This window comes from Triturus cristatus, chromosome 10 (genome assembly GCF_964204655.1).
Source record: "Triturus cristatus chromosome 10, aTriCri1.1, whole genome shotgun sequence".
Classification (NCBI taxonomy): Eukaryota; Metazoa; Chordata; class Amphibia; order Caudata; family Salamandridae; genus Triturus; species Triturus cristatus.
Genome location: NC_140593.1, coordinates 912,424,137 through 912,568,315, shown reverse-complemented (window position 1 = coordinate 912,568,315; position 144,179 = coordinate 912,424,137). Strand labels below are relative to the sequence as shown.

At 46.4% G+C, this 144,179-nt stretch overlaps 1 protein-coding gene across 1 annotated transcript; it reads left to right on the top strand.

Annotated features, from left to right (window-relative positions):
• The first annotated feature begins 46,464 nt into the window (after positions 1–46,464).
• Positions 46,465–116,561, top strand: LOC146796246 (tumor necrosis factor receptor superfamily member 16-like). The gene is made up of 7 exons (XM_085628744.1): positions 46,465–47,212; positions 85,168–85,300; positions 90,819–91,061; positions 91,737–92,102; positions 105,973–106,168; positions 110,660–110,805; positions 113,579–116,561. Exons 1-7 carry the CDS (start codon positions 47,159–47,161, stop codon positions 113,881–113,883), a joined length of 1,443 nt encoding a protein of 480 aa, XP_085484870.1. The 5' UTR covers positions 46,465–47,158; the 3' UTR covers positions 113,884–116,561.
• Positions 116,562–144,179: the final 27,618 nt, after the last annotated feature.

Below are 144,179 nucleotides of genomic sequence, written 5' to 3'. Positions count from 1 at the left end.
GGGCATATTTTCCTAGGTGTCATGTGTGTCATCACAAAATGTGGACACTCTCAGTGTCTACAGCATAGGTTGTGCTCTGTGCCATTGTCCCCTGGCACCATGTATATTGACGTAAAATGTAGTACAAGTGTCCACTGTACAGCCTGACCTGATTTTCCTTGTTCATACTCACGGTGGCCAGTGCCTGTGTGTCTTGTTACAATCATCTGATGATGCCCATTTGTACATGATTATTTGGACAGGCGCACCTTGGGTATTTTGTATCCAATCTTGCATTTTTCCAGCCCATGTGTATTTCACCCAGACTAATAGATGTAAGTGCTTCCTGCGTCTCAACAAATTGTCTCATGTAGGGGGTGGGTTGGTGCGGGCAAAGCCTACATGTCAAAACCTGAAATCTCCTTGCTAGGTCTGGCCAGTGTGTGATGTTTGTCTGGACATACACTCAAGGTGCAGTGAGCCAATCATGGTGGGCATGTTTTCAGTATTACCTATGCAGCATGTGCCTAAAGTTCATGGATATGGTCCCTGCTCATCCCTATTTTCGGCAACGCTGTGTGGTGCAGATGCAGTGCTGGATTGTCCCCAGAGCCTGGCTCCTCTGTCAAAATCCATTTCATGTCATTTGCTATTGTGTCATGCTCTCCATAGTTTTTTAGTGGCATGGTGGGTCAACCAACTGTGTGTTGCAGGGCCTACATATGTACCTTGTTTTGTAGATATTACTCATCTTTCTTTTCAGGCTATGCACTGTAACCTATGTAGATTGGACTCATGTGACATATGTATACAGGTGTATGATTAATTCCTGTCTCTTCACCTTGCCCACAGCATCGTCGGGGAACACGGATGGAGACATCAGCACAGACCGAGCGGAGGGACCGAGCACCAGTGCCAGCGGTGACATCTTGGCTGGCACATCGAGTGGAACTGAGGCGGAGGGGAGTGAGGCGGAGGACCTGTCCACTGCCACCACAGAATATGAAGCTGACGGGTCCGAGGTTGAGCTCTCCGAGTGGGCGGAGGCTGCACCACCAGCTGACAGCGGCACAACATCTTTCCCCGCCCCCTCCATTGCCATCAGCCGCCTCCCACTTGCTCGTGTCCCTTCCCAGCGTGCCCGGTCACCACATGTCTCCTTCCTGCCAGGCACTGCACCCCCTGCCCCTGTCTCCACTGCTGCCGCCAATGCCGAGTCTGTGGACATCCAGCGGCAGTTGCAGGTTGGTCAGGCTGCGATGCTTAATGTCCTCCATGGCCACAGCCAAGTGCTGAACAACATGGAGGCATACTTGGAGGGCATTTTCTCATCGCAGGCTGACCAACGCAACTTGCTGAGGTCCATTGACTCGACACTGACTGCAGCAGTGGGTCTCCTGCAGCGCTTCGTCCAACCCCCTACCCCTGACCCATCCACACTTCCCACTCCCATGCCTGTCCCACGTACACCCAGACGTCAGCATGCACCCACCACAACAGACACAGGCACCACACCAGCAGGGAAGGTCAAACGCACACTTCCTGGCACGCACACACAGGGTGAAGTAGGCACACCCACTGGGTCGGGGGGCAAACGTAAGACACGCAGCCAGAGTGGGAGTCCGCATTCCACAAAATCCACTCCCTCCAAATCCCCTCCCCTCAGCTCTCCTGGCCAAAAGTCGGATACAGGGTCAGTCCTGCCCAGTCTGTCCATCAGCCCCAGTGTGGCAGCACCCCGCAAGCGGTGGAGGCAGGACACCGGCAGGGGAGTTGAGTCCCCCCCCTGTCCACACCCTCCCCCAGTGGCGCTGCGACCCATCCCTCCGACCCCCCCCCTCCTTGGGGCCTGTGGTTCCTTCGGGTGCAGGGGAGTCGCTGGAGGACCTTGCTAAGGTGTGCAGCGCCATCCTGACCTCTGCCTTTGGCGCTGCCCCACCCCCTGTGGTGGAGTCCTCCGTCCCTGCACTCACGACGCCTACCCTTCGCCCTCATGTCCCTGCGGTGCCTGGTCCTTCCCCCCCAGATGATGCCCCCCCCTCTCTGGAAGACAAAGAAGTCTGACTGTGCAGGCAAGCTAGGGGACACGCGTCCCACTGTGTCCCCCACCTGGATTTGAACTTTGGATTGCCCTATGGGCATTGTACATTTTGAACTTTCAAGGGACAAACAGATTTTTGGATGCTGAATAAAGCAATTTCTTTTTCCTTAGTACACTACTGTCTATCTGGTGTTGCTGTTGGTGGACCTGCTCCATTATTTTGGGTGGTGATAATGTGTTGGGTGTGTGGGAATTGTCGTCTTGTGCTGGTCATAGGGTGGACCCTGGTATCTGTGTGCCATCACAAGCTGTTGGCTACATAACTTTGTTCATGTAAGCAGTTACTGCATGGTGACATCGTCCCAAGGTGTGTTCCTTCCTCTGTGTAACCTGACATCTTCCCTGCAGGGTCATTCCAATATGTGGTGCTGAGCTGTGTCTACATTGGCTGGGTGTGTGACGGACTCGTTAGACTTTGGCCATGCATGCTGAGCGATGTCTCCACCTGCATCATTCGTGGCGTCCGTGGTGGTCACTGTACTTGTGTATGTAGACTGTTGACATGACTTCATGTGGACATGTTTTCTTTTCGGTGCTATGCATGTGTATACTCCCAGCCTCGCACACATGTGGTACATGTACTGCAGGATCTTTGTGCACCTGACTGACATTTGTGGGCATTGGATCTGTGGGTACTCCACCCTTTTCTTTGCAGGGGCACTGCTGTGAGTGTTAGGCACCCACCCCTCCTGTGTCTGGGCACTGCTGTGAGTGTTAGGCACCCACCCCTCCTGTGTCTGGGCACTGCTGGGAGGACTCTGCACACACCCCTCTTATGTCTGGGCACTGCTGGGAGTGTTAGGCACCCACCCCTCCTGTGTCTGGGCACTGCTGGGAGGACTCTGCACACACCCCTCTTATGTCTGGGCACTGCTGTGAGTGTTAGGCACCCACCCCTCCTGTGTCTGGGCACTGCTGGGAGGACTCTGCACACACCCCTCTTATGTCTGGGCACTGCTGTGAGTGTTAGGCACCCACCCCTCTTATGTCTGGGCACTGCTGTGAGTGTTAGGCACCCACCCCTCCTGTGTCTGGGCACTGCTGTGAGTGTTAGGCACCCACCCCTCCTGTGTCTGGGCACTGCTGGGAGGACTCTGCACACACCCCTCTTATGTCTGGGCACTGCTGGGAGTGTTAGGCACCCACCGCTCCTGTGTCTGGGCACTGCTGGGAGGACTCTGCACACACCCCTCTTAGGTCTGGGCACTGCTGTGAGTGTTAGGCACCCACCCCTCCTGTGTCTGGGCACTCCTGGGAGGACTCTGCACACACCCCTCTTATGTCTGGGCACTGCTGTGAGTGTTAGGCACCCTCCCCTCCTGTGTCTGGGCACTGCTGTGAGTGTTAGGCACCCACCCCTCCTGTGTCTGGGCACTGCTGGGAGGACTCTGCACACACCCCTCTTATGTCTGGGCACTTCTGGGAGTGTTAGGAACCCACCCCTCCTGTGTCTGGGCACTGCTGGGAGGACTCTGCACACACCCCTCTTATGTCTGGGCACTGCTGTGAGTGTTAGGCACCCACCCCTCTTATGTCTGGGCACTGCTGTGAGTGTTAGGCACCCACCCCTCCTGTGTCTGGGCACTGCTGTGAGTGTTAGGCACCCACCCCTCCTGTGTCTGGGCACTGCTGGGAGGACTCTGCACACACCCCTCTTATGTCTGGGCACTGCTGGGAGTGTTAGGCACCCACCCCTCCTGTGTCTGGGCACTGCTGGGAGGACTCTGCACACACCCCTCTTATGTCTGGGCACTGCTGTGAGTGTTAGGCACCCACCCCTCCTGTGTCTGGGCACTGCTGGGAGGACTCTGCACACACCCCTCTTATGTCTGGGCACTGCTGTGAGTGTTAGGCACCCACCCCTCCTGTGTGTGTCTGGGTACTGCTGTGAGTGTTAGGCACCCACCCCTCCTGTGTCTGGGCACTGCTGGGAGGACTCTGCACACACCCCTCTTATGTCTGGGCACTGCTGGGAGTGTTAGGCACCCACCCCTCCTGTGTCTGGGCACTGCTGGGAGGACTCTGCACACACCCCTCTTATGTCTGGGCACTGCTGTGAGTGTTAGGCACCCACCCCACCTGTGTCTGGGCACTGCTGTGAGTGTTAGGCACCCACCCCTCCTGTGTCTGGGCACTGCTGAGAGGACTCTGCACACACCCCTCTTATGTCTGGGCACTGCTGTGAGTGTTAGGCACCCACCCCTCCTGTGTCTGGGCACTGCTGGGAGGACTCTGCACACACCCCTCTTATGTCTGGGCACTGCTGTGAGTGTTAGGCACCCACCCCTCCTGTGTCTGGGCACTGCTGTGAGTGTTAGGCACCCACCCCTCCTGTGTCTGGGCACTGCTGGGAGGACTCTGCACACACCCCTCTTATGTCTGGGCACTGCTGGGAGTGTTAGGCACCCACCCCTCCTGTGTCTGGGCACTGCTGGAAGGACTCTGCACACACCCCTCTTATGTCTGGGCACTGCTGTGAGTGTTAGGCACCCACCCCTCCTGTGTCTGGGCACTCCTGGGAGGACTCTGCACACACCCCTCTTATGTCTGGGCACTGCTGTGAGTGTTAGGCACCCACCCCTCCTGTGTCTGGGCACTGCTGTGAGTGTTAGGCACCCACCCCTCCTGTGTCTGGGCACTGCTGGGAGGACTCTGCACACACCCCTCTTATGTCTGGGCACTGCTGGGAGTGTTAGGCACCCACCCCTCCTGTGTCTGGGCACTGCTTGGAGGACTCTGCACACACCCCTCTTATGTCTGGGCACTGCTGTGAGTGTTAGGCACCCACCCCTCTTATGTCTGGGCACTGCTGTGAGTGTTAGGCACCCACCCCTCCTGTGTCTGGGCACTGCTGTGAGTGTTAGGCACCCACCCCTCCTGTGTCTGGGCACTGCTGGGAGGACTCTGCACACACCCCTCTTATGTCTGGTCACTGCTGGGAGTGTTAGGCACCCACCCCTCCTGTGTCTGGGCACTGCTGGGAGGACTCTGCACACACCCCTCTTATGTCTGGGCACTGCTGTGAGTGTTAGGCACCCACCCCTCCTGTGTCTGGGCACTGCTGGGAGGACTATGCACACACCCCTCTTATGTCTGGGCACTGCTGGGAGTGTTAGGCACCCACCCCTCCTGTGTCTGGGCACTGCTGGGAGGACTCTGCACACACCCCTCCTATGTCCGGGCACTGCTGGGAGGACTCTGCACCCAACCCTCCAATATCAGGATATGTACGCTTAGAACATACACGGGTGTGGGTTCGCTCCATGCATACGCGGGTGGGGGTACAGTCCGTACGTACACTGTTGGGGGGGTATGCTCCATGCATACGGGGGTGGTGTTCCGGTCCGTACGTACACTGTTGGGGTGGGGGTACGCTCCATACATACGCGGGTGGGGGTACGGTCTGTACGTACACTGTTGGGGTGGGGGGTACGCTCCATACATGCGGGGGTGGTGTTACGGTCCGTACGTACACTGTTGGGGTGGGGGTACGCTCCATGCATACGCGGGTGGGGGTATGGTCCGTACGTACACTGTTGTGGTGGGGGTACGCTCCATACATACGGGGGTGCTGTTACGGTCCGTACGTACACTGGTGGGGTGGGGGGTACGCTCCATGCATACGCGGGTGGGGGTACGGTCCGTACGTACACTGTTGGGGGGGGTACGCTCCATGCATACGGGGGTGGTGTTACGGTCCGTACGTACACTGTTGGGGTGGGGGTACGCTCCATGCATACGCGGGTGGGGGTACGGTCAGTACGTACACTGTTGGGGTGGGGGGTACGCTCCATACATACGGGGGTGGTGTTACGGTCCGTACGTACACTGTTGGGGTGGGGGGTACGCTCCATGCATACGGGGGTAGGGGTACGGTCCGTACGTACACTTTTGGGGTGGGGGGTACGCTCCATGCATACGGGGGTGGGGGTACGGTCTGTACGTACACTGTTGGGGGGGTACGCTCCATGCATACGCGGGTGGGGGTACGGTCCGTACGTACACTGTTGTGGTGGGGGTACGCTCCATACATACGCGGGTGGTGTTACGGTCCGTACGTACACTGTTGGGGTGGGGGGTACGCTCCATGCATACGCGGGTGGGGGTACGGTCCGTACGTACACTGTTGGGGGGGGTACGCTCCATGCATACGGGGGTGGTGTTACGGTCTGTACGTACACTGTTGGGGTGGGGGTACGCTCCATGCATACGCGGGTGGGGGTACGGTCCGTACGTACACTGTTGGGGTGGGGGGTACGCTCCATACATACGGGGGTGGTGTTACGGTCTGTACGTACACTGTTGGGGTGGGGGGTACGCTCCATGCATACGGGGGTGGGCGTACGGTCCGTACGTACACTGTTGGGGTGGGGGTACGCTCCATGCATACGGGGGTGGGGGTACGGTCCGTACGTACACTGTTGGGGGGGTACGCTCCATGCATACGGGGCTGGTGTTACGGTCCGTACGTACACTGTTGGGGTGGGGGGTACGCTCCATGCATACGCGGGTGGGGGTACGGTCCGTACGTACACTGTTGGGGGGTACGCTCCATGCATACAGGGGTGGGGGTACGGTCCGTGCAAACACTGTTGGGATGGGGGGTACGCTCCATGCATACACGGGTGGGGGTACGGTCCGTACATATCTGTACCCACGCTGTGGAATGCTTGTGCGGGCCGTACCCAGGCCTTTGCCACGTGGGTACGAGCCGTCCCGCCATTGTTGGGGTGACGTAGGTGTGGGCGTGGTACGACTCGTACCCACGCTCTTAAGGCGTGGGTACGGGACGTACCTGTATTGTTGTGTTACCGGTTCGCGTCGTCAACCACTTCCGTTGTGGCGGACGCTGGCTTTGCTGGACACGCCCCCACCCCCTCGTAGTGACCAGGGCCTGGGGGTCAGGTATGTCCAGGGCATGTGTGCTGTGTGACTTGGGTGGGGGTTTTGTGGCCTGCCCCTGCTCCTGCCCCCCCCCCTTTCCCCCCTCCCTTTGTTGTTCTGACCTTCTGCGGCGTCTGCGTCGGAACCTGTAGAGGAGGTCGACTGCTATGAGGGCCGGGATGACACGTAGGTTTGGGTCCATGTCTGTCCGTCGCGTGCAGGTACTCCTTGTTCGCGTCGTCCTGATTTCCCGGCACTTTTTGGCTGCCGGAAAATATTCTCCGTGCGGGATGACGTCGGTGCGAATCGTACTTCCTGGTTCGTGAAAGGCAGGCTGCGTGCGTCCCGACGTCACGTCGGCGCTTTCCCGGATCACATTTGTATGTATATTTTCGTCGGTCGGTGTTTTGTACGAATCGTACGGAAATAGTATTTCCGTGCGAATCGTACTTCCATGTTTGTATATTGTTCCGACCGGGTACGCGTCGGACGGAGAATATGCTCCGTCCGACGGTTCGTACCCGGTTTTTACAGGATCCTAATCGGCACCATAGTAGATTGGAATGAATCCTTGGCTGTACCCCCAAGAATAAGTGACCCTTGAAGGAATACACTGCTAAGGGCATACATATGTGTGCCCCTGAGGGGGTTATACAATTTTTACCACCACAAAAAATCCTGTATTGCTAGGCTGAGATTTTTTTGGGTGCATTGAACTCTGCCTATGCTGAGTACTTTTCCTATAATGGGCAATAAAATTAATGTTGGTCTTTACTGCACCAAAATCAGTATTTCCCAATAATTATCACGTCTTTTTCCCTATTAAAATCTGGCACGTTTGACCTTCTGAAATTTGTCAGTGGAGGCAGACTTTATAGCACCTAGTAATTACTGTGTGCTATAAAGTCCACATGACTTGGAATTGCGACACCTGCACAAATTCGGAATTTTCTAAGGCATTATCAGAACCAGAGTGTTAGTGATGTGATACAAATAAATAATTACATTTGATATTCATGAGCGCATACATTTGACAAAATAAGACAGTACTTGCAGAGAGGGTTGTGGGGATCAGACACACCTGCACAGGAGACACCGAGGAGCCAGAGCTTCTGGATGCTTTGATATGTAATATGTATAAAATATGGCTGTATCACTGCTCTGTATGGCGTGTTGTTATTTATGTTTTCGATGAAAACCAACAAAATATTGTATAACAAAGTAGAGCAATAAAACATGATACTTCAGAGGGTAATGTGACAGAATATTGATGCAAAAAATGTGAACTACATTAATATCGAGTTGGCAATATCGTGGAATGGAAATATTGAGTGCAAGAATATTTTTGTCAATAACATCTGTTTGAAAGTAAGTAATATCGATTTTATAACTATGGAAGTCATTAATATCGTTTGCAAAAATATAGTTTAAAATATCGATTTTTAAATTAGTGTTATGTATTTTAGTATATATTTTAAATGTATGTCATGTAATTTTTTTTATATAATTATTGTTTATGTTTTTTAATATGTGGTACATTTCTAATAGTTATTACATTTAATTTAATTTACTTTTGTGTCTTTTGGTTCCATGGCGGGTTGTGAGTTTATAGGGGAAAAGGATGGGAAGTAATTTAATTATAATAATGTAATTATTATTTTTTATTTAATTATATTTATTTAATTGATATTTAATAGTGTTAATTGTGCTTTTAATTTTTTGGGTTTATTTTATGTGTGTTGTGGGGTTTATGGGGGTAAAAGGTGGGAAGTAATTTATTTTTAATTAATTAATAATTAGATGTTATTTAATATTGATTAATTGATTGGTAATTAATTATGTTGTTTAGTTACATTTTTGGGGGGTGAGGTTTGAGTTTATATGGGTAAATGGTGAGGATTAAATTAATTTTACTTAATTTATAATTAGTTGTTAAACAAATTAAAATACATTTTTATTGTGTAATTAATGTTTTTAAGGTTCAATTTAAGGTGCTGGTTGTGAAGATTATAGGGGTAAATGGCGGGAAGTTAATTAATTTCAGTGAATCTTTAATTAATGAAAATTAATTTGATGATGAATATTTATATTAATAGTGTAAATAATTTTTTAGGTGCACGTTGTGACTTTTGTGGTGTAATAGGGTGGGAAGTGACTAAACTACATTTATGCAATAGTTAATGTTTTTGTTAATAAACAATTTCTAAATAAAAATATTTATTTGTATGGAAATCATTTTTGACTTTTATTTATAATATTTGTAGGTATTTGTGATATATATTTAACATTATAATATGTCTTTATTTTTTATAAATATTAAATATATACATTTTGTTTCAACATATTTACGTATTTTTTATTTACTTTGTTTTTAAAATATTTTTATTTTGTTTGTTTTTCATGTTGAACTGACTAGAGTGGGAATAGTAAATTTTACCCCTCTGCTATCCAACACTTTCCCTACTGTTGCATTTACTGGGAATAGAAGATTTTACCCTTCTGCAATCCAACACTTTCCCAACTGTTGTACTGACTAGAGTGGGAATAGTAAATTGTATCCCTCTGCAATCTAACACTTTCCCTACTGTTCTACTGACTAGAGTAGGAATAGTAAATGTCACCCCTCCGCAATCCAATGCTTTCCCTACTGCTGTACTGACCGGAGTGGGAATAGTAAATTGTACCCCTCTACAATCTAACACGTTCCCTACTGTTGTACTGACTGGAGTAGGAATAGTAAATGTTACCCGTCTGTAATCCAACGTTTTCCCTACTGTTGTACTGACTGGAGTGGGAATAGTACATTTTACCCCTTCGCAATCCAGCGCTTTCCCTACTGTTGCACTGACTGGAGAGGAAATAGTAAATTTTATCCCTCCGTAATCCAGCGCTTTCCCTACTGTTGTACTGACTGGAGTAGGAATAGTAAATGTTACCCGTCTGTAATCCAACGTTTTCCCTACTGTTGTACTGACTGGAGTGGGAATAGTACATTTTACCCCTACGCAATCCAAAGCTTTCGTACAATTGCACTGAATGGAGTGGAAATAGTACATTTTATCCCTCCGTAATCCAGCGCTTTCCCTACTGTTGCACTGACTGCAGTGGGAATAGTAAATTTTACTCTTCCGCAATCCAACGCTTTCCCTACTATTGCACTGACTGGAGTGGGAATAGTACATTTCACTCCTCCGCAATCCAGCGCTTTCCCTACTGTTGCACTGACTGGAGTGGTAATAGTAAATTTACCCCTCCCCAATCCAACACTTTCCCTACTGTTGCACTGACTGAGGTGGGAATTGCTTTTTTTGTGTTAATTATACATTTTATTGTTGTGTTAAGTGTAGTGGGTATAGTACATTTGAGTATTTTGTAATGTTATATTTTATGTAATTTTTTATTTATTGTAGTTAGAATAGTAAATCGTATTTTTGTGTGGTGTAACATATTTTGTTACTTTTGTGTTGTTTTAGGTGGGAGTAATTATGTTTATATTTATTTAATTTAAAAAGAACCAAACATTTTAATTCATAACTACCATGCATAGTCCAACTCGGGTATCTAGGTTAGCTAAAATCTGCAATATCGTGAAAGCAATAGTCCGAGCTAGAACTAAAGTGCTATTGCGTAAGAATGGCACCTACGTCTGGGGACCCCGTTGGCTCGTCCTTTAGCTGGGCCCTTTAGCCAATAAATTAATGTTGGTTTACAGTGCTAAATAAAACCTTTATGTCAGCTGTCCCAACAATGATTATGGCTAAACATTTAAAACAACATTATTTTCCTCATTTCGGTGCAGGGTGTATGGGTTGACTTGTCTGATATGCCTGTTTAATCTTCTAATCTTGATCGTTTTAATTCCTTTGTGTGCCTGGGATTTGTGTTGGGAGAAATCCAAGGCAGGACTCTGATTATATTGTGGGCGCAGGACTGTTATTTTGCTGTGCAACTCATTTGATCATTGTCACTCAAGCTTGGTAGCCTACTAGTTGCAGCTTGTGGCTTTAATGGTATGTGTCAGTGCAGTCCGAATTGCATCTATATATTTCCCAAGTCTGACCGCAGTTTGTGCTGTGCTGGGGGAGAAGCACAAGTCTGAGACTTCTCTGCAGTGTCTAAGGCCGTGAGACCTGCAAATTGGGAATACCAGGCGATGCCACTCTCTTGCCATCTTTGAGTTGCAACACAACAGTTGAAGCTAAGATTCTCGTTGATAGCGACATAAACGACAAGCCGTTGAGTTGTCCCGCTGAGCCCAGGATAGATTGAAGTTCGCGATAGGCAGTGCGAGAAGTCTCATGCAAGTGATTAATTTTCCAGTCCTGGGCCGTCAAAGCTTGCTCAAAATAAGGCTGAGGTTTTCCCGGGATATAAGAGGCATCCAGTGTAGAAAGATTGGTCTGGCAGCTTAAACTTTCCCAGGTCCCTTTCAAATGATATTTTCTTAGCCTGTGTGTTTACTGTCTTTTCCAGGCTGTGACCAGGATATCCTGGTTATCCTGGATATCCAGTGGCACAGCAAGCAAGGGACCCACGTCTGGGCAAACTCTTGGCCACTTAGGACGAACATAGCAAACATAACAAGATGATGGGCGGAAGGCTGTTCTGCATTCTGTCCATCATTTGCTTTCATGCTCTAAGTGTGCCGGGTATGCCCAGACGTGGGACCCGGGCTCAATGTGCCACTGGATTCAAGCTACCCAGCTGATGAGGGGTGATACCCCAAAACTGGTCCCACAATGCTTGTTTCTGGTCCAGTAAGGACCTTGCTTGGCAGTTCGGCTTGGACTGTTTCCACGAGGAGCAGGGTCAAGACTGATTTGCATATGACTAGTTCTAAATTGCGGTGGCGTGGTGAATAAAAGACTGATGGATTTAAAACAGATCTCTTGAACAGGGGTGAATGTTTGATTTGTTACACATTCCGTCCATCATTTGTGTGTCATATGAAGAAGATAGGCATATCAGTGCTTCTGGATTATAGGCAGCACACCAACAGTTACAGGTTAACACAAGTAACTGATGCAACCCAAGAAAGACCCCAGTGAAATACCTTGACAAGGCTTTATCTCCCTGTGCTCAAGGGAGGCTTTGGGAATAATGGATTTGTTTTTGTTGCAGCTGTAGGAACATGAAGAGACTGAGAGAAATATGGCATTAGGTATGACGCACCAGCACCAAATCACACTCCACTAGAACAGCACAATCCACACACATGATATACCGAACTCCTTGCAACCTACTCACCAGAAACCCTGTTACTTCCCAATTACCACAGTGCTCTTCGATCTTATGCTGCTCACTAAATGAATATAGTGCGCTCTGGAATTCAGTTACTTACTACTTATATAGCGATCTTGAGCAGAAAAAAAGAGTTAGTTTCTGTGTTTGAAGGAAAATTAATGGAGAGAAACTGACATTTATTCTGAAGACTAACATTCACACAAAACAACCACCTGTTGCAACATGTAAATGCACAGGCATGATATTTTGTACACAGCAAAGCAAGGGTAAGGTATACTCAGCCACTGGAATTATTCCATTCTGCAGCTGTAGCATTTTCCGCATAATTATAATTAACTGCACTTGCCACATAATCCACCATCTGCTACATCATTTGCAGATTGCAACCCAAAAAGCAGTTTCTAGCCCAAACAGGTAAAAAGTTACCCAAAATATGGTGATGAACAATGGCAGACCCTACATAAAGGTTAACATGCAGGGCTTTAAGTGGACGCCCTGGGCCCCAGACCTATTAGTAATTAAATACAGAGATTGAAAGGGGCCCCTTTCAGGCTTTGCATTCATGTCCTTAACTTTACAGACAAAAACACTGATCAATTCTGCGCAAGGAACGTAAAAAAGTTTCTGTTTATATTTCACATGCTCATATGTACCAATAGACCCAATTCTGGCGGAGACATATGGAGAAAATACATTTCCCAGATTTTTTTCTTCAAAATCTCCCACTTTCTAGTTTGAAAATGTTGGCATGTATGCATGCTTTACTTAATCTTGTGCTCTCTTAGAGTGTTCGCTTTTTCTAGGAGATTTTGTTTTTTCTCCAGGCAGCACATTACAGTTGTATAGAGCCTCCTGTGAACTAAGTCGCTTCCAGGTGTTTATAACGGCCCGGTTGAGAGAACTGAAGCTAAGCATTCAGGAAGTGTGAGTATTCAATATACATGCTTACCCAATCATTGGCCTCTCTGCAAATCGCATAGAGCAATGGTCACAAATGCCAGTTACAGTCATGATTCTATGAAAACGTGTGTGAAGGAGGTACACAGCTGTCAACATATTGACAAGGCGAAATGAAAATGCAGTGTTTACAGGGAATACGTGAGTTACGAATGTGATTGGGTGGTGAAGTGAAGGAGATGAACACAAATACATGCAGGAGAGTGTGAAAAGAGTGTGCTGAAGAGGACAGAGATGGCATGTGAGATATATAGATGGAGGATTTCTGAAAGATGTGGAGAATAAAGAGACGTATGTGTCTAACATAGACTGAAGGGGAAGGTGGTGTGAAGGGAAAGATGAAGGAAGTGACCCGATTAGGGCCACCGGGTCACTCACGACCACCTCTCAGCCTTCCATACAAATGAAGAGTCGGGCAGACAGTAGAGAATACAAACCAAGTATATTTATTCAGATACACTTGGGCAGAGCCCAGTCTGCCCAGCCTCTTGGGATTTCTGCAGAGGGACTGACTTCAGCAAACGTGGTAAACATTATGTAGAAATGAGAACCAATGAAGACACGCACACACTGGAAATTTCCAGTTGGAAGCAGCTAGACAAAGAAAGTACAGAAGGATGAGTTTTGATCCTGGGACTGGGCACACACTATCACTAAACCAAGGTCATCCTGGCCGTACCCAGCGCTGCACTAGTGGGAGCAGGCCTCTATGTAGTGGGAAAGGTATGCGCTAATAAGAACAGTGTATTCATTAGTACAGCAAGACCCAACCTCGGAGAATCGAAAACTACCACAGCTGCTTTCAGCAGGGACAGAAAGAAATTTGTTTCGATCATGGCCTAAGATGGCGGGCCGAACATAAAATGGTGCAGCAGATGCTAACTTAAGAAGTACAATACATTAGTAGTACAGCTAAAACATTTTTATTCCAACAAAGACAGGAGTGATTGAGAGATGCTCAAGCCCACTATCCCTTCCATATACTTTAGTAATGTTTCATTCACAGTTTCATAATTTCAGAATTGAGATATTTTCAATATTAATAATTTGGAACAGAATCGCTGTTTCTCGTTTATCTTAAACATCTGACAACCACTCGCGAAGCTTTTAGTTTTTTTGTTTTAGGTGTAGTTCAGTTGTGTTATATATCTAGATTGAATAACAGAGGTTGTCTGACAGAAGAGAAATATAATGTAAAAAATATAATTTACCATAATATTGTGTTCCTATACTGATAATGTGAACAACCAAATTTTTGCATCAAAAATATTGTGGAACAAAATATCAACCAGAAGAAGGTAAGAATATTGCATTTTTCAATAAATATTGAAAAAAGCGCAACAGTGATCAAGGCCATTACTGGCCGAAATGTGACATAAGTTGCTGAATAAATAACACTGTTGTGCTGCATCCAGTCATTACGGAGTGTGTTACTTCATTGATGCGGAATATTGGACGAGTCGCCAGATCCTCTAGCATCTATGCTCCACCCCCTTAAGAGGAAAGGAGTTCTTTCAGCTCCTGTATATATTTTCAACAATCTAACAACAATAAATAACCTTTTCTTAAGTACATTTAATATTAATTTTAAATATTAACAGTAAAATGAAGTGAGAACTAGCAAATGTATAAACAACAGAAATAACAGAAATATGTAATACTATTTAAAAATCAATATAAGCATATAAAGATAGTTGCATTTAATGATGTACACTAAATATATAAATAATATACATTTGTTTTAAAAACAATAACAATGTTTTAACAATTTATAACATTTTCGAAAACAATATTAACAGAAACAAAAAAATATGTATATATATAGTTATACCTGATTAATGTAAGTAATATTGCAAATATAAAAAAGAAATTAAAATATGTGTATAAAAATATTATAAACATTTAAAAACAGAATAAAAACACAAATAAAATTAAACAGCAATATTAAAACTAATAGAAATACATTCTAACCAACATCAGGGAAATTCTATATATTGTCAACAATAAATTTAAAAAAAATTTAATACATTTAATTTTAAATATTAATAGTAAAATGAAGTGAGAACTAGCAAATGTATATACAACAGAAATAACAGAAATACGTAAAATAATTTAAATATCAATATAAGCATATACAAATAGCTGCATTTAATGCTGTACACTAAGGGGCCGATTCCGATCCTGTAAATTTTTTCCCATATGACTCGTATCCGTATTTTTTTCCGTACGAATCGTACAAGTCATGTCCAACCCGTGAAGTACGATCCGTACGGGAAAAAGTACATACGGATGGGCCCGATCCGTACAAATCGTAGCGGGAATATTAGTACGAGACGGACCCGGACACTTCTCCGTACAAATCGTAAAAATGAAGTCCGACCGTACTAGTACGATCCGGACCGGCGTTACAATCTACGATTCATACGGAAAACGTCCCGTACACGGGGAATGACTTTGCCCGCTATGAAGCGAAGTTTGTACGCACCGTACCCCCAGCGCGAATGTACGGTGCGTACCCCCAGCACGTAGGTACGCACCGTACCCCCAGCGCGTATGTACGGTGCATACACCCAGCGCGTATGTACGCACCGTACCCCCATAGCGAATGTACGGTGCGTACCCCCAACATCGCGTATGTACGGTGGATGATGCGGGTACGCGATGTTGCAGGTACGCACCGTATATTCGCTATGGGGGTACGGCGCGTACATACGCGCTGGGGGTACGCACCGAACATTCGCGCTGGGGGTATGGTGCGTACCTACGTGCTGGGGGTACGCACCGTACATTCACGCTGGGGGTACGGTGCGTACCTACGCGCTGGGGGTACGCACCATACCCACGCATTCTTGCGTGGGTACGGTCCGTACCTGAGGACTCATGGGGCCGTAGGGGTACGCACCGTACCCACGCATTCATGCGTGGGTACGGTCCGTACCGCAGTTGTCATGGCGCCGTAGGGGTACGTGTGGTATGCACCGTACCCACGCATGTTCTCACCTTCTGCGGCGTGTGCGTCGGGTGCGGTGCACCAGGTCGTAGGCCAAGAAGACCGGGATAACACGTACGATGGGGTTCATGGCTGTATGTCGCGTACCGGGGCTCCGTGGCGTTGCCGTTCGCGTCGGACACTGCTTTTCCGGCTGTGTTTGGCTCCCGTAAACAAAGAGCCGTACGGAGTGATGTCGGTACGAATCGTACTTGCTGGGCCGGAAAACGCAGGTGAAATAGGTACGGACGTCGCGTACAAGCATTTCCGGATCGGAATCGTGGGTATTTTTTTGCTGTACGGTCTTTTGTACGATTCGTACAGAAAAAGGCTTTCTGTACGAATCGTACTTCTTAGGTTGTGAAATGAGTTTACCTGGTACGAGTCGTACGGAGAAAACTCTCCGTACGACTATTCGTAGGGCCTTTTTACAGGATCGGAATCGACCCCTAAATATATAAATAATATTTTCAAAAATTTAAACAATAACAATAATTTAACAATTTAAAACATTTACGAAAACAATATTAACAGAAACAAAAATAAATTACAAATATATAGTTATACATGATTAATTTAAGTAACAACCGGCACAATGCACTGTGGGAAGAGGAATTCAATGATTACAGCCACGAGACCAAATTGTTGAAAATCACGCCCAAGCGCACCTGGGCGCTTTCTCCGGTCTGTGATCAAGGCAACTAGCCGAAACGTTAGACAAACGGATGCAAGCGCTGCAGTGAACTTTGAAAATAAAGCTACCTTCACGTTATTGGGCCTCACGTTGCTTTACTGTCCTGTGTGGTTGAGTGGGCTGCTCTGTGCCCATTTGTGAGGCCACCCTGTAGAGTCTGGAGCTCTGGAAACGGGGGAACGCTTTTGCTTCTTTTTTTATGTTAATTGAGGAGCTTGATTCACACGTGCCCCCACCTACAAAGGAGATGCCACTAGTGCAAAAAGGTAATGGGCGCGTGGAAGGGATTCAGACAAGAGTCTTCCTGTCATGATCGTGCCGCGAAGGCTGCCTTTTTCAAAGCTTGAACACCCCATGAACATTTTGGCAAGGGCAGAACTCTCCTGACTGTTGATGTATAGAGTCCCATGACAAAAGCAGTGCTTGTGCCCAATATCCTCACCACTATGGAGTCAACATTAGTGGATTTCCAGCACTCATTGTAACAACCGGCACAATGCACTGTGGGACGAGGAGTTCAATGATTACAGCCACGTGACCAAATTATTTAAAATCACGGCCGAGCGCACCTGGGCGCTTTCTCCGGTCTGTGATCAAGGCAACCAGCCGAAACGTTAGACAAACGGATGCAAGCGCTGCAGTGAACTTTGAAAATAAAGCTACCTTCACATTATTGGGCCTCACGTTGCTTTACTGTCCTGTATGGTTGAGTGGGCTGCTCCGTGCCCATTTGTGAGGCCGCCCTGTAGAGTCTGGAGCTCCGGAAACGGGGGAACGCTTTTGCTTCTTTTTTTATGTTAATTGAGGAGCTTGACTCACACGCGCCCCCACCTACAAAGGAGATGCCAGTATTGCAAAAAGGTAATGGGCGCGTGGAAGGGATTCAGACAGGAGTCTTCCTGTCATGATCGTGCCGGAAAGGCTGCCTTTTTCAAAGTTTGAACTCCCCATGAACACTGCGGCAAAGGCAGAACTCACCTGACTGTTGATGTATAGAGACCCATGACAAAAGCAGTGCTTGTGCCCAATATCATCACCACTATGGAGTCAACATTAGTGGATTTCCAGCACGCACTCTAACAAACGGCACAATGCACTGTGGGACGAGGAGTTCAATGATTACACCCACGTGACAAAATTGTTTAAAATCACGCCCGAGCGCACCTGGGCGCTTTCTCCGGTCTGTGATGAAGGCAAGCAGCCGAATCATTAGACAAACGGATGCAAGCGCTGCAGTGAACTTTGAAAATAAAGCTACCTTCACGTTATTGGGCCTCAAGTTGCTTTACTGCCCTGTGTGAATGAGTGGGCTGCTCCATGCCCATTTGTGAGGCTGCCCTGTAGAATCTAGAGCTCCAGAAATGGGGGAACGCTTTTGCTTCTTTCTGATGTTAATTGAGGAGCTTGACTCACACGCGCCCCCCACCTACAAAGGAGATGCCACTAGTGCAAAAAGGTAATGGGCGCGTGGAAGGGATTCAGACAGGAGTCTTCCTGTCATGATCGTGCCTTAAAGGCTGCCTTTTTCAAAGTTTGAACACCCCATGAACATTGCGGCAAAGGCAGAACTCACCTGACTGTTGATGTATAGAGTCCCATGACAAAAGCAGTGCTTGTGCCCAATATCATCACCACTATGGAGTCAACATTAGTGGATTTCCAGCACGCATTGTAACAACCGGCAAAATGCACTGTGGGACGAGGAGTTCAATTATAACAGCCACGTGACCAAATTGTTTAAAATCACGCCCGAGCGCACCTGGGCGCTTTCTCCGGTCTGTGCTCAGGCAAACCAGCCGAAACGTTAGACAAACGGATGCAGGCGCTGCAGTGAACTTTGAAAATAAAGCTACCTTCACGTTATTGGGCCTCACGTTGCTTTACTGTCCTGTGTGGTTGAGTGGGCTGCTCCGTGCCCATTTGTGAGGCCGCCCTTTAGAGTCTGGAGCTCCGGAAACGGGGGAACGCTTTTGCTTCTTTTTTGATATATATATATGTATATATATATCCAACAACAATTGTTACCACGTTTTCACAAGAACGATGCCATGGCCGCAAACTTCATCTCAGCGTGATTTTATTTTAAATGGTCTTATCACTCTACGCGTTTCGGAGAACACACCTCCTTGTTCACGAGTAAGAGTGTTGTGTATGACAACTTCCTTAATGTAATCATGTGACACACCCAAATCATAAACAGTGAAGACAGATTTTCTGTATGAAAGGATTCTCAGAGCTAGGAAGACAGAGTCTTTAAAACCTTATTGTCACGGTATTGTGGGGAAATACATAAGTGCTAAAATATTGCTTGTATTTTTCATCATAGAATTTAAGCACATCAAAATGAGATATTATCTCTCACGTTAAGGCTTGGAAGATTGAAACGGATTTCATTACCATAAGCAATCTAACTTATCACAATGATCTTGCCCAAGTGGACAAATGAAAGTCTTGGACTAGTTTAAACCAATCAATATCTATCAAATGCATGAAAAGGTCGGCCATCTATACAAAACCGCAAACATCAGATCACGCCACAGAGGGCCCTAACATCAATGTCATCTTATGTAAGATAAATGCAAACTTTCAATATCCAAACTGAAGTTCATTACTTAAACAAGTCCATCAGTCAGTTGCTTTCTTTTCATCCACAGGCGTATCCCCATTCCGTATAACTAATCAGAATTACTCTAGTCATGTCCCACTCTCTGTTTGAACCACATCAGAAACCTGTGAAACATAATCAAATAAGGTGCAATTATTGATCAAAAAATGAATTCTAGTTGTTTACATTCGCTACAGTTCAAATATACAGGAATGAGGATTAAAAACAATTTAAAAAAACAATTACTTGTCTAACCTGTTGACAGTGGGATTTTAGTTCATCAGAGATACAATCCAAAAACGTAAACATTAACCCAAATGAACTGCTAACCCTTCATCTCCATTATGACCTTCTGGTTGCATCGTGTGATATTTTAAAATCATTCTGGACTCGATTCGTCTCAATTCCTGAATTCTATCGCCCCCCCTGTCTCTTACGGGGACATTGTCAAGGACACAGAAGGACAATTTGGTATTATTCTGATTGTGGCAAGACGCAAAATGCCTTGCAATAGGATATTGCTTGTCGTTGTTTTTTATGGCCAATACACGTTTCTTAGCCTTGTGTATGGTACTACCAATATAGTATTTGTCACAGGGACATCTGAGGGCATAAACGACATACTCTGTATTGCACGTATAGTGTCTCAGAATTTTAAAGGGTTTCATTTGGTGTAACAGTTTGACCTCTTTACAATTAGTGCTGTACTTGCAGGCTTTACACTTGCCGCAAGTGTAAAACCCTTGGATTGTGCTTGTTTTTAAATTAGTGGTCGTCAGGGTTCTGCAAACACTATCCTTAAGGGACTTGGCTTTCCGATAAGTTATTTGGGGATACTCCTCAATACATTTAACTAAATCCTTGTCCAGTTTCAGGATTTCCCAATATTTTTTGAGTGCAGTTTTAACTTCATTCGATTTAGTGTGGAATGTTGTGATGAATCTAACATAGTTTTTGATTCACCCAAGTTTGTCTCTTGTTCTGGTTTGTCTTTAAGGAGCTCATTTCTTTCTTGTTCGTCAACTTTTTTACGTGCCTCATTAATGCATGTGGTGGTATAGCCTCTAGTTTTGAATCGTTCACACATAATGAGGTTTTCTTTCTCATAGTCGTTTTGAGTACTGCAGTTGCGCTTTGCTCTAAGAAGCTCACCGTACGGAATACTTTTAATCAAGCTTCCCGGATGGCAACTATCGGCATGTAGCAGACTATTTCCTGCAGTTACCTTCCTAAAGAGTGCCGTCGTGAGTTTATTGTTATTGACTCTGACGGTCAAATCCAAAAATTCAATACTTTCATCATGAATATGACTGGTGAAAGTGAGATTTAATGTATTTCCATTAAGTGTTTTGACAAATTCATTGGCTTCTTCTACACTGCCACCCCAGACACAGAATATATCGTCTATATATCTCATCCAGCTTTTGACGTTTGTTTTGTACTGATCTAGGTTGCTGACTACTTGCTCCTCCCACCAGCCCAGGTACAAACCTGCAAAGCTTGGGGCGAAGCAAGTACCCATCGCAGTTCCCAATATTTGGCGATATATCTGTCCATCAAATAGAATTTTTTTTTGTGTCAAACAGGTCAAAATCATATCCAGTAACATTTCAGTATGAAATAAAAGTGACAAAGACCTGTGTCTTAGGAAGTGCCTGCACGCTTGGATACCTTATTCATGGGGAATGCTGGTATAAAGGCTGTTAACATCCAAGCTCATAAGTAACCAGCCAGGTCGCCACTTTATAGTTTCAATCATTTGTAAAAAGTGCCCTGAGTCTTTTAGGTATGATGGAAGTGATTGTACCAAAGGTTGAAGATAATGATCGACATATCTAGAGGTATTTTCCAAACAACTACCCCTAGAAGATACAATCGGTCTTCCGGGGGGGGTTAAGTCTATCTTTATGTGGTTTGGGTAAAAGGTAGAGAGCAGGTAATTTAGGGTGCTTGCACTTAAGAAAATTGAACTCTTCTTGTTCCAACAACCCTCGGTCTTTCCATTCACACAAATTGTCCTGATGATTTTTATTAGCTGCATCATATTTTGTTTTGGTACTCATTTAATATTTTGTCGCATCTTGAACCTGATTCAACCCTTCGTTCAGATACGCTTCCTTTGATGACACCACAACATTGCCCCCTTTATCGGATTTTTTTATCAATATGTTGGTGTCATTTTTAAGCGTTAGTATTGCTTCTTTATGTAATTTGGATAGATTGGTTTTTCCACAATTTTTCTTTTTGGACAGTTTAACAAATTCATTAACCACTCCTTTTTCAAACATGTCAATAGCCTCATTAGCTAATTGGGGTAAAAAGACTGATTTTAGCCTGAGGCCGCTGTCATGATTAAGGTCTAATTTGATATTGTCATTAATCAAATTCAGATTGGGATCATTATTCGTCTCAGGGTCACCAGCTAAATCATGCAACAAATGGAGCATATTAATGTCTTCAATTTGTATTTTGCTCAACGATTCAGCATTATTCAAGACTGGCTCTTTTATTTTAGTTGCAAACCATTTTTTCAACTTAAGTTTACGAGTAAATTGAAAAAGATCTATTCTACTTTGTACATAGTCAAAATTGGCTGAGGGACAAAAAGAGAGGCCATATGCTAGTACCTCAATTTCCATGTCATTGAGTTCCCGTGTAGATAAATTTACCACAGTCTTAATGTCTCTCATTTTTGTTGTTTCTTTTGTCCCCTTATTCTGGTTCCCACTGGACTTGTGATTTCCTCCCTTAATGAGTCGTTTGATCTTGCGTCTCCTCTGCCTCCTCTTCCACGACCTCTTGACCTGCTGGCACTTGCTTTGTTCTGTGTTGCCATTCTTCCTTGGGCCATCATGGAGAATTCTTTTAAAATTAGTTCTTTTGGTCCCATTTTGGCTGGACTCTTAGTGATCTCCGTGGTACTTGCTGCACTAAGTGTAGCAATTTGTGGATCGCTTGTCGAGGACTGATCTAAATTCGAAGTTAAATCATGTGTGACTTCTTTATTGTTTGTAATATTGCGTAGGTGGTCATATCTTTTGGCAAATGTTAACACTTGCCCTCTTTCATAGTCCACCTGATCCCGCAAATATTTCCTTTGTTTTTTCTCTTTTATTTAATTTTCAATTTTATCAAGCTTTTGTTCCATTTTGCTCATATCACTTTCAAATTCATCCTTCTCACACATGAGTTTAAGTTTTGTTGTAATCTCGTCTATTTCAATCGTAATTCTCGCACAATCAATCAATAGAGACTTTATTCGGTTATATTTCACACCATAAAAGTGCACATATATACAATACGATTAAAAACATTATTCATACTATTACAATAATTCATAGTCACATACAAGAATCATATTACACGTAGCCCATTGCCAATAACTTGATCCAGATACAGGGTAAAGTGCGGATAGTAAGTACAACATCATTGGTCTAGGCAATTCCTTAATTTGACGGTTAATTTTAAAAATTCTTTAACCTGTAAGACACTATCGCTGTACAAAAGCTGCAAATAGAAAAAGGCAGGTTTGATTTGGTTAAAATTAAGTTTCCTTAAGAGTGCAACAAGATAACATTTGCGGGGATATTCATAAAACCTACATAAAAACATAAAATGCAGCATATCCTGAGGAGACTTCCCGTCGCAGCCACAGGGTGCTGTAACCTTATTAAAAATGTCTGACTTCGGTCGAATTAAAAGATGATGGAAGATGTCAAATCTAAACCTAGTCAACAAGAATTTCTCATGAGAGGTGAGATTACTCATTAAATATGGCTCCATGCTTTCACAAGTTTTTAACATCACATATTTCCTAATTCTTGATTTCATAAGCTCCTCACTTTCCCTTTGAGCCAACTTGTCCTTATAGAAGGCTTGTTTGATTGCTGTTATATCCCCCTTTACAATTCCGCTAGGATTTTCAAACAAATTCAGACGGCCTAGCCTGGAAAAGCAGGATTTCCGATATTTTAACCAGGGGACACGCATGTGTTTGTCCTGAGATACAAGATCTCTTACAATCAAATGGGTAAGAGGTATGTCCTGATTTATCCACAGTTTCACCCAACAAATCTGTGGCCTTAAGGAAAAAACATCACTTAAATACTGGATTCCCAGTTCTTCATGTACTGTCAAGTTGGGTGTACTAGTGGGGACACAAAGTAGACGTTTTAGGAAATTGTTTTCAACAACCTGCAACTGTTCTCCAGCCACATATCCCCAAAGTTCGCTACCATATGCAGCTGTAGGAACAGATTTGGCATTGTAAAGCTTAATCATTGCGTTAATTGGCGTCTTACCCAGTTTTGTCGCAAAGTTAAAAACAGAAACATTAGCCCTTGTCAGTTCACCTTTCTTTTTGACCAGGTGTGGACCCCAGTTAAGCTTGGTATCAAACAGGACACCAAGATATGAGAATGTTTCTGTGACTGGTATTGGGACATCACCCAATTTAAAAATAAAATTCTTTTTGGGTTTATGGCCAATATGCATTATGTATGATTTGGAGTTGTTGACCAATAGATTTCGATCAGACATAAAAATGTTAAAAGCATTTAAAAGCGCCTGGAGTCCCTTCTCCGTTCTCGAAATTAAAACCGCATTGTCTGCGTATAAAAGAACTGGAATACCCCGCCTGCCGACTCTAGGGCAGTCTGCCTGTACATTCTGTAGATAATCATCTAAATCATTAATATACAAATTAAAAAGGAAGGGGGCAAGAATGCAGCCCTGACGCACTCCCTTCTTTATGTCGAAAGTAGCAGTGGTGTCCCCATTTACAGAATATCTGACGTTAGCACTGGTATTACTGTGCATATCCACCAGAAAGTCGACTATCCCAGGATCCACACCTTTCTCCCTCATGGACCTCCACAGCCCCCCCTGTTAACACAGTCGAAGGCTGAAGAAAGGTCCATGAAGGCAAGATGGACAGTTCCCCTCTGTACAGTGGTATATTTGCTCAATACAAGGAAGAGGTTAAGGCACTGGGTTATGGTGGAGCGCCCCCCACAGAAACCATACTGAGAAATCGACATGATGTTATTTTCAGTCGCCCAGCATGTTATTCTCTGTAGTAGAATTCTCCCCATAATTTTGACCACGGAGTCAATTAATGAGATTGGCCGGTAGCAGTGAGGACTGCCCTTATCTCCTTTTTTAAAAACGGGAACAATCGTTGATAGTCCCCAGGAGATAGGACAGCCCACTTTGGCAACTGCATTAAATACTGCAGCCAGGATGGGCGCCCAAAAGTGTGGATCAGACTTATACAAGTCTGGGGGGATCCCATCAGGCCCTGGGGCTTTTCTAGCAGTAAGTCCTTCAATGGCCACCATAACTTCACCATTAGTAAACCTAATAGCACCTCCCCTAGCATCAAGCAATTTCTCAGTTGTAACTGGTAGCCCAGAAGAGTATAATTGTTTGAAGTGAAATTCCCACTCTTCCTTGGTAATACAACAGTCCAGACCGTTACCCGGGTCTTCTACCAGGAATGGTTTTTTAATTATTGTCCAAAATCTGGTGCTGGATTTTAAGGTAGAGGGATCAAGTAACTCATTCCACGCTTCTACTCTTAGCGACTCCTTATGGGATTAAAGAATGGACTTATATTCTCTACGGCACAGTTTGACATTTTCCTGCACTCGCGGAATAGCTGCCAGTGCTAGCCTGAGGTTAAGAGCAGCTTTGGAGCAATCATGATTGAACCATCTTGGCCCACATTTTTCCACACTCATCTTTGCAGGAGCCGACATCAGTTCTGACACCTTCTCCGACAGATTTTAATAAGCAGTGAGAACCCGTCGTGGGTCTGCCCCTACCTGGGTGCAGTTCACAATATCCTCAGTACATGTGTCTACAATGTTTTTATACAGTAAATCTGGAGTCACCATTGACCATTTGAGTCGCCGCCTCCCATCTATGGTGCCCAGCCTCCCGGAATTACATATCTGTCTTTCCTTAGTAAACCAAGGTCCCTTCAGACGGATTGTTTTTTTTTTTTTTTTTTTTTTGGAAAAAGTTTTTATTGAACAATAATTCGGTTACAAGTATGGGCCTACAACCACCCGGGCCGGCCGCTAGGTACATAAGGAAATATACACATATCAAGGCTGCAATCCGTTCCCAGGGCGCTGCCCCGCAGTGGCTCAAGATAGTCCTCGAAGAACAGCAAGCGTCAGTCCAACAATAACAGAAACAAAAAGGAAAAACAATAAAAACAAAAGGCGAGTTACGAGGGATATCAGTGCGGTTCAGGCTCCCCCCGGGAAACTCCAGTCAGAACATTTGAGCAATCCGCTAAAGAGAGGAGTACCGGGAGGCCGGGAACGGAGGGGGGGGGGGAAGGGGGTCAAGGGAGATGAACGTCCATATGTGGTTGTTACAAAAAGCGCTAGGGGCCGTCAAGGGTCAGGGGGACATGGCGATATCAGTGTCTACCAGGGGGGGCGTACAGATGCCTCCGCGATACGCATTCCATTGACCCCAAATTCTACCCCATGCCCCCGGCTTGCCACGGGCCACATACACTGTCTTCTCCCGAAACATACACCAGTCCATATTCTCCTTCCATACTGACACGGTGGGCGGCCGTTGAGCGCCCCAAAGTTGCGCTATATCCCTCTTGGCAATCATGTTCCCTAGGGCCGCCCATCGAGTCTGAGCCGCGTTGTAGTCATTGGGCTCCCACACATTCAGGACACAGCGACGCACCTCCGGCAGCAGCACAACCCCGGTGACCTGTCCCATAACCGTGTGGACCCGGCGCCAGTAGTCCGCCACCTCGCGACACTCCCAAAGGATATGAAGAAAGGTGGCGCTGAGCCCGCAGCCTCGTTTACAGAGTCCGTCGTCGGAGAATCCCATCGCGACCAAGCGCGGACCCGTGACATACACCCGGTGGAGAATCTTGAGCTGTACCAACCGGAGACGAGCCGGGATGGCAACCTCCTTGGGGGACGACAGTGCAGACTGCCAGTCTTCGTCGTCCAATTCAACCCCATCCCCAGTCCAAGCCCCCCGAAGGCGCACCAGGAGATCTGCCCGGTGATTAATCAATTTTTTATAAATTAAAGAAATAGTACTATCAGGGACATGTCCGTCAAGTACGCGGTCCTCGAGGGGCGAGGAAACAGGGATCTTGGTCCCCTCCCCGAAGACCGAGAGCAGGGCGTGTCGAACCTGGGCGTAGCGGAAGAACTCCCTGTCGGTCAGCTCGTATTCGGCCTGGAGCACCGCGAAAGTCTTGACCGCGCCCTTGTGCCACAGGTCTCCCACTTTGCTGATACCAATCGTGTCCCACTGGTCAAACCCCTTGGTGGTCCACAAGCTGCCCAGGCGGTCGGAGGCAAACAAGGGAGTAGCACATGTCATTCGCTCACTCCAGCCCGTGGCCGCAGTGGCAGCCCTCCAGGTCCGCACAGCAATCTTAGTAGGACCCGTAAGGGTCCGGTCAGCCAGGCGGGAATAAAGTGCCCTGTTGTAGTTCCCGCCGGGAAGCAGGAACTTGTCCATCTCATACGCCGGATTCAAGCCGGGCGCATACGTGGCGTGGTTAATGGCAGATAGCTGCGAGGCCCAATAGTACCTGCGAATGTCAGGAAGCGCGATGCCCCCGTCATACCAGGGGAGAGTGAGCTTGGCAAGAGCAATACGCGCCCGGCCGTTCCACACCAGTCTCCTCTGCAGGCTCTCCACCTCCCGAAAGTAGGCCACTGGGATAACGTCAAAGGAGTTCTGGAGTGCATAGAGGAACCTGGGAAGGGACATCATTTTAAACAGCGCGGCCCGACCCAGCGGGGACAGGGGCAGCCTGCACCACCGGGCCGTGTCCTCCCGCAGCCGCCGAAGTGGACGCAGAAGATTCTGCTCGTAGCGAGCCACCGGGTCCAGCGAAACGTATATCCCCAGGTACTTAAAGCCGCTCAGAGATATTTGAATCGGGAGCCGAGGCGGCAGGAGAGGAGGACCACCAGCGATGGGATATACGCAGGATTTAGACCAATTGATCGTGAGACCCGAGTTGTTCCCAAAGGAGGTCAGAACGTCAAAGAGGACGTTGAGTGACTGCCGCGGTGAGGTGAGGTACAGGAGAATGTCGTCCGCATACAGCGAGACCCGATCTTCAAAGCCCGGGCCCCACCGGATCCCTCTAAGCGAGGGCTCCCAACGGAGCCAGGCAGCGAGTGGCTCCAGGGCGAGAGCAAAAAGCAACGGGGACAACGGGCACCCCTGCCTCGTGCCCCTGCCAAGGGCAAAGGGCCGAGAGACCCGCCCATTCACCACCACTTGAGCCATGGGTCCCGTGTAAAGGAGCCTCACCCAGCCAATAAATCCCTCTCCAAAGCCGAATTTTTCCAAGACGGCCCAGAGGAATGGCCACTCAATAGTGTCAAATGCCATCGTGGCATCCAAAGAAACCAGCACGGCCGGTTCGGGGAGGAACTCCGCCCTGGCGAGGACCCCGTGCAGACGCCGCAAGTTAAGAGCGGTGTTGCGGTGCGGGATAAAGCCGCATTGGTCCGGATGAATAAGGTCGCACACTACACTCAACAATCGATTGGCCAGGACTTTCGCCAGGATTTTAGGCTCCGCATTGAGCAGTGAAATAGGCCGGTAAGAGGTACAGCGGTCACGAGGCTTGCCCTCCTTGGGAATAACGACTATAGTGGCCAAGCGCTGGGCGGCAGGAAGGGAACCCGCCGCAAGAGAGTCGCGGAACATGCGGCCGAGGAAGGGCGCAAGCTTATCAGGACGCAATTTGTATAGTTCAATGGGCAGCCCGTTAGGACCCATAGCCTTGCCCGAGCGAAGGGAACGAATCGCGGTCGCTATTTCATCCGACGATAAGGGGGCGTCCAACCGCTCCCGGTCCTCAACGGACAGGCCGGGCAGAGCAATATCTCTCAGTAGGAGGCGAGAGTCATCCTCGTCCCTGTCAGTCACCGGGGAGTACACCGCCCGGAGGTGATCAGCGAAGCATTCCACAATCTCATCCGGCTCAGTCACACACACACCATCCGCAGCACGCAACTCGGGGACCACACGATTCACTCTCTCTTTTTTGTCCAGCCACGCAATCAACTTACCCGCCTTGTCCCCCGCGTCATACAGTCGGCCCTGCCGCTCCCTATACATAGTTTTGGCCGCGTCAGTGACCAGGGACCTATATTCGAACTGTTTCAGGCTAAGGGCATGTAGTCCGTCCGGAGTAACATTCGCCTCCAGGGCCGACTCCAGCCCCGAGATGTCAGTCTCCAGCTTCACCACCGCCTCGCTCCTAACCTTCTTGGCCACCACTATCTGGGCGAGGGCGTGTCCGCGTAGCACAGTTTTAAAGGCTTCCCAAAGGGACAACGCAGACGACACCGACCCCTCGTTTTCACTGAAGTATTGGTCCATGGCCTTAACCAGGCTGTCACGAGTCACAGGGTCCCGCAGGTACCAGGGGTTAATGGGAGCTATCCGACCTGCGGACCGCGACCCGGTGTCAAAGAGAAGCCACAGCGGAGAATGGTCGGAGATACCACGCGCCAGGTGTCTGACCTCTCGAATCCGACCAGTCTGCGCCGCAGGCATAAGAAAGTAGTCTAACCTGGAGAGACTCCCATGCGCCCCCGAATGAAAGGTGAACTGACACTGGGTCGGATGCAATAGTCGCCAACTATCCACCAAGCCGAAGGTCTCCAACATCCCACCCAGCCATGACTGGGCAGCGGGGAGGGTCCTTGGTGGGTGACGATCCAGTTCACCCGAAACCACAGAATTAAAGTCCCCGCCCATGAGCAGGAGGCCGTCCGGAAGGTCAAGCAGCATTCGACCCAAGTCAGTGAAGGTGGAGTTCTGGAGGCCCGGGGGGACGTAGACTGAAACCAGGGTAAGGGGCTGCCCCTCCCACCTCCCAATCAAACACACATAGCGCCCTCTGTCATCCGAGACTATCCTCGTGATCTCCACCGGAAGGGAGGTTCGCAGGAGAATGCCCACCCCCCTGGAGCCAGTTGTGAAACCAGAATGGGCTACGAGGCGGTATCCCCCCCTGTTCATCGCATGGCAAACATTGCCGACCAAATGCGTCTCCTGGAGAAACACCACGTCAGGAGTCAAACGACGCAAATATTGCAGTACAACACCCCGCTTAATACGGTCCCCCAACCCATTGACGTTCCATGACATAAGCCTCAACCCGTCTCCCCCCATCCCATCCAATAGCTCAAGAGGCCCCCAGCCCGCAGCACCGCTCCCAAATATGGATAAAAATCAATACCTCGCCTTGTAAACAAAAAACACACAACTAAACAACCCCTCTTCCCCCCCAACCCCACCCCAAGTCCAACGCCCCCCACCCTGCACCCCTGCGGGCCAAAGACCCCCCCCAACTTGCAGTGTGCCTGTCGCCCCATTAACCCCATTCTACAAAAAGACCCCGGAGGAGGAAAGGGACCCGTACCCGCCCGCACCCCTCACGGGTCCTGGTTAAGCACAGTATGCAAAAGAAGTAAGACCCAACTGTACAGTGCCAAGCCGCAAAAAGTAAGGACCAAAGGTCAGTCTAAGGGGACCCGTCACCTGCGGTGCCCCCAGAGGGCCCGGGCCGGCCACCCCCGTCCGGCAGCGAGTCCAGCCAGTCACTTGCGGCCACAGGAGAGTCAAAAAAGGCAGTCCGCTCTCCATGCTCCACTCGAAGTTTCGCCGGGTAGATCATTGAGTACTTCAGGCCTAGCTCGCGGAGACGGCGCTTCACCCCTTGGAATCCCATCCGCTGTTTCTGGACCAGTTGCGTGAAGTCCGGATAAAAATTGATGGTCGAGTTCTCGTAGCGGACCGGGCCACGGGTCCGTGAAGCCTGCAGAATAGCATCGCGGTCCCTGTAGTGGAACAGTTTAGCCACGATAGGCCTCGGGGGGGCCCCCGGCCGCGGCCGGCCGCCCGGAACTCGATGGGCCCGCTCCACAGCGAAGAATTTGCTTAGGCCCACCGGGGACAGCTGTTGCAGGATAAGTTCCTCGACCACGAGGTCCACCGGGCGGCTGTCGGAGGACTCCGGTACCCCAATGATGCGGATATTGTTGCGTCGGGCCCGTCCCTCGAAGTCCTCAAGCCGCCGGGCCATATGGTCGTTGACCACTCTAATGTCCCCAAGCGCGGCCCGCAGATCCGACACCTCCGCACCCAGGGTGGAGGTCCGTGCATCAAGGGCCTGGACCTTCTCGTTGGTTTTAGAGAGGTCGGCCCGAATCAGGGTGACATCGATCGCGACAGTGTCGATCTTACGGGCCAGGGCCTCATATTGCGTCGCGATAGTTTCCCTGATGCCCTCGATGGCGCCCATAATGTCCTGTAGGGAAGGTTCCGCAGCGACGGTCGTGCCTCCCCCTGCAGCGTCCGGGGAGAGGCCAGCAGCGCCAGGGGACTACTGCCCTGGGTATAGCGGTCCATGTTGTTGCTCTGGACCGCTCCCCCGCGCAGTGAAGCCTTGGTCTTGCGCCCCTCCGGACCCCCTTTGCCCGCCATGTGAGCGCAGTCACTCAATGGGACCTCCGATCAAGGGGTGCGCGGGTGCCAGCAAAAGGACCACAAACCGTCGGTGTAGGGGCCGGAGGCGTCAGACCCGCCAGTAGCAGATGAAAGCAAACCTCGGGCAGAGGCCCGGGAGGCACCTCGCCACCTTGAGCACGCACGCCAGCTGATCTCCTGAAGGCCAAAACCGAAACCGAAAGTGCTGAATCGGTAACTGGCACCGCGCTGAGGCCGCTGTTGTTCAATTGCAGCCCGGCCCCACGGGTCACCTTCACCCCGGCCACCTCCGTCGGGTGGGTCCCAAAAGTTCCGGCGACGATAACTCAGGATTCCCAGGTCCGATTAGAGTTTTGAAAAGAGATATATGATCAGCTGGTCTTCATCTCCCAGATTCCATACACCAAATCAGGATAGTCTCAGGATAAATTCCGAGGAGCAGAAAGGGTCCGGGGAGCCCTGTGCTCACGCGACCATCTTGGATGCGCGCTAGGCTCCTCCCCTTCAGACGGATTGTTAAAGGATTATGGTCACTGAATTCGCTTGGGACAATATCAAACGAATCTAAAAAAGGTAGCAGTGTCGCTGACAACAGCATGTGATCAATAAAGGTGCCCCTCCCATGCCCCTTAAAGGTTGGAGTATCAAAACATTTAAATGGATCCCTGAGTGTCATGGCCAGGGAGAGGTCCAGGTTATCAAGGAGAAAATTGCATAGTTCCCCAGCCATTGTGTGATCCAGGTGGAGTCCCTCCATACGCTCACAACTTAGATCATTTATGCATTTGTGCAGAGGGTCTCCACACAAGTGGACATTTAGATCCCCCACAATCATGAGGTTGTGATTAAAATCATTTAGAGAGGAAATGAGAATGGCATGCAGGACAGATACGGAATTAGATACTGAAGTGACATTGGCAGCATTATAAAAATTCACTAAACATACTCGGCAGTGTTCCCCATTTAAAAACCCATCATACCAGGATCATTTGCATCAATTCTACTGATTTTACAGGTAACAAGGATAGAAACGAAAATCACCAGTCCACCCTTAGGTCTGCCTCTTAATGATGGTGTGGCCGGGACAAAGAAGGCCTTGTACCCTTCTAGAAAAAGATCACATTCAACCAGCCATGTCTCTTGTAGGCAGATAACTTTAAATTGCTTAATGTAGTTGACCCAGTTTATGTCTGCCATTTTTGCAGCCAACCCCGCAATGTTCCACGAGACAACATTGCTACCACAGTTTTTATCCTGTGAGTTCAGGATAGGTACCAGTTCATCTGAGATTGAGATGCCCTGACCCACAGGGATCTCATGTCAATCACACATGTCCAGGCCAGATAGAAGGTCGTACCTGTTCTGTGTGTTGATGTTAAACACGGAATAAGGTTGGGCCAAAAAATTAGGTCTATTCTGTGTATTGGTAACGTTTCCAAATCCCCTCGGGTTAACAGTATTATACTGAGAGCGGGTGTCCATGGCCTGGGTCTGAGTTTCAGCCACTGGACTAAACAACCTTTGTTGGGGGGAATTATGACAGAGATGGGCATAGAAGTACCCCAGAGGTCGGACACATATACTGCTCTCATTGTATGTCAGTGACGAAGCTCTTAAGAGAGCGGTGGCCACATGTTGGGGATGTTTGAAGTTCACAACAATGCAGTCTCCGCTTCCCATTTTTTTCGATGGGCTCACCCAATTCACCCGCCTGACTGCCACTATCTGATCAAAATATGCAATTGGAAAGCCACAGTTTTTATTAAGCCATGACACTGTTTTGTTTTTAAGTGAGGCGTGAGACTCGTCATAGGGTGAGGCAGGATGAGTACCGCAGGGTGGGACATTAGTTAGGACTACCACAAATGGCGCACAGTCGGGCGGTAGATTAAGATAGCGTTTACTCCTGTGCGGCCTACTATCTGTTCCCTGTCTTGAAACAGGGTTAGATTGAATCTGTGGATCCATTGTTATTTGGGTGGCTGGTGTGGTTGCTTTTATTGGAACCCTGCTCACGGTGGTAGGTACTTCCATCGTATTAGTGGAATTTGACTGCATTTTTCCCCGCACCATCCCTGCCTGTCTGCCTTCCCCAGGGTTATCCCTTAATCCAGTAACTGCAGCCTGGTACGAAGATACCAGGCCACCAAGCCTGGACACCTCAGCTGTTAGAGTGTCTATCTTGGTGGTTAAAGGTCTGATAGCCTCCTCTACCTTAGATTCCAATTTAGACTCGAGGTTTTTTATGAGGGCAACCAGTTGTACAATATTAGCATTTAAGTTATTCTCCTTGTTTCCGGTAAACACAAAGGGATTATTAAGTGGGACATTAACAATAGCAGAATCTACAGCAGTAGTTTTTTTCTTCTGTTTCCCACCCCCTTTTATCTGTGTTCGCCTACAGTTGCGTACCGGCCTTATAGCTGGCGGAACTTCCTCCAAATCCTCACTGGATGTATTTTGGTGTTCTACATGGACCTCAGTCCTTACCACAATCGGTGTGACCGGGTTTTCTCTAGCAACACCATTGACGCTGGCCTCTCCCTCAGCGTCCATCGCTATCAGAGGCGGCGTCTCAACCAGTGCTGTTGCAGGGGGCCCTTTCCCTAGAGATGCCCGACGTTCACTGTTGATCTGAGTGACTTTTTTTACCATGTAATTGTCAATAGTGCTATGGCCCGTAGCAGTTTTATCATTTTTAGCCTTAGACATCCTAAATAGAAACAATACGTGTTTAAGTTGCAATGCGACTATACATAAATGTTAAAAAGAAATAAAGTCTCACTTGTTACTTAAAAAAGAGGGATCAGTTCACGAAAACCAGGGTCTCGGGCCCAGCCCAGTCTCTTCAGGCTTCTGAGGGCCACAGAGGGCCCGCCCTTGTCCCGGGCTTCGCCCGGGCTCGTTCCCACGCGCGTTCCGCGATGCGCGTAGCTGTTGGTCAATTTATTCCACCTGGCATGGGCGGGACAAGGAGGCGGCTTCAGGCCCTGGAGGATTCTGGTCAGTGTAGTCTACCAGCCTCTTTGCCTCAGTCCCCCCCCCAGCTGCGAGCGTTTCCCGCGAAGCGGGAAACGCGAGTTGTAGCACTGGTGGCAGCAGCAACAGGAGTTCACAAAATGCAGGGTCCCAGCGAAAGAACAGTTCAGCAGCGCAACACTCCCAAAACGGCCAGCAAACAATTCCACAGGGTCGAAAGACAAGGGCTCCCGCAATGCGCGTAGCTGATGGTCAATTTATTCCACCTGGCATGGGCGGGACAAGGAGGCGGCTTCAGGCCCTGGAGGATTCTGGTCAGTGTAGTCTACCAGCCTCTTTGCCTCAGTCCCCCCCCCCAGCTGCGAGCGTTTCCCGCCAAACGGGAAACGCGAGTTGTAGCACTGGTGGCAGCGGCAACAGGAGTTCACAAAACGCAGGGTCCCAGCGAAAGAACAGTTCAGCAGCGCAACACTCCCAAAACGGCCAGCAAACAATTCCACAGGGTCGAAAGACAAGGGCTAATTCTCGCACAATCTTTTTCTGCATATTTTACCAACAGCTGTAACATCACGGTAGAACATTGGTGACTGTTCGTTGCCCATTCATCAACTAGGTCGGGATCAGGGTCATTGAAGGTAGGCGTGATAAAAATTCTCAGACCCCTTGGCACACGACCCGCTTCTATGTATTTACGAAGTGTTGTTGCTTCCCACCATTTGTTTTGTTCGAGCTTAAGTAGTTTCCATAGTTTATTCCAAAGTCCTTTTTTGGTTGCAGTTCCGCTGCCACTCGTATCATTGGTTTTGGATTGTTCGTCATTGAGCATACCCAACTGTCCGTCAAACATTTTGCTTGCTGCCTCATTCCTTTTTTTCATTTCTCGACATGGCCATTTGAATAATTGAAGTCATTATTGCGCTATATATAAGCGCCCACGTTGAGATGAAACGAAGGACCGAATTCTTACATTCGCCCTTCGTATCCACTTGCCCTCCGTTTGTACACAGTCAAAGTTGTTCAATGATAAAGAACCAAGGGTCGCTCACTCACCAATGGCGGCTTTCAACGGATCCACAACTCCCCGTCTCTTCGGGAATCACTTCCGTGTTAGCCTTCACCTTCCGGAGCTATGTCGGTAATCTTCAAATGTCAACTAGGGCGGGCAGGGGTTAATCCAAAATTAGATCCACCTCACAAAGTTTCGCTTCGAAAACCTGAGCCACTTTCAATGGCGGGCCACGGCGGGAAAGCGACTCCCAATATCCAACAACAATCGTTACCACGTTTTCACAAGAACGATGCCATGGCCGCAAACTTCATCTCAGCGTGATTTTATTTTAAATGGTCTTATCACTCTACGCGTTTCGGAGAACACAACTCCTTGTTCACGAGTAAGAGCGTTGTGTATGACAACTTCCTTAATGTAATCATGTGACACACCCAAATCATAAACAGTGAAGACAGATTTTCCGTATGAAAGGATTCTCAGAGCTAGGAAGACAGTCTTTAAAACATTATTGTCACGGTATTGTGGGGAAATACATAAGTGCTAAAATTTTGCTTGTATTTTTCATCTTAGAATTTAAGCACATCAAAATGAGATATTATCTCTCACGTTAACGCTTGGAAGATTGAAACGGATTTCATTACCATAAGCAATCAAACTTATCACAATGATCTTGCCCAAGTGGGCAAATGAAAGTCTTGGACTAGTTTAAACCAATCAATATCGATCAAATGCATGAAAAGGTCGGCCATCTATACAAAATCGCAAACATCAGATCACGCCACAGTGGGCCCTAACATCAATGTCATCTTATGTAAGATAAATGCAAACTTTCAATATCCAAACTGAAGTTCATTACTTAAACAAGTCCATCAGTCAGTTGTTTTCTTTTCTTCCACAGGCGTATCCCCATTCCGTATAACTAATCAGAATTACTCTAGTCATGTCCCACTCTCTGTTTGAACCACATCAGAAACCTGTGAAACATAATCAAATAAGGTGCAATTATTGATCAATAAATGAATTCTAGTTGTTTACATTCACTACAGTTCAAATATACAGGAATGAGGATTAAAAACAATTTTAAAAAACAATTACTTGTCTAACCTGTTGACAGTGGGATTTTAGTTCATCAGAGATACAATCCAAAAACGTAAACATTAACCCAAATGAACTGCTAACCCTTCATCTCCATTATGACCTTCTGGTTGCCTCGTGTGATATTTTATAATCATTCTGGACTCGAGTCGTCTCAATTCCTGAATTCTATCGCCCCACCTGTCTCTTACGGGGACATTGTCAAGGACACAGAAGGACAATTTGGTATTATTCTGATTGTATAGATTTCATGCATTTGATCGATATTGATTGGTTTAAACTAGTCCAAGACTTTCATTTGCCCACTTGGGCAAGATCATTGTGATAAGTTTGATTGCTTATGGTAATGAAATCCGTTTCAATCTTCCAAGCGTTAACGTGAGAGATAATATCTCATTTTGATGTGCTTAAATTCTATGATGAAAAATACAAGCAATATTTTAGCACTTATAGATTTCCCCACAATACCGTGACAATAATGTTTTAAAGACTCTGTCTTCCTAGCTCTGAGAATCCTTTCATACGGAAAATCTGTCTTCACTGTTTATGATTTGGGTGTGTCACATGATTACATTAAGGAAGTTGTCATACACAACGCTCTTACTCGTGAACAAGGAGGTGTGTTCTCTGAAACGCGTAGAGTGATAAGACCATTTAAAATAAAATCACGCTGAGATGAAGTTTGCGGCCATGGCATCGTTCTTGTGAAAACGTGGTAACGATTTTTGTTGGATATTGGGAGTCGCTTTCCCGTCGTGGCCCGCCATTGAAAGTGGCTCGGGTTTTCGAAGCGAAACTTTGTGAGGTGGATGTATATATATATATATATATTATCTACTGGCGGTCGCCAGTAGATAGTTATAGTTAGGACCTATTTTCCATAGGAAATCCGCAACATTCTATTCCCAATAAGTGTGGCGCCGGTTGATAAATCCTCGCAAAATTTTCCAAACTTTTGGCCAGCTCCGCTCCTACCCTGAAAGTTTCGCGGTGATCCGTCAAGCTGAGGCCGAGAAAAAAGAGGGGTCCCAAAACGCGTTTTCCCCATGCAATTTCCCATAGGATCTGTTGTCGCAGCTACAGCCCGAACCGCTGAACGGAATGACACCAAATTTGGCAAAGAGGTAGTCCTCAGTTCAGACTCGAGCCTTTTGCATAAATGGTGTGAATCTGTTCAGTAGTTCCTGAGAAAATTAGGGTAAAAAAGTTAGTGATATCTATGGCCGGGGAGGATCCACGGACCCTACCCGCACCGTATGCGCACCCTCCCTGAACCGAGCGCGCACCCTCCCGATCGCGCGCTGAATGCTAATTGGCTGTCAAGTGTCTGTCTACATTCGAAACCAGGAACTGTTGGCCGCCATTTGCTGCCTCGGTAGAAGCGAGGCTGAAGAAGCAAGGGAAATAAGTGTGTAAAACATATAAAGGGGGCAGAGTGGAAATACTCTGACCCTCTAGAGGTGCTTAGGGGGTCCCAGAAGGACCCCCTGGGGCCCCCTTTTTTTTTTTCTTAAACGGCGAAATGCGCGCATGGTGCGCGCATCCTACCGGGTTGGGTGCACGGATTCTCAAGCGTTGGGTGAGCGGTTCCTAACGCGTTGGGTGCACGGATCCAAGGAAAAAAAACTGAAATTTTTGGGAGATAAACAAACGGCGCGTTACGTACATCGAACCTGTCGCGTATAGGCTGGGAGTCGCGTACCTGTCGCATTCCGATCGCGCACTAAACACGTGCCCAACGCATACCATGCGCGGATGCTAACGCGTAGGGATTGAGAACGGTGCGCATAGGGTGTGCGGATCCCAAAACATGGAAAAAATATATATAAAATAAAGTTTTGAACATATAGTTAAAGAAATATTTTAAAAAATATAAAAAATATATGTTTGAAAAACCCAATAAAAACAAATAATATTTTTTAATTTTTAAAAGAATTAATTAAAAAAAAAAAATTTTAATGGTGATAAAAAAGAATTTCAAAAAAACATAATTAATGAAATTGACACACTGAATTTGAAAAATATAGAAATCCAATGAAAATCATTAAACATGATATCTTTAGAGATAAGTTATACATAGGAATTAGCATTTAAAAAACCTTTGAAATTTACTAAAAAAACCATAGGTTTCAGGGGCGTTATAGTTAGCTAGACATTTCCCTCGTACAAAACCCTAGAAATTCCCCTGTTATAGTTAGCTCAGCTAACTATAACTCGCGCCCCCGCAATGCACTGCTGATGACGTCACATATTACATCACTCATGACATGGTCAGTGACATCACTGATGACATCTCAAATGACAAAACAGGCTGTGTCCACACAGTTGAGTGTGAGTAGATATGCGAAGAGATGTTCTGTTGTCACATGTGATGGTGGACACTACTTTGGGCCTGCTACCGAATTTGACATTTTTACACACAGATCTATTTAATACATGGACGTGGGGCTACACTGGGGGGGTTGCGCGATTGTTGTTCATGAGCAATGAGGCCACAGATAGTTCACACCTTCTCAGTCATCTAATTGGCCATGTGGGTCAGGCTCAAACATGTGCATTGATGTAATTTCCCAGTGTGTCCCTTTTTGTGCAATCAATATCCATATATTCATCCATACTTTTATACTTGATTGAACATAGACCTGACACATCTGTGTGATTTGGAATGTTTTATTCAGATTCTGTGTTATGTCGGAGCTGGAGCAGTACATGGCCATGCAAACCACACATTACATGGTTGCCCAGTGGAGGGCCAACCAGAGTCCTTTGGGGAATGATAAGTTAATCGGAAGAGTCCAGTCCACAGCCTAATTGCTCTGTCATTGGTAACCAGAGCAGATATCGCAGTCCATGTCGGGGGCCAGGTGAATGTCACAGAGGGTTTTGGGGGACAGTGGAAGGTGTTGTTCCAGGGCATGATGCAGAGGGCTGAAGCAAGCAGGAACACGCCATATGGTGGGATGAATGCTACAACCTCCTTTTGCACACAGAGTCATTACCATCCACATCTTAGTCCTCTGATATGTCTTCTGTGTCAGGTGTGTGTGGTTGTGTTATGGCTGCCTCACTGGGTGCCACTGACACATCAGGGGGCGGAGGTGGTATGGCTGCCTCACTGGGTGCCAATGACACATCAGGGGGCGGAGGTGGTATGGCTGCCTCACTGGGTGCCAATGACACATCAGGGGGCGGAGTTGTGTATGTCAAAGTTCCTGCAGCAGTCATCTGCGACAGGCTCTGTGGCAGCAATGGCAAGGTGAGGTTCTGCAGGGCATGGAAGATCCCAGCTACATCTCACTGGTGTACATCCGTGGCAGCCATCCTTCCAGCCTGCATCCGCTCCATATTCTCCATTGTCCTCCGCATGTGTCCCAACTCCCGGCTGACATCGCTGGAGCCTGTCGGACTAGACAGTTCTTGTATCCGAGTAATGGCTCAAGCGAGGTCAGTGAAGAAGTGTTGTAGAGCATGGTATGGACTGCAGGTGTCCGTTAGGGACTGTAAGTGGTCCCTGATGGGACTTATACACCCACATATGGCATCATGTTTGTCTGCCATGAGGTCGAAACCCACCCCACACCTGTTCAGCCAGCCCCCTCTGGCAGTCTAACACACGGCGTTGGAATGCCATGTGTTTTTCCGAGAGGTGGTGGGAGCCAGCCGTGGTGGTGGGTGCTTCCTGCTGTGTGGGCTGTGCAGGGAGTGGGGTCACCTCGATGCAGCTGGGCCGCCCTGCTCCTGGAGGTGGGGTGCGGAGGCTGTCCACGAGCCGTTGGAGGGTGTTGGGGCAGATGGCCAGGGGGTCCTCATCATCATCACTGCAGAGATGTCTGGTCTGCTCTGCAGGAGGTGTTGATTGTCCCTCTGCAATGTAAATGGGAGGTGCAGGTTAACAGTGTGTTCCTGGTATGTTGACGCATTGTACATGTTTACATTCAGACTGCATGACAATGTACATTGTGACTGTTTTGTAGGAGCTGGATATTTGATGGGAGACAGTGGACATTCCGACTACATGACGGATGTGTGGTTGTACTCGTACATTATCATCTCACAGTTTCCTGCTATGGCAGATGTGATTGGCCAGTTTCTACGCACAAGCGGTACCCTTTGTGTCCTCTGTTCTGTAATGAAAGTGTTGCACTTTGCACCACATTGTCGTCAATGTTGATGTGCTGTGATTGCTATGTGTGTGTGTTGCATTGTGGGAGAGTTGCCCCTGCAGCTCTGATTTAGCGGCCCCTTGTCTCTTTGAGGAGGTGTGCCTTTGACTTGTGTGCTTTTACGGTGCAGAGATGTTGGCGACTTGGGTCATTTGTGCTCTTGGACTGTTTTTGTACTCTTGTGCATTGTTTGTCGGCAGATGTGTTGTTGTCGTCAGTGGTTGTATGTGCACGTGGATGTATCAGAGTGTGGCCTGCTCCTTTGAGGATGTGATCCACACTGAGCCACCTCAGTGTTGTGTCGTGCACCATGTCATGTATTTTGACTGCAGCCATGCTATCGGTCATGCAGTGTCACTTGCATTGTCAGTGTGGCTCACAGAGCCGCTGCTTTGCTGGATTCAGCACATGTGCATGGGTAGGTTGTGAGATTGGTGATGGGAGGGGGCGCCCTTTGTGCACATAGTGGATGGGGCTTACTTGGTGTTTCTATGTGTGCTGCAGTGTGCCAAGGGTATCAGGGACATGTTCCACAATCATTGTGGGTGTGCAGTGTGCTACACATAATTTTGCATGTGGGCCATTGTGCTCATCTCCCCCTGTCCCCCCAGTCCCTGGTTTTTACTTAGATTGTTGCTGTTGGGTCTGGTCATATTGAGATGTATCCGGACCCCCAACTCCTGCCACCGTCTCCACACTGATGACTGTGGCCACCATTTCCTCCAGCTTATCCAGCTCCTCCTGTGGCGCAGGACTCCCACCTCCAGTCACCGTGGCTGCCTTCCGGTTGGCAGCGAGTTTCTGCTTGGTTTGGCTATTCACATCATGCCAGCGCCTCTTGACCTCCTCCATTGACCTCCTCGACACTCCGACTGCATTCACGTTGTTCACGATAGACTGCCATATTTCCATTTGTGTTACCATGACACAGTGAAGGTGACGAACAGTTGTTGGTAGTGTTCTATCACCTCTGTGACGACGATCCGGTTTTCCTGCAGACTGAACCCCGTCTTCCTCCTACTCTTCTTCTTTCCCTTCCCGGACACGGGGTTCCTGGCTGGTCCTCCGTGGGGCTTGTGGGGCTCGAGTTGTCCTCTGCACTTGTCCGGGTGCATCCATGGTGCTACGCAGTTTATTTCTTTTTGCCATTTTTTATTGTTCTGCTTTTATAGTGCATTTTCCCGCATGACGCGTGGGAATTGCAGGCCTGTCGCTGGTTATCACTGATTTTTGTATCGCGATTTGGGGCATCACAACTATTTTCAAGTTTCGCATTTTTCCAGCCTTGCGTTGATTTTGTCGAGGTCATTTGGCGCGTCATAGTGAGACTATCGCATGGTGCCGCCGGGTTGAGAATACAACGTTAACACGTGTTATTTTGTTGCAATAGACTGCGATATGCAAAGTTGTGTTAAGCTAATTTTGCGATGATTAACACGCGTTCTTGAGAATATCCCCCTTTGAGTTACGAGCAATTTGATTTACTATTCCCACTCCAATTCATGCAACAGTAGGGAAGGCACTGCACTTCAGAGAGGTTAAATTTACTATTCACACTCCAATCAAGCAACAGTAGGGAAAGTGCTGGACTTCAGAGGGGTTTAGATTTACTATTTCCACTCCAATGTAAGCAACAGTAGAGTAAGTGATGGACTTTGGCGGCGTTACATTTTACGAGTCTCACTCCAATGTATGCAACAATAGGGAAAGTGTTGGACTTTGGAGGGGTTCCATTTAATATTTCCACTCCAGTCTAAGCAACAATAGAGAAAGTGTTGGACTTTGGAGGGTTTCAATTCACTATTCCGACTCCAGTCTAAGTAACAATAGAGAAAGTGGGGACGTCGGAGAGGTTACATTTACTATTCCCATTACAATGTATGCAATAATAGGAAAAAAATGTGTTTGGACTTTAGAGGGGTTCGATTTACTATTCACTTTCCAGTCTAAGCAATACTAGGGAAACTGTTAGACTTTGGAGGGGTTACATAAACTATTCCCGCTCTAATGTATGCAACAGTAATGAAAGCACTGAAGTTCATACGAATTACATGTACCTACTACATGTACCTACTAGAAAACGTTGAAATGCCTAATAATCAATATATTTTTTAATCATATTTAATATAAAAATGCTTACAATATAAACTTATAAAATACAAATAAGAATTCAAAAATACAAATTAAATTAATTAAAACTAAATTAATTTCACTCCCTGCAACCGAAAAACCACAAACACCCCAAAAATAATTAAAGAAAATATATTAAAATATTACTTCATTTGAACCAATAAAATGTCAAAAATAAGTAATACATCTTACAAATATTAATGTTGAAAACATGTAACAATAAATTAATAAACACATTAAAGAAAACAAATCATTAAGATAATGAATAAACAATGAATAATATACATAATTGTAAATGACAAAATTAACATGAACAATTAATTTTAGTAATATAATTTCAGTAACTTCCCATATGATTCTCTTACATACCAAACAACCAGATAATAAGATATAAATTGCTACCAAAATACTTTCAGGGCTCCGCTCGTGCACGTTCTCTAAGATCCGAGCCAGACCCTTGCCTCGGCTTGGCTCAGCTCTCCCTGTCAATTTCTTGGCCACACACCCCTAGATATCAGTGTGCCAGTGCCATGTCTTCTGAGCTTTCTCAGGTTCAGTTGAACAGTGTTAATGTTCTAGTGTCAAGGCAATCCATTTAGAACTCCTTTTGCCAGTCGGCACTCCAATGCCAACGGGGGTGCCTAGTGTACTTATCAGCGTTCCACTGTCCCTATATCTTAGCCTTCACAGTGTCCTTGTGTCATTGCCCCTGTGCCTCTGCCCTTGCCTAAGTAAGCCCATGTCAGTGTCCTAGGATCAGTGTGTCAGTACCCAAGGGCCTTCCCGTCAGTATCTCTCGTCAGTGTCTCAATGTTAGTGTTGCGCGGTCTCCATGTCAGTGTCCCGGTGTCAGTACTGCCACTGTAGCATCCCCTTATCAGTGGCAGTATTCCAATATGCTTGGTGGTGCCCGTGTTTCGGGGTCCCTGTGTCTGGGTCCATCCCCTTATCAGTGGCAGTATTCCAATATGCTTGGTGGTGCCCGTGTTTCAGGGTCCCTGTGTCTGGGCCCATCCCCTTATCAGAGACAGTATTCCAATATGCTTGGTGGTGCCCGTGTTTCAGGGTCCCTGTGTCGGGGCCCATCCCCTTGACAGAGACAGTATTCCAATATGCTTGTTGGTGCCCGTGCTTCAGGGTCCCTGTGTCTGGTTCCATCCCCTTATCAGAGACAGTATTCCAAGATGCTTGTTGGTGCCCGTGTTTCAGGGTCCCTGTGTCTGGGTCCATCCCCTTACCAGAGACAGTATTCCAAGATGCTTGTTGGTGCCCGTGTTTCAGGGTCCCTGTGTCTGGGTCCATCCCCTTATCAGTGGCAGTATTCCAATATGCTTGTTGGTGCCCGTGTTTCAGGGTCCCTGTGTCTGGGTCCATCCCCTTATCAGAGACAGTATTCCAATATGCTTGTTGGTGCCCGTGTTTCAGGGTCCCTGTGTCTGGGTCCATCCCCTTATCAGTGGCAGTATTCCAATATGCTTGTTGGTGCCCGTGTTTCAGGGTCCCTGTGTCTGGGTCCAGGGCAGGCCCCCATGTCAGTGTCAGCTCCCCAGTGACTGGGTTCTGGTTTCAGTGTTAGTCCCTCACCTGAGTGTCCCCTTTCCTGAGTAGGGTTCGCATGGGGGTGTTCCTCGACAGTACCAAAGGATGCTACAGGGCTCCGTCACTAGACAGGAGTGGAGGTTGGGGACATACGATGGATTGGTGGGCCCCGCGTAAAAAAATAAAAGTTGGGACGTAACACGCTCGTGCAAAGAGTTGTTGTCCACAAAATGGAACAGGTCCACAGCTGCGAAATTATACAGTTAGTAGAAGAATGAATTACACTATGCAGCATTAGTATTTGTTTACTGTGTTTAGCTCCTCTCGCATGTGCTTAAATGAAAGGTCATGTTAGCTGGTTTAGAATTAGTCATTTTATAGCGCAGAGCAGGCCCTGCGTTTAACGTACATCCTTTAATTGATTTAAATAATAGTTTAAAATGTGTTGCACGTTTAATTTAATAGCCAGGTCACTTGACCTTCCAGTCCTGCCTTCGTGAAAAGAGGACCTAAATCAATACTGGCCGGCCTAGCCTTGACATACCCCCTCCCACCCCTGTGGCAACAGCTATGAAATAATTCTAATTGTAATACTGTAATTGAAATAACCTCTAGCCATCACTTCCCTCTACCACTCAACTTTTAAAAATGAAAAAAATGCACCTGGCATTCTGGCAGCCTCTCACAGCGCTCCTCCCTCTCATCATTATCTTCAATTACTCTCACAAATGTTTTTTAAAATAATAATGTGAGGCTCTTGCTACGGCGCCCCACCACCCCACCTACGCACACTCGTCATTAAAAAGCAACCCCACCCCGGCTGATTTGAAAAAAAGAATCTGGTATTTCCACCCACTCACACCACCCTCTTTTCAATTCTCTCCCACCTGCCCAAGTGTTAAAAAACATATCTGGCCTACTGTCACCCCTCACAACCCGCTGTGTCTTTTCCCACCCTCCCCACCAAACCCGGACTCTGCTTCCTGGGGCGGAGTGACGCAGGCTCTCTCGGAGCCCTATCAGCGCAGCTCTGAAGCTCCTCCGTCAGCACGCGGCTGAATGCGGCAGTCAGGCAGGAAAACTAGCGCTTCCCCTTATGACGTCAAAGCAGAGGGAATCTACTTGTGCGTCCCACTGTTGTTACGTCACAGCAAGGAAAGACTGGATTTCGATCCTGTCATTCATAACAGAGGCTTCCAATGGAGCTCATAAATAAAACGAATAATTCGTTTAGTAGTAGAAGTGGTATTACTATTGGTAGTAATAATAATAATTGCCTCCTTTTCACACCGTAAAACCCATCAGTTTCTGACACAAATATAATTTTATGAAACTATTCTTAGTGTTTTTTTCCCCTCCTTCGGTAGTATTGAAGAACGAGCGAGAGGCTGCTCGAAGCACCTCTTCGACACGCTGCCACCCTGGTCGGGGATGGGCTATCAGCGTGGTGTCTGCAGCCACTCCGGGACATCGTAAGGAATTTGGGCGCCCTGGGCCAAACTTATTTTGGGGGCCCCTGTTCAGCACAGCTTTGAGTTTATGACTGAATTTCAGCTCTTTCATACCCTCTTTAGCCAGGTTACTGGTGGTGCTCAGGCCCTCTGTTCCAAATTCTGAATGTATGTACATCTAACTTTCAAGGATAGTGGCGTGTGTTTTCAACGTTGTAACACAGCAGCATCTCACTAATTGTACTGAAGATAATTTCTGTGACTTCCTCGCAATTCTCACATGTGAGGTCGTTTTGATCAAAAAGAAACTATTTATGGATGTTGCATGTACTATAAACAAATTTTTCTGCAAAACGTCTTTAATAGACTCTCACACACCAATCACATACAACTTAAGTTAAATAACACCGGTATTTAAAACAATATGTTTAAGAATTACTCAAGGTCATCTGAACAAGAACAGAGCTGTCTCTATGGTGGTGGTGGCGGGGGGCTTGAAAGGCTGGGGCCCTGGGCCAGAGCCCACTTTACCCATGCCTTGAAACGTCTCTGCAGCCTCTCCCCGCCAAAAACAATGGGTTAAGTTTGTCCCCGCTTCTTCTCGCCCATGCCCCTCCACTCGAAAGGATGTCGGAAGATGGGCTGGTGTAAAATGATCAGAGCCCCCGGCAGCCCTCTTCCCATCAATAGACGGCCCGTGACAATGGAGGGACATCCTCCGCAGCACTCCTCGCCCCTTTTCAGATGTAAATGTGATACAAGCATCTAGATTGTCAACCCTAAAGGACGAAGGAAGACCCCTCCCCTTTTTATTCCGTGAAGAGGGAGCTGTCAGTACCAGCGCCGACCCTTACAGATGCTGCACCCTTCCTCGCTCAATCAGAGCCTGGAAACAGGCCCCGACGGTCGCATCTACTGCCCAATCAGGCGGCCCCGGCGCGTCCCCGCCCACATCTTGTCTGTTTTTTAAAAAAAGGCTCAAGGGTGTGATTTACTCTTTGTTTGTGATGCTCCCCCGGCCCCTCCTCCTCCTTGCTTTGTCTTCCCCTCTTTCATGTCTGGAGAGCGGCTGGGGGTGAGGGAGGGGTGGGGTTTTTAAGGCCGCGCAGGGGGTGGTGGCACATCACACAGACCTGCCGGGAGTGAAGGAGAAGGCGAGCGGAGGAAGGAGGCACACGGAGCAGCAGCTGCCTTTTCCAGGGGCTCAGCTGCTCACCGGAGGAGGAGGAAGGCTTCAGCCCCTCGGACTGGAGGCTCGCTTATTTCCCATAATAGGATCATTTCTGGATTAGGGGCTCACCCAAGTTACTCGGAGGCTTTTCCTTAAACCGTGATTGGCGGATCCCTGAGGCCGCCGCGCTGTTTGGTGCACCTTTGATTGATGCACGGTCCGTGTACACTCCCTGCTTCCTCCCGGCCGATGCTCCGACCCTGCCGGGTTTCCGGTTTTACCCCAGGCTCCCTCTGGGCTCTGGTACGAGAAGATTTCGGGAGGACTCGAGTCTGATTTTACGAAACTTCATAAAACAGAGAGGTCTCTCCCAGCGGTTCTGGGAGGAGTCCGGTCCCGGCATCTCAGACGTGTGTCCGGCCGTGGGGCTCGACCTGTTGCGGCTCATCGGTCCGGCCACCCTTACCAAAGCGCATAGAAAACCGCCTGGGCGCTCAGGAAGTCGTGTTGGTGGCTTGTGTATAGGATCCCTTTAGTTGGTCCTGGGAACCCCACCCACACACCGCCTACGAAGAAGAGCTGCCCGAGAAAACGTTTGGCAGCCCGAGTTGGCGGCGCCGGTGACAGCGGTCTTCCAGTAAAGCAGGCATGAAGCTGAGGAGGGCGGCCCTACTGCCCCTATGGGGCTTGCTCCTAATCCAGGTGCGCTTCTATATGTCGTTTTGCATTATGTTATGAGGTGTGTCTGTTTTATGTGAGCGTTTTGTTTGTAGTCGTGCCTGGAAGGTGGTTCATTGAGGGAGGGGGCGCTTATTGTTACTCAGACTTTTACAATTATTTTATGGCCCGTAGGCTTGGGGTTTCTACTTTTTTCCACATTTTTTTTAAATTTATTTTTATTTGTATTTTTTACTAAGTATTACCTTTGAGATCCTTAGTCACAACGTTGTGCGTGCGTTTGATAGTGCATGTCTAAAGACATATTTTAATTTTAAACCTTCTTAAGTGTGATAGGTATTTTGACCTGGCGCAAGTGTGCATACAGGTGAAATAGCTCAGTGGGTTTAGAATTTGCTTTAACGATCTGTGGAACCAGGAGTGCACAGTTGTAATTCCAGCAGGGTCGACTGCACCTTTCTACCTTCGGGGGAGGTGACGTAAAAACAACTGAGATAGGTACACAGGGTGTTGCAGCGGTTAGAGGTGGTTCACTTTTGGGGTGTGCACTATATACAGGGTCTATTATCACTTAAAACCAAAAATGTGTATAGTATATCATAACACAAGGTATGTGCTGACGTCAGTGCGGGTCCAAGCTTGCCAAAACCACCAGGAAAGCAGGATGGGTGTCGCTGTTCAGAGATATTGAAGGGGAGGGGGAGGGGGCTGTTACACTGTACACAGTATTAAGGAGTATTCCACTGGAATCATGTTTTCGGGCCACATGTGTGCCATGTCCAGTTCTAGGTGGAGTATTGGATCTAGGTCTGTCAGCCGTGTGTAGACTATTGTGTCCAGCCTCAGGTGAACATCTAGAATGCGGTGCACATGGACAGTGTTTTGCCCATTTGGGAGCACAGTGTCGTTTTCTAGGTCCTCGTCTTTAGTATTGCGTCCAGATGTGGAGGCCACCTAAAGTATTCGGCCCGGTTATGAAGTGCACATCTGTAGTTGTATCCACTCCCAAGGCGCACATTGAGTAGTGGTGTGTCCAGTTCCAAAGAGCATATCCGGAGATGTCCATTCCTAAAATGCACATCTGGAGTGATGTGTCAAGTTCGAAGATGCACATCTGGAGTGATGTGTCCAGTTTAGATATTATTCTGAAGTAATGTGCAACCCCAAGGTGCGCATCTGGGGCACTGGGTCCACTTTACATCAGAAGTCAAGTGTGCAGTTCCGAAGTTCACATCTGGAGTATCGTGTGAGGCGAGTTCTTCGGTCAGCGGGCAACCTCCAAGCACACAGGGGGCAGAAAGCAGAGAGTTCACTCGCCTCCCATCAGGACAGACAAAGGCAAGTAGTTTTATTCGGGTACACAAGGGTAAAGCTGGAAACCTGGCAGGCAAGCGGCCTCCTGGACGGCCCCGTGGCCCATTGAGCTCTGCGAGAACCGTGTTCGAGCAGGCAGCAGCGCCACCGTTTAGAAGCCCTGGGTTCAAGCGTTTGATAACAGCCATAGTTTACAACTAGCTTATCTAGGCTGCCCAAGGGTGGGCTAATTGGTAACGGGTGGGGGGCAATATGGTGGCGATTACAGGCAATGGGAGGGGCACAAACAGACGTGGGCAGAGGCTTTGAAGTTTAAATTAGGAGGGGGGTGCAACCCAGCAGACTAGAAGAAGGAAGAAACACGAGGACACTGGAGAGTTTAATGTCATTCATAATATCAGCAGGCGTGGTGGTCTCTTAGGGCCTTAACCCCCCCACCGCCTCCCCCTCAATGCTACTAGAGGACATTCTTTTCCACATGAGGCACTGAATTCCAAGCTACGGGCATCTTCGAGTCTCGGCTCCACCCTTTAGTTGTTTGATCCTGTACACGTCGTGTTTTCTCTCTGTGGCTTGCTTCATCAGCCAACGGCCCGCGCCTGCACGTAGTTCTAATACTTATTTGAATGTGTTTCCATTTAATGAATGGATTGATTTCGCCTGTGTGCCTCTTTCACACAAGAGGGCAGACAACACACTAGTCAAAGAACATGTGTTACTGGGTCACCCAGGCGCGTATACGTGACGCGAAAACAACAAAATGCGAACTGAACTTTTCACTCCAGCGCTTTCCCGTCACACTTGATTATTGTAGTCTGTAAAATGCCTGTCACCGGCCTGTGTGTTGAGTTCTATTTCCCATGCTATGCACCCCTCGCGTGCACGTCCACGTGCGCCACAGGTTCCCGGTGCATTCTAGCATTTGACCCTTCACACGTGCCTTTGAGGCACAATGGTCGCTCTCTACCGAGGTCCGCTCGTTGTCTCCCGGGTGTAAAACTTCAAGAAAAGGCCCCTCTCTGCGCCTCGACAGCTCTGTTCCAGACTGCGTCTCATCTGCTTTACTCCTTCTAAAGGCGGTTTCTGCAGAGCGGGGCAGAGTGCTCCAGATGTGAGCTCAAGGCATGACCACACAAGTCCATATGTGGCTCGAGGAGTGCTCACGGTATTCTAGCCCTGCTCTCTACAAGTGGCACCACATTCCAGATGTGCAATGAAAGCTGGGCCCCGTGCTCCTGGATGTTGGGACAGGACGCCATACTCCTGATGTGGCCTACAAGACCGGACAGAATGATCCAGGTGTGGCAGCTGCGTCTGATGGTCATATGTGCAATTACAGTTAGGGCGTCATACTCCAGAACGTTAGAAGACGACACAATTCTGCCCTGCGAAGGAGCTACGTGAAGATTCAGATGTGGCACCCATGACTGGCTGCCATATTCTAATCCGGATGTTTACTTACAATTGGGAGCCAACCTCTACCTATAGAATGTAAGTGCCGAACACCATGCCCCCGATAGGGCCTGCAGGACTGCACACAATGCTTTAGACGTGGCGCCATGACTGGCCGCCATATTGTAGATGTTCTCATACAGCTGGGCGACATCCAGGATGCAATTCTCACAAGGCGGCCTGCAGAACTGCCCACGATATCTGGATGTGGCCTGCAGAACTGGCTCACTACATAGGCGTGGCTAGCAGAAACAGACGCTATACTTGGATGCGAGCCGCAGAACTAGACACAATACTCGGGAGGTGACACAGTGCTCAAGCAACTGGGCACAGTAGTTGGATGTCGACACACTACTTCAATGTGGCATTAAGAAATGGACAAATTATATTCCAAACGCGGCGTTCATAAGTGCAGACAGTACCGGGCTGTGGCCTGCAGAACTGGGCACAATAGTCCAGACTGGATACGATACGCACCTTGCTGAACTGGACTCAGTGCTCGACTCTCAGTCGCAGTGTGGGGCTGGGACAGAAAATAGGCCCTGGATCAAAATCCAAGCGGCCCCATTAGTCAATACAAATGTAGCCCACGTTTCCGAATTGGGGCCGCTTTGAACTTGCGAAAAAGAACATTGTATAGCTGTTTTAAAAGAAGTGTGTGGGACTGCATGCATTTGTGCCTGCTGGAGGTAATGTTTATAATATTAGGGAACTCGACACTAAAGACAGACCCACACACTGACCTCGCAGACCAGCCCTTCCAGCACTGCAAGATTGCACTAAAGGCCAATAAAACGCTGCTTGTGCGTGGCCTTCAAGACACAATGCTACTGGGACAGTCTCCAGAACTGGACAGAGTATCTGTACTCGGGCGTGGCCTGCAAAACTGGACACAGTACTCTGTACTTATGCGTAGCCTGCAGAACTGGACAGAATACTCTGTACTCAGGCGTGGCCTGCAGAACTGGACAGAGTACTCTGTACTCATTCGTGGCCTGCAGAACTGGACAGAGTACTCTGTACTCATGCGTGGCCTGCAGGACTGGACACAGTACTCTGTACTCATTCGTGGCCTGCAGAACTGGACAGAGTACTCTGTACTCATGCGTGGCCTGCAGAACTGGACAGAGTACTCTGTACTCATGCGTGGCCTGCAGGACTGGACACAGTACTCTGTACTCATGCGTGGCCTGCAGGACTGGACACAGTACTCTGTACTCATGCATGGCCTGCAGAACTGGACACAGTACTCTGTACTCATGCGTGGCCTGCAGGACTGGACACAGTACTCTGTACTCATTCGTGGCCTGCAGAACTGGACAGAGTACTCTGTACTCATGCGTGGCCTGCAGAACTGGACAGAATACTCTGTACTCATGCGTGGCCTGCAGAACTGGACAGAGTATTCTGTACTCATGCGTGGCCTGCAGAACTGGACACAGTACTCTGTACTCGGGCGTGGCCTGCAGAACTGGACACAGTACTCTGTACTCATGCGTGGCCTGCAGAACTGCACACAGTACTCTATATTCGGGCGTGGCCTGCAGAACTGCACACAGTTCTCTGTACTCATGCATGGCCTGCAGAACTGGATACAGTACTCTGTACTCATGCGGCTGTACTCATGCGTGGCCTGCAGAACTGGACAGAGTACTCTCTGTACTCGGGCATGGCCTGCAGAACTGGACAGAATACTCTGTACTCAGGCGTGGCCTGCAGAACTGGACAGAGTACTCTTACTCAGACGTGGCCTGCAGAACTGGACACAGTACTCTGTATTCCGGCGTGGCCTGCAGAACTGGATACAATACTCTGTAGTCGGGCGGGGGCTGTAGAACTGGACAGAGTACTCTCTGTACTCGGGCATGGCCTGCAGAACTGGACAGAGTACTCTCTGTACTCGGGCATGGCCTGCAGAACTGGACAGAGTACTCTCTGTACTCGGGCGCGGCCTGTAGAACTGGACAGTAGAACTGGACAGAGTACTCTCTGTACTCGGGCGCGGCCTGCAGAACTGGACAGAGTACTCTCTGTACTCGGGCGTGGCCGCATAACTGGATAGAATATCTCTGTACTCATGCGTGGGCTGTAGAACTGGACAGAGTACTCAAGAGTGGCCCGCAGAACTGAAAACACCAGTGCAAGTGTTACATGTCGTACTGGAGACGATACTCCAGATGTGCCCTTAAGTAGGTTAGTTTATTCTGCACAAATCCACTCCATTATGCCTCCTTCCGGCCGCAGTAAGCAGCTTCACATCTGCGAGGTCTAAGATGCCGGAATGATGGCTCAGTGAGTTTATCACCCTTAATCTTCGGTGTGGTCTGCTCGTTATGGTCTTGACTCTGACAAGGTAACACGGTTTGCACTGCTGGTGAATTCAGTTAATGTGCCCTCCTACTTAACTGGCCCACGACTGAGATTACTAGTGACTTCCCAGTGCCTCAAGCCTCCTTCCCTCTTGTCGTGGGGTGTGTGGCATGACGGACTCCTGCGCCCCCCCCTCCCCCCCTCCCCGACACGCTGTACCTACTTTACCCTTAAATTGTGCAGGTGTGTTTGTGTGTGGCAGGTAGCCCAAGGGGCGCAGGCAGTTCTTTGTTCTGTCCCAGAGGAGGCGTGAAGGGGGCGGGGAGCAGCAGAGGCGAGAACCAGTTGTTCCTCAACAGCTGCGCTGTGCGCGGCCCCCCCCCCCCCCCCCCCAACCCCTCCGGAGGGTTTCCATGCTTGATGGAGCTGCTGATAGCAAAGCCGCACTTCACAAACTGGCAACTCGCTGCTCTCGCGCTGCCCGATCGTATCTCGGATTAAGCAGTCACTTCTGGCTCCGGCCTCAAGATCCGTCCAAGATTACAAGGGAGGGGGCCCCCGAGTGACTCCTTCCCTCGGTGTTGCTTCCGCGCCGGTGTCTACGCGCAGCTTCGCCTTCATTCCTCGTAGATTCGCCCATTCCTCGCTCCGCGCGCGTTGGATGCGGATCCCGGGAGCGGCTCGTTATCAGTGGCATCCGAACGGACAGGGCACTGGGAGGGCAAGAACCTGGCGCCTGAGGGCAGCACAATGGGCCAGTATGCCCCGAGGGACCCAGCAAGCAGCATAGGCAACTGGCACAGGAGCACAGCAATGATGGGCGGTGTGGAAAGATGACATCGGTGGGCAGTATGAGGGCGCTGCACTCGAAGGGCAGTCTGTGAACATGACATTAGTAGGCAGTATATGAAACTGGCATCGATAGGCACTAAGTAACCTGGCACTGTGAGGAGCTGGCACGGGTACACAGTGTGTGACGAGCTGGCATGTGTTGGTAGGATAGGATGAGCGCACTCGTGGGCAGAGCAGGCAGTTGGCACGGGCAGGAACTGCAATAAAGATGCACAGCTGAGCTGTGAAAAGGACCGGCAATGACGGGAGATGCAGGGGCAGGTACTCGGGGTACCCTATGCTTCAATAAAACCAGCCACCAGAGAAGGCTGTGGTGTAGTCTGGGAATATTGAACCCCAAATCCTGACGGGACAGAGCATTGTTACAACAATATCATGTATAAAGTATCAGAAGATAAGTTTCTATACATTTTCTATACCTATCTCCGCATATATATACCTTGATGCTATGTATAACTTCACAGTGTGTAGATGTGTAGTTAAGAATGATAAATCCCACCTCCCTCTGTGCACTTAGCTTTCAATGTATACATTTTCTATACCTATCTCCGCATATATATACCTTGATGCTATGTATAACTTCACAGTGTGTAGATGTGGAGTTAAGAATGGTAAATCCCACCTCCCTCTGTGCACTTACCTTTCAATGTATACATTTTCTATACCTATCTCCGCGTATATATACCTTGATGCTATGTATAACTTCACAGTGTGTAGATGTGGAGGTAAGAATGGTAAATCCCACCTCCCTCTGTGCACTTACCTTTCAATGTATACATTTTCTATACCTATCTCCGCATATATATATACCTTGATGCTATGTATAACTTCACAGTGTGTAGATGTGGAGTTAAGAATGGTAAATCCCACCTCCCTCTGTGCACTTACCTTTCAATGTATACATTTTCTATACCTATCTCCGCATATATATACCTTGATGCTATGTATAACTTCACAGTGTGTAGATGTGGAGTTAAGAATGGTAAATCCCACCTCCCTCTGTGCACTTACCTTTCAATGTATACATTTTCTATACCTATCTCCGCATATATATACCTTGATGCTATGTATAACTTCACAGTGTGTAGATGTGGAGTTAAGAATGGTAAATCCCACCTCCCTCTGTGCACTTACCTTTCAATGTATACATTTTCTATACCTATCTCCGTATATATATACCTTGATGCTATGTATAACTTCACAGTGTGTAGATGTGGAGGTAAGAATGGTAAATCCCACCTCCCTCTGTGCACTTACCTTTCAATGTATACATTTTCTATACCTATCTCCGCATATATATACCTTGATGCTATGTATAACTTCACAGTGTGTAGATGTGGAGTTAAGAATGGTAAATCCCACCTCCCTCTGTGCACTTACCTTTCAATGTATACATTTTCTATACCTATCTCCGCATATATATACCTTGATGCTATGTATAACTTCAGTGTGTAGATGTGGAGGTAAGAATGGTAAATCCCACCTCCCTCTGTGCACTTACCTTTCAATGTATACATTTTCTATACCTATCTCCGCATATATATACCTTGATGCTATGTATAACTTCACAGTGTGTAGATGTGGAGTTAAGAATGGTAAATCCCACCTCCCTCTGTGCACTTACCTTTCAATGTATACATTTTCTATACCTATCTCCGCATATATATACCTTGATGCTATGTATAACTTCACAGTGTGTAGATGTGGAGTTAAGAATGGTAAATCCCACCTCCCTCTGTGCATTTACCTTTCAATGTTGTGTTCCTCGATATTGTGGTAACGATTCACAGTCCTGTCGCGATCTGGGACTGGATATTCGCTACTACAGCCATGGCCCCTTAAGTCCGTTAGTGTCCTTCATGTAGTAGCGATTCTGGAGTTTGCACATAAAATACTTTTATAAATGCAGCCCTATGGTACGACAGCTGGCATTGCTGGCTTTTTACCAGTAAAATATTTTCCTGGTGGAGATGAAAAAAAATGTGATGTGCAATCCACTGTACTGACTGAGCAGATTGCACGCCAATCACATAATTTGCAGGAGTAAGTGTAGGAAGAAGGCTGGTGGGAATTTACCATTTGTGTAGATTTCCCTGAGCAATCGTGATTTTCTAAATCCCTAGAAAGTTTCTGATATCGTTGACAGAAGCATTGGAGTGGATTCACTTTTGTACATGTTTTTTGTTGCCAGCTGATAGTTGCATAATTAAATTATATGTAATAAGATCGATATCTACTGTACTTACTATAATGTCTACTATAATGACAGATATATAGGGTAGATGGTAAAGTAATATCATGTATAAATGCACATCTCTAATTTCTTTATAGTCGGCGACTAGTAACGCTCTCAGTCGTTGATTATAAAGAATAGAAGTCAGAACTCAGACTTGTAATTTTTTGCACTCCTTAGATAGAGAAAAGCTAGAATCTTTCAGTGTTTCTACACATTCTGAGCCACTGCGCCTTTTTATTTTTAAACTGACTTGTATTGAACTGTTTCTAATATCCTTTGTAAAAAAAAAAACTAATAGGCTTTTGCTTTGTTTAATTTTGCTCTAGAGGTTTTATTTTTATTGTTCATGTTTGCAAACATGCTCGCTCTTTCGTATGAAAGAGCTACAAAAAGTAGCAGTCGCTTGTATTGTGGAGTGGTGGGCGGGTGGAATATTAGTTTAAGAAATTAAATTATAAATATTGAAATTACACTTCCTTGCTCCGGGGGCCGCCGCTTTGCTCTTAATCCTCACGTCCTTGTCAGGAGCCTGCGGATTACTGTGCAGGCGCCCAATCCCAGCGCGGCTCACATGCTGGCAATGCTATTCCCAGCAAGTCAGTAGTGCTGAGATAGGTCTGAGCACCTTGGCACTCATACATGGACTGGGAGCCTGTGTTGGTTTCTCCACCCAGCTGTGCAACACAGCTTGGTGGAAAAAAAGGTAAGTGTGCATGTAAATTTCACCAGCTCCAGAGGGCCGGCCAAACCTTCATGCGCATTTGGCAGTGGCCAACACTCCACCCTCTTCCCTTTTGCTACACCTGCAGCGTCCGGATGAATGGCCCCACCCCTCCCTAGGCACGCAGCCTCTAGGACAAAAAAAAAAAAATATAATAATATTTTATTATCATTTTTATTTTTGTTGATTGCCCCTGCTGGCTTCAAATGGGGGTGGAGGGGGTTACATGGTTTGTGGGAAAAATAATGGTATGATCATGTATTATATGGGCCCCCTTCTAAACATGATGAAGATATTGCAAGTCACCTCAGAGTTTCCTAACCAAATAAAGGAACTTGGCCGTCAGCCTCGTTCCTCTGTATGGTTATGGAACTCCTCTGTGGCTTGCAATATCCTTATTATAATGTACTGCAGGGGAGTGTTTTATCCCCCATATTATACTTTGTAATTTCATGCAACATAGTCAATAAAGTTATAGTTACTATACCTGTATTGCTAGTAAACTTGTTATGCTTTTCACTTCACTGGGATGTTTTTTTCCCTGTAGTGGAACCATTTTCTATACCCCATGAAATATGGGATTTAATCAGTTCCCTTTTCCGCCATTAAAAGAAACCAACTGAGTTACGCACCTCAGAGGTGCGGATAACATCGCACTACAGAACTCACCCTGGAGGCCAGCAGCCAGGGGGATGTGGAAATCACTCGACACGTACCTAGACTCTTACGAACCCCCATGAAACCATTTCCTATCAGCGACACTCACCCTGTTCCCCCCCTCTCAATGGGCGGTAGGGCGAGCGAGATGGAGAGCTACTACCATGGCCCTACGGGGGGGGGGAAGGGACGGGTGGGTGGATATGGCTACCAATCTCGCCACAAGCAAGCCAGTGGAGTGATGGCTTTGTCGCGCGGCTATAAGTCTTATTAGTCTTATTTGTACAGAACCTTTCTTGTATCCTCCTTTTCACCCCTTTCTTTCCTGCTTCTTTCTATCATCCTTTGCCTAATTTTCAGCAAGTCACGTCAGAGGGGATTAGCTAAATTTATATTTCAAAGTGCCTGTAATCACTGCTCTACAAACTACATTTGGCTAACCATGTAACAGAAATGCTAATGTATTTGCTTATAAAATTAATAAAAATACCTTGACATTAAAAATAAATAATAAAAACAACCTGCATAAATATTTGTGAATATCTACAAACATGCAACTCTGTGTGTCTCAGCCATCTCTTACCTCCAGCCTGTCACACTTCCTCACCACTGAACCCTGGTTGTGGATAATCTGCCACCCGAGTGCATTGTCTGCAATGGTAAATTCCTTCTGCAGGCGTAAATGTGCACAGATCCAAAATCTATTACACAGGATCTTTGCATTTATGCCTCATCTCTTTCTTTGTGTACTAAAGTTATACTTAAAAGTGTTGTTATATTGTTGGCATAATAGCACAGTTGGCTATATCATTTTTTTAAATTTATTTTCAGATTTTTCACTCAAGCAACATAACAAAGGAGAGTTACAAATTCCTAAACTCCATATCACAGTTATTGCACATTTTGAGTTAAGGCCAGCTTCTCCTATGGTATAGCCACCAAACATTTTTAAAAAAAATCAACATATTATCCAATAGGCCGTATAATTGCACCTGCACTGCTAGCACCAACCATTACTGCTAATATGGTGCCAGAGTACGTAACGTTCCAGAGTTTGTATAGTTTCATAGTTACATAATTCAATTACAGTTAACATAAGTACATGGCTGATAAGGCTGCCGATATACTCAGAAGCAGGTAGTATTGTTAAAGAGATATGCTAGTTACAGTTACCCGGTTAGCATACATACAGCACTAGTATGTTTTGAGTTACATTGGCTAGCGAAAGCTGTTAGTTACATAGTTTGCATAGAGTTAGTATAGATGTAGTTGCTTAGTATAGTTAGTGAGTGTGATAGCTATTTACACAGCTAGTGTAGTTACACCAGAAGTATTTTTGCACAAACACGATAGGCTCAAACCTATATAGTAGTTATAAATGTTACAGAGTTAGTATCGGTGCAGAATTACATACTATAGTTGGAATAGATGCATAGTACAGCTACAGAATTTGTGTAGGTATAGTTTGTGATGGGTAGTTACGTGGTTCACATAGTCACAGAGTTACTAAATTTGGAGTTACCTAATATGGTAACAGAATTTTGATAGTTAGCTAAATAGTAAAGTTCCAGAGTTAGTATATGTATAGCTTCAAAGTTGCTAATGTTACAGCTCACAGTTGGTATAGGTGCATAGTATAGTTGAGGTTAATAGGTACGCATTAAGGCGTAGCTGCCGATTTACATCATATCGTTACAGCATTGTAATAGCTAAATAATTTACCTATGGAATTAGTGTGACATTAGTGTAAGTGCACACTTACTATTGCCACAGATCTATATAGTTCATAAAGGTACATAGTTAGTACAGACTCAGAGTTGAAGAGCTGTCTTAGGAGTTTGCATTAATGCACAGTTATTATGGTTGCAGCGTTAGTATAGTTTCAGGGTCACTGTAGAGTTACACAGTCAATGTAGGTATTTTCTAATAATCACGGTATACTTACGATTATGTAATTAATATGGTTACTGAGATGAATTAGTTACATACTATGGTAGTTACTATAATTTAGGACCTTTATAGTTAGTAAGGGTACAGAGAGTTGCAGAGTTAGTGTGCTTATGTTACTATGGTTACAATGTTAGGATAGTTAGTCACTCAGTTCTACTTGAACAGTCATTTTAGTTAATTGGTATAATTGAATGTAATACTAAGTTACTTACTCGGTACTGATACAGAGGTAAAATGAATCGAGTTACACAGTAAAGAAAACGAAGTGGTAGTTTTGCTGAAAGATGCCTTGGTGTTCACTGAGTTGAACGTTCATCGAGTAGCCTTACATCCTCCCATCACTTGTTTGGGAGCTGCTCCATAAGAAAATGCAAACAAATACAATATTTGGCGATTTTCTTCCGAAAAGGAAGACAACGTGGGTGGCTGGGTGCCCTCTGCTGTACTGTGTGTATCCACGCCTCCTCTTACAGGCCCAGCGGGCGGATGGGTGCCCTCTCTTCTTTGCTATGTGTGTCTGCGCTTCCTCTTACAAGCCCAGCGGGTGGATGGGAGCCCTTTCTACTGTGCTATGTGTGTCTGCGCTTCCTCTTACAGGCCCAGCGGGTGGATGGGAGCCCTTTCTACTGTGCTATGTGTGTCTGCGCTTCCTCTTACAGGCCCAGCGGGTGGATGGGAGCCCTTTCTACTGTGCTATGTGTGTCTGAAACTCCTCTTACAGGCCCAGAGGGTGGATGGGAGCCCTTTTTTTTACTGTGCTATGTGTGTCTGCGACTCCTCTTACAGGCCCAGCGGGTGGATGGGAGCCCTTTCTGCTGTGCTGTGTGTGTCTGCGACTCCTCTTACAGGCCCAGCGGGTGGATGGGAGCCCTTTCTGCTGTGCTGTGTGTGTCTGCACCTCCCCTTCCTGCCCCGAGGTTGGCTGGGTGCCCTACGCAGTGCTGTGTGTCAGCGCCTACATTTCCATCTTGAGCGCCCTCTTTGCTTTGCTGCATTTCATTATAGCCCTTACAATATCACCAGATGCCCAGGCTCCCTCTCTTTTCCAAGGAAATATACCTCAAACACTGTGTAATCCCGTTTCATGTTTTAACATGGCGTTGGCCAGCCACCTCGTGACAAATTGCACCTAAGCAGAAGTGTAAAGGGGAGGACATGTGGATTAAGGACAGATGTATTGGGTCCTAATATTATGACATTGAATAGTGAGAATTGAGTAGATGTTACAGATTTCATACACTGGCTGGTGGTCTCACAGCTAAATACTAAAGCGTTTGCTAAAATAGCTGAGTGGATTCTGTGACTGCAGTAGAGCTCTGTGTCTAAATTGTATTAGAGCATTAGAATGTTGAGCACTCCATTGCAGGCAATGGAGTGCTCTGAGCTTCTAAGGGCCGGTAGAAGCCCGCAGAACAACATTCTAATGTTTTTCATTCACAGCTACTGCGTTCGGCTTGAGCCTTTAATGACCGGTAGAGCCCGCTAGGTTGGGCGTAAAGGCTATATTAGAACATTGGAATGTTAAGCACTCCATTGTAGACAATAGAGTGAGAGCAACATTCCAGTGTTGCTTTCCTCTCACAACTGTTGCTGTGAGCAAAGACCTCTCGGAGCCCTAGGGGATTTAAACCACCTATGGCTCTGAGAGGCCTTTGTTTTTACGAATTAGAACATTCTGCCCTCTGTGGCAGAATGTTCTAAAAAGCCTTTGAGCTCTCCTAGCAGGCTCAAATGGCCATTAAGGACCTGCTCCCTTGTTAAAGGCCCTCGCCTTCAGCTCGGGCCTTTATTGACCCGTAGAGCCCGCTACGTCTGGTTTAAAGGCTATATTAGAACATTGGAATGTTGAGCACTCCATTGTAGACAACAAAGTGAGAGCAACTTTCCAATGTTGCTTTCCTTCCACAACTGTTGATGTGAACAAAGGGAGCCCTAGAAGATTTAAACCACTTCGGGCACCGCGAGGCCTTTGTTTTTTCTAATTAGAACATTCTGCTCTCTGGGGACGAAATGTTCTAATAGCCTTAGAACCCTCCTGGCGGGCTCTACCGGTCAGTAAAGGTCCACTCCAGTATTAAAGGCCCGAGTCGAAGATGAGGACCTTTAACAAGGGAGCGGGCCTTTAATGGCCTTAGAGCCCGCTAGGCCGGGCTCTCGGACTAAAGGAAACAGGTTGGAACCCATAAATAAACCTGTCAATTATTAACAGCAAGGCGTTTTTATGTAAGCGTCAACAGAGACGATTTAGCCTTTTTATGCGAGAGAAACAGGCATATATATAGGTATGTTGATTTTTAAATTATGTTTCAACGTTCTGCAGAAATCTCGAACCTAAAAAGCCAATTTCCAAATTGTGTTATTTTACGTGGTTTTAAAAAGGTAGTCTCTGTTTTTTTTCCTCTTTTATAGGTATAATTTTTTTGATCAGTCCAAAAAGAACAGAATGCCCCTTTCAGACTTAACATATATAATCGTTTACCCCTGCAGGCAAATTCATAAAAAGTATCTTGTAAAAAAAATGAGCCGTGCTTTATTATTAAAAATATGTGGATTTTGCATTCATTTCTTTGTAGGAAGGGAGGGTTCAGTGCTCCGATTGTCTGAGGGCTTAAGTTGTTTTGGGCACTACATTGAATACACGACATAAACGTGTCAGCTTTTAAAGTAATTAAATAAACTCGTAAAAGATTACTTTCATTTATAATAACAGTAATTTCAAGGATGCCAGGCAATACTTTCCAGTATTTAATACATAAATACCTTCCAGTCATGAAAAAATTAATGGTTTCTTCATGTGTTCCCAGCTTTATGTGGCAATTATTATTGGTATTAAAAAACACACTCCTACATTCAGATACCTAACCCTTCAATTTTGGTAGCCTTTCCCCATGCTTTCTTCAACATAGAAGTTTGTCCTACATTCCTTCTCAAGCCAATGGGCAGCACAGAAATTGTCCATAAAAAATGCAAAAACATTATATAGGGGCTATACTGCAGTTTCGCTGTCACCAAGCACTAAACATATTGAGTAAATATTACTAAAGTGAATGGTGCTAAATTTACCGATGGGAGGCCGAGTCGGCTTGCTGGGATTTAAGCTTGTGACCTGCAGGTCACGGGAGTCGTCAACCTCGAGCCATCATGCTAGTTTATAAAATTCGTGAACATGGAATTGAAAGGCGCCATCTTGAGTAAGACTGTACATTTTGGATCGCATGAGGTTGGCTTAACACTTCACACAGTGAGCATCGCATTACATTACAGGAATAGTTAGTGTAATGCGAGGGCAAGGTATGAGGTGGGGAGGAATCGTTTTCAAAATTTACGCACTGTTGTCAAAAGTAAGTTTTGCCCTAAAACCAGAAAGCCCCCATAACAAAGAGGGGTGCCTGAAGCTCTCTGGTCTGAGGTGTTTGGACTAAGAAAAGGGTCATTTTGTTTATGGGAATGGTTTAAAGCCAGGAGGCTGCAGAGTTTCGTCCAAGAATACCCCTGTGTCTGGCATCCTCATGTAATCCTCATGTAAACCTCAGTGGCTCAAGGGAAACCCCAGAAAACGTGGTGCCCTAGAGACCTTAACACGAGTTAAGCATTGCGGGCCGGTTTGAAATCTTCGTTTGCCACTTTCCAAATTTCAGAATTAATCTGCTGATCGCATGACAAATCTATCCAACTGATTAGTCACATTTCCAAACATCTGTGGCAAATGCATCTCAGTTGTGTGTGTGTGTGTGTGTTTGAATGACAGGCTGTGGTTTTCCTAGTCCCAACTGATGGGTATGGAAGCTGATCTCAAAATTCAGAAGTCACTGATCGGACACCCCAATTAAAAGGTATGAAATTGATTTTGTTGCACAGCCCTATTGCTTCCAATAGCATAGAGAGGAGGGCTTTGGGTTCAGCCCCTTGCTCATGAAGGAATGACTTTTTCTCTCTTAGTTGCCTGTTCTTGATTTGATGGCTTGCTTCACTATTATTTGTTGTGGATGGCTTGCTTCTCTATTGTTTGGTTTGTCCTATCCAGGATCATTTCGCTCTCAATGTTCTACTTAGAGATGTTTTTCTTTGCACGCCATATTGGAAAAGTAAAATGGAAACTGCTGCAATCATAATGCATCGTAGAAATCTTGGAATGAGTTTCCTTTCATAGGAAACCGATCCAAGGCTGACAGCTATGGGAATGGAGGATCCTTCGTGAATATGTTCACATGCTGATACTAACAAGCATTTGCAAAGCCGATAGCTTCGCTATTTAACACCGAGAACTATTGACTTTGCAAGTGCTTGTTAATAAATCCAGTGGCTGCAGGGTAATCCCACCTGAAGTGTGAAACCAGCCAACATGTCAGTTACAGATACATCAGTAGATTTGTCCATGGGCTAAAGCTTGACATACATACATGTTATCCCATTTTCAGCTTCTGCATTATGGTTTGTCTGGTTTTTTTTCTGTTTGCAGTTTATTTGTGATCGGAGCTGCAAAGTGGTTTGGGTAATAAATAATTATGGTTCCCAGTTTTTAATGGTATTTTTTTTTACATTTGCTTCTGTATTTGGCCGTATTTTGTTTGTCGCATCTTTTTAGCATTTATCCATATTCATTTTTGTTGGGTGTAAACATAAATTAGCAACCACAGTACTGAATACTTGATTGACTATTGAAGATACACGGACACATTTGCTGTCCGTAGGATTTTCAGTGCTTGATTTGTAAATTAGGCACAGATTTTAGTACATAAAAGTAGACAACCTCTATAACCAAAACCCACTCTGAATTTCAGTGTAGTGATAATAATAATTAGCAGAAGGAGCGCAAAGTTGGCAATTTGTGCTCCTCTGTGTATTTCAAATAGGTTGCTGAATGTTCACCAGTTACAAAAATCAGGATCTATATCATGGGTACCCGCAAACATTTTCCAGGGGGCCATAAAGTATGGCCTGTCATGTGATTGATGGCAGCAGGGGGTGAGGGATGTAAGATGGGCGTAGGGAAAAACCAAAGCATTTACATATAAAGGCTAAATTCCATATTATGAAAACAGAAATCCTGGGATCAATCCCGGCTTCCCCACTTGACCAAATTGTATGATCGTAGACAATTGTTTTGTTTCACTTTAACTTCTTTTTTAGGTCTCGCCTGGCGTTAGTAGCGGGCATGCGCTGCCCTCGCCATGCAAGGGCTTCTTGGAATCAATACGGATCCCGAAGCTTTCAGAGGCGGACTTGAAGCCCCGCCCATCTTTTTAATTTGCTTGCGTCATCCTCCATGCTAAACGCTGGCTCACGATTGAAAAGGAGGCTTATTAGTCCTCCTTGTTACCGCCCTGTCCTCTTTTGGCCCCGCCCGCCGGGATTGGCTCTCTCACTTGCGGCGTTACACGGTCTCCTTCATTAGCTGGGACACACTCTTTCTTTGTCATTGTGAGCGCGGGCCGCCTGGGTCGCGCTTGTTTAAGTCAGTAACCACTAAGAGGACCGCGCTTGTTTTTTGTTTGTTTTTGCTTGTTATTGAAGTGGCATTTTTAGTTTTTATCATGACGCAGAGACTCGAACCATACGGCGCAAGCTTTACGGTCGTCTAATCTTTCAGCATGCCATGCTCCGGCCAGACTTTGGTGGCATAGCACGTCGAGAGCTCAGAGCAGTCTTTCGCCCTGTTGGCACTCTCCGGTCCCCCTCCTTTCATGCTCATGTAATTTATTAATAATAATTGTAAACGTGTTAAGGTTACCATGTTGTTCCTGCTTACATTTCACATGGTGTATCTTTTATATCTTTTATTGTGGCGGCCGAGCAAAGTTCTGCACGGCGCAACTCACCTGCCTCCATTTTAATAAAAGACTAACTATACTTTAACTCTCAGTGCGGCGCCTAATTCACGAGCGCAGCGCTTTATCTTCTGTCGCTCGGCTGTTACTACCGTTTACCTGTTACAAATGACAGTATTTATTTTAAATTTTCATTTGCATGCCTCCACCCCCACCCCCTCCTTCGCTTTTGTGTCTTCGTGCATGCTTTCTCTTTTGCGCTACACTTATGGTACTGCATGGTGAGAGCTCGGAGCACTCTTCCATACCCCTCACCCAGTGCACCACACTGTTCCGTTTTACAGCTGCAAAAACTTTCAGAATGCCGGGCTCCGGGCCAGACTTTGGTGCCACGACACCGCGAGAGCTCAAAACAGTCTTCCGCCTCCTTGCCCGGCGCACGACACTGCTTCCCTACTAAGTGAAAACAATGCTCAGCCGTTAGTACTCTCCGGCGGATGCCGCACCCGAGCACAGCAGCCAATCGGGTAACTCTCCCCTTGTGGTATCCTTATCTCCAGAAGTCTTCACTGACCCTATTCTACACTTAAGGTGTCCCGCCTGGCAGCTCCAACCCTCCTCTTTTGCTTGTCCTGTGGATGACAAAAAGCTGAACTTTTGGCATCCTTCAGTTGATTCTTTTAGGTTTGTTTGCACACAACTCAAGCTCGAAAAACCCGCAGAGGGTGTCTCTGGTCTGCACTGCAGAAACCCGCAAGCTGTTGCCAGGCAGGGCAGAATGAATATAGAAAATACAGGCAAGTGCACAGACAGCCTGCCCTGATTACAAGATCCTCGTGATATACCGACCCATACGTAAACAAAACTCCTGTTTACACATGGATCAGAATTATGAGTTTAAAGTTATTTAACAAATCCACCGTCGTTATATATCGGCAGGTTAAATCTGAAATTTAACAGAGGAAAACATAAAATATCTACCGTATTGTGTGTTTTTGGCTGGGTTGAATACCAAAATCTGCATGTTATTCCCCATGGACCTGTAACATAACGTACCCCATGGTATTATTTATTAGGGGCGATAAATAACTCCTTAGATCATAATCAGACCCTAAGTAGCTCTTTCATCCAGCCTTGACAAGAACATCTTACTTCATTAGGCACTATACAAATTGAGGGCATTAGCAGTATAGACCAACAAGCATTGAAAATGCAATAGGTTTGGACTTTGATTAAGTTAAAGCCATTTACTTTGCTAATGGTATTGTAGTCTAGCTTTGCATTATTTAGTGTATATTTGTGATATGTTGTAGTTGTATGTAGTTAGAATTGTTTTGTTAGATGTGTTGTAGTTTAAAGCATAGCGTTTCAGATTTCGGAGGTGAATAAATAGAAGAATAGTATGTGTGTTAATTTCGTATAGTGAGTATAACAATAGCATGAGGCAGACGAAAGGGGCGAGGGGAGATATATGCACATATCACAAATATACACCAAATAATGCAAAGCTAGAATACAATACCATTAGCAAAGCATATGGCTTTAACTTAATCAAAGGCGAGACCTATTGCATTTTCAATGCTTTTTTTCATTATTACATACAAGAGGACTTTGAAATACATGACTTCAAGGATGTGCACTGCACGAAACCTTGTGTTTTTTTACCTTCTAAACTATAATGTTATCCATGTTTAAGAGGAACCCTGGCCACTCGAATGGTAAACATAACTGACTTGCCTCTTAGCTCACTATTTGCACTGTTGCCAGGGTGGGGGAAGCATGAATGTTTCTAAATTCATCTTTGCAAACTATCAAAAATAAAAATACATTCTCAACACACTGATATTGTTGCCACATCTTTAAAAAAGGAAGGTGTTCCTAAATGTAAGTGGTGCACGACACACTGCCCCTTTAACATATTTCTCAACGTTTGTGCAGAGTTGATTAACAGCAGCCCAGGGCCCAAGGTCTGAATGTAAAGGTCAGGAGGCCGATACATTGAGTATCCCTGATCTATATCAATAACATATTTTTAAAATGAAAAACACCTCTTGAGAACATTTCAAAACAATTGTGCCACTCGGTAAAGAAACGTGTGTGTTCTGTGAGTGCAACAGATCATGCGTGTGGTGCTACTTATGTTAGATCTGTTTTAGGTCTGGTCCAGGGACGGCTTTGGTTATTGTTATGCCTCATGTAAGTAAAAAATGTATAAATACATTGGGGGTTTTTGTTCAGCCTCCATTATCCACTGGACTGTTTAACTATCATTCACATTTTGCTACCACCAAGGGTCAGTGGGTCAGTCTACTAAAGCCGTTGGCTGTCTTGCACTGCGAAGGAAGTTCTTGACCTGATCACATGTGCACATACACTTGCAATGCGAACTGGTGGTCCAATAACTTGTTGATTTTTGTTATTTCTATTCCGTATTCTTTGGTGGTATCATTTTTTTATAATTGTTTTGTTTTTATACCGTTTTCATGTTATATCAATTCAAAGACAAATGTACAGTTCCAATAAGAACCTTATCTTCCTCTGACATGCATTAAAATTAAAGAGGGTTTCTAAGTCTGTTCTCAGTATGCATGCCTGCTAGCAAGCACCCATCGGGTTCTATTAAAAGTATGTGTTTTTTTTTTTAAGCATTATTTCAAAAGCACATGGCCACCACATTAGGTGACCTGTTTTCCTATTCTTTTCTATTTTTGTTCTATTTGCATTCAATAAAAAAAATACATAATTGCACCAGATTGAAAAGGTCAGGCCTTTTGGCTTTGCAAATGCTAGTTTTCTTAAGACCATCTCTGACTTAGGCCTACAACTACCTGAACAGGTAACCTGTCAAAATGATAACGTGGAAATGCAGACATTTGAAAAAGTAACACTGCAAAACAACTTTTACAAAAGCATTGACTCCAAAAGGCTTACCACCAAAGTTTCAAACGGTAAAAACAATCTCCATACAAAAATGTCCACCTCCAGCTAATCCTAGTATCTAACTACAAAAGCCATCCACAATTTCAAGACCAACCAATGCAATGCACCCCTCAGTTCATGCCAGCGTGCCTCTGCAGATGCATCACTTCACACCATGCGGAAAAGGGGAATGGGGCACAATTCGGAGGTTAATCCAATGTTCTTTAAGATCCTTCATAGCATATGAACCCTGGGCAACAGGTGTTTCGCAATAGCATACCTCTAATCCAGAGCCACAAATAACTGTGATTCAGTCGCTAAAAGTAGGCATATACACATACCATTAAATTCCCTATTAAAAAACATGATTCGAGAAAGCCAATCAAGCAGATTCTTCATACACTACTGACTACATCTGCAACTTTAGGGAATATGTACAAGCCCCTATCGCCACTACAACGTCACTTTTATCGACGTTGTGGTGGCGATAGGGGCTGTTCCTTACGTACAAGGCAGCGTTAAACACTGCCTTGCACATAAGGCCCCCTTTCACGCTATGGTTAGCGTGAAAGGGGTGGATAGTGGGTGTTGCAGTGGCAACACCCATTCATTTTGATGCTGCCCCCTGTATACATAGGTGCCGCCGTACATAGGAGGCATCGCCAAAATAAAGACCAGGAAAATCCTTAAATTATGAGTCCGTATCTCTGCACAGATCAATGACGTGTACGCAAAAACTGCCAGGGCTGGGGTCAAAAATTATGTTGATCCATATTTTAGAAGTCTCTATTTAACAGATTTTGAGCGGGAAAGTTGGTCAAATCTGCTCTGCCGCTCAAGAGCATATTAAGCTATTTTTGCAGTATGGTTTCGTCTGGACCCACGAGCTTACCTCAGGTTTTTACAAGCCCGTCTGCTTCTGAGAGACTATTGTCTCATGCTTGTGTTGGCACCTCTCAAACCACTGCCCGATCTTGTTACCTATGGCCCATCCCTGTCTGGCCCAGGGAGTCCCGTTTCAAGCTGCCTTTGTCTTATCTGATCCTTTTCCACTTCACATTTCACATTAACAGTATAGATTTATCACTCTAGGCCTTCTGCATCTGACTGTCTGGGGGAAGGAAGGGCTGAAGGCTGTAATCCGATCAGAAGGTTTCCATGTCTTCAGATGGATGGAAGTGGGGAAAATATGAAAAGTCACTGCTTGGACAAATTATACGTCCCAAGGTTTTTTTGTTGTTGCAAAACTAGGCGAAATGAATTACTCACCATTTAGGGTTTGTTTATAAAGATCTCCTGTATTTGATTGTAAATTACCTCCTGTTACTCTTTTCTTTTTTTGGGGGGAGTCATCTTTGTTTTGGTAAGCGTGAATGTGGGTCCTGGTTTGGGTCCGTAGCGAAGCACAATCAGAGTCCTACATCCTCGGGTGGTTTTGTGATCTCTTTTTATGTTCGGGGGGGGGGGGGTTATTTGATGGTCCTGGAGCACTGGACCAAGGCAGCTTAATTTGCGGGGGGGTGCTTCTACAAAATATGAGAAAATACACGTGTAAACGATAGAAGTTGAATGTTTATAGGAAGGGCATCTTTATATTCCTGAATGATGTAATATTAACCCGTTCGACGCGCATGAAGGAACTGTTTCATCATGCACGTCGGTTGCGCTGTGCGCATGACGGAACCGTTCCATCATGGACCCGCCCGCGCACGGAACCTTCAGTGTGGCGCGGAAATCCGCGCCGCGCTGAAGGGGTTAACAGACGGCACATTACAGCAAACTCAAAACACGCAATGCTTACATTGTGCTTCATGTGTCCTTCGAGGATGCAGGGTCACCGAATAGCTCCTATTTGTCCTGCAGCATTGAAAGGCTGTAGAGCATTTTTCTACTAATCCTCACAGATGCAGGGCGTTAGAGTCCCTCCTTCTAGAGATATACACCAAAGACTTCCTTCAGTAGGGGTGCACAGGCATAGTCTTCCTTCTATCTGTACCATACAAATGCACAGTTTTAGAGTACCTCCCACAAGTCCTCTGCAACGCGAGGGCTTACAGTACTTTCCAGCTATATTTCAGGGATGCATGGTCATACAGTACCCCAGATATGTCTCTCAGGCATGGGAGGCCTAACCACTTTGGATCTGTCCTGCAGGTATGCATGGTCATAAAGTACCCTCCACCTGTCCTCGATGAATGCAAGGCCATAGAGCAGACTACCTTTTATATCTGCCTCCTTTTGTCTTCCAGGCATTCATGGTCATAAAGTATCTTCCATCTGTCCTCAAGGGATGCAAGGCTATGGAGTACCTTCTAATGGGCCTCTCTCCATTTGACCTCCAGATATGAATGGTCATAAAGCCCTTACCATCTGTCCTCAAGGGTTGCAAAGCGATAGAGTTCCTTCTAAAGTGCCTCAATCGAACCTCCAGGTATGCATGGTCATAAAGCACCTTCCATCTGTCCCCATGGAATGCAAGGCCTTAGAGTAGAGTACATTTTATATACATTCCTGCTTTTGACCTCTAGGTATGTATGGTCATAAAATACCTTCCATGTGTACTCCAGGGATTAAAGGTCATAGAGCACCTTCCAGTGCTCCATTTGAGCTGGTGGTTTCCGGTGCTCGACACCAGCACTTAAGCATCAACACCGGTGCTTATTACACAAACTCAACCCAAAAGTAGTGGAGCGCTTTTCATGAGCACCAGTTAAGGACACATTCATTTTTGTTAGGGACAGGGAGATTAAGTGATTTGCCCAGAATCACATGATGTTGAGCCTATGCCTAGACTGGAACCCTGTTCCCCAGCTCCATGGTTAGTAGTTAGTTCTGTAAGAGGAGCAATGGGCTGGTGCCATTGCCTCCTGCTGAGAGCCCTGGCACTTACTTTTTCACAAATTACCCAATGGCACCTTCTACATATTCCTCTTTTTGTCCTCCTGGTATGCATGGTCATACAGTTCCGTCTGTTTGCTCTCCAGGGAAATATGGCCATACAGTCCTTTAAACTGTTCCGCTTAGATGCATGGCCACAGGGTAGATCCATATGTCTTTGCAGAATTCTTTGACACCAAATAGTCCAATCCATCACTCAGGGATGAAAGGCATAACAGTACCGTTATCCTGCGCTCTAGGGACACAATCGTATGAGCATGGTTCTTTAAGGTTCATGTTCCAGTCAATGGCTCCTGGCTTCTTTCCGTCGGATAACTGGCCTCTGTTAGGCCTGGCTACACGTCTTAAGATTGGGGATAATTGATCACATTAAGGATCGGGGACCCAAAACCCCATCTATTGCCGCACATCCAGATCTGCACTACTATAGGACTGGGCCCCTATAGTTTGAGATCGCCATGGCATTTTTTCTGCTTTGGAGTGTTGGTCATGTTCGATCGATGATCAGCGAATCGACAGGGGGTCCTGGCTTCTGGCTTGATCTGATGTAGTCACCAGCAGAGTTTAATGGCAAAAACCTCCCTGTTAATTTCATACTTTCAACATGTTAAATGTGCCTAAGGCATTGGGCGAAAAGACCTGTCCCAAGCCCTATTCTGAGCATGACACTAAACGAGATCTAATGAGAACTAAGTGAGAACTAATCCTTTGCACAGACCTGCCAGAAGTGGGGGCCATCTAATTAGCTCAGAAGTAGGCCTTTGAGGTTCTCACATGTTTTCAGGGGGGGGGGGGGCATTAAGATGATGGTGGAGTGTCTTCAGCTCCTGATCTCAAAATAAAAACATATGGAAATCAAAGATATAGATTAAGGCATAAACAATATGTTTAATATAGTTATTTATGGTCAAGCATTCATATATCCATATATGGATGCGTGCTGGGATTGCAAAATTCGTGTAAAGGATAGAAAGTGATCAATTACAAATTGTGCGCCGCAAAATGAATATAGTCTGTTCGTACTTCTTCTATAGCGTTTTCTTAATGACCTACTTCAACGCCGATCATCAACCTAGGCAGAATTAAGCACTCGCTTCACTCGCCCTGCTGGGATTCAAACCTATGAACTGTAGCATGTTGACTAGTGATGTCTGTAGCAGGCGCTCAACCCTGTGAGCTACCTGGTGAGGTAAGGCAAAATGGCACCAAAACCTCGGATTCAATTTGACCAATTGCATATCTTCTCCCATTTCGAGCGCTAGAAATTCATTTTCTTTTTAACCAGGGCCACGTTCTCCTTAACCCTGCCCTGCCTATTATGCGTGCAGGGTCAGCTTTGGCATTGGGATCGGCCTACTCCAAGGAACCATCATGCCCAGTCCTTCTTTTATCCCAATGAATAGCGGCCTTCCACTTGACACAACACCACGTGACACGCACGCCGCATCTCCGCCATATCTGTTTTTTTTTTTATTATTTACGCCCGGGGGCAAACAGTGAGGGAAAACCACTGCAACGCACAATAGGCCCCAGTGTGCGTCTTGGCGCCAACAGCTGTCCTCCGTGGACTGCGGTGCTTATAGGAGGCGCGCGGCGAAGGCCTAGGATCGCTTCTGTTATTTTCTTTGCTCTTTGCTCTTCGCTCTTCTTGTTAGACAGCATTTTATGCCTCAGAGCCCAGTTCTGTATTTTCCCAGCCGTTGGTTCCACTGCAGGCCGTTGTTTACCTTGGCACAGTCCTATTTGTCAAGAAGGCGCACGAATGTAGTAACCTCATCCCGTGCATTTTTTGTCCGTTTCTGTGCCTGTGAAATCATGTAAGAGCGGCGCGTGCGTGTTAGGGGTTTGCTTATGGAACACGTGAGACAGCCCCCAACCGGGTCAGTTATATGGTGCGCAGCCTCCGAAGGGCTGCATAAAACGGGGATGCGGACTTTACTTCTATTTCAGTTTGTTTTACAGGTCAGAATCTTAACCTATGTAAAGTAGGCAATGAATGCATCAAGTGCCCCCCACCAGCATCGGGGCCGCTGATCACCAGCCTATGCCCCCTCGGCTTCCCCTATCCATGGCTGGCGCCCCCATAACATGGCCGACGGTAACACATCTTGGTGGTGGAGCAAACTGACTAGAGGTGCCTGGGACTACTATGGGAATGTGTGCTTTTAGAGTCCAAAAATAAGCTTGCAGTCATCGATTTTTGGTTTGAACTACGAGGACCCAACAACTTTCCCAGGAATTTATATTGGGATAAAAGTGTCACGGAAATGTCACAAATCACACGCATTTCAGTATTAGTATACTATGATGTGGGAATATTCTGTTAGGCTTGTACTGATGGGCCAGTTAAACTGATCTACAAAGTTACCATTCTCACTCACCTTTTAAAAAACTTTTATTAATCAACTTTTGCCATTTTTAATTGTGCCTTGCCTTTGTGATTGGCTTGTGTTCTGCTAAAAGAACATTCATATAATATTTGAACAAACAAATCCACTGTTTAGTTTTTGGCGTGGCAATATTATATTTACTCTGCTTGGGCACTCGGTGACTGCCATTAATAATCCGCACTATACTGTCCGACCTTCCAGTGAGTGACCAAGCTTCAAGGGCACTCATTTATATAGTGCAGCAATGTATTATATAGATAACCATGACATTGACGATCTTCCAGACAGGCTTTGTATTTTGTTGATGTCTTATGAGATAACCCTATACCACGGGTTCATTTAAAAAGGAAGGGTGCTGCAGAGTTTTAAAATATATTTAATGATTCTTCAAGACAGCCAAGTACACCTTGCTAAATCTGGGATGGAGAAATCCCGGGGTACCTCAAGATGGCGGTGTAGATGCCAGCTTCTAAAGACTCCTGGAGTCCAGACCCCCAAATGTATTTGTTTTGAGCCCAAGTGTCAGACAGGACTGTTCACATTTTTTATCCTGGCCAGCTCAATTCCCTGCCAGGTATCTGCTTTCAGAAAGACCGGCTGATGGTTAGCAAACGTAAAGAGGGTTGGTGGAGTCCAGATACACATAAGGCTGCAATTGCCTGATAATTCACAATCACCAGAGCTTAGGCAGCAAAGCATTATCACGTTAAACTCAGGACATTTGTTTTACTCCTTAAAAAACAACCCTTTAAAATGTAGCAAGCAAACTAACCCCTCTCCGGTTAAGAAATGCTTTCATTTTAAGGTATTTATAGGGCATCCTACATCTCAACAAACGGAAAAGATGCAATACATAAATCACTTTTAAATGCGCCCTTCGCGTTTTAGTTTGTCATAATTATTAGTTTTATCATATTTATATGGTGCTCAAAACAGACGAGACTGCTTCAAAGTAGTAATAAAAACAAACAGAATCCTAAGGCTCGGAGATCCCAGTATGCAAACCTTGCCCCACGGCGCACTGTCTACAGTGTATCTCACATAAATGCATTTGACATGATTCGTCGTCACCTATAACATGTTGAATTACAACTAGGGAGGATAGCAGCACTTTACGGCTTCATAAAGCAGCACTTGTCGTTTGTTTTATTGCATGGCAGATATGGCTGTTTTTAGAGGCATTCTTTTAAAATATAGGTTCATGCAGTGCCTAAAACATTCTCTGCTTTACAGTTACTGTAGAAGGGCCCGGCTGTGTGGTTTACTAATCAAAAACATATATGGTATATGCATATATTTTAAGTTCAATTACACTACAGTTAACCTCATTATAGGTATGGTTAAGAGTTATAAAACAAAAACACTTGACATTTGCAAGCTATTGTTAGCTGCACGATCAACGACTTGTTTCACGAAGACCAAAATTCGGGCTCCTGATTGGCTAGTCTGCCGTAGATGCGTTGGCCTTACCATCTTCAGGCCAAAAAGTTCTCTCGAGCTTTGTCTGGCTTAGGCATGCCGCGTCATGGGTAGTTTGTCCAGTTCTCAGCACCAAACCTGGATTAGTGTTTCATTTTAGAGGCTTCGTGTGTGTACAGCACCATGCTTTGCTTTGGAGGCCTTGAAATATATTAATTTGACCCTTACTGCCAGGGACAGTCTAGGCCAGCTATTAACCGCGCCTAAAGTCTCAAATAAAACCACCTTGGAACAAGGGGCCTGTGTAAGCCTGCCGCCGTTTTAGCCATGCCTTGCATAGGTCCTATTAAACGGCTCACCTAGACTTCACATTGCGGCTTGGCACATTTCCATCGCCAGCGAGCTCGTGCGCGCTGCCTGCCCCCATTCTCGGAAATGCGCATGCGCGTACGTGAACACGTCAGGGGCTTGTTGCTGCAAGGCCCCGCCGAAAAGAACGCGACGTGTCCAGTCGTGACCTTCAACCCCTTAATGTGAGCACTCATTTGGAGTCGCACAGGGCTGTATTCATTAGCTAGAAAACGGTATGTGCATATTAAAATGGAAAGCTAATAATATTCGACATTTATAAAGCTGGCTTCATTGGACCGCACTGGGCTGGAGAAGGGGAGTGAAGCTGTCCCCTCTTCTGCTGTGGTACTCGTGGTCCTTGTTTAAATAAGATATGTTGGACTTTAGATTTGCGCTAGGGGAGTGACAACGATATCTGTTTCTAAAATATCTCACTTTTAAGGGATGTAATAGCACATTGTGTTTATTTGCAGCTCATCGGGAGATCAGCATGCTGTTAGAGAAACTGTTAGGGCGTACCTGTTATTGGCTCTAATTTGTCTATATATGCTGGCTAGCGCTTAGTTGCCTATTGTTATGTTGCAGCGCTGTGCAACTAAGAACCCACGTCTAGACAGAAGGGAAAACCGAGGGAAGTCGTCTATTGTGCTTAATTTGTTTAAAAAACCCCAGATAAGCCCACCACTGCTGCTGCCGAATGCCAGGGTTGCCGGATACCAAGGCTGCCTGTCTAGTCTATATTCCACCTCAGAACTCTCTTCCAACACCCTACTTCCTCTCTCCATGGCTCCATCTTGGAGGTTGTACTTTGTCACATTTTCTTCTTGTTTTTTCCTCTCTCTTTCTTGCTCTGGGTCAAAGTTTGAAGTGAAAAATAAGTGCCTTGGCGCAACCGGTTCAAACTTTTCTGCTGCCCTCTCCAATGGGCAAATTCCCACTGCCTTGCCCAGACTTTTTTTTTAAAGACATACGGGCCTGCTCTTTCCTTTTATGACTGCCGCCGACTGACTTCCTGTACAAGCCCAGACATTTTATTATGTGGCACAGGCAGGGCTTAAAGTGGGCTGGGTCCTGCCGGTGCTCTGCACCGGCAGTTCTAAAAAGCAGGTGCTGAAACGGGTGCCTATCGGGCGCCTATCGGGCTCTCCATTTTTAGGTCTCGCCTGACCCAGCGCATGCGCTGGTCTGGTGAGACTTATTGAGAGGGCTCCAAAAAGTGCTACCAGGCCAGCCTAGAGCTACAGTGCATGTGCGCGGGCGCGCGCTTTACCGCGATTACTTTCACTTTCGCGGCCGCTTTGCATAGCCAATAGGTCTCGGTTTTGGGACCTTATAAGTATTTAGTTATGCAACTGTTGCATAGCTAAACACTAATAAGGTCCCAAAGGCGAGACCTATTGGCTATGCCAATGCTTGTTGACCTTACCCTCGGTGAAAAAAATGTATCTTAACTCTGCAGCAGTCCCATCCTTCACTGCTTTTGATGGAACTTCAAAGAGCATTGCTTTAGTTCTTTCAGTCTCCTTACAGAACTGAAGCATTTTCAATATTCTATACAACGCAGCCATAGTTGTTGCTTATTTATCTTCTGCAAATAACAACCAAAGACAAAGCCAATAGTGCTGGCTTGTTGTGGGTGTATTTTATATGTGGATGTAATTACAGAAGCAGCAACGTTTTACTCAGGCGGCACACTATGCAAAGCACAGGTTTTTAGCTTAGGTGTTTTTAAGCCACGCCCTTAATCACATTCACCACGCCCCTTTGAGAGACTCCGAAGCTTTTTTTTTACACTACTTAAGCCCCATGGCACAGGTGAACCTCAGTGGTGGTGTCATCCGTATGGCGCTTGGATCAAACTATGTGGCAGTAACACGTTAACAGTTTATGTAAATTTGGAGCTGTTTGAGGTGGAAAAAAACCTTGTTTGTTAAAATCTGTAAATTATGAGGATAATGGATTATGTGACGTGCAGCAAATCTATAGTTATGCGGAAAACGTTCAGGCCAACGATTACCATAATTCCAGTGTCCCTGCGTTTAGGTATCCGGGTAATTTCAGGGTTTGGGAGGGTACAATTGAGAGCTCTGGAGCGAGTGTGAGTTTTTCACAGTGTATGTATTTGCGGCATTTGTCGCACAAACCATCATCTACTGCATAATCTGCAGATGTTAACAAAAAAAAATTTGTTTCTAGCTCAAACTAATCAAAAGTTACAAAAAACGTGGGGACGTATTCACGTGCAATGGAAGCCCCTTCGCAAAGGTTAACTGGTCACCTTTCAGTTGTCTATTTCTGTATTTGGTGGTTACACTGGTACTAATAAGGTAAAATCTTTGCCCAGATAGTAGTAGCATGTGTAAAAATTACAAAATAATGAAGTAATACTATCCCAAAATGTGTCACACCATGTCGCATAATTTGACTTTTATTACCACGTAATCTGGTGTTCACTTGCCGCATAATTCTACTGGCCCTGGTCATAAATTGTTCAAACAACAGATGTTCACCCAGTCCTCAGCCGCTCTACAGGTGTCTGGTCACGTATGGGCCAGTTGTAATGCATGCCCTTTCGCGTACCCCTTCAGAGCATATGGCCCTGCATCAAACTGAAGTGAAAATGAGGATGTAAAATGCAACATTTTAGCTATTTTTAGGTCTCGGCTAGTGTAGGCTGCACACATGCACAGTCTCGCTGGCGAGATTTTATGTTTTTGGGTAGCTTTCACTAGCGGGGTTTAGGCCCCACCCCTCTTTTCCATTGGCAGGCGTCGCCGTTTATAATAAACGGTGGCCAGCCATTGGAAAAGAGCTTCCAGTGACGTACACTTTTCTCTTTTAGAGCCGTCCCAGTTGGACTGGCTCGTCTGACTTCCTGCTGGCGTAAAAAGTTTCTTATCTTCTTTATGGGGCAAAACAGATGGCCCCATAAAGAAGATAATAAACCTTTTACGCCAGCACGGCAGTCCGTCCAAGTGGGACGGCTCCAAAAGAGAAATGTCTCTGTCGAGTACAGGCACGCGCAACTCCATCCTGGGCGCCCTCGTCGACTTTCACCCCGGTCATTTGGAAATTGCGGTGCACTGAGGCGCGAAAGCCCATGGCTACACTTTTTATTTTTTTGCGTATTTGGTTCTCACTCACCGATTCTGCAAAAGTCATATCTCTGTAACGTTTCCTTTCCAACCTGAAATAAGGAATGAGATGAAAAGATGCCTTCCCGTATGATGGAGTCCTCCCCCCCCCCCCCCCGCTCAGTGTTAAAGTTAAAAAATAAACGATTGCGGTGTCCTGCAAGAGAAACTTTAATTTCTCTGGCGCGGCGTGTTGCGGCTTGAGCTTCACAATCAAACCCCCCCACGTCTCCCCCTCCCTCGACCACAGCACCCCAGCACAAGCCTGGCAGGCCCTTAAAAGGCTCCGGAGCGGGCACCAGCCCATGGGGGTCCTACGCCATGTGCTGAAACAGCTGCTCCGAGGCGTCTGGGCAGACGCAGGTCCAAACAAAGGGAGGAAAGAGGGTGAAAACAACACACACACGACCCCCTCCCAGGCCGAGCTGCTGTTCACCCCTGTCCAGGGGCGCTTCAACGCCCTTCATTGGAAACTCAAAGTAGCCCCCAAACAAAACCAGCAGCAAAAAACATACAGCCCGAAAACTCAAAGCGAATATCACACGCTCCGGCGGGCCGTAATACCCCGCTAAAGCCTGACACGGGAATAATTATCAAGGGGCCGTTTAGCCTGGTTTGTAGGGGTGGGGACGTCTCTCCCCCTTTTTTTAATTAAACAAAGTAACTTTCCCAGCGGATTAAGGGAAAGGATAAAGGTGTGATAACATTTTAGGAATTTGTTACCCTACCTGAAAAAGACTTTTCTTCCCGGACAGTGGGGTAAACATCAAGGGACTGTCTTCTGTAAACACCCCCCTGCGGGTGACGTGGCCTTTCCAGCTGGCTGGCTCTTTCGAGTAGTGCATGGTTCTCTTAGTGCAGCATGGCCACCCCGACATTGTAAGATGTGTTCCCTCGGAGGACGAGGTGTCCCCTCCGACCAACAACAGAGGCGAGCATTTGCTGGTTTGTTTCTTGTATTAGTTAGATTACCACAGTCCTTATCAAGCGTTTGATTGATTAGTAATGCCTGCCGGTCAGAGTCAATCGAAGGCAGCGGTAAAGCTAAATATGCGCTTGAGACAATCTAAGTCTGGGCGGCCAAAACGGGGCACTTTGTATATAAGGTCACCGGATAACTTCATGTTCCCCACTCTTACATTGTTTTAAGATGCCGATTTGTTTCAGCTGAAATTAATCTAGTCTGAACTCCCAGAATTTGAGGTTGTGGCCTAACGGCCAGAGTTGGGGAACAAGGATCGAGCATCGGCGTTGGCTCAACATCCCGTGATTCTGGGCAAATCACTTAATCTCCCTACCAACAAGCATTAAAAATGCAATAGATCTCGTCTTTGATTAAGTTAAAGCCGTTTGCTTTGCTATAGAATACCATTAGCAAAGCAAATGGCTTGAACTTAATCAAAGGCGAGACCTATTGCATTTTCAAAGCTTGTTTTCAGGATCTTTTCTGGGGAGGGACTCCCTCGGCCCTCTTATCAGACACGACGTGCTTGCTCGCTATACTTCCACTTTAGTTACATACAGGCACCTTGTGGGGTTAAGTGTTTGAAGGAGGGGAGTGGCCTGTGCTGTTGGGGCAATGGGCAGTGCCTCTCGCTGCACTTATTTTTTTCATTTTATTTTATTTTGCTTTTACACATTAAGCACTGTACTAACAATCCCCCTGGAAGCAGACATCTGGCTACGTTGCGGGGGGGGGGGTCACAGGAATTAATTTAATTGTGATGTTGCTCCCAGATGCAGAAATCGGGCTGCAGTTGTTGCCCAGAGAGGCTGAAACCCGAGAGACGTTGTTCTTGTTACAGATACCCGCTTCTAACGCTGTACATGTCACGAGGGATGTAAATGTAGTGATGCTCAAAAATGCCGAAATCTAAGAGTAGCGATTGCCCACACATTCGGAAATATGACTCTATAAAGTTTTGAAGAAATGCTGACATGCAACTGTTAGAGATAGCGAGGGGTTACAGGAGTTTAAGTGCTCTAACACCCATTGTACATTTTGTTAGATCCTTTAACGTTTTGAGTGCAATATTATTACAGTGATTTCTGTCAGCATATAATTTTGAATGTACCTGCAATCTTGTATTGATCCTTTGCAGATATGTCGAAGGCGATGACTTCTCTAGATGTGATTGCTTGCTCTGTGAGGTTGCCCACTCCTTCCCTACCTGTTTTTAATATGAACTACAGATGCCTAATGGACACAGTTTGAAATGCTAGCCTTTCGTTTATATATGGCACGGACAACATACTCCTCGATTTTCCCGATATAGACAATACTGACTCTGTCTGTAGGGTCTCACTGGAAATAAAATGCATATTGCATTGTGTAGAGCTTTCCAAAGCGAAGACAGAATGCGTGGCACGTTTTGTAGGCTTTCTGATAGGATCCAATGTATTGTATCCTGCATGTAACTTGCTTGTAAACTAAAAATTGTCTGGGGTGCGAGGATGCGTCCCTAAACTTGCAGGAAAACATTTTAAGGTGCTTTGACTGCCAGCTTCATTTGGTCAAACAGATGGGAGTCGAAGATGATGTTCTGGGACTATAAATGTCTGCTAGGCTTACTGTGACCCGACATACCTTTTAATACATTTAACAGTTTTTTCATTATACTAATTCACCACTAACCCTTTATGGGTTCCGAGGTAGCGTGCTACTTACCGAAAAAGCTCTTCAACACATCATCCGGGGTTGCAAGTACTATATAAATGCAAACATTTCTCTTCTACCCCTCCGCTATCCTTCTTAATCTAAATAACTGACTAACCTATCCACTACTCTAATTACTTTCATATTTCACTATACAGATTCACCACTAATCCTTTATGGGTTCCAGAGTAGCGTGCTACTCACCGAAAAAGCACTTCAACACCCTATCATGGGTAGCAAGCTCTATATAATAAATGCAAACCTTTTTCCCTTCTCTATCCCTCCACTATACCTTTTCAATCTAAATAACTGACTAACATATCCACCACTCAAATTACTTTCATATTTTCACTATACTAATTCACAACTAATCCTTTGCGGGTTTAGGAGTAGCGCGCTACTCGCCGAAAAAACGATTTGACGCCTCGTCAGGGGTAGTAAGCGCTACATAAATACATTTACAATACAATACAATAGTTGCCGCGGATTCGCACACGGTGCCAGTGCATTTCAAATAATCCCCGATCTCCAGCTCGCTATAGTTTAATCTACAAAGATTTCAGATTTAGGGGTGTTCTAATAGGGATGCCTTTCACGTTATACTGAACTCCATACAAATACGTGAATACATTTTTGCTACAATAAAACCATCCCCGAAAAAAAACCTATACAGGGCTACTGTGCAGCCTTAAATAATCGAAATCATAAACCCCTGACCCCCAACAAAAATCTAATTTCTAATTCTTTAAAAAAAAAAAATCCTATCTCTCAAGAAGAAAATGTTCACTGCCTGTGTAACTAATTCTTTTCGGAGATAAAAAAAATATATACAGATTTGAATTCTCTGGACCCAGCTCAGTTGCCATGGCTTTGCGGGCGCAGGGCGATGGCTAACATCGTGGGAATATGAGTGTCACAAAATGTTTAATATAAAAAGACAGCTGGGCGCGAGCTCCAAGGTCTTTGGAAATGTGCAGGCTGGATGAAAGGAAGCGCCTTGTAGGGGGCATGCTGGCATCCGAGCCAAGCACAACCGACCCATGTTTCGCACGGCCTGCCGCGCGCCTCTGAAGACGCTGCTTGTGCGCGAGAAACAACCAGGCGCTTGTTTTAATCTGCAGTCATGTTTTTTAATCTCTGCACAGAAGCGTTCTCTCCAAATAGCCCTTCCAAAAACTCCTTAAAAAACCGTGCTGGGGCAGCATTTCCCTGCTCTGAAATGTGCTCTTCTGGTGCTCAATCTGAAAACGCGAGTGTAAAAGCTCACTGGTCTATGCAGTCCGTTCTTGTGCCCTTTTTGCTATGACTAATTCTGACTGCAGTTAAAAGACCCTTTCACAATACAGGAGTGTGGAATTCCTACCGCCAGATGCGCAGGGCATGTAGTTTGGGGGTCAAGGGTCAAGGACAACACTTTTTCTTGTTTTGTTGTCCTTAGGACAAGCAGGCCCACCCCCCTGCAGCACTAACCCTTTGGCTGCCAGTTCAGTACCACATGGATCAGGGAAGGGAATTGTCTTCAGTTATGGTAATATTTGTGTCCATATGATAAAACTGTGCCAACTTGTATTTATGGTCCAATAATACAAAGTCATTATCATTAGGGTAGGCACTCTAAGGGAATGTTGTAAGACAGTGGTCCCAGTATAAAAATGTGTACACAGGTTTGCAAAGTTTAACAATGTGAGGCTATGTATATTGTGCCAAGAATGCTTTCTGATTAGATGTATATATTTGCAGAAACTTGAAAGCAAGATTGATGAGTCTTTGCTTTCAATTTAAATGTTCACAAAACAATGCAACTAAGGAAAATATATGTTGCTAAACTACTGTGAAATTTTAGGTACCATTTCTTTGAAGCATCATCGACTAAAATGTGCTGATGCATGCTGGCATTCCCCAAAAATATTTATAATGGAAAATCAGTGCAACCAGTTTCAAAAAGATTATGGGAAACATGCCAATAAACAATCATTGGCAAAAAGTACAGGTCTGGAATTGGCGGTCAGCCTTTTTTTTTTGTCAATGCGTTTCATGTTTTGACATTTTTTGTGAAGCTTTATTGTTGTGGGAGCTACCAGGCTCTCACCATTATAACAAACATTGGCAAAAAGCAATAATATTTTTTGGTCTCAAAAAGCACGCTTTGCCACCGTACCTTAGTCTCTGGCACTGAAGAAAACTATGTTGTGTGCCGATATGCTCCATCTGAAAGAGAAGAATGCGGTCACTCACAGTGAAGCTGGCTGGTACACAGATTGAGAGAGACAGAATTTTAATAAAAACTAAAGTTCTTGGTTAACTCAAGACCTAATTAGGGGCCAGATTCTTAAATAAAGTCACAAAAGTGCACCCATGATGTATACCTTTGCATTAGTGCAGATTTACAGCTTTCATGAATTCACAATAATATACAGAAGTAGGCCAGAAAATCGTACCCCTAGAAAATATTTTTGAACTGCACTTTAGCACAAGCAGATATGCATGTGTAGATTTCGCTCATGCGGAAATCTGTTGAGTGCTTATAATTTCACTTTCCCTCCAACCACTTTTTTCCCAATCGTGAAGTTTTATTTCTGCCCTTCTCAGGAGTAAATTTCCAACCTTTCTCAGTATGGTAAAAGATTAGAGAAACGCTGGTGAATACCTCTAAAACATGCAAGTTAGTAGGTTTGCACAGACTCCAAAGTGCATTCCAACCCTGGTACTATTACTTAACGCTACCACTAGTTGCAATGTGTAGTTCCGTGGAAAGGTGACAAAATACCGGAATTGCTAGAATTCAAACCCTACTATAGTATGAGCCCTGGCATAATCAGAGAGACTATTATCAGAGCTCTTATATAATGAGATTGCTGCCATAATTTATCACCACACTACGTGGTACCAAAGGGACAAGCAGATTTATGAAGCAATCGGTCCCTTCGACATGTAGATATTTTATTGAATTTCGAAACCCCGGCACAATACCACTTTTTGGGTATTTAACCATGCACAACTTAAGAATTACATAGAAGAGCCAGGAAGGCGCCATTTGTGATATCAACTTCCTGTTCCTGCCCATTGCACTGACGCATACTGTATTCTACGCAGATTATAGCGAATGCTCCTGCTCTTTTTTGACTGTGCAAGGGCATAACTCAAAATAATGAGCCCCCCCCTCCAGAATATGAAGTGGGGGGGGCAGCCTTTCTCATATCTCACATATGTTCATTGGTCTTGGGCTGAATGGGAGCCTCCGGAAGGGTTGGGGGCCCCTGAAGTGTGTGTGGGCCCCCATGCGCCACAGGGCAGCACATGCCTGCGTTGTGCCCCCAGGTTGGCAGCTACTTCACCAATTTAAGGATGGCGTCTACAACAGGAGGATTGGTTCCAGTGCTCAATCTCTAGAGGTGCTGGGCACTAACGCCAAGTTCTGGAGACCACACCTTATTTCTTATCTCCTGGTTCGACACAGAGTGAGAGAGAAAAGCAGAAAAGGGAAAAAGTAGAGGAAATACGATGAACCCACTGGAGAAATTTCCTCCACCATATTATCCCTATGAAACTCTTCTGATTTCTCCTCCCAATTTTAGCTTTACCTCCTGAATTGAAATCGGACAAGTTTACATGATAAGGTTCTCACAGCTGGCTATAGACAAAAGGCACAAAAGATGGGAAAACTTAAGGTACACAGGAAAGTTAAGAAAAGTCCATAGACTGAATATTGTTAGGCAGTGGAATGGGCAAACTAGGTGGTACCCATCAGCCCTCATCCATCACGTTTCGCAAAGCCACTAGAACTGTGCAGTAATTTAAGACAAAATTATGCGGTAAAGGTGATAGAATTGTGCTGCATAATGCAGTGCCTCGCGTGAAAGTGTTATTTCATTGTTTTGTTATTTTAGGACAAGTGAACGCTGTCCATGCAAAATGGCTACCTCGTTAGTATCAGAGTAGCACCTGAACACAGAAATCAATTGCGTAACACAGGCCCCGTGGTGGGGGTGGGGCAAGCTCCAGGGGGCACACTCAGCACCGGTCTCCGGCTGGACAGCCCCTGATTGTGTCCAGAGGGGGCCCCATCCACGTACCTTGCAGGGGTGCACCCTCTATTTTCGTAACACCAGTGACAGAAATACAGTAACTTTTGCAGAGTCCTACATTGCGTAGCACCATTTGGCGAGCTTGTTTTTCTTATCTCAATACGCCTGAGCAAGTAACAGCAACACATTATTATTGACGTCTTAAAATTATGCAGATTATGTGAGATGTGCATTTATTTAATAATGGGTACAATTTTGCAGGGGCAGATTTGCACAATGCCACTGGAGCTGACAATTGCTGCGCTGCACCTCTAGCAGGCCTTGTGTACCATACTGATTCTTATTTTGATAACCTGGTGTATAGGAACAACTGCATCAGTGTCGTCCATAACGCTGGGCAGTTGCCGGGGGGCCTCATGATCATAGGGCCCCGTGCAGACCAGAATTTAACACTCATTTTCCGTTAAACAATTGTATTCCTGTGAGTGGTTGTGTTAGCAGGGCCCAGGGCACTGCTTTGCCCAGGGGCCTATAATGCTGTTAAGACAGCCCTGCTGCATGTAAAGTGTTCATTGGATGTTCTGAAAGGTTTAAATGTTTTAAAAATTTGGTGGGACTTCCTAAAAAAATAGGCAAAAATACACAATAAGTTTACACCCTAACTATGGCGGGCAGGATATTTGCCAATTTTTGGTGGATGTTCCACTTCTGCCAAACTCAGAAGTAAGCTGTCCCCAATTCCCCTCCCCCCCACACCCAAGTAGTCTTACTGGTACTTCTGTTATGGAATGTGAGTGCGTAGCAGGCTGCTTCAGTGCAGTTTTGTTAGTTGCACTTATCTCTGCAGCAGCCAACCAAGCTGTTTCACAAGAGTATACCTGAGCACGTTATATGCATGTTTCTCATTATTTCTTCTCCATTATGCAGGTCTCGGCAGCGGATCCCTGTGCAAGCGGGATGATGACCGACCAGGGGGAGTGCTGTAGTCTCTGTCCGGCAGGGTCCGGGGTGTCTGCGCCATGCGGCAGCTCCAACACAAAGTGCGAATCCTGCAAAAAGAGTGAGTGTTCCCCCTCTGCTTCTTACACACCAACCTTGACTGAGCATAACCCACTTGTGCTGTGTCAATGCTTTGTATATAACAGGTATTACTATTACCCAGTTTAATGGTACTCTATTTGCCCACTTGTTATTCATGCAAGAAGTCCAAATCAAGGTTGGACATATTCTATATCTTCTTTATTTTGCTTGTAAGAAAAACACTCCAAACATTACATCGAACAGCCAACGCGTTTCGTTCACAGCATGTGAACTTCATCAAAGCATTTACACCACTCTGTAAGAATCCTTTTCATAAGTGAATGAGATCTCTATCTGTTTAGAACCCGCAGTCCATCATGGTTGAGGCCAATCTTCTCATACTGTTGACACCTTAATATGTGTCATGGGCCGTACATCAGCAGTTTCTTACTTCACGTACGCCGCAACAAGAAAGTCTGTGCGGGCCTCGACATGTATCAAACTTTCCGCTATATTGGCGGATTGGCCTCAATCATGATGGGTTATGGGTTCCAAACTAATAAAGATCTTGTCCATTTATTAAAAGGATTCTTACAGGGGGGATTTTGTGGAGACAATAATTTGATACATGCCCTGAGGAAGTTCACATGTTGTGAATGAAACGCGTTGGCTGTCCACTGTAATGTCTGGAGTGTTTTTCTTACACAAGCAAAACAAAGAAGATGTGGAATTTATCAAACTTTTTGGGACTTTCTTCTATGCATATCGATATTTTGGTGCACCAAAATTCCTGTTTTTGTGTTTTGAGTTGACAAGCTATTTAACCCCTTGTGTGCCCATGACGAGCTGGGCTCGTCATGGGCCGCGGTTGCGCTGTGCCCATGACGAGTCCAGCTCGTCATGAACCCCGCCCGCTAATGTAACGGCCGGCACAGGGCGGGGAAAGGGCGTGGCACACAAGGGGTTAAATAATTTTAGCTCCAACTTTCAGCTCGGCAGTCAGCTACCATAAATATAGATTTCTTTACCCCAAGATAACATTTGTTACCTATACTGTGGGCTACCATCCAAGGATCCCTCAAATATATCTTTGACACCCATCCTATCACACATATATTAATAATGTCATTCTGGATAAGGATGGATTCTCGTTGATGGGTGGAACGTCCTTTGTTGTAACAACAAAACGGCCATCAATATGGCCACCATCATGTACTTGGGAATCAATAGATTAGCCGGATGTAAAGTGTTTGAGGTTGTCCGATCCCTCCCTTAACGTCTGCTGCAGTTAAAGCAATGCCAGGCGGCCCTGGGGATGAATAGGAACTCTTATGCTGCCCTCTGCTTTCTGGACCCGCCCTCTCCCCGCTAAGTGGATCATAGAACTGAAATATAAGGAGCATTGCTGGTTGGAAATTTTCCCAATGCTTATTGCCTTTGTACAGTGGTGTTGGGAGCCCTGATAGGCTGGTGCAGAAGTCTTCCGAAAACCGTAGGTCTCCATTTAGACCACTATTTATATTCCAAACTCTTGATTGCAATAATTCAAGACTGGAACATTTTAGGATTTAGGGCTAAACAGTAAAAAAAAGTATGTTTCTAATCTAGTGTGAGATTAAAATCAAAAGGCTTATTGGGTTAAGCCAATTCTACTCAGGTCTGAAACATGTGGCTTTGTGAAAATGAACCAAGGGAAGGCTGGCAGCCATTCTGAAGTCAGGCAGCCCAGTTCTCCCCGAAACGGATTTAGGAGCACATGCATCAAAGTAGCATTTTGGGATTACCAAGTAGCAATTTTTAAGAAATCGCTATTTGGTAAGCGCAAAATGCAATGCAACAAAACAGGCAGCAAATAGCTAGTCTCTAATTGCGATTCCTTAAGAATGCAATTAGGGAATCGCTATTTGCAATCGCAACTCCATTCTTTCCTTAGGGCCTCAAGACCCTCAGGTGAGAAGGGTCCTGCATTACCTAAATTGCAATTGATGATCGTAAATTAGGTAATGCAAAGGCAAGTGTGCCCGGGGGCCTAAGTCCCCACAGGGACGTCCCTAAAAAAAAAGGTGCACATGTAAGGCACACACATGCCTTAGGGGCATGTGTGCGCGGAATGGCAATTTGAAAAATGCAGTTTTGTGCATTTTTCAAAGTATGCACATGGTTAACTTCAAGTTTGTTAATTAGCATTTCCTAAATGCACAGTTTGCATTACGGGAAGGCTCCTTGCATGTGCATTAGTGAATCGCAAATTGTGATTCCCTATTTGCATTCGCAATTTAGGGAATTTCAAAATAGCTTGATGCATGTGCCCCTTAAAGCTTACTTTCTAGTTTGGGGGAGTGTAACAGCCGCCGGATTTTGATGACACATAGTTCTTTATCAGAAGATGAGTAAATAACCCTGTCTTCAACCCAGTCCATGTGTCTGTGCATTTGGTATTTCAAATCCCTTATAAATATCGATTTCTCTGTTTCTATATATGTAGCTAGTGGGCTTCCGGTAGGTGAGTTGTGAGTAGGGAGCGTTTCTGCAGGTTAGGGGTCTGAAGTACTGGAAGGTTAACAAGATATATATCCAGGATCTTACAAGTTGGTCAGGTTGGGAATGGATGGTCAGCTGGTTTGGAGAATGTCAGCACCTCCTTTTCTGCCTCGGTGGGCATCCTGTGCGCAGATTTGGATGGCCGCCGAAGAGGCTCTGGCGAGACCCGGTTTTCTTTGTGCTTGTTAGCACTGGGCGAAACAGCGGAAAAAATCCCTTCCTGCCTCAACAGGTTTGTAACATTAAGAATCGCACATCTCGTTTGCTCTTCCCCACACCACTCTACCACTCTAGTCGCCTTTGTTTTTCTTTATCAACATTTCTGCGGCTCTCGGTGAGTTGAATGTTTGCTGCTTCTGAGATCAGGAGAGGGAGTACCATACATTAGGTAATAGTAACACCATTTGGACAAGGAAGATGTTCAGTATAAAGCATTGTATAAAGACATTATTATCACTATTATTACTTTTTGTCCATTATTCTACCCCCTTCTCCTCATTTCCCCGCACTCCCACTGATTCACTTTCTATTTTTCAATTAACCTTCATGTTTTCAATTAGTTCTTTCCCTTGCCTCACTCTTCTCATTTTCCTTAACTCTACCACTTTGTGCTACAATTTACCCTCCTTACAATGCCTTTATTTATGTCTCCTTTTATTAATTTTACTTTATTCTTGTACATTCCCAATCTCCCTTTCACTGCTCCTCTGACTCCATCTCTTTGTCTTCCATCGAAAGACAGACCTATTATCTTATCAGGTGGATGTGATGGTCCTGTTCCCCAGGCGCATACATTCTGGCAGACACATCCTCTAAAACAGGAGTATGCAGTGCTTAATTTGAGCCGGTGGTTTCCGATGCTCAGCACCGGCACTTAATCATCAACATTGCCGCTTTTCATGAGCACCATTTAAGGACACAGTCATTTATGGCATGTGGAGATTCAGCGATTTTCCCAAAATCACAGGGCGTTGAGCCGCCGCCGAGACTCAAACCTGGTTCCCCAGCTCCCGAGTCGGCAGCTCTGGCCATTACACCAAATCCTCTCCACACTTTTATGGTTAGTAGTTGCTTCTGTATTAGGTGGCGCTAACAGGAGAAATGGGCTGGTGCAAGCTGCCTCCCGACTAGAACCCGGCACTTATGTTTTTTTACAAATGAAACCACTGGGATTACTTAAAAATTCTCCAGACATGAATTCTGTGGGGCTTTTTTATTCCAAATGGATTGTAATGATTCCTGTGTCTCAGCATATGAATGCTGATGAACATCCTTTAGATACATGAAGTCTGATCAACGTCTTCTGTTGTACAAGAACACTGATGACCCGCATGAATTCTGACAAGTACATTCCCCTATCGCATGAATACTGATGGATATCTCCTCCATGCACCTCTACTCCGATTAACCAATTCTGGCTCACACATTTTGTTGCCATATTCTCTTGGCACATGCCTTGCAAGGGATATATTTTAATAACACCTGAACTGTTTTGGCCATCCTCTGCTGGTGCATTAATTCTCAGTAGTATTTTCTGCAGGCACATGAAAACTGAGAATCCATTTTCCCTTGCATGTGAATCTTGATAAACATATTCTTATGTACATACATTCTAATCTGTATGTTCTCCTGGTGCATAAGATCTCATGAGCATATTCTCATGGACCATGAATAATTATGGACATCCTCTGATGGTGCATGAAGTATGGGTAGCTTATTCTACAGGCGCAAGAATTCTAAGGAGCAATTTATCCTTGCATGTGAATTCTGATAGGGAAATTCCCATGGGTCATACATTCTAACATGCATGTTCTCCTGGTGCATGGGAAGAGGTGTGGCGCCACGGCCAGGGCGACTGACTCCAGAATCTGGGTATCACGGTTCGATCCCCAGCGGCAGATTAGCCCAGCACCATGTGACTCTGGGCAATAGCTTGCTTAACTTCCCGACTGGTCCCAGCGCCTAGAGACCCTTTAACCTCATTCAACTAACAAGTCTTCTAAATATTACCAATTTAATTAATTTTCAAAATCTTTAAGTTATACTTATCTCCTTGAGCAGCAGCAATAAAAGAAGGGAGAACAGATGATGTAGAGGAGTTTTGTTATATTTGGAATGTTCTTAGAGGTTCTGTATTCCTTATTCTAAGAACATGGTGTCTATCTTGTTGCTGCTGAGTGGTAGCAATAAAGGATTTATTGCATAATGTTGGCCTCCGTGTCGTGCCATTAAATCTCTTGGACATGTTCTCCTGGCCAATAAATACTCCTGGACATGTTTTCCTGGACCATGAATACTCTTGGACATGTTCTCTGGCACAGTAAGAGCTGAGTTGGGTGCCATTTCTCCTGCACGTGACATACGTTAGGCTAAATAAGTGTATATTGTTTTCAGATGAACATCACTTCCCCTGTGGCACAAAGGGGAACTGGTGTGCTCACATTGCATGGAATGCGCCCGAGGTGAATCTTATAAGCCTGTTTTCTGCAGAGGAATTCTGCTTCCGGGTGTTGTGGTAGATCTTAAAGCATTAGCTGATGTCACATGCCCTCTCTCAAAAACCTGTCTGCAATCTCTGTTTCATTGACTTTGTCTGAAAAACCCTCATTCTTTTACAAGTGGGCTGTTTCAAACCCTTATGACATTTTGTGTGATGTGGTCTACGTAGCCTGGAGGTTTCCTGATCCAAAGCTACACACTGCACACCTCAGTCATTTCATGAATGCACCTCAAAACACTCATTGTGAAAGGAATTATTTCATACACACACACGCATAGCATAATATGGGTAAATAAATATATACTTTAATTTTTTCACAATTTAACGGAAGTCAAAGGAGCACATGAATACATTAACATAAAAGTGTATACTAGTGAGTATGCAAATTACCCTCTATTCAATTTTATTTGACAAAATATCTGCTCTTCCCACCTCCGCGAAGCTAAATGTGAACTGATACTTTTTTCCATGTTTGTAACTAACCTCGTCTGTGTTCCCCTCCCCCCTTGTGCTGCAGATGTAACGTTCTCCTCGAAGAGCAGTGCCACTGAGCAGTGCACACCGTGCTCCAGATGCCCCGCCCACATGGAGGTGCTGATCCCCTGTACCCGCTTTGAAGACACTGTGTGCCGCTGTGCCAAGGGCTACTACTTGGAGATTGAGGCTGGACACCGGCGGTGCCTGCCATGCCGGATGGAGTGTGGTGCGGACGAGGTGGAGATCGCCATGTGTAACGATGTGTCCAACAGGCTGTGCGTAGGTAGGTGTCGCGACTGCGGTGCTTGCTTGCAATAGGACCTATGCAGTATTTATACAAATACATAGTACAGAGCCTCGTGAACATCACCACTGGAACTGCTGTCTCCTTTAACGTTAGCTCCCATGCGGCTGTGTGCCCCCAGTTTTTTTTTTATAGCTAAAAGGGTAAAACAGGTAGTGTTTTTGAACAGATGTAAGGGTGTAGCCAGTGGCATAACAAGGGAGCCTTGACCAAGGAAAGCAAGAGAATGGAGCTCAAAGATAGTTTGTAATAAAGACCGCTATAATTTAGGTGCAATGGGCTCTTAGATGGCCCCACCACTTGCTGCACCACTGATGCTATGCCCATAGGCAGAGCCAACACGGTAAAAAGCAAAATAATGGAAGGCGCCTCTTTTCTATCCTGATGACCTGTAAAGCAGTAAGACAGCTCTGATTGTTCGCTAAGTGTGTGCCAACCATTCTCCCGCCCAAACTTCCACAGAGACTCTAGTTACCCCAGGTTTATACAGGTTTCTTTCTACCAACAACTCTTTTATCCTACTGTTAATAACTTTGCCTTCAGCCACACACTGTTTTCACCGAGACCCTGTACATAGTTTCATTTACCATGATGCCCATAAGTAAATGTGTTGTCTTCTTTTTGCTTACCCTTCCTCCTCGTTTTGTCTTGCAGAAAAGAGTCTAGCCCGTGGCGGCACCCCCACCGGGTGCGTCCACTGCTCCTCGTGTGCAGAGCCCATGGAGGTGGCAAGAGCCTGCACCTGCACGGAGGACACTGTCTGCCAGTGCCCTAATGGCACCTTCCTGCATGTGGAGGACGGGTCCAGCCGGTGCCAGCCCTGCCAGGTGTGCCAGCGTGGGCATGGGGCCAGGACGCCCTGCAGCCACGAGCGGGACACCCAGTGCGAGCCCTGTCCTGAGGGGTTCTTCTCAGAAGAGAAGAGCAGCCAGTCGCCGTGCCATCCCTGTCAGAGCGAGTGCGACGAGGGGATGGTGGTGCTTCGGGGGTGCACCACCTCGTCTGACCTGGTGTGCATGGGTAGGTGAACCACATCGAAGAGCGAAAGTAGTGCATGCTTAGAAGGTACCTCGTCACGTACTGTAACGGAGAAGCCTTCAGTGTACTAGAGGGCCCTCATGATTCATAGCGGCCAACCCTACACTGCAGGTCTCCATGGACCAACATGTTCGTCCCTCACGGTAAAGCATTCATCAGAACAACACGACTGCACATTTGCCCTCACTACAGCCGGCCTGGAGAAGGGTGGGAGAGTTATTGAACCAGACATAGTCCCACACTGCAGGGAAGATAACTTATCGGGTGCGATAAATAACACACAGAGACGATTATTAAGTTAAAAAAAAGAGTGCCTAAGATGCTGATTTTGGTCCCTATCACTCCAAAATCTCCCAATTTTCCCTGTTTACCGGGCACTTTTTAGTGAAATTTACCTGGGGATCGCCTGTGCTTATCGCCCACATAATTGCAATTTGTGCTCTAGAAAAAGTTACCGCAAAGGTCACAATGAATCGGGCCAAGCATCATCATGTCCTGAAGGCCGTGGAACACTGTTTACAGTTTGTCGCTGCGTTGGAGCCTAATACTCTAGAACCCCGAATTATAGTGTGCGAGTCCCCGCTTCAGCATGCTAGTCATTGTCGTACTAACTCATTAGCACCACAGGAGTACTATATCCACCCTCCGCTGCAGTGCAAGCGTGATTACTGCAGTAATTCATAAGGCTCCATGAACCACCATGTTCATCCCCCTGAAGGTTGCAGAGCGCCTTCACCGTTAAAAAGGGCTGGGAAGGATATTCTAGATAATTTTGTGCAATCCCTTGCTTTAGTTCTGGGTCATCACTGCACTGAATGGTATAACTCAATGATACAGTGTGTTTATCCCTTGTAATGCACACCCCATCCCCGTAGTCAGGTATTCGAACCCCAGATCATCGCGTCTAATTCCCTGGCACCGTGCTACTGCAGTAGAATCACCGTACACAATTCTCTGCTACCATGTTTAAGTCACTGCTATGGTACCCCAGGATCTTAGCTTGCATGCATAACCCTGTGCGGTGGTGCAGAGACGCCATCGCTATACTCCACATCATCATCACTGGGTTTCTCTATACAGTGCTTTGCACTCCCAACTAGGGAATGGGATACCTAGAATAAAAACCACACGTGTCCATGCAACTTTGGAGGTTCAATGAGAATTTTTCCCTGTAGGGTTATATCGTCACATTTTCTCTCAAGAACAGTGGCGCTGAACAACACACCACTTTTCGAGCTGGAGTAAGACACTAATTTGCTGGCAGAACTCTAATATAACATATTTACCGGCTTTCTTCTTTCTTAAAACGTCAAAGCTCCCATCTTTTTGCTGCTTGTATCAACCGTGTCTGTACCGTGTCAAATTTGCTATTCTTTTATTTTATGTTTATGACCGAAACAGAGCAATATTATATTCAATGTTCCGTAAAATTGAATTCCGCCTTTTCTCTGTGCTCTTCTACAACTGTCAATACCACTAGGTGTTTCATAGTGTTCCACATCTGAATTCAAACTAAGCAAGTGTTGTGTGAATTTTCCATGGTTTTTACCACACTCACCAGTGTATTTCATTGGAACTGTCACATTGCCACATTTGGCAGTGAGGGGCAAGATTTTGCTACTGGCATTACATGACAACTCAAGTGAACCGAGGATAATCGCCCAACACAAAGACAGCATTTGAATCAGCAATATACAGCAAGTACTCTCTAAGGAATACATTTACAATTATTTGAAGAAAGACTCCTAAGGGGAAAGAAACAGTCATAGGAACATTACTAATCAACCCTGTTTCATATAATTCCCCTATTTAAGGATATATTACTTTTTAACACTCCATTGCCTCACCCATATTAATCTTTGTCAAGAATTATTTATGTATAAATCATTTCCCATATAATTTCTAATTAAATCAATTGACATAGTCTCGATACACATAAACCACACATTTGTCAAATGTTCACACAATCATATACAATTGTATGCAATATTATACACATTCTAGATGGCGTGCTCGCAATAACACATTTCATGAAATTATAGTATTTCTAACCTGTGGAGAAGTGTGGCTCAATGATTAGAGCGCCAGACCCTGATGCAGAGGTCTAGCCCGGGACCAGGGTTCAATTCCCCGCCTTGGCGGGTCTTGGGCTCAAAAATTCCACGGACCTGATAATTCTCGTCTCGGTGCCTATTCCAATCATGGAGTCCCACTCTGCAACTCTGGGCAATAGCTTGCTTAATCTCCACAACGGCCCCCACAACGCTAAGGATGCCTGGCCTCCACCTTGGGGGTGCCCAGGAGTGGACGCCTCCCAGGGAAAGCCAGGATGGGTTCCACAGCGGTATTCGTACAAGCGCCTTGAGACCCTTGCGGGTGAGTAGTGTGCTATACAAGTATCAAATTTACATTTTACCAATCCTGGTTCATTGTTCTGAAGCCTAATTATTTGTATGCGAGACCTATTGCATTGGTTGTTATAATGATACACCCACCCCATAGTTAGCTTCCTGTGTGTGCAGCTATTCTATAGCGATGCTTCTTTAATTCAATGATGTGTTTCGATTCCCTCTATTCTTTTGCTCAGTCCCCATCAGGATTTGTGAAAGGACCTATAATATAAACATGTTTGTTGGACAGATACTAATGCACAATATATGTATGTATTTATATGGCCGAGTTAAAGCATGCTCTATTTAAAAATAAAAGTTGCATCAACCTCTGCAGGTTGAGTTTCCAATTTGGCCGTGCCATTACTGGAACCTGTGACTATAGGTCATTCAGCAGGTGTTTGGGCACACTTACCTTTGCCAACCGAACCCTTTCTAGATGTGCATGGTATGCATTTTTGCCACTTGCCCACTATCATTCAAATCCGTGGCCAGCACTGAGTGACTCTCTAGTTGCGAAGCTGTTGACGACGAAACCTGGAGACCTGAGTTGTAATTCAAGCTTCTATGGTGGGGCAAACACCAGGATCCTGTGCTAATCACTTTAATATATTGTGCTTATGTCCCCTTATCGGCTAAAAGAAACATGGCGGACATAAGCAGAGGTTTTTGTTTTTTTAAGCACTATACGGAACAAAAGTCATTTACATTGGTACAGTGGACCAGGGCATAGTTTGTTTGCATGACACAACATTCTAGCTGTCACCTAGGACTTTGTCTCTCCGTGGCTCAGCCGGGCCCCTGGTACCTTTCTTCCTTCTTTCAAATGGCCCGGCTTCCATCTTGCTTCACGTCTATAGGACCCAGCCACACTCCCTCCCACTTCCTTCGATGTTGTATTCACTCTATCCTCCTACTCCAGACACAGTTGCCCTTTTTGTCCAATGCGACAGAGACTCCTTGGGTAGTTGATAATCTCGCCTTTGTCCTCTGCTCCAGTGGCGCTAATCCTTATCCGCGTTTGGAGAACCTCCATTGGCGCGAGTGGACTGGCCTGTGTTCCACTTTCAACAAAGCGCAGTGAAGCGGAGTCTATTAAAGGACCTGCGGCAACTGAAGTCAGCAGGGGAGCGATGCCTAAGACTTCATTGTGTCCGGGGTTTAGCTCCAACTCAGTGTGGTATCCAGCCCGCAAAGGCCGTAGTGCTGGAAGAGAATGGCCCATGTGAGCCCGGCCGCTGAAGGAAGCCGCCGGGATCCAATAAGTAATCTTCTTCTTTCTACTTGGGCGAGGGGCAGAAGAAAACAAGCTGGGAAGTGCCACAACAGAACAGCAGGGTAACCGCTCCCTCTCCAACCCAAGCCTTTGATAGCGCGAGAGACGATGGAGTGGTTGACAATCAACGCCTTTGCACAAAGACCTAGCGCTCCCAGACCTGCTGAGACTAACACCTGTCGGAGTTTAATGCCCAGCGCATCTGTGCCAGCCACAAAGTAAATTGATCCAACCAAAGAGTAAAGCATGGTATCTTTTGTGACAATCCCACCCTACCCCAGCGAGTTCAGGGAACTGATATGAGTGTCATACAGGCTCCAATACCACCATTTCATCCAAGCTGACCCTTTGACATTCAATAGAATAAGTGTCCGTGAATTGCGTAATTAAAGAAACTCTTATCACAGACTTGCAGATTGAGTAACCTGGCAAAGTGTGCTTTGTAACTGTACTGATTATTGTTAGTTATTCTGTTCTGTGACTATACCTAAAAAACTCGACGAAGCGCGATTTGAAAGAAGGGAAAATGGCGGCCATGGTCCTGGTAACCGACCAGGAGGTCCTTGGAACTCTAGCCGCAGTAAACTTTATGTGAGTTCCTCGGAACTCTGGATGCGTAATTCTGCACCTAAAATCCACAAACAGCGGGAATTCCCTGGGGGTTATTAAGGACCATGCCTTGGTCTGTTAGGAATGGGGAATTACTGTGGAAATCTGTGGTCTTGCCCCTTTTTTGGGGGGGGATCCAGGCCATTTTCCGTAGATACATTCTACAGCGTTTCTCACTGGCGAAATCAGCCAGGACAACACAGGGGTGCGTGCGTTGCTACTCCAATGCACAAATATGTGAAACCCAATCACTCTCCAGCCTGTGATGGATGCGCTTTGAAACTCATCACAGGAGCTACCGAGAGAGCGCCATACGAACTCGAAGTAATAACAATAATAACATCTTGAAAAAGCAGTTCAGGCGGTAACTCGGGAAGCCCAACAAACTTGTAAAGAAGGCCTAAGTGTTGCCTCTCTTGGGCTGTCAGCCAACAACCCTCCTGCTTCAGGGGATCCCACATTCCCTGTGCTCTGACTTCTGTTGGCCTCCAATTAAAGTAGCCGCTCGGGCAAAAATCCACTTAATTCTAACCGGGTCCATCCCTCAGATAATGCTCATATCCGCCTGGCCGGCCTTTGAACTCGAGAGCAGCGCTCACATGGGCTCACACGGGGCGGGCAGACAACTGGCACTGCTGGGAGAATGCTTTCAATTGGCAGGAGTTAGTGCTTGGGGGAGGGGGCGAGGGCACAACCTCTGACCTTTAAAATGAACATGCTGTCTTTTGTAATAGCACAGTAGGACTGAGGCTCGGGTCCCGCCCCTTCCTGCCGCCTCCTCGTGCCGCACACGCACTTGGAATTGGCATGGTGTCAGCAACGGGTGGCATCATGCGGTGGATGTGTAAATATTGTTTAAAAAGTATACTTGGAGCAATCAAAACGATGTTGACCGTTAATAAACTCACGGTTTGTTCTTGTCATGGGCCTTTATTAACCCTAAAACAAAGGAGCAGATTCGGAATTATAATGCGGATATGCAGGCGGTTGTGGTGAATTTGAATACATTTCCGCATTTCTTGCTATTCAAAGCCTCCCCAAGGAAAACTACCCCTCTGGTTTATGGTTATTTGCCATAATATACGCAGAGCGGACAATTCATCACCCACAGGGGCGTGGCTTCCGTTGGTGCAGGAGGTGCAGGGGAACCGGGGTCCATGACCAAGGCCACTGGAAATATGCAATTGTGCAGCCGCTGCGTTTTTTTGCATAATTATAGATTTGCCACACCATCCACCACCGTCTGCTGCATAATCTGCAGATTTTGACAAAAACATTTTTTTGATTTTTGTATCTAGCTCCAACTGTACGAAAGTTACAAAAAGTGCAGTGACATGTTGCTGCGCAGTTTAAGGCCTCTGCAAAGCTTGACTGGTCAACTTTCTGTTCCTTATTGCTATATTTGGGTATTAAACTGGAAATAAGGGGGTGCAACCAATGCCCTGACAGTGTTATTAATAAGTGTGGAAATGGCAAAATAGTGACATGACACTATCATAGAATGTGCTGCGTAACACTGTATAATATGTCTTTTTTGCCATTTAATTTAATCAGCCCTGCAACATAATTTGGCCCTCCCCGCCACATAATTCCAGTGTCTCTGCCCATGAAACACTGGCTACCCTACTGGGCGACCATAAATTGAGGGAAATGTGTGATTACACATGTTCCCCTTTTCTGTACCTTGTGAAAGTATTTTTTTCACGTGGAGGCATACCTTCCCCATAGCCCTTGAAGAATGAGGGGCAGACAGCACTTTCCATGCTCATTGCACCGCCTAAAACCTAAGTGAAGTAGGTCTCAATTTTGATGTGCAATAAGTGTTGGAAAAATCATCATCACATTATCTCAACTGCCACAGAGAGTCACGAGACCTAGTGCCATTTGCCACATTAGCAGTAGCAACTCTAGCTATTTTTCTGCCTACAACACATGACTGTGCATTGTCGAGTGAGAAGACGAATTCCCGAACCTTTACGTGCAGTAGCGTAACTTGAAAAACGTATTCCTTCCGCCGTAGCCAAATTACCCATGCACACCCTCCGGCCTGGTACTAATCCGCGTGCCGCCGCTGCTTCTCCTGACGCGAAATGGAGGATAGGTCTCAGAGTGGCTGCTCGAAGCGAGAGTCTCCCTGGCTCCTCGAGGAGGCGGCTCGAGGCGGCGTCAGGTCTGGGAACTGACCCGTGCCTGTAGGGGGTGACCCGCACCCCTCCGGTGCCACCAACACACCCACACTTCCGTCACATTCTTCCTGGGCGGACGTGGGCTGCCAGCACGGGCCGCCATTCACGTGTGAAGGGGAGGGGGTGAGGGCACAGGCTGGGAGCGCCATATATGGAATCCTGGGTTTGTTATATGGCTTGCGTGGGCAGTGTAGGTCTCGCGCCGGAGAGCCATGTTCTGTTTGTGGCTGTGCATGAGTTTGAAACGGACGAGTGCGTGATTGTATAAGAGATGCCGATGAGCGTCTGATGTCATGCAGTTTGTGCTGCAGATTGCCATGCAGGTGGCCGTGCAAACGAATAAGCTATCGTGGGCTGCCCTACTTTGAGTGCCCTGGTTTGGTTCTGCTGAACCGAGTTCAAGGGCACTTTCAACAAGTCATCAGTAGTTAAATTATGTCACAATTCATATTTTTGGGTGGCTTGTCACTTTAACAGACACAATGAGGGTGTTTCATATTTTCAACCTCTAAGCAAGAAAACTGAAGTTTTCCGTTTGGGTGTGGTTCAGTGACCACGCTCAGCACTGAAATAATCCAGGAAATGACTTTTGATACCGCCTACTATTGTGCACAGACAGTTGCTACCCTTAGACCCTTTTGTGAGCAGGATAACCCAGCGAAGTGGGGCTCTTGGGAAATAATGGTATCGAACAGGAAGTTTTAATAACTTAACAGGAAGTGGGCAGGGAACGAAAAGGTAGTTCTATCATTTTCCTTTGCATGGGTATTCTTTTTCTGAAACGCTGAGGTAGCAGAATTGTTACCCAGCACTCATTGGCCTTCTGTGACCTCAAAGGGTTAACCTCATGTCTTAGCCTTGGTCTTTCAACTGTCTTTTTATTACAACTAAGGGCTTCGGGACAAAGTCAGGGAGGTGGAACTGTAGAAAGCAAACACGGTGCCTTGGTTCTTGCTGCTGTTTTCATGGCTTTGAGATTAGGGAAAAAAGGAATGTGTAAGAAATGCCAAACTGTAAGCCAGGTGCAGTATCTACTACTCTTGATGGCTGTGTGGGACTTGCATTTTCATCATTGTAGACAAGAGGAAACTACCTGCTCTGGTGGCCTCTTTGAAACATGTTGTGTTGTTGGCGAACGGCATACTGAGCCATACCGAGTTGATTTTCAGTTGCTATTGGGCCTGTGGTGGTAGGGTCTCCAGGTCGGGAGCTTGACAGGTGAGGCCATTTTCCGTACTATCAATCTGTGTAACTGTGAGGTCTCCTACAAGGGAAAACCAACGCCACTGCAGCAGGGAGTGAGATTGATTGGTCTTATTGTCCACAACTGCCTGTAGTCTTTAAGAATGCTTTTTCTTGTTGGCGGCTAGACGACTGTGTCTTGATGCGGTCTGTTGAGCGTTGTTGATATTGTAGGCTCAAATGGATGGATAAATAGGACCAGGAAAATGATAGGTCAGATCAATAGTGAAATTGGGTCTGCCTGTTTCAGTGTCTACCTTGGCTCTGGCTCCCTCCCCTTCTGGGAGGAGATCACAACCTATTTGCTTGTTTTATCTGGTAGGTTCCTGAAGGTTGCTCTCCCTCCCTTTAGACGATCCTTCCAAGATATATGAGGCTTGCTTTCTGCTTCAGGGCTCATTTTTGGGTTCAGTATGTATGCTGTTCCTTTAGCAAAGCCCATTCAATTTTATAATATGGAAGTCATGGCTCCTGCCGCCAATACTCAGAATATACTGAAATTTGATGTTAGGGCTCCTCGATGGGTGCCTCTCTCAACATCTCAGGCCACTTCACTGGGTTCCTATCCCCAAGCATGTTCAAGCAAATGATATATGGCAGCAGCCTCGCATCCCTTCACAACTTACTAACTCCATACCAGCTTTCTTGAGCCTTTCACAGCTCGTCCAGAAATCAAAAGGATGCAAGCCGGTAGTCGCTCCTTCTTTGCTGCTAGCGTTTGGAATTCACTGTCCAACTAACTTCAGATCACCTTCCAGTTAGGAAATTGCGAAAGACATACCTGTTTAATCTGTAATCCCTCTAGATGTTTCCGCCTTTGTCCACGGTGCGATTAGCTCCATGATGCGCACAAGGGTAATATCAAGCTTTCCCAAAAACCTTAAATATATACTAAAATAAAATAATGGTGCAATTTAGCGATCCAGATTCCCGGCTCACTGCATGTCTCGAGTGCTCTGGAAGTTTGGGTGTCGCCTTGCCTGTGGCACAGTAGCATGTAGCCGGTCTTCTGCCAAGATATGGGCAGAAATCTGTCCTGGATCTAGATCTGGGGAAGAGGAAAAGGGACCCCTGGGGCTCTAATGGAAAGCCTCTCCCTATACATCATCTAGTGTATGGAATTTTCTACACCTACTCTTAACAGTCAAGAAATGATTGAAAGTGCTTTCTTTTACAACAGAAGGGTAGTGTTTTGAAACCGCCAGGCCGACAGTAACCTCTACCATTAGCACCCAAGCCTTAACTTGATATAACCTGGGTTGCTTCTCAGCACTTAAGGGCCGGAGTTATCATCCAGCTCATTGGTTCTCGTTTTATCCAGACCACACCCCCTGGGATTCAAACCTGTGACGTTCACCAGTTCCTACCCTGTGTGCTTTACCTGCCGTCCTACTAACAATCTGAGGGAGAGAACCCCCAGAATGAAACGTCCAAGACCACTCATGGAATCCGCATAGAAGCATCTGCTGTGCACTCTGGGAGGGGGATATTGGAAGCAGGCGCATACTGGAGCAGGTGTGGAAGAGAAGATAACCAATAGAGCCAGGCTGGGGGTAGAAAGGAAAGAGATACTGCCGGGCGGGGAGAGGGTCTTCTGTCTGTAACACGACATGCTATGAAGGGAACTATGACGGGAAAGTTGGCCAAAGCACAGCTGCGCCCTGATCCCCAGCGGGGGCGCGCGCATGTGGCTGCGTACCCTTCTGTTCTGACAGCCCTCATCTTAATAACCATGATGAAATATAAGACTTTGTTGAGCGACGGGAGCCCAGGCCCGGTTACACAGACACCGCCACGGTCCCACGGGCCCCCTCTGCCGGAATGTGTCTTCTCTGCTAGCTCGCACCTCCTGCTAAGAGAAGAAAGCATACACACGCAGCTCGTGCAGGGGCACGTGCTCAGGCCTGAGGCTTGGCAAGGGATTGGTTCCCAAGGCTGTGACGTCATTCAGTCAATAAGCGGTGTGAATCCCAAGACAATGGAATGGCTTTCGCCACATGTCTAATGGGGGCAAGGGGGAATGGAGAAGATAAATTGAAAACGTACACACTTTCTAGAAAGCGAGATAACTTATGACTACAAATTTCTATCCAACTGTATTCTAGTTATTTTCCTGCTTCGTTCTAGACCAGTGCACATTGGGCACAAAGGTATATGTTATTCACGTTTGTATATCCCAAAACGGCATCGGATTGTCCAAGGCTTTCTGTGGGCTGAAATAAAGGGGTGAGGCCTAAAAAGCATAACTAGGAATCCTTTCCAAGGGGTGTGGCTGAACTAAAACCCTGCACTTTCTGTAGTGTGCCACCCAACCAGTATTTTGGTGCCTCTCTGTGAGCTTTCTGTTATTGCATCCAGACGTATCACTCAAATAACATGCATCTAAATCTAGCCGTTGCCATTGCTTATTACCAGTGTCGGATACATGATTTACATTAGTGACTTTTGTGAATAATTAGAACTGAAAAGGTTTAAGTTACGAAAATATGAGAATGTAACTTTTACATTGCTAAGGTCAGTGGAAGGGGCAGTTGGCTTTGGAGTTTCTCAATTACTCCCGTTCTTACCTTCACACCACTTTCCTCTGCCGTCTCTCATCTCGTTAAACAGTCACTCATTTTCTCCCCGCGTCTTTCTGAAATCCTCCATTTGCATATCTCATCTTTTCTAACCAGAATTCACATTTCACTATCTTTTACATGTTCTCTCTTGCATGTCGTTCTGTTCACCATCCTCCTCAAACACATAGCACACCATTCACCTGAAAGCACTGTGAGAGGCCAAGGATTGGATGAGCATGTGCACTACCTTCAGCCTTATCTCCAGAGGTCTCACTCGTGGCTCAGACTCCGTTCATAATATGCAGTATACAAAAGTTAATATGCTGCATGAAAACAAATTAGAGAAACCCAGCATTCTGGGGAAAAACAAACACTCTTAGAGAATACAAGATTAAGTAAAACAAATTAAATGGTCACATAAGCTACATTGCAGACATGGATTATTTTAACCGTCAATATAATCATGGTGTTTTCCTATAAAGCTAGAAACATGAATATAGGGCCAAATAAGGGGCCGTTTAAGGTCAAGGTATGATTCCTACCAGGGCGGAGACCCGAAGGGTCCTACCCTACTTAAATCCCTGGGTATAGCAAAGTAGCAGTTTCTCGCCTAGGAGTTTTTTAGGGCGGATCTGAAAAGGCAACCAATCGGACATGAGGAATCATCACTTTATAGCCTTTTGTTTTGTTGGTGTTTGGTAGTGTGTGGTTAGTTGAGTGAGTTCTTTGTGAAGATTCTAAATGGTTTGTATAAGACTGAGAAAGTCATAAGTTAGATTTAAGGAAGCTCTTTTTGGTGTTGTGTGTGTGTGTACTTTTGCCGGAGTACTTTGTGTTTTTCTCCCAATTGGTGGCGGCGAGTAATTGTCCATTGGTCAGCCAGTGTATAGTACTTGTTTACATGCATCAGCATCTGAGCTGGGTCAGCATTTTATGGATGGAATGTCGTAGCAGCAAGGGTGAGTTATGTTTTGCCAGCGAGAGTGGGCTACAGCGGCAGCCGGCATGGATCGGGGGGTGGTGCAAAATGGAAGAATGTCATTTCTTTTTTTTTAAACTTACCTTATTACCGCGTCTCTCCTCCAAGTCGGACTTGGGCCATAACAGGAAGCACCCAGGCTCTCCTGACCAATCACAATGCTGCAATGCAGAGTTGTGATTGGTCTGAGCGCCGTGGTTCGGCACTTAAACGGGGACTGGGCATGTTCTCCACCCAGGCTGTAATGCATGAAGAACATGCAAAGTGCACATGGCTGTTAAGCCGGCCCGAGAGGGTGCAAGCCACTTCTCCCCTGCCCTGCTCTGAGGGCAGAGCAGCCCCGCCCCACCTGCAAAGCAGCAGGAACAAATCAAATGATAATAACATTGAGTTATTATTAAAATCTTTAGTTACACTGCTTAAAAGCAGTGGGGTGACACTCCTCCGCCTTAGCGGACGAGCCGCCACTGGTGGACTTGTTGTCTCTAGGGTGTTTGTTGCGTATGGCAATGCAGATTTGCTATGTGGCTTTGGTGCAATGCTCTTGTAAGGAGGCCGACTAGAAAGCAGTTACCTCTCCAAGATATACAGTTGGCTAAATGTTTGCCACCTCCACAGCACTTCTAAGCATGTCCTACTCTTGCTCCTACTCTTAGACTAACAGTACATTTTGGGCATAACTTCTCAAAGCCAAATAGTTAGCTAAGCATTTGACTCCTGTGTGTCTCGCCAAGAACACCAATACATCCCATCAGCAGTCTTCATATAAACCTTCCTGACGAAGATAACTGAAATTTACCACACATATTGAAGTTCAGAATGGCATACAGTGCTTAATTTGAGCCGGAGCTTTCCGGTGCTGAGCACCGGCACTTAATTGGTTTCCGGTGCTCGGCACCAGCACCTAATTGTTAACACCACACTTAGGGCAGTCTGCCACAAGGTGGCGCTGCTCATGTCATTTGGAGATGAGCAGTATACCAGTTGTTTAGGAAAACATTATACATTTATAATTGACTAATACCTCCCTCCCCAGCCATTCCTTTAGCTTTGGGGACCTGGAATAATCTGAACTGTCACATTTACATGCGAGAAAGATGGTTAGTAGTTGTTTTGGCAGAGATGACAGGGGCAATGGATGGTGCAAGCTGCGCTGGCCTCCTGGTCAGAGCCCTGGCACTTAATATTTGACAAATTAAGCACTGATGGCATATACACCACGAAATGGACAAAGATACCATTACACACGGCAGAAAGAAAAAACGTCATTGTCCCCATGTACGCAGTACACCACACAGACCCATAGCAGCATCTACTGAGTAACTATTACATACTAAGAAGCTATTTAATATAATCCATCACTAAGGGCCAGATTTATCGTAGTGTTGCTTTGCCTTTGTGGCATGCAAGGTAATGCAAGGGCAATGCAACACTTAAGTAAGATCTACCTTGCAACGCAAGACCACCCTGTATGGTCCTGTGTAGGCCTGGGCGCAGTTTGTGGTGTTCTGCTCCACGGAACCCCGGGAAGCGCTGAAAAAACTCTGCGGAGTTCTGCAAGCAGCGGAGTGTGGTATGGTGCACTGCTCGCACTGATTTTTAGCACCAGGAGTATATTCCGCACTTTAAAATCAGCGTGAACGGCACTACGCACTGTGCCAGATGGTGCTGCTTCTTTTTGCCGCTCAAGTGAATATTCTACTCAAGAGGCAGCTTCCTCTACGCGAGCGGGAGCGACCACCCGCGTTAAGAAATCTCACCGGGAGGAGGTCTAGCGCGTGATTTTTCTTGCTTGCCAACTGTGAGTGAAAGAACTCCGCTCCGCGTCACTTTGCATAGTTATGTGGAGTAGGCAAAACTCCACAAACTCTGCGGGCGGAGTGGAATTCTTTGCCCACCACCAGTCCTGCGTTACTCTGCCCCAGGAAGGTGTTCCATGGGTGGAGTGCATCCACCCATGGATTTTTGCACATTCCTAGATTTACCATGAGTGGTAGACCTTTTTGTGTGTCAAAATTGTACGCCTTCCCAGGGGAGCATAACAAGTAGAAATATATTGATTTCTTCTAGTTTTTTCTTTTTTCTACGTGCGCTGCATTCTGCAGTATACATAGAAAGAAGAAAAAGCACCAGAGGATTGTTTTGCACCGGAAGTTGTACCTTCCTGCAAAAAATAATCCTCCCTGTAAAGCAGACAACCTTGCACCACAGTGCAAGGGTGCCTGCGTTGGCACATAGCACCACATTGGGTGGCAGTGCAAGAAGAGGACAGGAATACACATTCCTTCCCTCTCCCTTTCACGCAGTGCAGTGCATCAAGGTGTCGCTGCGTTGCTAAAAAGTTTGGTAAATCTGGCATAAGCAACCAGTATCCGAAAGACGACCCTCTGCAGCCACGCCTATATAACAATAAATGTATCTCCTGATATCCTACAATTTATTGTTGAAACTTTTCAGTCTCTGCATTGAGAAACTGCAGCATCTGTCTCGCTGTGACTTATGCTGTAGGGTAACTGTGTGTGGCCAAAAAAGAATAATAGCAGTATTTAGCTTTATGTGTTCACACGACCGTAACACTAATCCTGACATATCTTGTGTCCCTTCTGCAGGGAAGCTACGCATACCAAGCCTGACTGAGGATGACAAGGACAGTTCCAAGAAGACGTGGGTCGCGGGGAGCAGCGCCTCGCCCAGCTCTCCTGAATTCATCCCACGAGAGGACGGCAGCAACAATATCATCCCCGTGTATTGCTCCATCCTAGGGGCCGTTGTGGTGGGACTCATCGCCTATGTGGCCTTCAAGTGGTACGTTACACCACCTCTCCCATTGGTCATGCTCTAAAACCTCTCATTGTCCAAAGTAGAATAAAGGGAATCTATAGTGAATTCTGTGACCTCTCCAGAGTGAGATAAGTTTTGAACCCTTAACACTCCCAGACCCAACCAGTAGATGGTTGACTTATGCACTGCATGTGAACCTAGAAGAGACTTCACACTGCAAAACTGTACACTGCCAAAGGAGAATGTTTTTTGGTCTAGGAGCGCATGAGGGGCATAATGTCACCTGACATAAGAACTTTGTTGAATTAATTAATAACTTGATGCAAAAAAAACAGTCTTCACAGTGTACTGCGTTTGATAAACAAATATAGCAGTTTGGAGTGTGTCTCTGCCTATATTGAGCACATGATACACGTTTTGCAGTGTTACTTTCTGTATGCAGGTCTGCCCAACAAACCTTGATAGTTTTGTCTGACTTTGGGCAGGAAATTTGATTTGAAACAACCCTATCTATGTTGGTCATACCCTTTTCTGTCTATGACAGAGGTTTGGAGGTCTACAACTAATGCTATAGCACAATATAAAAGTTACCGTTCTGAATGAAGATTTGTCGAAGTTCTGCAGACCAAATCAGAGAGACCCTTCCATATCACTCCAAGCCTGGCCAGACGGGTGGGTGCAACTGGTGAACTGAGAGGGCTGCTGTTGTACTAAGGGTTGTCACTGTGTGCTGGAGAGGCAGGAAGCAGAGGGTTTCCGGCATGTAAGAGATGGATCCTAGTGGTTGGGGGTGTGGTCCTCGTTGGGATGAGACGAGACAACTAGCATGCGGGGGGGCTCTTTGTGCTTTGTAGGTTTCTATGTGTGCAGGGGGGGGGCGGGTGCACTGAGGTCTTTGTGACCTATGCTAGCATGCTTCGGAGTGATATTATGTTGTGTGGTGAGAGGATGGGGGACGGTGCTGGGATTACGCCTTTTGAGCATTTCTCTAGTCTAGCCAAAAGTTTTCCCTGCTCAAGATGGCGGCAAACAGGACTTTTTTTTCCAGCCACAAGCGTCTTCTCTAGGAACTTCCTAAGCAGAAAATGCAAAACAAACTGGCTGCGATTTCAAAGCAGCAATGTGTTTTCATTTTGCTTCCAACCTTCTTCAATCGGCTAATTGTTCCATATTTAAAGTCGGAAATGCTTTTAATTTGGTGTTCATGCTGCCCCCTGCTGTTTAGTCATTCCAGACACAGGAGTAAACGTGCAGAGTTTATCTGATTACTGAATGGTGGGTATTTCCCTGACAGTGTGTGTGGCGTCTTTAAAAATAGACCATGAATTTCCACTAAAAGGACGCATGTTTACCAATATTTTTTAATACAAAAAACAAGCCTAATTTATTTTCTGTCGAGATTCAAATAAGTCCTTTGTGCGTTAATTGATTTTAGCTGGGCGTCGTTTTTCAGAAAAGATAGAACTGCTGGCGAAGTCCGTAAAGTTATACGTAGAATCGGGCCTCAGGAAGCACTTCCTGCTGGGCTCTGACTGACTCGCACCCATCCGTGCAAGCCTTTTCAAGAGTAGCGCCTCTGGTTTCCCTCCAGAAAGTCGTGAGGGCCCCAGAGTGTCTCTTCCCCGCCTCTCCTCTTTTAGAGCACAGGTGTTACAAATGAGCAAGCTGATACCTCGGAGATGGCAGAGAACATGTGCGCCTGCCTCATATGAAAAGGAATGCCCCGCGCCCCTCCTCCTTGCAGGCCACTTCTGAGGCCTCCAGCAGCATTATTCACGTCACGAGGAGCCTTACAGCCTCTCATCCCCAAGGAAGGGCCTAGCCTGCTGCTTCCTTTCACAGGCCGGGCCTCGGGCGCAAGAAGATGAAATGTGCAGGGAGGGCTGTGTGAGATTACAGCCCTCTCTCTCCCCACCCCTCTTTTACTCTCTTCCCCTTCACTCTCAGCTTCTGTCTCCCATTCCCCTTCCCTCTCTCCCCTCCGCTCTGCTGTCTCTCTACACACACACACACAATTAGTCACCCCCTGCTTTTCTACCCCCTCTGTCTTTCCTTTTCTCTCAATCTTTATCTCTCGCTTTCTCTTCTTCCTCTCTCTCACCCTTTGGCCCCACTCGCTTACCTTCCTCTTCCCTCCTCATATTTCCCCCAGCTAGCTTTCTGATTTGTCTCTCCCTGTCCCAATTCCTCTTCTTTTAATCTCTTCCCATTCACGCTCACTCCATTCTCCCATCCTCTTTTTGTCTCTTGCTCCGCCTCAGCAAGTTCTCTTGCTCTCCCCACTCTCCATTTGCCCGCCCTCTTCTACATTCTCTGCCTATTTCCCAAGATATTTTGCCGTCTCTTGCTTTTCCTGCTGATCACTCTTTGCCTTCCCTTCTCTTATTTTTCACCCACTCCCCTCTCCTTTAACTTTAATTCGACCTCCCTTTGCCTTTGGCACTCTATTTTTCCCAGGCCCGCTCTCTTTTCTCCTCTTCCTGCTCTACCTTTCCCCTGCTCTCCACTTCCTCTTCTCCCCGCTTCCCCCTCTTTCTGTTTACCCTGCTATCCCTTTCCCCCTTTCTGGTGTTCCCCCTTCTCCAGCTTCCTAACTTATCCGCACCTCTGCTTATTCCAAGATCTCCCACTTTTGTAATGTGAACCTCTTCTAGATTCCCGTGGTGCGTATTATTCCCCCATCTTGTGGTTGGGCACGGAAATGTATCATAAAGTTTAAAAAAAAACTGTGAGCGCCGACTATGGGTCAGTATGACTCACTGTTGGTGTTTCAAGAAAGCTGACATTATGATTTTAATACTCACAATGTAAAGTCTTTGATGCTGGAGTAGCGCTGCCGCACTTCAAGCATTCTCCGGTACCAGCCTCACTGTTCTCTCATATTGTGTGGTTGGTATTTGTACCTGGCGCCTCTGACATTGATATGGCTTTGTATAGTTTTGAGGACTGTTTGAAATGTCTGGGATTTTGTGCACGAGGAGGGTTGTGTTTTCCAGAGTAGTTATCTTTTGATCACTATCCTCTCTCCGACTCGTCTCTCTCCTCCTTCTTTGTCCCTGTCCCACTTTCTCATCGGTCAATACAGGTTACAACTTCACTCTCTCTATCATGTGTGTTCTCCATCTTTTCTGTTCTGCATACCATCTAGAATCCACATATGTCCGCACTGCCCTTCTAGCTTTACCCTGATAATTCTTCCTTTCGCTGGCAGGCACCACTTGCTCACAAGCGTTGAGGGCTTCAAACTGTGCCATTCTAGGTAACGGTTAGTAATTCTGATAAATCTAGTTTATCCTACTATATGCTTACTTCAGCGAAACCCTAGTAAGCTATGGGAAGCAAGGAACAGGTGTCGCATCAGGGAGTCTTTCGTTAAAAAAAGTATTCCAAGCCCACGAAGCATAGCATGAAGCTACACAATGAGAGGAATCAAACCAGAGGTCAGTACCTTGTGAAATCTTAATGGGTTCTGCTGCTCTAACTAACAATACAACATCTATTAACTCGCAAGCATTCAAGGTAACCAACTACGTCACTTTCCAATACATTTCCATCGTCTTAGGTATACATTTTCAACATTCAGTTCTTCTCCCACACTCTTGATTGGGCACATTTGACTGTACTTGAGGTGTCCCTTCTCCACCATGAGAACACGTCTCCCAATTCGTTAACACATCTTCTTGCCAAGAAATTCTTCCCTTATCTTACTGTCGCTACAAACAGACAATGTAGTCTGATGCTAATTAAAGAAGCCTTCTATCTGCATCTGCAGAGGAGAAAACATTCAAACAACGCAACTCTCATGGCAAAGTTAAACATTGAAATTCAGAAGCTTAGGGCCGTTAGTTATGCTAAGTTAACACAGCAATTAGAGTACACTCTTACATTTGAATATATGTGCACGCATTTTAAAATTAATAAATGTCTAAAATATTAAGCAGAATAAATCCTGAGTAAAAGCTACATTTATAATAAAATCTTCAACATTAATATGCACTCATTAAATGATCTTGCTAAAGGGTATCACGGAGCATTTCAGTAATACATTCATAATCCTCCCATCTTTGTTGAAAGGTTAGAACATACGGACTAAAAAAGTAGTATATAAAATAAAGTAAAGAAGTAACGTGTAAGAAAGGAGCTAAATTAAGCTGCTCCAATTACATAATGTTATTGGTTGAAACATGCAGTTCAGAACCCAGCTAAATAAATGATTATTCTTAATGCAGCCGTAGGATAATTGGAGCAAGCCACATGTTACAGTTCCTATGCATGAAAGTGTTAGCCATAATGTAATGCGTGACAACATGTTATATTTACTTAACAATACTGTGAACATTTTTGTATACTATCTTTAAAATGTTTTTTTCTTTGAAGGAAATTGTCTAGCAACTGTTTTTGTTTCTTTTTCTACCAATTGATTTCTTCTAACATACATAAGACTATATAATTATTTGATATTTTATTAATGCTCACTCTTCATGCTCTCTCACGCCCCATCCATCATGACAACAGCTGGAGCGCTTGCAAGCAAAAGAAGCAGCTGGCAAAGGCGCGGGCAGTGGAGCTGGGCTCCAATCCTGAGACTGAGAAGCTGCACAGCGACAGTGGTGTCTTTCTAGACACGCACAGCCTGCAGGAGCCACACCAGCTTAATAAGGGTATGTAGAAAGCAGTGCTTAATTTGAACAGGTGGTTTACGGTGCACTGTTTGTGTAATTTAGAGATAAACAGAACAACAGTTGTTTAGCAATTCAGAACATATTAAAATTAACAAATACCTGTTCCCATGCCATTCTCACGGCTTTGGGTGCCTCCAACAGTCTTAATTGTCAGACTTGTAGGAGTGTGATGGTTAGTAGTTGTGTTAGTACTGTCTCTGGCAGCGGTACCAGTGACAGTGGGTGGTGGAAGCTGGGGAGTCCTACTGATAAGGGCTCTGGCACTTTTTTATTTTGCAAATTAAGCAATGGTACAAAAGTACGGGGGTGGTGCCTAACCAGCTTAACAAGGGTATGTACAACAGTCCAGGGGTGGAGCCTGGTAACACCTCTACACACCAGGCTACAAAGGATTGGGAAGAACATTTTATTCTCAAAACTGTTGAGTAACCTCCCTACATAACATATTCTTGCTGCCACAGTTAAATGTAAACAAGTATTCCTATTTTTTTGCTATGAATTTGGCTAGGGCTCACCCAGGGAGCGTTCCAGTAACGTGCCTGAAAAATGTTAGGAGGGAACCCTGGAAACAAACAAAAACAAATTGAAATTATAACATGGCACTGTGGACCCACTATTTCTGTGCTTCACTGATAAAGAAACAAGCATTTGCAATGCAATCAGTCTCGCCTTTTGGGACCTTATATGTATTTAGCTGTGCAGCACATTAGCCTGGGTGCTGAAACATCTACTGTTCTTTAACATGGAAGGGAAAGTAAGCACCAAACTGCGTGACACACCAGGTATGGGAACACATGGAGAGAAATATTGCCTATTAGCGGGAAATGGTATAGTCCAAAGCTCTGTTTTTAATATAAAATCAGGGCCTTCGGTGGTTATATCACTGATAATACAAGATTTGAAAAAAATATAATTGTCTACGGGTGCTCATGTAAGACAATTTCTATGAACTGGAATCTAGAGAAAAAGTGATTCTGGTATTTTACTGTCCTCTGCTGGTCGTTTTCTATCAAGAAAGTTAAATAGAGGCAGTTGCCAGGAAAAAAAAGAAAGTCCCTCAGCTGAAAGCAGTTCTGGTATTTTACTGACCTCTACTGGTTGTTTTAAATAGAGGCAGTTGAACAGAAAAAGAAAACCCTAAGCGGAAGCAGACAAGTCCTAGGGCTGATCTCCAGAGCCCACAAAGTACATACACATATAAGTACATACTAAAGTATATACAAGAGTATATACTAATGTATATACAAGAGGTCTTGAATGCTCAACCTAAAAACGACCTACTTTCCTGTCACAGTCACTCGCTGCAACATGTATGTGATATGCGTTATATTTGTGATGGAGTAGTCCATCTGCATAACTAGTTCAGGCCCTTAGTTACCCAGGGGTTTCTATGAGATGCTTCTTAGACTATGCTTATTTTGTAGCACCCCTTACCTTTTTTATTTAAATCAAACTTGAAGCCCTGCCTGTCACCACATTTTTTGGGGTTCAAGATTAGATATTTTTCCTTCTTTGGAGCAACCCTTTCGAGCATAGTTAACCCCTGTGGTGCTTAAATACCATTTCTATTTGATGTGCAGCCCAGGGCAGTAAGTGCATGAAACTACCTAACAGCATGGCAGCTGGGACAAACTAAATACCACAATTCAAAGACGCTATGTGCACACAATATATTGAAGGCTGCCAGATTTCTGTTTTTACTGATTGTTACAGATAAATAGAGACACGAAATCACATATTTTCCTGTCAGTTTGTATTTTTAAATGTGCATAATATCTGGAATTCGGTTGTTTTTTAATGCTATTAGTTATGACTGCCAGGTAGATGTATGTACAGATTGACAGCAAAACAAAAATGGATAAATAGACAGAAATGTCCCAAAAAATAAATACAATAAAATTGGAAGCCCTTATTATGATGTGATTATATTTTTTTTATCAGGAGATGAGTTCAAGATGTTGCAAGTAGTGAAATATTTGTACTGTCTAGATCCATGATTCTTATCTGTCAGCGGTATTTCTATGTATCATTGTCTTGGGTTCAAAAAGGAACACAGGCTGGACATGTTGGCTCTTATGTCATCAAACTAGGGGGCATATTAACAAGGGCTTTATCTCTTCTTTTTTGGCTTTAAAAGCCAAAGAAGCGGAGATAAAAATATCGCCCTATCAACAACAGGGTGCTAACATGCAAAATCGCATGTTAGCACCCTTTTTCACTACGCTTCCCTTTGCATCTCTAATAAGATGCAAAGTGGGCGTTCCAGAGCAAAATAATAGGAGAAATGTCGCTAAGCGACATTTCTCCTATTATCAAGCTTCACGCTAACCCTGTTAGAGACAAAAAAAGCAGCGCTAACCACGGTTAACGCTGCTTTTTTACGTCTACTAATTTTCAGATTTAGCCATGTAATCCAATACGAGGTGGACTACATGGCTAAATCCACCATGGGCCATCAACAAGGATATTCCTTTCCTTGTAGTTTTATCGCTGCATTACCAGCGATAACCTCCCAAAATGCCGCTAGCGCTGGATTTTTTATCGCCTAGGCGGTTAGCGTTGTTAATAACGCGATAACCAGGCGATATTATCCAGCGATAGCGGGCGTTAAAAAAATTAACGCGAAGCGCCCTTAGCGTTATTTCCCTGTTCCTTCTTAATATGCCCCTAAAATCTGTTATCATTAGACCGCTATGTATATGTGCTCCGCTCTGGGAACCCCGCCTAATTACCTCTCCTTTCTTCCGCGCAGTGCACAAGACAGAACCAAAGCTCTACATTAACCTCCCGCCTCACAAGCAGGAAGAAGTAGAGCGGCTGCTGGGAGATTTGAGTCATGGCAAGGACTGGCAACGCCTGGCTATCTTACTTGGCTTTGAGGAGGACAGCATTGATACTATTGGTCGCGGTGAACACCCTGTCCATACCCTCCTTACCAACTGGTCTACCAAGGAGGGTGCCACGCTGGAGGTGCTGTGCACTGCACTCATCAACATGCAGAGAGCAGATGTGGTGGAAAAACTCAACAGTAAATCAGAAGCCAGCTCTGTGGTATAATGAAGGCTAAAAGGTGGACAGTTCCCCCCAACAGAAATAACTAATTCTAAATACAGACACTGTTGACTAACGGTGAAGAAGCACAAAAACATGTGCTGTGGTGACAGAGAAGTCCTGATGGACTGGTCTAATAATGTGCGAATCTTCAAGTTGGTCGTTGTCACAGACTGCATCGGTGCCAGGCAAGATGCTGGAATTGCGGTAAAGGAGCAGCTTCTGGAGCAAGGTCTTCTCAAAATCTTTGCTGTTGGATGTCTTGTAAATCAGCCTTGTTGGTTCCTCCATGTTCATCCCTTTCAATATTGATTCTGTTGTGATCTTGTGCCTGGAGTGCCTCGAAGCATGGTGTTTGAATACCCATGGACATTTTTGTGAAACAAACTTTCTACTACATGACAATCAAAACTTTTTTTCTTTAACACCATGGGTTCTCATGACATTTGTCGAGCTGCACACGGTGGCAGTTCTTTTGATCAACCAGCAAGGATACAAACCTGCGATCTAATATTAGGCGGTGATGCCCCTAAGAATGATCCTACCTCCCAAAGCCAATGGCTGCTGGCCAACATCCTTCACGAGAAGTTGCCTCTTCCTTGTCATTGGTGATGGAATCCTCTACATGTATTGTTTGTGAAGGCCACACACTTTAAATGGTGCTTGAAAGTGTAATGCACTTTTGATTTCTTTTTACCTGTTCTTAGTGAACTAGAAAAGAGTGATTGAACTTATGAGTGCCTTACTGTTGCTAAGACCTTCTTAGTAGCATCTAGTAGAAAGGGGCTGTTTTTTGTTTATCCACAGTGCCTGTACATATCACACTAAGAGCAGAATGTTCCCAGATTAAGATGGATGCCCACTTCATTGGCTGAAAAGTGAATGACATGAAGCGGAACACACAAACCAGTGCATGCAGTGTTGAGTTGTTGAGCTGTCTGATGAGGAAATGTGCCTAGAAGATCAAAAGCTCCATGTTGACTTCATTGGGAGATTTCTTCACTTGGGTGTTTCTGAAATGTGCTTTTTTGGCTGTTACCAATGTGTATCACTGTTGATTCCTATTGCAAGTGTAGTGTCCCTGTTTTCAAAGTGCACTTTGAACAACATCATGAGCACACGTGGGAAGAAATCAGTACATGTTAATCATAAGAGATTCTCAGTGTAAACAAGAGGACGTTTTCCCCAGTTCAAAGGCTGGCCAAACACATGCTTCAAAGAAGCACTCGTGTAAATAAAGACAGTACTGAGATAGCATGGACAAGGACTACATTCAGTCTTCGAAGGAATTGGTTGTCAGTTTCTCTGCATATTCAGAAAGTGTAGCATCTGTTGTCATCATGTGTCTGATGCCAAATAGTTCTCTTCTTTCCTCACTCCTTAGAAGTGTCGAAAGACACGAGTGCTGAACTTTGTACAACCAAGTTTAGAGTTTCAGAAATTCTCATTCCTTTCAATGTTATCCCTCCAATTCTTTATTTCTTTTACCCCATATGCACATGTAGGACTTATTTGTAACCTACAAACACGTTTCTGGAAACATTAGAGCTAATGTGAATGAAACATGCAGGGAATGTGGATGGTACTTGACTTGTAGTACAGGGGAAAACTACTCAGAACAGCTAGTCAAATTGATGTGTAGTTGAATGTTCGCAGCCCAACCTTTGGCTGGTGTACGAACCAGGAAGCATGTGTCCCAGGTGACATGTCGATGCCTCAACAGTATCTTTATTCTGGCATTTTAATGATGCAACTAGCAACTTGATTTCCGCTTTGTACAAATTCCATGAATATCTTTCGAATATCATTTGGTACCTTTGAATAAGCAGGAAGAATTGATCGCTGGTCATTTTTTAGAATTATGAAGTCACTGATCACTGAGTCAGAGGCCTGTTGTGTGAGCCCACCAGAGTTCCCTTTTGTGTGAGAACTCCAGTAGTAGATGCCAATCATCATCACAAACCGAGTCACCTTGGTCGCAACTTAGCGGGGGGGTTAGTGTATCAGCAGCACTGACATAGGAAATCTGTTCCTTCCCTCAAAGCATGAACTTGAATTTATCCTGGGCTCAGTTCAATGGATGCTCAGTGTGTTCCTTTCACATTAAGTGAAAACATCCATCTAACCATATCATCATGAATATGTGTGCCTGTTCCTCACCCGCTCTATTGAAAGCCGGCAATCACTTCTCCGCTTTTATGGTGCTCTTTCTGTCGAAATGATCATCTGATGCTAATCAAGAGGTCCTATTCGGAGGTGACAGAAAATCAAAGAGGACCTTGGACTGTGGGATTCCATTTTGTAACAATCTGGCCCATGAACGCCTTGCTAGATGAACATGTGGTGCTCTTCAAAGTGATCCGGACTTTGATGCTATCTTGAACTTGTAATATACTTTGTCTTTTTTCATACGTTTTTTATTTCTACTCACAATTTGTACATTTTTTAGTAATGAAACGAGAATGACTCTTCATCTTAGCTAAATGCTATCCGAAAAACATGTTGTGAGAAACATAAGGTTTGTCCAGTTCTTTGTGGGTAGGGTGGGGCAGTGGGCAAGAATGGGTTTGATAAGGACATAATCAAATACTTTTATAATGCCTGTAAATTACATTTGCATCTTAACTTAACATGAAATACAATAAATATTGTACATCAAGGCACAAAAAGTGCTAAACATGGAAGCTGCTTAACCGAGATCTCGTTTTTGTGTGGTTGGGTATTTTAGTAATGACATACTGACATTTTGACATTGTAATAAGAACTACTTATGACAAATGAAAATCACACCGAGCTACTAATATTATAAATGTTGTAATAGTGACAATATCAAACAAGATTACTTCAGAGGCCACCATTTGCAAGATTACTAGCAGTGATCACCTCAGTTCAATAGCCATGGCTGAAAGCAGTAATGTATAGGAGACTTTGCTAATATGGTATGCTTCTTGGTGAGTAATACACACCAGCCATAGCTGCAAAGTCCCCGGGACAAAGGTGATAATATTACGAATAAATCTCCCTACCGCCTCATGATGTATCACTGAAATATCAGCTTTAAAAATGTTGTAAAAAAGAATGCATTTTTCTCCAAAGAGCAGCTAATGAGCTTGTGAAAATACACACATTATTGTGTTGAATTTTTGTTTACATATATTAATTCGCCCCAACCAATAACTTCTAATTTAGTACGCTGGGCTGCACATACTAGAGTTACTTGCAGGTAGTTGGAGAGCTACTAGCCTCTCACAATATACTCGTTGGAGTAGTCTGGTCTAGATATTCAAATGTGGAATATTCCAGCATCCAGTGATTTCCCCCCCCCCCTCCCCCCCCCTTCCAAGATACATTCTTAATTCTTTAACTGAGTCCCTGAAATGTATTTTTTCCTTCCATGGGATTGAGGCAGACTTAGAATTAATTGTTGATAAAAAAAATTACGGATATTTGGAGGAAGTGATAAACGTGGAAGGGAATCCACCGGATGCATTTTCTCTTCCATAGCACCCTAATCTAAAGGACGCTGCAGGTTCTTTAAAGATTAGTGCATTGGTGCCCGCACTGCTACAGGCGTTTACCTTTAGAAGCCCTTTCCTTGGTGTGTAAGGATAAGCAGGTCCGCTGCCTTACTCGCTAGATCACGTTTTTGCGCGTTTATATATAGGGCAGGTTGCAGATGATGTATTTTCCTATGCTTGCCCAGAGGAGGAGTCTGATATCACGCAGATTTTTGTGACCTAAATCAGTGCAGTGAAAGATCAGAGTGATGTATGACACAGATTTGTATATGCTGACTGAAAAGCTATCCCTCACTCTCTTGCTTAGGCCTTCATGCACCCAGCACTGCTGCAACAAGTCTGGAGCACCCTCTCTGGACATCACACCCAACATTAAAACTCTACACTTTAGTTGAGACGACAACTAGCTCCTTATCTCATCGAAGCACTAGAAGTTTGGGTCCTACCTAATCGTCCACTTGGAAAGAGCTTTCGAGAATGGACTAGAGATACAGAAATCACAATACAGATGCTACAATGCAAAACCAGACATTGATAGACACTTTCATATAACTTAAATCAGTGTTTGATTTATACAGGTGGTGGACACCAGCACACCATTTTGGCAACTAAGACCTATTTTTCATCATCAGCCTTTGACGTCGTGAAATTTAGAGACTAAAAGAAAAGGCAGAGATGAAAAATACACGGAAGATGGAGATGAAGAGCCAACAAGGAAACGTAGATTGGTGGAAGAAATAGGCATGAGGTGGGGTCAAGACTAGACAGCCTTGGTGACCAGTAATCCTGGCATTTGACGGTATTAAGAGCATGCTCCGGAGAAGACCTTTGAGCCCTTGCACTGGTATACATACAAAAGAGGAAATGAGCATGTCCTTGCTCAGGTGTGGTGCTACAACAAGGTGGTGGGTCACTAAATAAAGCTCCGTCCATCATCCCCTTTGGTATCACTAAATAAAACATGGCAGAGAAGTAGTCTGTCTGATATGGGCCCGGAGGACCATGTTTGTCATGCTTTGCAAAGTATCTCGATCAAGTGACATGGTCACACAAGTCCACCATGTAGGTTGGCAAGCATCACAACTAATATGGTACAGCTCCTCTTGCCTACCTAGAGGTTGGATCTGCATGTGGATAAGCGGGGCACCATGCTAAAAAAGAATACCAAAAACACTGAGGGCCCTTCTGCACATTTTGGCTTTGCAAGGCGTTTGGAATGTGCAGTACATATATCACAACATTGAAATACATATGTATAAGAATCTTCAGAACATGCCAGACACTGATAATCTGTCAGGGAAAGTTCTCTTATGTGGGTGGGTAGCATTGATTCCATCTAGGTGGGGCTACTGTGTCGATGATGATAAATGTCCACTGATTATGACAGCAGTATATTGTATACTAGTGCAGGTGGCAGCCTGCCACGCTACTAAGGAGGTTCTTAAAAAACAGGTGAGTGGGCAAGAGACAGAAAATTGTTATACAAGTCCTGGCATTTTTACCACCACCTTTCTCCTGACGCAAAGTCCCTAAGGAACGACTCCATCTACTGGAGGCCTTACTCCATTGTTGTTCACGGAAGCCGCCATCTTCCTTAACTTAAAACCGTGGAAGCCACCATATTCCATATTATGCAGAATAATTGCCATGTCTGCCTTTTAACGTAAATGTCCCCAGACAGTTCCTCGATTATTGACATAAATACGGCATCTAATGCGACATTCATTTGGGTCAAATGTCAACTCCTCATTATGTCATGGTTAAATAAGAACACATATATATATAACCAAAATGATTTCGTCTGAATTGACGTCCTTTTCCCTTATGTGTGTATAAGGAACCGTCTAGAGCGCATACCTTGATGCATATAATGTATGTCAGACATTCGTAAACTTATGTCATAAATTCGAATTTGTGATAAGATTTTTTATATAAGGACTGCCACTTGTCAGGAGAGTTCCTACGCCCAGATTATTGCCCTACACCTTGCAGAAGAGACGGCCCAATGGTCAAAACACTCACTACTTACACCTCACAGAAGATACAGCTTAACGGTCAAGACACTCGCTACCTACACCTCGCAGAAGAGACGGCCCAACGGTTGAGGCACTCTCTACCTACAACTCAGAGAAGATGCGCCCAACGGTGGAGGCACTCATTACCTACACCTCGCAGAAGTGCTTCGGACGGTCAAAGATCCAGGGGCAGATTTACAATAAACTAACGCAGCACAGTGCAGCAAGTCATTTTGCTGTGACACGCTGCATATGTTGCATCTCTGTGCTTCCCCCTGCGCTGGAGCACTAACTGCTGCCATGCGCCGACGCAGGCCGCCGTGCACCATGGTTTTGCAGCGTGAATCTTTCTGGATTCACTATGCTGTACATTATTCCGCGATCTGGTGGTTGGGTCTGGATTCGTAGTCTTTCTTTTTTGCAGCCCAGGTGGGCGTCGACGTCCCACCATTTGGTGCACCTCTCGTGACGTCGTCGTGCTTCCTGCGGAAGTCCCACCTTTGGGGCGCCATCTTCAGATTCTTTTTTCCGCCGTTGGGTCTGGATCGTCATCGAGAAGCTCCAGAGTTTTAGACAAAGGAAGAAGGAAAATACGCGAGTTTCATCGAAGGAGAACCTTTAGAAGACTACAGAGAGAAAGGTATTACAGCCGGGACGATGAAGAAGGAGGGGATCCTCAAATTCTTTGACGCACAGAGGAAAATGCACACTCGGAGGCTCTGAGCGCAATGGACAAGACACCATTTAAGTTCTGCCCTAACTGCCACCACAAGTTCGCGCAGAAGGACCAACACCCGGTCTGCAACCTTTGCCTGCCGTTCGACCACGAGAGCAAGGACTGCAACGCCTGTTCCGCCTTTGCGCCGAAGACTCTCCGGGTGAGAGAACGTCAGAGGAGAGCCAACTTCAGCATGGAAGGCAAGGGTAAGGCCCCGTCGCTGTACGATCTGGGCCTATCAACCGGCGATGAAGACAACATCGCCGAGGGACCTGATGTCTTCACGGTCGCAGAGACCGATAAGAAAACGCCTGACGAGGTAAGAGACACGTCGAGTACAAAACCACCGAAAGGGCCCCGAAAATCGGATGGTGACTCTCTCGAAAAAATGAGTCAAAGTCCTCGAAGGAAACACCGGCGCCGAAGATTTCGACGTCTGCCAGTGGTTCAAAGGACAAAAGGCCGAGCGGATCCTTCGAGAAGGACTCCCAGGTGCCGAAGACCGCCGAGAGGCAGAGTTCGTCGAAACAGACCCACGAGGTGGGACGTTCGGCGACGAAAGACAAGACCGCGTCGACGCAAGCTCCGCCGAAGAGACCTGCGGTCGACGCCGAGCACATCTCAAGCATGGAGAAGAAAAAGAGAAGGCTCGAGGCGGAGATGGAGAGCATCCTTCAGAGGAAGAAGGAGTTCGACAAACGAATGAAACAATTCAAAATCCCAACGGTCCCGTTGACGGATGTCGTGGAGATCGAGGAAGAAGGGGATTTCGACGCCAAAGAGCAGTCGAAGTCCTGAAGAGGAGGAGGAAGGCACCTACTATGAGGGAGAAGGTGATGATGAGGATCAGAACGGAAAAGAAGTACAAGCACTCCTCGCAGGATCCTCCTTACATCAAGGGATCGGTCACGGCAGATTCCATCATTGCTTCCATGGCCAGGAAAAGAGCCAATGTGCCGGCGACCTCGGGGCCACCTCCTGATAAGGAGAGCAGAAGGATGGACCTCACTGGAATGAAGGTAGAAAGAAACGCCGCAATGCACTGGCGCATGGCACAAAAGGACGCTCACCCACAGCATACCCCGAAGGGTGAAGCGCAATGTAAGAACACCAAGGGGGTTACACAAAACAAGCGCCTACGAGCATGCAACACCGGTAGGCGGAAGACTGGGCCTCTACCTTCAACAATGGCAAGAAATAACCTCAGACAAATGGGTTCTCAACGTCATACAGCACGGACACTGCATAGAGTTAAAGAAAAGGCCTCCAAACAAGAAACCAAAGAGAAGACAGCGCTCGGGTCAGGAGCTCGCTCAACTCCGGGAGGAGACACTTCAACTACTGAAAAAGAAGGCCATAGAACTAGTGCCACGCAGAGAAAGGAACAAGGGAGTGTACTCAAACTACTTCCTTGTACCAAAGGTGGACGAATCCCTAAGACCCATCCTGGACCTAAGGTTCCTAAACAAATTCATAAAGACGCAAAAATTCAAAATGACAACACTACAAGAAGTGCTACCCCAAATACGAGGTGGAGACTTCATGTCTACCGTGGACCTCAAGGATGCCTACCTGCACATCCCAATGAACAGGCGACACAAAAACCTGCTAAGGTTCAGCATCAACCAGGATCATTATCAGTTTACAACCCTGGCATTCGGCCTAAAGTCAGCCCCAAGGGTCTTCACAAAATGCCTTGCAGTAGTAGCAGCGTACCTACGAAGGGAAGGGATTCAAGTGTACCCTTACCTAGACGACTGGCTAGTCAAAGCAAGCACTCGCGGAAAGTGCGAGGAGCACGCAGAACGGGTGACAAGAACACTAACAAACCTGGGGTTCTCGATACACTGGGGGAAGTCATCGATAGAACCAGAGCAGGTGAAGATCTTCCTGGGGGCGAAGATCAACACCATAGACGGAACAGTGATGCCCAGCGACAGAAGAACAATAGCCCTGCTTAACCAGACGCGTCTCTACCAGAAGGGGCGAGTTCTGACAGTGAGAACAGTGAGCAAGATCATGGGGATGATGGCGTCATGCATCCACCTAGTCCCCAATGTACGGCTTCACATGAGACCATTCCAAGAATGGCTGCAACAGCAATGGTCACAAGCAAACGGAAGTTGGGAGGATCTAGTGGTTATTATGCACGCGGTGCAAGAGGAGATAACATGGTGGAGCAGGGAGAACTTAACTACAGGAAAGACCTTGAAACCACCAAACCCAACTGTGACCATTACCAGGGACGCATCACAAATAGGATGGGGAGCACACATGAACAAACTCAGGGTGAGGGGTCTGTGGACTCCGGCAGATGCGGTCAGACACATCAATCACCTGGAATTGAAGACTGTCCTGCTAGCCCTGAAGGCCTTCCAGAAACAGCTATACAACCAGAAAGTGTTGTTACAGACGGACAATACCACTACCATGTTCTATATCAACAAGCAGGGAGGGACACAATCGTTCCCCCTTTCCACTCTGGCACAGGAGATTTGGAGATGGGCCATCCCACTCAAGCTAGACCTGCTGGCCATACACCTACCAGGGAAGGACAATGTGGAGGCAGACTGGCTCAGCAGACAGACATCGGCATCCCACGAGTGGGAGCTCAATGGACAGGAAACACAGAGGCTATTCCAAAGGTGGGGAACACCGACAATAGACCTGTTTGCAACACGCCTGAATGCAAAATGCCAAAACTTCGCATCCAGACAACCAGAACAGCAATCGCAAGGGAATGCCCTATGGATAAGTTGGTCAAAGACATTTGCCTACGCTTTTCCACCGATACCGCTGTTACACAGGGTGCTCGACAAGTGCAGGACCAGCAACATGACACTGATCCTAGTGGCACCACAGTGGGCAAGGCAAACTTGGTTCTCTCAAATAGTGGAAATGGCACAAGGCACTCCTCACAAATTCAGAAGAAGAAAGGACCTGCTCTCCATGCAGAACGGAGAGGTCCTACACCCAGAACCAGAGAGCCTTAGCCTGGCAGCATGGCTCCTGAAGACTTGAGTTTGCGCACCTGAACCTACCTCAAAGCACTATGCAAGTGCTGCGGGAGGCAAGGAGACCTACAACACGAAAATGCTATGGGGAGAAATGGAAAAGGTTCACAATATGGTGCAGCAGAAATAAACTACTGAATAAAATGACAACAGAGTCAACGGTGCTTAGATATCTCACACACCTACTAAAAAGTAATCTATGCTCATCCTCCCTAAGGGTACACCTGGCGGCAATCGTAGCTTACACACGAGGGGAGAGAGGAGGAAGTCTCTTTACGTCACAGGTAGTAAAGAGATTCCTGGAAGGGGCGAAAAGAATTGCGCCTCCAAAGAGGATGCCGCCGCCGGCATGGAACCTCAACGTGGTCCTAACCGAGCTTATGAAGGAGCCATTTGAACCCATCCACAAGGCCACGCTGCAAATGCTGACAATGAAAACAGCCTTCCTGGTAGCGATAACCTCGCTGCGCAGAGTGAGCGAGCTGCAAGCACTGACACTGCAAGAGCCCTACATCCAGATACACAAGGACAGGGTGGTTCTAAGAACGGACCCACACTTCATGCCTAAGGTGGAGTCGGCATTCCATATGAACCAGACAATTCAGATACCGAGTTTCTTTCAAAACCCCACGACAAGCGCAGAAAGGGCACTGCATACTCTGGACGCTAGAAGGGCAGTGATGCACTACATTGAGAGGACCAAAGAGCACAGGAAGACCAAGCAGCTCTTTGTCTCCTTTGCAACTAGTTTTCTGGGTAGACCCCTGACAAAAGCCACCATTGCACGATAGATTGCACTGACAATACAATTCTGCCACAAACAAGCAGGGCAGGAGCTATCGGAGGGGCCACGAGCCCACTCCACAAGGAAGAAGGGAGCAACTATTGCCTTTCTGGCAAATACGCCCATTCAGGACATATGCCTGGCGGCAACATGGGCTTCAGTGCACACGTTCACTAAGCACTATTGCGTGGACGTTCAGATGAACAAGGAAGCACAAGTAGGACAGAAGGTGCTTCAACACATATTCAACAGCCAACACTCATCTACCACCCAGCCGCCGCAAAGATAACAAACCGGTACAAAGTCTATGCACAGCATAGTGAATCCAGAAAGATTCACGCTGCAAAACGAATAGTTTCTTACCTGTCGGTGTAGTTTTGCAGCTTGAAGATCTTTCTGGATTCACTAGCGAACCCACCCACCTCCGCCAGAAAGATGAGGATGGAGGAAGAGGTGGAAGGACATGGAAGAACAGAATAATTGGAATACTAAAAGAAATTGGAAAAGGAAAATTAAGAGAACGCCTAGGGTTAAAAAAAAAAAAAAAAAAAGAGAAGGGGGAAAAAAGAACCCGAAGATGGCGCCCCAAAGGTGGGACTTCCGCAGGAAGCACGACAACGTCACGAGAGGTGCACCAAATGGTGGGACGTCGACGCCCACCTGGGCTACAAAAAGACAAAAGAAAGACTACGACTCCGGACCCAACCACCAGATCGCGGAATAATGCACAGCATAGTGAATCCAGAAAGATCTTCAAGCTGCAAAACTACACCGACAGGTAAGAAACTATTCATTTTCCTTCCTGCACATAAACAGCAGACATGGCGTTTTACAACTTATATGTGCTGCATTAGCACACATGGAACTTGTAAATTGTTTTTATTTAAAGTATTTATGTGCACCAGAGGTGATAGAAAGAGGAAAAAAACGGAGAAATTAATACATTTCTCCTCGTTGAGCCTCCCCTGCGGAGGCGTAGCATCCATACGTAGTTCCAGATTTACGATTTCTCATAAATCTGGAAATGTGTCCGTTTCCATGGGTGTTGCGTGGGAACACCAACACCCATGGAACGCCCCTTTCACGCAAAGTGCTGCATGTAAAGGGGCCGTATTTACAAGGACAGGAAAAGCAGCACAGGGTCGCTTTTCATGTCCTTGTAAATATAGGGGCAGAAAAATGCGCTGCCGGTGCGTCACAAAAAGTGACGCACTGGCAGCGCAAGGGGCTTGTAAATCTGCCCCCCAGTACATAGCTACACTGTATTCACTGCGGGCAGAGGGGGTTCAGGTGAATATGATTTCAATGCATCCTCACAATACAGGCACTTTGCAACCACACTAGTTGCCATTGTGTCAAAAGTTCACCAGGCAAGTACTTCACAATTTAAATTCCTACAGTGTTCTCACTGCACCCATTGCACACTGGGCAGTAGCATTTCAGCTGAACACCCCACAATAGTCACTGTGCACATTTAGAGCCAGGTTGTATTACACTTCTTTCATTTCTGTCATGACACCCATTGCAGCCTTAGCCTTTTCACACTACACCCAGTGTTAATTCACTACTACAGGGTACAAGATATTCAACCCAGAGTTGCAAGGCACTGAAAATGCCCATAACATTGTATGGTTGGTATGCTCCAGGTAATTGCATCCAGAATGCATGCACTGCTCATACAGCTGTCCCATACCATCTACTGCATTCCACCAGTCATACTGCACACAGTAAGTTACAGCAGCGTCACACTTGCCGCAGCACGTTTGCTGCATGATTACCTCACACTGGGCCTCATGTAGGTAAATAAATTTTACCGTTTCTTAAATACCGAGCCGTACCGAATCGGTAAATTAGAATCGGTAAGTTATATGTAGGTAAAAATTCGGTAACAGTTACCGATTCGGTAACATTCGGTAATCACGAATCGGAATTCACTGAATCGGTAAATACCGAGGTGGTATTTACCGAATCGGAAAATACCGAGGTGGTATTTACCGAATCGGAAAATACCGAGGTGGTATTTACCGATTCGGAAAATACCGAATCGGTATGTACGGAATCGGTAAATAAAATCACATGACTTGACGAAACAGCTAATCCTGTGCAACCACAGCCCACCCAACCAGGAAGTGGCCACACCCAGGCAGGTGTACATAATTAGCCGACCCTGGAGAGGCTTGGAGTGCAGAGGAGAGGCAGGGAGCCGGTGCCTGTGCGAGCGGGAAAACGAACATCATGTCCAGCCAGAGAACACAGAGAGACGGAGGGGAAAGGAGGAGGAAGCTGAAATTTAGCCCCAAGGAACTCCAGGTGCTGGTGGAGGAGGTGGTGAAGCAGCACCAGAAACTGTTTGGAAGGCAATCCCTGCAAGTGCCTGAGGCTGAAAAGCGCAACATATGGCTGGCCATCCAGGCCCATGTGAATGCTGTGGGAGTGACCCACAGGGACATAGAGGTCCTAAAGAAGCGCTGGTATGACCTGAGGATTGTAACCAAGAGGAAGATGGGCGACATCCAGAAGGAGGCCAGCCAGACTGGAGGTGGAACCAACAGGGCACCTGCCCTCACCGAACTGGAGGAGCTGGTGGGGGCCACAATCGAGCAAGAGAGCGTCGTGGGTCTTGGGGACGCCGACAGCTCTGCCAGAGCCGCCACACAACAAGGTAAGACGAAAGCACAGCAATGTAGCACCCCCTATCCCTATCCCACATCCCCCATTGTGAAACGAGAATCACACTGCAGTCCACACGTGTCAGTGCAGACAGGCAATGCATTCCGGGAGATGTAGTCAGGGAAACACCAACCATGACGTAAATGTCACAGGGCAACAAGGCATGTCACGCACTCGAGGCACAAGGAGACAGAGGACATTTTGGAATGTGAAATTATTTATTGTGACGCTTTCAATGCAGCCCTTCGGGGACACTGAGCCAATGTTGTATTTCTGTCCACAGATGTGACATCATGCAGGACAGGGCATGCTGCAGGAGAGACGGCACACCGGCCACAAATATCACCTCTAGCCAGCACAAGTTCAGACCAGGGAGCAGGCCCACTGGCAGCCGCACCACCAACACAGGCAGCCTCGCCGCAGCCAGAGCCAGCATCACCTCACCCAGAGCCAGCATCACCTCACCCAGAGCCAGCATCACCTCACCCAGAGCCAGCATCGCCACTCATGTTTGAATCACCGGCCACATCTCCGCTTGCAGGTGTGGGAATGAGGAGGCGTCCAGCAGCCAGGCTACGAGCCTTAGACACCTCGTCAGACGACAGCATGGGCCCTGAAGAACTCACCAGGCCCCAGGAAGGGAGCCATGCCACTGTGCCCCACACCTCACAGGCAGCACAGACGGGAGCAAGAGGGCGCCGCAGGTCGCGTGTCCAGAGTCCACCAGCACCCATTGACGGCCATGGTGTCTTCTTGGGTCTCGAGGGCCAAATGTTGAAACAACAGCGCCTGCAAACAAAGGCAGTCATGACAGTCCAGAGGCACATGCGGGTGATGAAAACTACATTAGTCAACATGGACAATAACATCAGCGGCATGGCTGCGGGCATTCGGGACATGTCCCAGTCAATCCAGCAGTTGTGCAGCAAATTAGATGCTGACATCGAGGCACGGCGCCGGGAACGGCAGAGAAGGGACACTACCAACAGGGCACTCAACCATCTGGCAACTGCGACTTCTCTACTGTGCCGGCGCTCTGTGACGATGCAGGAGGGCCTAACACACTGCTGCAGCGACCTGTCTCGGGGGATGGTGCAGGTGACAAGTGCACTAGGGGTGCTATTTACTAGTCAGGCGTCGACAACTGCTGCAGGGGATGCTGCGGAGAGCATCGACACCAGCAGCAGGAGCAGCATCACACCCCCCGTCCCAGAAGGACGCAGGAGCAGCAGGCGGCTTGGGGTTGGCTCTAGTGAGGATGCACAGGCCGTGCCATCCACCACTGCAGCGCGTATGCGCAAACATTGATGTGGCCCTGCTTAGCCACTTCCCAATGGGTGACGTAACCCTGGACATACTCCTTGTATAGATGGTATATTGCCAGATTGGCTTGTTCATGTGTTCATGGCGTGGTGCCACATTAAAACTACGTCATGACTAATCACAACTGGCTGTGTCCCCTCACTTACTCAGAAATAGTTGCATGTGATCTCTGTCCGTCTCTCTCTCCCATCGATTGCAGTTGGCACTCTAGCTGCGTTGCCCTGTGGCTGGCCTGACTCATCCTCGTTGTCCTCAAAATATGTTAGTTCCACATCTGTACCTTTTTTCGTGGCAAGGTTGTGCAGCATTGCACAAGTGGCAATAATCTTGCAGCAGGTGATGGGTGTGTACTGGCGTGCGCCTCCGCTCTTGTGGAGGCAGCGGAACCTGCTCTTCAGTAGTCCAAACGTGCGCTCCACCACATTGCGTGTTGTTTTGTGTGCCACGTTGTATCGTCTCTCACTCTGGGTTGATGGGTGTAGGTAGGGAGTGAGGATGAATGACCGGCATGCATATGCACTGTCGCCTAGATGAGTTAAAGGGAAACATCAGTCACATGCTTCTTTACACTATGATTTGCAGGTTGCAAGGGGCGTCACTGTTACTCACCTAGCAGGTATCCCTCTCCAAATTCTCCGGCACTCAGTCGTGTGTAGATCCCACTATTCTGGAAGATGTACGAATCGTGGGTGCTCCCAGGAAACTTTGCAACAATATCTGTGATGATGTTCCCTGCATCACAGATCACCTGCACATTGATGGAGTGGGTGGACTTCCTGTTCCTGTAGATGTGCTCTGTGTCAGCTGGTGGACAGATTGGGATGTGTGTACCGTCAATACAGCCGATGACATGGGGGAACTGTGCCATGTGATAAAAGTCTGTTTTTGTTTTCTGCAGTGCAGCCTGTGTGTTGGGGAAGCTGATGTAGTGGTGCATTCTCTGCATCATGGCATCCAGGAACTTCCTGAAGAAACGTGACAGGCAACTCTGGGATACACCACCCACCGCAGCTATCACCACCTGATAACTGCCGGATGCCAGCAGATGTAGGCTGCAGAGCACCTGCACATGTGGGGGTATGGCGTGCGCCCTTCTTATTGGCTGGTCCAGGAGTGGGTGAAGGTCCCTGATTAAGTCCATGATGGTTTCGGGGTGTAGCCTGTACCTCGCATGTATCTCTGCATCAGTCAGGTGGAATAGTGTGATGCGCTGTCTGTAGATGCGTTCCTCCCGTCGCCAAGCCCTCAGTCCTGCTGCCTGTAGACGTAGGCGCCTTGCAATGACATACATAGCGGCCATGTTGTCCACGCTGTTGCATTTTGGGATTGCTTATATGCACTGTTGATGGTTACCACCTGCTTTCAATCCGTGTTAATTACCGACTCTTATTTACCGATTTTCTTGGATTTCTTAATTACCGAGTGCTCCTACATGTCATTTTCATTTTTACCACTTCATATTTACCACTTCATATTTACCGATTCGTTAAGTATGTATTCGGTAAATCTGATTCGGTATTTTAGAATTCGGTAAATATGATTCGGTATTTACCGCCTCATATTTACCGAAAAGTCGTTTTTGGACTCCTACATCTCACTTGTCTGAATACCGGTCGGTAACGGCATATTTACCGAAAATCGGCCGTTACCGACCGGTATTTGGCTACCTACATGAGGCCCACTGTGAGGTAGAAGCTATTCAAATGAGTGTGAACACGAGCTACACGGCAAATCCTGCACCCCCAAGTCACACTGTATCCTAATTGCATCTTATGCTCACTCTTTGCTCACACTACAATATCACAATAGACTACAATCAGTTTAGAAGAGTGCAACCAATCAGCACAAACTGCCATCACTGTTAGCAAAACACTCTCTAAGAACATGCCCCATGCACATTTCACTGTTGCAGTATATGACACTTTGCCTGAAGGACCATATCTGCTCCCTGGGCTAGTGCATAGGTCCAAATGGCTAGCATGCATGCCCTTTTATGTTTGGACACTTCCTTATTTTTTTTCAATTTCTGTTGAGATGTTCCGGTGTAAAAAGTATTTAGAAAATAAAGCACCACATTTAAAAAGATTGAAAATATTGCTTTCGATGTACAGTTTTGAGAAACCGTAAGATATTAGATTGCTTTTCCTCCAGTAGTTTCAAACGTTTTTTTTCTTCTACTTTTTTTTTTTTTTTTTTGAAAACCTTTATTGACAGTTCAATAAGAACAAGTATGGGCCTACAACCCCCCGGGGCCGGCCGCTAAGCAATCAGAGCAATAACGACAAGTATAAACACAGGCAGCACTTCAGGGAGCAAAATCGTACTACTAATACTGTGAACAGCGTAAGTAGGGCACCAGGAGAAAAAGGTTTTCATTTTATGATGAAACAAGGCAGAAGGATCAGGTGACAAGCAATTTTAAAACAACGATCACGGATATGCAGAGTAATGAACGTTAGCGATTTACAGCAATCTATTCGGTCAATGGCGCAAACACAAGAACATCAGGATGGAGAAAAACATAGTCTACAGCTGCGCCCACAGTCCCCTGCCAGAACTCGCCAAGAACACCCCGGAAGTTGTGAACACATGGAACGGCAACGAGGCATAGCAAAAGGAGGTGTATCACGCTGATCCCAGAAAAAGAAAGACAAAAAGAATCAGAGAAGAAAAAGGAGGCCATGGAAAAAGATGAAGGAATACAGAGTCCCCTCCCCCTACCCCCCACCCTGCACCTCTGCAGATGAGTACGGCCCCCCCCCCCAGCAGTGTGCCTGTCGCCCTGGAACCAGACCCGAAATGTAGGAGAATAGGGAAAAAGAAGTAGGAAAGGACCCCCACCAGACGGGGGGGTAGAGAAAGTATTTATAAACTGGAGGAGGGCCTTCATAACAGACCCCCGGCTTCTCCCTCCCGCACGGTAAGGTTCCCCTAAAGTGAACAAGGAACAGCACAAAAACAATCTTCTCAAACCACGATGGGGAGCATTATGCGTCTATTGTGCCAGTAGCTATGTCAGGAGAGCACACCACCCCAAGCCCGCCCGTCCACTAGGCGACCACCCCCGAGGGACCAGCCTCATCCCTGACCACTCAGTGGAATTCTGCCCATGCCAACCCCTCGACCCAGCACCATACCCAATGTTCCTAGGCAGAGGAATGTCCAACAACGACAGAGAAGCGACGCACACAGGTGGGGTGGAAGTCTCTGAGCATCAACACAGTCCGCCGCGTGAGGAAACAGGCTTCCAAGTGCTGCCCTAGGATCTGCACTGCACGCAAGGTTCAGGAAGGCAGAAGCAGCCAAAAGAGACATTAGTTGCTGGAGTTGTCTCTGGGTCGCAGGAGGGCATGCACGGGATGAGGCCACCACATCCCACTCAGGTCCAACGCCTCCGGGACAGATCAGGCCCTCAGAAGGTCGAACACACTGTAGCATACTGGCCGGGGCGTCCAGTCGTGTACTAACCTCAGGGGGGGCCGCCACAGCGTCCTCCTGCGCGCAGTGTGGGTAGACTCTGTGTTCGTGCGGACAGGCGGGCCGCCACTGCCCCAACTCCGACGCCACACCATCGAGCTTACTCCCCAAGATCACGAAACCATGAACCAAGGAGGAGTGAAGAGTACCAAGAGCCTCGAGGAGGTCGCCGTACCCCAGCTCAGCTCTCTGTGATCTCGCCGCCACACTCCCAAAAATCGTACGCTCACAGGCCCGCTGCGGCCCAGCGGACAGGATGGTAGGCTTCATCGACCCAAGATGGCCGCCAAGTATGCCCGACCCTCACCGGGGCCGGGACCCCAGGGCAAGCGTCACGATGTCCCCGTCGCGGGTGACCGGGTTCCGGGGGCAGGCAAAAAACTATCCGTGGTCACGGGCAACAGTCGTCCCCACCACGGACCAGCTCCCGTAGAAATCCGGGGGCGGCCTGCAATGATCGGGGCAGGATACGGACGGCGGCCGGGCAGCTCACCAGCAAGGCAGGGGCAGTCACCGGAGGATCTAAGATTTGCACCCCCGGTCATGCACTCGGTCAGCTACACTGGGCAGTAGAAGTGACCACGCCGAAATGTAGGCCGAGTTTGGCACCGCTCCGGTGGGCCGACTCCACCCAGTCACCACCGGCCGCTGTTGTCGCACTGCCACCCGGCCACGGCGTCCACTCGATGTCCCGGCTCCAGGGCCGCACAGGCCGCAAAGTTCAGATGCAGTTTTCTCCGGCGATAGCACGGCTAGAAACCTCGGAGTCACACAGTCGGGAGCCCCTCTCCTTCAGAAACACGACCACGTAGCACAAGTTGAGGATCTCAGGCAGGATATCCGTGCGGGATGCGGAGGCTCACGGAGCCGGGGGTCTACGCTGCCGTCCCGGTCGCCATCTTGGCTCCTCCTCCCTTTTTCTTCTACTTTTGAAGCAATACTTTACTGTTATAAAAGGAGGACTTTAGTTGGCAGTGGTTTGCACCCTGTCCAAGTAGGGACCCCTATTCTAGTCAGGGTAAGGGGATTATACAGGTAAAATAACCCCTTGGTAGCTTGTCACTAGCAGTTAGGCTTATCCCAGAGGCAATGTGTAGAGCATTCGTACAAAATACCCACAGTAACACAGTGAAAACACTACAAATGGATACTACACAAGTTAAAAGAAATAACCACTCCTTATCTGATTAAAACGAGAAAAAAATGACAAAAATCCAACATACACAAGTAAAGATATCACTCTTTAAAACAGTTCAGTCCATAGAAGGCTATGGAAGTGTCACGTTTATGGCAAAGTACCTAGGATGCGTCAAAATCAAAGCAGAAAACAGTTACAGGGGAGAAAACGAAGTGATGCTTTGATTCCTTACTAGAAGGGGAGGTGATGCCTTAATTCCGTTCTGCCAGAGGAGGTGAGACGTCGATTCGTTGCTGTGGTTCAGAGGAGGTGATGCATTGATTTCTTGCTCTCAGTGGAGGTGATGCATCGATTCTATACTACAAGGGGAGGAAATGCGTTGAACTCCAGACACGCAGCCACGTTCTTTACTGCTGGACAATGTCTAGTACACCGGTGCGATGCATCAAAAATCGGGAGGAGCTGGGTCAATGCCTGTTGGAAAGGCGTTCGCCGGAGGGGGGTTCGGTACCCGTCTTGCCACCCCTTTGACCCACCTCTCCCAAGTAGGCCGAACCAGGCGCGCACACCCTGAGCTAACACTACGAACAGAGTGACACCACACGTATTCTTTGTAGGACGATAGGTTCTTTTATCGATGGTTTCAAGGGATCTTTATGATCCAAGGTGCAAGCAGTACAGCAGTGGCACAGGGTACCACAAATCGGTCGTGGGGGATGGGGGTAGCGGGACAGTCTTTAAAGATAGTGTCTCTGCGAAGTACCCTGCGGATAGCTCACAATCCTCGAGCGGGAGGGTGTCGTGTCTCTGGGCGATCTCTTACCGAGTCGTCCTCAAGGGGAGCGCCGCAAGTCTCTCAGCAGGCACAGGTGGTCGGAGTTCGGGAGCCGCGATTCCGTCAGCAAGGCTCAGATGGTTCAAGAGCTGGGGGCCGCGAGTCGCTCAGCAGGCCCAGGTGGTTCAGTGTTCGGGAGCCGCGACCTCGTCAGCAGGGCTCAGATGGTTCAAGAGCTGGGGGCCGCGAGTCGCTCAGCAGGCCCAGGTGGTTCAGTGTTCGGGAGCCGCGACCTCGTCAGCAGGGCTCAGATGGTTCAATAGCGAGAGGCCGCGAGTCACTCAGCAGGCCCAGGTGACTTCAGCGTTCAGGAGCCGCGACAGCGTCAGCAGGCTCGGATGGTTCCAGGTCTTCTCTGCATTCGTTCCCCCGGCACCCCTTGTTATACTCCGCTTGCTCTTTGAAGTCCGGAGTCCTCGCAGAGGGGGGACCGGGGTGACGGAGGGGGTTCGGCGGGATTTCCTGCCGCTCACTTCTTTGGTCTTTTCAGGTGGGTCTGGGAGGGACCCCAGACGCTCGGCAGGGGAGGCGCCTGCTCCCCAGGGGCCTGGTGGCCGATCGAGTCTTCCCGGGGAAGGCGACCCGAGGTGTGACTGGGCTGGCGCCTCTGGATCTGGCTCGAGGGTTCCCGCTCCCTTGGTCGGACATGCGTGGTAGGGTGTCGAGTCTGTCAGGGCTCTGGCCGGCCCTCGGATCTGGGTGGCTGGGGCGGCCGGAGTCGGAGATGTCGTGTCTTGAGGGTGGTTGCAGGTTGGCTGGATGATTGGGAGGGCAACGCCGTGAGGCCGGTCTCACAATGCCACTGCGTCAAACATGCGCGGCCTCAATTTTCCAGGCACGTGGCAGGTGGTGTGTCGATTTCTTCAGCTGCACAGCAGGGCATGCGTCGGAGTGGGTGCCTTGAACGTCGGAGACACGTTTTTCAGAACTTGGGCTGCGGTGCTCTTTCAGCCACATGGCATGTGCTGCATCGATTCTTCGGCCGCACCACGATAATGCATATATTTTTCTTATGCACATTAGTGCTTTATCAAGAAAAACAGATGCTGAAGGGCAATACATGGATTTTCTTCTCTTCTTTGCATCCAAGCCATCTCCAAGGGCCCAGAACTGGAATTAGCACCACTTAGCAGGTCAGAACGTCCAGCAGAGGAGTTCAGGAGCTGCATGTGATGTCTTTGATGGCCCTGAGACTTCTTAACAACTACAAGCCCTTGGATAACCTTGACAAGCATAGTGTGAAAGCAAAGTCCAGCCCTTTCACTGGCCAAGACAGAAGCAGCAAGCATCAGGCCAGCTCAACAAAAAAATGAGCAATTTTCCCCCTACAGCTTCTCCAGCTATTTGTCTTGGGCAGAATCTCTTCTTGCTCCAGAAGTGTACTAAAAATGTTGGGTCACAGCTCCAGTACTTGTACCAGTTTCTGCTTTTGGAGTAGGCAAACTTCAACGGATGATCTTTTTAGTGCGCAAGATCCTTCCTTTCCCTGGCTTGGCTCCAGACACACTACAGTGTGGCGGAGATTGCTTGGTGTGAGGACAGGCACAGCCCTATTCTGGTGTCAGTATGTATGTATGTATTTATTTCTTGTTAAGCGCAGCTGTCACCCAAAGGGTATCCTGGCGCTGAGACCCTATTAAACCATCGGAAGGAATATTTTACATTGCTCTTGGGAACAGATAGGTCTTAAGATCCCTTTTAAAGGAGAGCAGATCTTGACTACCCCTCAGCGCCAGAGGAAGGGAGTTCCATAGTGAGGCGGCCGTATAGCTAAAAGCATGGCCACCTATCCTTGCTCTAGTGATCCTTGGAATCCGCACCAGGAACGCCGATGAAGATCTCAGAGGTCGGGCAGCTTGATACCATGAAAACAGACCCTGGAGTGGAATTGGTCTGAGTCCATGCAGCGCTCTAAATACAAGACATGACGCCTTGAAAGCGATCCTCTGCTGTACCGGCAACCAATGTAGATCAGCTAAAGCTGCAGAAGAAGAAGCAGAGCGTGGTCGCGACAAGGCCAATTTCGCAGCCATGTTCTGGATCCTCTGCAACTTAAGGATCAATTTTTTAGGAGCTCCTAGAAGTAGTGCGTTGCAGTAGTCTAACCTACTGAGTATGATACTACGCACTACCTCTGCTCTGACACCTGGGGGGAGTATTGGCAAAATTTTGCGCAGGGCACGAAGCAGGCCCCTGCAGGTCGCTGCGGTCTTATTTACTGAAACATCCAGCTGTAGGTCAGGTTCAAACACCACTCCTAAGTTACGAGCCGATTTAGCTCCTTCCACAGAACCCGGAATAGAAGGTGGCCAGAAGTCGTCAGGTAACGCACGAGGGAGGCGATCAGGAGAGCAATGGAGAACCTCCGTTTTTGACCCATTGAACTGGAGTGAGTTAGCTCGCAGCCATTCGGCTGTGGCCGACATACAGTGATGAAAAGTGTCTTTTGAGACCGACTCACTACCCTCAAATGAAAAAATCAGTTGAGTGTCATCGGCATAATTGATGACTGATATGCCGAATGACTTAATAAGTTCTATAAGGGGTCGGAGATATAGATTAAACAGGATCGAGCTGATCGCCGACCCTTGAGGAACACCCTGATTCACCTGTCGAGTGGCTGATCGAAATGGTGGTAAAGCCACAGCTTGCTGTCTGTCACTGAGATAAGACGTTAACCAGCTTAGGGCTAGATTGGTTACTCCCACACTTTGGAGACGCTCCAAGAGAACCACATGGTCCACCGTGTTGAACGCGGCCGACATGTCGAGCAGCACCAGAAAGGCAGACCTGCCCCTGTTGACACGCGTTCGTAGATCATCCAACACGGTAACCAATGCGGTCTCAGTACCGTGGGCCGGTCTGAAGCCAAATTGAGCTGTATCTAGGCAAGAGTTTGTTTCCAGATAGTTGGACAAGGCTCTTGTGACCCATCTCTCAAGGACCTTTATCACAAAAGGTAGGAGCGAGATGGGCCTATAGTTGGCCGGGCATGATGGATCTAAAGAAGCCTTCTTTAATAGTGGAGTTACTATTGCCACCTTCCAACTATCTGGGACTGTCGCCGTCGTCAGTGACTGACAGCAAATGGAGTAGAGTGGAGGAAACAGCTCATCTTGAAATGCCTTCCAGATCTTATGAGGCATTGGATCAAGTGGTGAGCCCGAGGACACTCCATTGGCCAAGACATCAAATTCTTCTGGTGAAGGAATGGGAAAGCAAGGCAAATAAAAAGTATCTACCCTATTGCTATCCCGAGGAGGCGCCGAGTGGCAGAGGGATTCCAGGGAGGGAGGTAGCGGCGACGCCAACTGTCCAGGCACTGAGAGTCCACTCAAAATGGTCCTAATTTTCTCCTCAAATGCAACGGCCAGAGAATCACACAAATCTTGAGAAGTCGGAATAGCTGGAACTGTACAAGATGGATTAGATAAGTTGTTAACCAGCTTGAATAGGGTTTGCGATTTATTTGTGGCCTTACCCAAGGTATCTTCTAAGAACTTTGCTTTAGCACTTCTTAGTTGAGTCTTATATACCTGTAGGGCCGCTTTATACGCTGCCCTGTCCGACTCCTTATATCCTCTCCTCCAAGTACGCTCAGCCTGTTTGCAGCGGATCTTATGCTGTCTGAGATCGTCATTAAACCAGGCGTTAGTCACTCTAGGTCTATCCCTCACCCTCCGCAGAGGGACCAGTTCGTCTAGGGATGTCAGAATTTGCTGACAAAGGGTAGTATAACTCTTATCTACACTATCCTCCACCTGGAAACCCCTAGGCAATAGAGTAGGGCGAATTGGCTCTCTAAGAAGACGAGCCCATTGGCGATGAATTTTAAAGCCACTTGAGTTAGTTGATTTTAACGGACCAGGCAAAACAATGGACATATTAATCAAAGAGTGATCTGTCCAGCCCTGCTCCAAGATCTCTTGCACTACCACCAAATCCTTCTCGGCGAAGATCAGATCTAACATGTGTCCCTTAACATGCGTGGGTGATGAAACCAGCTGTGTGAGTTGAATGTTACTACATGATTGGCAGAGCTCTCTGTAGGCCAGATCTTGAGGGCCAGAAGGCCAGAGGTTAAAATCTCCCAATATTAGAAGTTTAGCATGGGAGTTTGAAAGATCGTAAATCAAATCAACCAATGACTGAAGAGAAGTTGTGGTCGAGGAGGGAGGTCTGTAACATAACAACCCTGCGATCAAGGTGCCGCCCTGGGCCATGATAGAAAAGCCCATGAGCTCGAAACCTACCACTTCCTTTACTGCTAATTCCACAAGGGAGATCGAGTCTTTAAAAATATAACCTACTCCACCTCCCCTGCCAGAGGCTCGAGGAACGTGTCTAATAAGATAGCCCGGTGGGCAAGCCCAACCGAGTTCCGGCCCACAGTCCGCCGTAGTCCATGTTTCAGTCACAAATAGTATATCCAGGTGTGAGGATTCTAATAGAAGGGCTATCTCCGCATGATGTTTCATGAGTGAGCGAACATTCAGTAGGCCACAAGAAAGATTTTTATAGGATGAGGGACATGGTCGATGTTGAGCATCGTCCTCCGTACGGTACAGTGAGTTATTACAGTCCTCATGGTTGTCAGCCAAGTGAGTGGCAAAAGGCGCCCGGGACGCGAACGGGCGCAAACGGGCTTACCTCTGGCGCACCTCCGGCGCGACCGCTGCGCGCATCCGCTGCGCGCCTGCTCACCCATACCTATTTATGATATTACGCCGCGCGGGCTTCCAGCTGCTAGAGCCTCTAGCCCCAACCAAGATGGCGCTACGAGTGTCCCAAGCTTCAGCACCCACCCAAGATGGCGGACGAAGCACCACGACCCCACTGACTAGATCCCGCAAAGAGTGAGTGAGGGTACGATTTATGATGCAGGTAAGCCTAATCTAAAACCCCTGCTTACTGTCCCAACAGATGCCAGATGTAATAGCAAATACAGCGAAGAGCAGCAGCAGCGCGATTCCATGCAGCGCAGTTTAAAAAGTATGCCCAAAAGTATACCAATACTAAAATGCTGTCCAGCAATACACGCGATGGCAAAAGTCTATGGAGCGCTAGTCGAGAGCAGTTTAAATAAGCTCTCCAGTGCGCGGGCTTCCGGCTGCTAGAGCCTCTAGCCCCAACCAAGATGGCGCTACGAGTGTCCCGAGCTTCAGCACCCACCCAAGATGGCGGACGAAGCACCACGACCCCACTGACTAGATCCCGCAAAGTGCGAGTGAGGGTACGATTTATGATGCAGGTAAGCCTAATCTAAAACCCCTGCTTACTGTCCCAACAGATGCCAGATGTAATAGCAAATACAGCGAAGAGCAGCAGCAGCGCGATTCCATGCAGCGCAGTTTAAAAAGTATGCCCAAAAGTATACCAATACTAAAATGCTGTCCAGCAATACACGCGATGGCAAAAGTCTATGGAGCGCTAGTCGAGAGCAGTTTAAATAAGCTCTCCAGTGCGCGGGCTTCCGGCTGCTAGAGCCTCTAGCCCCAACCAAGATGGCGCTACGAGTGTCCCAAGCTTCAGCACCCACCCAAGATGGCGGACGAAGCACCACAACCCCACTGACTAGATCCCGCAAAGTGCGAGTGAGGGTACGATTTATGATGCAGGTAAGCCTAATCTAAAACCCCTGCTTACTGTCCCAACAGATGCCAGATGTAATAGCAAATACAGCGAAGAGCAGCAGCAGTGCGATTCCATGCAGCGCAGTTTAAAAAGTATGCCCAAAAGTATACCAATACTAAAATGCTGTCCAGCAATACACGCGATGGCAAAAGTCAGTGACACCTCATCCACCATTCTAGCTCAGGAAGACCCATCAGCCTGGTGATGGGCCATCAGGATATGCAGGGCACACCTAAGCTCCCTTTGTGTGACTGTCTATAGTGAATGCACAAACAGCCCAACTGTCAGTCTAAACCAAACTTTGATTCCACAGGCAGGTAGATACTGAATGGTAAAACAAGACAATGTCCACTTTCTAAAAGTGGATTTTTAAACATATAATTTAAAATCCAACTTCATTAAAATATGTATTTCTAAATTCTGAGTTCAGGGAACCCAAACTCCAATTCCAATCTCTTCCCAATTGAAAGTTACATTGGCAGTATTTCACTATCAGGACATGTAAAACACTCCAGCACATGTCCTACCTTTCACATACACTGCGACCTCCTCACGGGGCTACCTTGGGCCTGTCTTAGAGGTGCCTTACATGTAGAAAAAAGGAAATGTTTGGGCCTGGCAAGTGGGTGCACTTTCCAGGTGGACATGGCAGTTTAACACTGCACACACAGACACTGCAGTGGGAGGTCTGAGACAGGGTTGCAGGGCTTCTCGTGTGGGTGCCAATCAGTGCTGCAGGCACACTAGTGGCATTTGAATTGCTGGCCCTGAACCCACGCAGTGCACTTTACTAGAGACTTAACAGTAAATCAAGTATGGCAATTAGGAATAACCATTCACAATTTACTCAGGGAGTACTGCACTTTAGCACTGATTAGCAGTGGTAAAGTGGCCAGAAATGCAAAACATAGTCAAAAATAGGAGGTCAGAAGCAAAATAAGACACAAGAGAAACATGCCAAAAATGCCAGGTCTAAAATTAGCATAGACTCATTGTCAAAGGAAACAGGTTGGCACTCGCATTAGAAAGGCGCACACGTTTGGCTTTACCAATGCTTGTTAGAAAAAAGACATCAGAAATGAAAAAACATACCTCTTTTTCTTGTTTAAACTGCGGCTGTAAATGATGCTCTGTGATCTGCCTTTCGCCATGGCTGCCGGTTCTGGCAGTAGGCATTGTGACATCAGAATTGAACTGTAATATCTTATTACAGTTGAGCAGGTGCTTAATTTCTTTATTGCAGACGACTACATACATCACAAGTCACCTGTAATAAGGATATTAGATATGGGCTTTTGTAAAGGGACTGCACAATCCTTTGTATTATAGAAATACTTTCCCAGCCCAGCTGTGCTCTCACAGGTTCAGACCTCAGAACTATACCTCAATTGATCAGACAGCAATGCCTGGATTAAGCAGCAGACCTATTCCTAAAGTAATACATAATTTACATGTTTAAGCATCACACCAAAAAGAGATCATTCAGTAGACATAAGATGTTACAAACTCATGCTTTGTCTTCTGAACCCACATTACGTCTACAAAATGCCTTTAGAGCTTTCTTTCGCTACCTGCTAAAATGTCAGTTAACACTGAGCTCTATGACTAATGTTATCTTATGGGGGATCTTTACAGGTTCGCTTAGGTTTCATAGAAAACGTTTGAGGCCTTTAGTAAACATAGGTTGGTTGACGGATGCAGACAAGAGGGGACGCGGATTGTTTGAAATGCTAATGCTTAGTGTGTAAAATGAATGGTTTAGCTAAACTAAGGACAACTTAGGCCTGTCCTCCATTTTCACTGTGATGTTAAATCCTAACACATGACTCAAGCTGCTGATTTATTCTTTGCCATAATAAAGGATTTGAAGTCTTCACTAGCCGAGAGAGGGATTTCCTGTAGCTAAGTAAGCAGAGTGCACTTTCCCAAGGACTGAGTGACTCTCTTAGACGGAATAACGTACTATGTAACATTTCATGTGCTGAGAAAAGGTGTAGTGTGCAGGAGAGTGCCATGTAGTAGAATCATGAGAAAATCTTCGAATGTATCCTATTGCAATTGTTGCTCCTTTGCTTGATTCCTATAGGCTCAGACCATGTGTACATTCATCCTTTGAGTAAACCTTGGTGTCTGTCATGCTTAAAGAGAAAAGCTTTAGTCTTGCCTTCTCCCTCTCCACGCTATAAAATACATACAAAGAAATGGGTCCAGTGGGGAGCACCAAAGTCCGAGAGGGACTGCACCGCCCCTGATCCGGTGCCTGCGCATTGAGTAAATTAAGGTGCGATGAAGCAGTGGCGTAACGGAACTTGAGGGGTCCCTCCTGCAAATTACATGGAGGGGCCCCCCTCCGGACTCACTCAGGAGCTCTCAGGCCAGGGTACCGTACTGAGGGGTCCCCCTAGTCCTCCGGGGCCCCTACGCACTCGGGGACCTTTGTTACACCACTGTGATGAAGCGCGCTGACAGAGAGATACTGGTAATGGAACACTGCATTGATGTAGCCACCTATTGTACTCAAGGATAGGCTTTAAACAAAGTGTCCCCCATATAACAGTGTCAAGCCCCTTAGTTGAAAAGTCGGTATCTGAAAACAAGAACTGCCTAATTCCAAAAGGCCACGACCCAAACAACTAGATGACTTCTCAGAAAAATTTGTAATTGTTCTCAGTATTTTTATTGGTGACTTAGTGTCTGGTCCGGGACAGACCAGTTAACCGGAGGCCAGATTTTAGTGAAGAGTCTACTTGGCCTTTTCCCTGTGATGGGGATAGTGGTAGAACAGTTGGCTAGTTCCCACTGAATGTCCCTCACTTAACTTTAGAACTACAGGGTCTGTAACTCAGTAACCACTCGTCAAGGCAAGCTTTTATGGTGGCAGTGCAGACACCGCACCAGGGGCACCCACAGCAGCTACCAAAGACAAGAGTAACAACTGGCAACTCCTTTCTTTAAGTTTATAGGTGGCTTTGGCTTTAACCACTAATGCCTCCGAAACCATAGAAGCTAGAACCATGGTTCAAATATGTCTGGATTGAGGGTGACCTATGGTAGTCAATGGAATGGGACCCCACACAAAGGAATGAAGACTTCCTGTCTGGACCTGCAGAGGATGTAGGTGAGGGTACCCTATGCTGGTGGCTGCAGAGAGAGGGTAGAATGGAGAAGGCTTGTCTTGCGTAACTCCAGAAGGTAGTGGTCTTCTGCTCAAACTAGTTGTACCTCTTGCTTCTTCTAGCCAGCTGGTCTGGGGTAAACTCATGGCTCCATGAGATGCCTTTACAATGGTTCTTCCAGTCAACTTGTCCCTCTGCTGTCTTCAGATAATCAAGTGAACCCTCCATATTAGCACAGTGCCACTCCTTGTGCAGTCTTTCATTCTCTCCCTGGGTCGTGCGGCAAGCAGTCCACAGGCTTCCCAGACTAGCCCCAGTGGAGAGGGAGAATGGTAGCCATGCCGAGGTTTGACTGCGAGACCAGTAGCCTTCTTTCCATGTATCAGAGTACAAGGCTTGCGGGTGTCCAGCGGATGACCATGAAACAAGTGCTGGCTGAGGGGGCCTGTACTTATCCCCTTGCGAGAGCCAAAAACAGGCTACTGCAGCCAATCAAAGAGGCTATCATTTGTAAAAGTCTCAAGGTTGCTCTTATCCTGGGAGAATATTTTCCTGTGGTTGCTAGCCAAATTCGTGGGCTCCAGCACAGGTCTACAAAGTGAGTCTAGTTTGTGCTGGCTCCTATTTTGTGCATTAGTGTTCACACTGTTTGGACGATTGACCACAAGCCAGCACATGGGAGGGGGAAGTTTCACTTTAAGAGGGCAACCAGCAGTGGCACAAAGGATCTAGACTGGCTTCCTCCTCATCTAACACGTATGCCAATTTCTGGAAGAGGCACAAGTGTAGTTTCTGAGTTCCAGGGGAGAGCTGGTATGAGTTCTCCTCATAGGTACAAGTTAAAAGACTTGTTTCAACTCTTGCCGCATTGCGACCACCACCAGGGAAGTGGCCTCTCTCACAGAAAGGCTTACACTTTGGCTGTCCACTGGCATCAGACTGCAGAGCTGATACTGACAAAAAACGTGCATTAAAAGGAGAGTTTCCAGTGGCCTTGCCTGATTATTAAGCTCACTGAGGGAAAACCACAATGGTCTGTCCAGAATTTAACAAGGGCAGGAGGACACAGCTTAAACAAAGACTTGCAGATCACATTTATCCCATCCACCAGCCAAGTGCTGTCTGTACAGTATTCATCCTGTCTTGTCATGTTTGCTGATGTGTGCTGCACCGTGGATTTCAGTATTCAAAGTTCACTTTTGTTATTTTGATTTCACGTATTTGTTGGCATTTACCAAATCTTGCTCCTGCAAGGTGAGTTCATGCTAAGACTTTTTGAACAGTCTCTCTTTTTTCTCATCGCTGTCTCTACCCCTCCCCCTTCCTTTTACTCTCTCTCTTTTACTCATTGTTTAGTCCTGTAGTAATGTCTACCAGCCAGTGAACATCTTGTGCATTTCCAGGAACCGCCCTCACAACGGTAACTGGAAAAGCATTGAAAGTTTGACAGTGTTGACAGAGCCATGTGTCAGACTTTAAAAAAAAAAATTATTTTCAAATTCAAAATTTTAAAGTGGAGAGAGAAAAGATTAGACTAATTGCTTTCAGGCTGTAGGGATGTGTGTGGTAAAATGCTTGAGTTTTTCTAATAATTTTACTCTGCATTTTGACTGTTGCGATTACCGGAATAATTTCTAGCATTCTGATACATTAGATTTATTTGATTGCCTAGAATAAATAACCTTTTATTACAAAACATTATCAACTGTGGATGCGTATTCTTTCCAGGGGTCGGTGTGAGAGTTTACGCATATACATATAAGTCCTGCAGATACGAGCTTCTCTGGCAGGGTTGTCTGACTCATAACACTCTGAGTCTGGAGTAGCATAACTTGTCATTAAGAAGTGCAAGAGACATCTGCCTGTTTCCCCTTTCTCCCAAGTAAGCATACTACTCAATTCAATTCATAATATTTATTCGATCTATTTTTATAACAGATCATTAAAGCAACATTTCATCAAATACATTTTACTATAGAAGAGACAGTAAAAATATTTAAATCTTTTAAGATTATTACACATTACAACCCTTGTGCCCTGCACAAAGTGATCATATTTAA

Coding starts and splice junctions, on each gene's coding strand:
- LOC146796246 (XM_085628744.1), top strand. CDS start 47,159: ATGAAGCTGAGGAGGGCGGCCCTACTGCCCCTATGGGGCTTGCTCCTA. Junction 92,103..105,972: donor GTCTGACCTGGTGTGCATGG/GTAGGTGAACCA, acceptor TCCCTTCTGCAG/GGAAGCTACGCATACCAAGC. Junction 106,169..110,659: donor GCCTATGTGGCCTTCAAGTG/GTACGTTACACC, acceptor TCATGACAACAG/CTGGAGCGCTTGCAAGCAAA.